Raw genomic sequence first — 144,179 nt, forward strand, 5'->3', positions numbered from 1 at the left:
CTTCTGTGGTATAAGTGTTCGCCAGTCTGTGAGTCACCCACCCAGCAGTTATGGGATTTGATTTTACTCTGATTGCACCCCTACTACCGTCTCATTGTGGCTTCTCCTTTGTCTTTGGATGTGTGGTATCTTTTTTGGTGAGTTCCAGTGTCTTCCTGTCGATGATTGTCCAGCAGCTAGTTGTGATTCTGGTGTTCTCACAAGAGGGAGTGAGAGCACATCCTTCTACTCCACCATCTTGGTTAATCCTCGAGAAACTGTTTTCCTCAGTGGCTGTACCATTTTTCATTCCCACCAGAAATATTTGAGGTTTCCAATTTCTCCACATCCTTGCCAATCTTTATTATATCTTTTTAAATATAGCCATCCTAGAGATTGGGAAGTGGTATCTTTTTTTTTTTTTTAATATTTATTTGGTTGTGCCAGGTCTTAGTTGTGGCAGGCAGGCTCCTTAGTTGTGGCACATGGGCTCCTTAGTTGTGGTAGGCAGGATCCTTAGTTGTGGCATATTAACTCTTAGTTGCAGCATGCACATGGGATCTAGTTCTCTGACCAGGGATCGAACCCAGGCCCCCTGCATTGGAAGCACGGAGTCTTAACCACTACGCCACCAGGGAAGTCCCGGGAAGTGGTATCTTATTGTGGGTTTAATTTGCATTTCCCTAAAGAGTAATGAGTTGAACATCTTTCATTTGCTTATCAGACATTTGTATATCTTCTTTGAAGAAATGTCTATGCAAATCCTTTGTCCATATTTAAACTGGGTTGTCTTTTTATTTATATATATTTATATATGAGTTCTGTATACTGAAAACTAAACCTTTACCTGATATATGATTTGCAAATATTTTCTCCCATTCTGTGGATTGTTCTTTCATTTTCTTGATAGTTTCCTTTAACACATAAGATATACTTTTTTTATATATATAAATTTATTTCATTTTTGGCTGCGTTGGGTCTTCATTGCTGCACGTGGGCTTTCTCTAGTTGCGGTGAGCAGGGGCTACTCTTCATTGTGGTGCGCAGGCTTCTCATCGCAGTGGCTTCTCTTGCTGCAGAGCACAGGCTCTAGGTGCGCGGGCTTCAATAGTTGTGGCTCACGGGCTGTAGAGCGCAGGCTCAGTAGTTGGGGTGCACGGGCTTAGCTGCTCCGCGGCATGTGGGATTTTCCCAGAACAGGGCTCAAACCCTTGTCCCCTGCGTTGGCAGGCGGATTCTTAACCACTGCACCACTAGGGAAGCCCAGATATACTTTTTGTTTTTGTTTTTGTTTTTTTTTAAACCTAACCTTTTTTTTTTTTTTTTTTTTAATTTTATTTATGTTTGGCTGTGCTGGGTCTTCGTTTCTGTGCGAGGGCTTTCTCTAGTTGCGGCAAGTGGGGGCCACTCTTCATCGCGGTGCGCGGGCCTCTCACTGTCGTGGCCTCTCTTCGCGGAGCACAGGCTCCAGACGTGCAGGCTCAGTAGTTGTGGCTCACGGGCCCAGTTGCTCCGCGGCATGTGGGATCTTCCCAGACCAGGGCTCGAACCCGTGTCCCCTGCATTGGCAGGCAGATTCTCAACCACTGCGCCACCAGGGAAGCCCCCCAGATATACTTTTTAAAGATGACAAAACTCAGGCACAGGATTGGAAATTGACTTTGTCAAGATCTGCATAGTTTTTCTTAAAATGAGCAAACTCTCAATTGAATCACGTAACGTATTTTCTTTATTTTCTTTCTTTTTTTTCCTCCCCCTTTTTTGGCCACACTGTGTGGCATGCAGGATCTTAGTTCCTGGATCAGGTATCGAACCTGCGCCCCCTGCAGTGGAAGCACGGAGTCTTAACCACTGGACCGCCAGGGCAGTCCCTACATAATTTATTTTAAACTAATTATAAGATGATCAAAAGAAAGTTCAAAAAAGCATAAATGAGTGATGGTTTTATTGGCAAAATTACAATATATAGGCAGTGTATGAAGTTACTGCAGATGACATTTAGTTGTTTTCCTTACAACTAAAAGCTGCAATTACCACATTAAAACTTCAGTGCAGAATATCTACATGTGGAGCTTTAGCCTCAGGCCTGGAGCAGCTGTGAAATGAAAGTTACCACACCATTCTAGTCCTTGGATATCAGTATATTGTCCTTCACCTTCCACCCTGCAATAGTAAAAAATAAGTGTGTTCATTAACCAAGACCAAAAATTTACGGTCCAGATATGATTGTCTAGTATATTAGATACTATGTCTGAAGAATTATATCTTTCCACTATCAAATTTTGGCTTAAAACCTGACATCCTGCTTTCATATCCTACAAAAAAAAAAAATTACTATTCCAAACAAATATTGTCATTATACAAATTTTGGTGTCTAAGATTTTAGGATTACATATGCTTAGTTTAGACCAAAACAGTCAAAAAGTGAAAAGTTTATATTGGTTATCTGGCTTAATTAGTTCATTCATTTATTCAACAAATGTTTATTGACCTTCAACTATGTTTGAGGTGCTATGCTCTATGCTGGTGTTTTCTGGACTCTTCAGAGTGGTGAAAATGCACTTCACATAACCAAACAGACCTTTATCCCATGGGTTAGAGTTTTCTCCCTTTATTAATATCAGTGGGAAAAGTTTACATGCTGTCTGTCATCACAGACTTGGCATCAGAATAGGTGAACACTTTCTACCCTCCTCAATATGTATCAACCACTGCATAACAATTAGGTTGCATTTTCAATTCTGGAAATAATAAAGGGGTAGTTATTAATGAACCATGAACCTCTGGATGACACGGCATGGTATTTGGTGTGAGGATTAAGCTTGTAAAGATACATGGTGGAGGGTAGGGGTAGGGATTTGGATGAAGGTGGTCAAAAGGTACAAACTTCCAGTTACAAGATAAATAAGGTACTAGGGATGTGATGTACAACATGATAAATATAATTAACACTGCTGTATGTTATATGTAAAAGTTGTTAAGAGAGAAAATCCTTAGTTCTCATCACAAGGAAAAATATTTTTTTCTTTTTCTTTTGTGTCAATGTGAGGTGATGAATGTTCACTACACTTACTGTGGTCATCACTTCATCATGTACCTAAGTCGAATCATTATGCTGTACACCTTGAATTTATACAGCACTGTATGTCTATTATATCTCAAACTGGAAGAAAAAATAAAATCTAAAACTAAAAAAAAAGTTTATCAAGATATTTCAAGTGAAAATAATTTTTGGCCTAAATTTTCTCAATAATTGCAACAAGCTTTCCATTTCCAATATGACTGCAAAAAGTTCTATAGGAACAGAAGTCAAGAGGAAATAAATGAAAAGTCTAATAGATTATCACCAAGAATGATATTTTCTTTTGGAGGCTCATGATGGCCTTAGCCTCTCTTATAACATTTTTTTCCCCAACATATAACCCAAATTTTCCAAAATATATTATAAATATATTTTAACTAAATACATTACAAAAGAAATTTAGCATTAACTAAATTTTTAAGCAAATGTGCCTGAAAAGGCTCTTTTAGAACTACAATGACATTTTATTTTAAACTTACCTATTTTCATTGAAATTTCCAGTGTACTTTGCCCCAGTTGGGAATGTATAAGTCCCCAGTCCATGAAACATATTGTCCTTAAAGTGTCCTTCATATACTGCTCCTGAAAAATGCTCAAGTCTTCCAAAACCATTCATCTGTTTGTAACAAAGGAAATTACCTCAGTAACTAATCTTCAGTTCCCTAGAACATTTAAAAAATGTACACATATGTCTATCATCTACTTTGTTATTATTTAATCTATCATTGTATCATCCTTTATTTTCACAAAAATAAGATAACATTTTATCATTGTCCTTTGTATGTATCTCTCTGTGAAGCTCACCAAGTCAATGTTTCTGATCTGGGGCACTTGAACATCTTGGGGGTCCATGATGATAATAACAGGGGTCCTCAAGATACCTTGACTATATCAAAAAGCTTAAAGGACAACCAGTTTAGTTAGCCCAGAAATGGCACAAAGAAGTTGTTAAGAACAAAAATTTGTATTCAGGCAGACCCGAGAACACATTTTTGTTTCATCACTTACTAGCTGGGCAAGAAATCTGAGCCTGATTTCCCTCAATTGTAAAACAGGAGCATTAATGGTATCTGGCTCGTGAGGCTGCTATGAGGATTCAATGAGAAAATTATGTAATGAGTTCACTTTGCTCAATGAATAGGAAATAGAAAGATGATAATGATGATAATTAGCTCTCTGCATGAGTTTAATACTATTCTTATGTTCATATATGTTAAATATAATCATTTGTTATTTTTATTGCATGGTCTACTCATATGTGTTTTTTGATTAATGGTGAAATGCCTGGAATCATTTAACCAATAGAGTTACTTATCCACTGTCAATGTTCAAAACAACAATAATACCTTGTCATCTTTCCAGCTTCCTGTGTAGACAATCCCATTAGGAGTGGTATGAATACCTATTCCATTTCTCTCAAAGATTCCAGAAGATGTTCTTGTACAATCCCCATCTAAACAAGAGAGAAATACTGAAGATTATAAAAGGGAACCCTGTTTGACTAAGTAATAAAATATTTATTTTCAGGCTTAATCAGAACTGCATCCCTTATGGGTCTCTTTGGCTTCCTAGCACTGAAATTGATGAGACCAGAGATGAGGTGCTCCATGGACCTAGGTCTTGTAATCATTGACATATGGCCCGGAAGATTGACATATGGCTATGGCCCTCCCATAGCTTTCCAAGGCACACTGTCTATACTTAACATTAGAGTTTAGATTTAAAATCTGTTTCTCAATTGGTATTTCTATGTTATTTTATTTAATGGAGTAAATATCTCAGTAGTAGTTTTATAAAGTGTAACAGTCTCAGTTTTGTACCCTTAAGCTATTTAATTTTAGTCTATATAGAAAAAAGTAATTGAAATGTATGCTTACCATACTTGTCTCCATTTGGAAATATAAAGTTTATCTTAAATACTTCTGGAGCTGTTTTAAAAGATTTCAGAAAAGTCACATAAGCTTAAATATTTTTACATCGTAAGACCTATAACATATTTGCTTTAAGAGCTAACCAGATAGACTCACTTCATATGATCACAAGCATATCATGATTACTTGGCATTTCCATAGTCTAGTGTAGGGTCCTGGGGAAATAAATGATTTTGTCTAGATGATCAATTTTTACTTGTTTATTATAACAGCTTTATTAATATATCATTCACATACCACCAAAGTTACCCTTTAAAAGTATACAAAATTCATTTTTTTTAGCATACTCAGAGTTGTGTAACTGTCACCACTATCTAATTTTTCAATATTTTAATCACCCCCAAAAGAAATCCTGTACATATTAGCAGTTACTCTCCATTACCCTAAAACTCACCCAACCCCTGGCAACCACTAATCTACTCTGTCTCTATGTACTGGTGTATTCTAGATAGTTCATAGAAATGGAATCATACAATATGTGGTCCTTTGTGATTAGCTTCTTTTACTTAGCTTCAAGGTTCATCCATGTTGTAGCATGTATCAGTATTTCACCACTTTTTATTGCCGAATAGTCCATGCTACAAAAATAACGCATTGTGTTTATCTATTCATCAGCTGATGGCCAGTTGGGTTGTTTCCAGTTTTGGCTGTTATGAATAATGCTATGAACATTCATGTATAATTTTTTGTGTGGACATATGTTTTTATTTCTCTTGGGTATATGATCTATTGATTGTCTCACAGAGGTAAGGTAGCGTGAACAATCTCTGATTTGGCAGTGGAAGGAAATAGAAAATAAAGAAAGATAGTAAGTGAGAAGGGGTGGGGGAGGGAGTGGGGTCCAAACAGAATGAGATTGGAATGGAGACCAGGTGAAAAAGGGACAAAGACAACCACAGGCCTGGGGGATGGCGGGTGGGGTGGAATCTATGCCTCAGAGCCCTGGGACATTTAGTGGACTAAAACATTAGAAACTAATTTTTGCCAATACTGAAGAAAACGTATGTGAAGATAAGTAAACTATAACTTCTAGGACAATAGTCTACTAGAATGTTACTCAAAGTGTGGCCATCCATTAGAATCATCTGGGATGCTTTACAAGATCCTACGCCCTTCCACACTGCTGAATCAGAATCTCTGTGGGTGGGACAAGAGAACTGATCTTTTTAATTGAAAAATTAATGAGTGACAGTTGAGAAAGGCTGAAAGCGCATCCCCTCTGAGGAAACAGAGCTAATAACACAATAGGCAGAAGACTTAAACATCATCAGAGAGAAAGGGAGGGTATAGCAGCCTTGAGACAGGAGCGGATGCTTATGAAAAAATAATTAGCAATCTAGGAAATGAATAATATAATTGTTGAAATAAACCTCTTTAGGCTGAATAGCAGAATGAATACCGTTGAAAAGTAAATTAGTGAACTGGAACACAAGGTTGAAAATTTTTCCCAGAAAGAGGCATAAAGGAAAACAGAGATATCACCTGACAAGGCCTTTCATATCTCCCCTCACCCCCAGACTCCTCCAGGAGCCCCCAGGAGGTCTATCCCTAGTGTAGTACTTAGGGCCCTATTAAAATAACGCTTTTGTGCCGGAGTCCCTTCTCACACTCCACTCCTCTGGGTCAGGATCACGGATTAGTTAAATCTCTTTTCCCACCCTAGTGTCCAGCTCAGTGCTTAGTACTTACTGGTAGGAACTGAATGAGTGGCACTTGGGAAGCAATCGTTAAAGGCTTACGAAGCAGAGCACTAAACGTGATCATACAAGAAACCGAACTGTTTCAATTGCCCTTAAATGGTTCCACATCCGAAACTTTGGACAGTTAGAGCTAGAGGGAGGGAACCTAAGGGATCGAGACTGGCAACAGAGAGGAAACTGAAACCAGAGACGGTGGCACTTCCCTAAGGTGTCGCAGCAGCGAATCGACGGCCGAATGAGAGCTAGAATCCAGGTCTCCAGATTCCCACAGCACGGGTTCTCCGCGCCCACATCCCACCAGCTGTGTAGACGCTCAGGAAATATGTCACACCCGTACCGGAGTTGCCAGGGGCCGAGCTCCGGCTCAGTGCGAGTTCTACTTAAAGGGGCGTTGGGAGGATGGGACACTCACTCGACACAGGGGTGCTGGAGAGATTTTCTGGACTCTGCGATTCCCCCTGGGCCGCCAGCTCTGTGGCCTGGAGGGAAGGAAGCAGTAGCTCAGCGCAGACTGCGACTTGGTTGCTAGGGCGACCAGGCACCTCTCACCCGGAAGCGAATAGACAAGGGCCCGAGGTTGAGCCAATCAGAAGGCGCCAGGGCTGGGCCGCTGCAGCTGGGCCGCTGCGGAGCCGCTCCAGGTGAGGTCCCGGTGGGTGGTGGCGCCCGGCTGGGGCCTTGGCCGCTGGGCGCCGCGTCCTAACAGATGCCCCGGGAAGCAGCGCTGCGAGCCCGGGGAGGCCTCCCCTGCCGCGTGTGAGAGATGTATTTCCGTGTGTGTGGTCTGCGCGTCGCCCTAGTAGTCAGTGTGCGGACCCTTCTACCGACTCCCTGTCCCGGAGTGGTCAGGGTCTGAGGAGCCTCCCGGCCCGGTGGGATACAGCCTGTCTGGCTGGGGCCGGTGAGCCTGGAGCATTAGGATCCCAGGCCCTGGGACCGGGCCCGGCGGGAGTCGGCAGCTGAGGCTGTCCACGCTCAGGCTGGAGGCGGGGGAGCTGAATTCAGGCTCGGAGCGGGATAAAGGGTGGAATTGGAGGGGCTCAGGTTTCGTTTCCTGTCTCTGTCTCCATCACCAATGGGTGGCTATTTGGGGAGAGGATTTGCTGCGATGTATGCTGGAAGAAAGGTACCAGGTCTGGGTATCTGCAAGGAGCTGGATATATGGGGTGAGTCAGAGATTTGCCTAGGAGGGCAATGGCTTGTGGTCAGTTTTCAGCGCCCAGCTTGGTGATTCTGTTCCTGGGAGCCAAACTTGGATGTGAAACAAAGGATACTCTTCCAGCCAAACTTAGGTTCCTGTGTACACGGTGAACAAAGATAGTTGGAATCTTCTCAGACTAAATGGATTTATGATGTTTTGGCATCTTGTGGGCCTACCTGGCCGGGAAGAAACTGCCCTTCCCAGGGCTAGCTAATTAACAATTAACCTGTGAACACGCCTTTCATATGCAAAACAACCAATCCTGCATCCTTACTTCCAACCACCTCCTTTGTATAACCACCACGCTAGTAGTTCCCCTGCCCTAAATCAGACTGGGGCCAGGTACCCTATGCCTCAGAGTCTGTGGGAATTACTCAAACTAGCCAATCCTAAACTGATTACCCTGCCCGGCCTCGCCTTTCCCGTGAAAAACCCAAGAAAGGCTACAGCCTATGCCTTACTCTTGTTCCTTTCTGCCTCCTCCTGGCACTGGTGCTTCCCCCTGTGGCCCACCGTGGCATGGCATGCCTCTCCTTTCTAGGGGAGTTGTAAATAACATTAAACTTTTCTTTCAGTGGTATTGATCTCTCTGTGTCAGCACTCAGTCACCTTTACAAATTAAGACCCAGGCACAAATCACAGGGGGGGATGGCTTAACAGTAAGTTTTGTTGTTTTGTTTTCTTGTTTTATTTATTTATTTAGCTGCATCAGGTCTTAGTTGTGGCACATGGGATCTTTCGTTGCGGCGTGTGGGGTCAGTAGTTGTGGCACATGGGCTTAGTTGCCCCGTGGCATGTGGGATCTTAGTTCCCTGACCAGGGATCGAACCCGTGTGCCCTGCATTGGAAGGTGGATTCTTTTTTTTTTTTTTTTAATAAATTTATTTTTGGCTGTGTTGGGTCTTCGTTGCTGCGCGTGGCTTTCTCTAGTTGCGGCGAACGGGGGCTACTCTTCGTTGCGGTGTGCGGGCTTCTCACTGCGGTGGCTCCTCTTGTTGTGGAGCACGGGCTCTAGGTGCGGTGGGCTTCAGTAGTTGTGGCACGTGGGCTCTAGAGCACAGGCTCAGTAGTTGTGGTGCACGGGCTTAGTTGCTCCACGGCATGTGGGATCTTCCCGGACCAGGGCTCGAACCCGTGTCCGCTGCATTGGCAGGTGGACTCTCAACCACTGCGCCACCAGGGAAGCCCTGGAAGGTGGATTCTTAATCACTGGACCACCAGGGAAGTCCCAACACTAAGTTTTGAATTGAAGATACAAAGTACATGTTTGGGGGGTAAGAGGGAAATATGGGGGAAAGAATTTCAGCTTTGGAGTCGAATGGATTGTTTCAAACCCTGGCTCCAGACTTTGCTTCTATAGTTGGTGACATTAGACAAATCATGTAATTTATCTGTTACTCTAGTTTCCTCTGCTATAAAATATAGAAAATAATATTTAACTTACAGGAGTTTTAGAGAAGTAAAAGAAAAATCTTACCTTTCCCCTCAATGCAGACTTGTATTTCCAACTATTAATACCTTCTACATATCTCCATTTGAATATCTAGAAGACATCTCAAATGTAACATTCATTCTGAACTTGTGACACTCCCCGTATCTTTTCCTCCCCACTATTCCCATTTTGATCACATGGCTGAGCACAGGACCCCTATTCACCTAGTTAATCTAGGCCCTAAAATCTTACAGTAATTCTAGACACTTCTCTCTCATACCTTGCATCTAATTCATCTACTGTTAAAATACATTGAGAATCTATGGCCACTTTTCAGCTCCACTTGCTCCCACCCTAGTCTATCTCACTGTGTTTTTTTTGTTTGTTTGTTTTGTTTTGTTTTTTATCTCCAGACTGAACAACTGCAGTAGTTTCTAACTGGCCTCCTGGTTCTCCTCACCTCCCTAAAGACTTTTTATTCTTCACAAAACAGCTAGAGTAATTTTTTTTTTTTTACTTTTTTCTAGATAATTTTAATGTAAATCTGAAGTTTAAAAAATTTTTTATTTTCTATTGGAGTATATTTGATTAACAATGTTGTGTTAGTTTCAGGTGTACAGCAAAGTGATTCAGTTATATATATATATACACACGTATCTATTCTTTTTCAAATTCTTTTCCCATTTAGGTTATTACAGAATATTGAGCAGAGTTCCCTGTGCTATACAGTAAGTCCTTGTTGGTTACCTATTTTATCTTATTTTATTTTTTACAGATTTTATTGATGCAGACCATTTTTAAAGTCTTTATTGAATTTGTTACAATATTGCTTCCGTTTTATGTTTTGGTTTTTTGTCTGCGAGGCATGTGAGATCTTAGCTCCCCAACCAGGGATCAAACCCACACCCCCTGCATTGGAAGGTGAAGTCTCAACCACTGGACCACCGGGAAGTCCCTGGTTATCTATTTTAAATACAGCAGTGTGTATATGTCAATCCCAAGCTCCCAGTCTATCCCTCCCCCCAACCCTTCCCTCCTGGTAACCATAAGTTTGTTCTCTAAGGCTGTGATGTTCTCTAAGTCTGTGAGTCTGTTTCTGTTTTGTAAATAAGTTCATTTGTATCTTTTTTTTTTTAAGATTCCGCATATAAGCCATATCATTTATTTGTCTTTCTCTATCTGACTTACTTCACTTACTATGGTAATCTCCAGGTCCATCCATGTTGCTGCAAATGGCATTATTTCATTCTTTTTTTTTTTTTAACATTTATTTATTTGTTTATCTGGCTGTGCTGGGTCTTAGTTGTAGCACATGGGATCTTCGTTGCAGCATGTGGGATCTTTAGTTGCGGCATGTGAGATCTTTAGCTGTGACATGTGGGCTCTTTTAGTTGCAGCATGCGGGCTCTTAGTTGCAGCATGCAGGATCTAGTTCCCTGACCAGAGATCGAACTCGGGCCCCCTGCATTGGGAGCACGGAGTCTTAATGACTAGACCACCAGGGGAGTCCCCTACGTTATTTCATTCTTTTTAATGGCTGAGTAATATTTCATTATATATGTGTACCACATCTTCTTTATCCATTCATCTGTCGATAGACATTTAAGTTGCTTTCATGTCTTGGCTATTGTAAACAGTGCTGCAGTGAACATTGGGGTGCCTGTATCCTTTCTAACCATGTTTTTCTATGGATATATGCCCAGTGGTGGGATTGCAGGATCATATGGTAGCTCTATTTTTAGTTTTTTAAGGAACCTCCATGCTGTTCTCCATAGTGGCTCTACCAATTTACATTCCCACCAACAGTGTAGGAGGGTTCCCTTTTTAGAGTAATTGTTTTAAAACCTAAGTCAGTCATACCAAGCTTTTGCCTCTGCTCTCTAGTGACTTTCTGTTATATTTAGAATAAAATTCAAAGTTCTTCCCAGGACCTACATGGCCGTCTACTTTCTGACCTCATCTCCTTTGCTCACTATATTGCAGACCCACCAGACTCCTTACTGTTCATCCAGCCCAGTGCATTGAAGATGTTCTGGACTTGGCCCCTTTTCACCTACTATTGCTTCTGCTTACAATGTACTTTTCACAAATATTTCATGACTCATTTTCTAAATGTTCAGGTGTCTGCTCAATATGATCTCAGAAAGATGGCCACTCTAACTCGACCGCTCTATCTAAAATAACACTCTCAGAGTTTTTCATTTTCTTCATAGCACTTAACTGATATTATGTATTTATTTATTGTCTGTCTTGCTCTCTAGAGGATAAGCTTCATGAGGCAGGAACTTTTGTCGTCTTTGCTGTTATATCCCTAGGACTTGGCACATAATAAGTGCTTAATAAATATTTGTGGAATGAATAAATAAATGAATGAATCTCCATTCTCATATCAGTCATTTATTCAACCTTCAGCCATTCTTCAAATACATATTGAATTTCTTCTATATGCCAGACACTGTGTTAGAGGTACATTGGTAATCAAAATAGACATAATCCTTGCCTTCAGAGAGCTTCTGGGGAGGCGGGAAGATAAACATAAAAGAAACAATAAATATGAATAATTATGAAGGATTTTGAAGAAAGGAATATCAAGAGACCTAGTTTAATTTCTACATGTTTGTGAGTTTCCCAGATATTTCCCTGCTTTTGATTTCAAATTTCATTCTGCTGTGGTTGCAAAACATACTTTGTATCATTTCTGTCTTTTAAAATTTATTGAGGTTTTTTTTATAGCCTAGCATATGGTCTATCCTGGAAAATTTTCCTTATACACATAAGGAAAATGTATATTTTTATTGGGTAGAGTGTTCTGTAGATGTCTCTTAGGTCTAGTTGGTTTATACTGTGTTTCAAGTCTTCTATTTCTTTATTGATCTTCTGTCTACAGTAAGTCCCCTACATACGAACCTTCAAGTTGTGAAGTTTCAAAGATGTGAACATGTGTTTGCATGTCCAATCACGTAAGTTAGCTCATGTGTCTGGCGAACATCGTCACATGTGTGCATCCTCTACAAGTGGTTGTGCTTTTGTGTACTTTACTGTACAGTACTGTATAGAGTACAATAGTACAGTATCTTTATTTCAAGCCCAGGATGTCCGGAAGCAAGTGTAAAAGCAGCAGTATATAGCCGATTGTGTTAGTTGGGTACCTAGGCTAATCTTGTTGGACTTACGAACAAATTGGACTTATGAATGAGCTCTCAGAACAGAACTTGTTCGTATGTAGGGGACTTACAGTAGTTGTTCTCTACCATTGTTGAAAGTGGGTATTGAAGTTTCCTACTGTTATGCATTGTCTATTTCTCTGTTCATTTCTTCTTCTTCTTTTTTTTTTTTGGCTGCACTGGGTCTTCGTTGCTGTGCGCAGGCTTTCTCTAGTTGCAGCGAGCAGGGGTTACTCTTCGTTGTGGTGCGCGGGCTTCTCATTGCGGTGGCTTCTCTTGTTGCGGAGCACGGGCTCTAGGTGCACGGGCTTCAGTAGTTGCAGCACGCAGGCCCTAGAGCTTGTGGGCTTCAGTAGTTGCAGTGCGTGGGCTCAGTAGTTGCGCCGTGTGGGCTCTAGGGCACACAGGCTTCAGTAGTTGTGGCATGCAGGCTCAGTAGTTGCGGTGCACAGGCTTAGTTGCTCCATGGCATGTGGGATCTTCCTGGACCAGGGCTCGAACCTGTGTCCCCTGCATTGGCAGGTGGATTCTTAACCCACTGCACCACCACAGAAGTCCTCTCTGTTCATTTCTGTCAGTTGTTGCTTTATGTATTCTGGTGCTCTGTTATTAGGTGCAATATATTTGTAATTGTTAATATCTTCCTCATGGATTGACTCTTATCATTATGAAATGTCCTTCTTTATCTCTAACAACATTTTTTGCTTTAAAGTCTATTTCGTCTGATATTAGCATAGTCACTCCAGCTTTCTTGTGGTTGCTGTTTGCATGATTTTTCTTTTTCCATCCTTTTACTTTTCATTTATTTGTATCTTTGAATTTAAAGTGATAGCATATAGTTGGTTCTTGTTTTTTTTGTTTTTTTTTTAAAGATTTTTTTGATGTGGACCATTTTTAAATTTTATTTATTTATTATGTTGGGTCTTCGTTTCTGTGCGAGGGCTTTCTCTAGTTGTGGCAAGCGGAGGCCACTCCTCATCGCGGTGCCCGGGCCTCCCACTGTCGCGGCCTCTCCCGTTGCGGAGCACAGGCTCCAGACGCGCAGGCTCAGCAATTGTGGCTCACGGGCTCAGTTGCTCCGCGGCATGTGGGATCCTCCCAGACCAGGGCTCGAACCCGCGTCCCCTGCATTGACAGGCAGATTCTCAACCACTGCGCCACCAGGGAAGCCCGGTTCTTGTTTTTATACAGTCTGATAATTTGTCTTTTGATTGAATTGTTCAGTCCATTCACATTTAATGTTGTTATTGGTATAGTGGAATTTACATTTACCCTTCTACTTTTTGTTGTCTGTATGTCTCGTCTATTTTGTTTCTCTGTTCCTACTTTACTGCTTTCTTTTGCATTATCATTAAATGAACATTTTCTAATTCAGTATTTTAATTTCTTTAATGATTTTTTTCACGATATTTTTTTGAGTTTTTGTTTTGTTTTTTAGTGACTGCCCAAGGGTTTATCTTGTACATCTTGACATATCAGAATCAGCTTCACATTTATACTAGCTCAATTTTAGTAGTGTATTGAAATGTTACTCTCATACAGCTGTATTCCTTTCCCCTCCTTTTTGCAGTATTATTGTTACACATATTATATCTATTAATATTACAAACCCAAGTGTACATTCTTTTCTATTTTTTATAGTGAAATGTAGTTGATTTAAAATGTGTTAGTTTCAGGTGTACAGCAAAGTGATTTAGTTATACGTGTGTGTGTGTGTGTGTGTGTGTGTATTTATATTCTTTTTTAGATTCTTTTCCATTATAGGTTATTATAAGATACTGAGTATAGTTCCCTGTGCTATACAATAGGTCCTTATTGCTTATCTATTTTATATATAGTAGTGTGTATATTTTAATCCAAAACTCCTATTTTACCTCTCCCCCCCATCCCCCTTTGGTAACCATAAGTTTATTTTTTATGTCTGTGAGTCCATTTCTGTTTTGTAAATAAGTTCATTTGTATCATTTTTTTTTTAGATTCCTTATAAAGCAATATCGTGTGATATTTGTCTTTCTCTGTCTGACTTACTTCACTTAGTATGATAATCTCTAGGTCCATCCATGTTGTTGCTAATGGCATTATTTCATTCTTTTTTATGGCTGAGTAATATTCCATTGTGTATCTATACCACATCTTCTTTATCCATTCATCTGTCAATGGGTACTTAGGTTGCTTCCCCAACTGTACATTGTTATAGTTATTGCTTTACCATCTGTAGTCATTTTCTTAACCCAGTACAACTATGCTCCCACTGATCTGCTTTGTTCTGTTATTAGCAAATATATTACATTTCTATACATCACAGGTCCAATATTACATTATGTACATATTATTTTATACAGTTGCTTTTTAAATCGGTTATGTGAAGAAAGGAGAAAAATATACATTTACACTGTTTCGTTGGCTTTGAGGGGAGGGGGTTGTTTTTGTTTTTTGGGTTTTTTTGTAATTACACAATTACCTTTATTGGTGCTTCTTGTTTTTTGTGTGGATTCCAATTATCATCTAGGGTCACTTGCTTCAGCTTGAAGAGCTTCCTTTAGTATTTTTTTGTAAAGCAGGTCTGCTGTCAACAAATTCTCTGCTTTTATCTGAGAAACTTTTAATTTCACCTCCATTCTTGAAAGATAGCTTTTCTGGATATAGGATTATTGGTTGACAGTTCTTTTCTTTAAGTCCTTTGAATGTATTATGTCACTGCCTTCTGACCTCCATCGTTTCTGCCAGAAGGTCAACTGTTAATCTTACTGGGTTTATATCTGTAAGTGTCAAGTTGTTTTTCTCTAAATGCTTTCAAGATTTCTCCTTGTCTTTAACTTTCAGCATTTTTACAAACTGTGTCTGTTTAGGGATCTATGGGTGTATCCTACTTGGACTCCTTAGAGCTTCCTGGCTGTGTAGGTTATTGTCTTTCAATAAATTTGAGAAGTCTTCTGCTCTTATTTCTTTTAATATTTTTTCTGCTCTTTTCTCTCTCCTCCCCACCCCCATCCTTCTGGTGCTCCTATTATGCATACTACTAACTTTGGACTTAGTTTGGGTGTAGTTAGTTTGGCTTAGTTTGGGCTTAGTTTGTTCTTCTTTTTCTGGTTCTCTGAGGTGTAAATTTAGATGGATTATTTGAGATCTTTTCTTTTTCATAATGTAGGCATTTATTGCTTTAAACTGTCCTCTTAGAACTCCTTTTGCTGCACCCCGTAAGTTTTCGTATGTTGTGTTTCCACTTTCAATTGTTTGAAGATATTTTAAAATTTCCCTCTTGATTTTGTCTTTGACCCATTGGTTGTTCAGGAGCATGTTTTTTAATGTCCACATATTTATGAGTTTTCCAGTTTTCCTTCTGTTATTGATTTCTAGTTTCATACCATTGTGGTTAGAAAAGATGCTTGATCTGATTTCAGTCTTCTTAAGTTTGTCAAGACTTGTTTTATAGCCTAAGAAATGATCTATCCTGGAGAATATTTCATGTGCATTTGAGAAGAAAATGTAGTCTCCTGCTTTGAATGGAATGTTCTGTGTATGTCTGCTGGTCCATTTGGCTTAAATTATAGTTCAAGTCCAATATTTCTTTACTGATTTTTCTTTCTGGATGATATGACCATTGTTGAAAGTGTGGTATTAAAGTCCCTTATTATTATTGTGTTGATGTCTATTTCTCTCTTCAATTATGTTAATATTTGCTGTATATATTTAGGTGCTCTGATGTTGGGAGCATAAATACTTACAATTGTTAGATTCCCTTGATGAATTGACCCCTTTATCGTTATATGATGATCTTCTTTGTCTCTTGTTACAGCATTTGACTTAAAGGCTATTTTGTCTAAGTATAGCTACCCCTGCTGTCTTTTGGTTTCCATGTGCATTTACTGTCTTTTACATACTTCAGTTTCAGTCTATGTGTGTCTTTAAAGCTGAAGTGACTCTGTTGCAGGCAGCATGTAGTTGAGTCTTGTTTTTTTTTTTTAACTTTTTAAAATTTATTTTTATTTATTTATTTTTGACTGCATTGGGTCTTTGTTGCTGCATGCAGGCTTTCTCTAGTTGCGGCGAGTGGGGTCTACTCTTTGTTGTGGTGCGTGGGCTTCTCATAGCGGTGGCTTTTCTTGTTGCGGAGCACAGGCTCTAGGCAAGAGGGCTTCAGTAGTTGTAGCATACAGGCTCAGTAGTTGTGGCTTGCGGGCTCTAGAACACAGGCTCAGTAGTTGTGGCGCATGGGCTTAGTTGTTCCGCATCCATTTATTTATGGCTGTGTTGGGTCTTCGTTTCTGTGCGAGGGCTTTCTCTAGTTGCGGCAAGCGGGGGCCACTCTTCATTGCAGCGCGTGGGCCTCACACTATCGCGGCCTCTCTTATTGCGGAGCACAGGCTCCAGATGCGCAGGCTCAGTAATTGTGGCCCACGGGCCCAGTTGCTCCGCGGCATGCGGGATCCTCCCAGACCAGGGCTCAAACCCGTGTCCCCTGCATCGGCAGGCAGATTCTCAACCACTGCGCCACCACGGAAGCCCTCTCCATGTGTTTCTGATGCACATCCTGGTTAAGAAATCTGTGTCAGAGAAGCTCATTAAATATTAATCCTGAGGGGGATATGCTTGTAAATCTTTTGTGAAGCAGTTTATCCATGCTTCTCCTAAACTGGCCCTTTTAAAGTATGCATTTTCCTTTTTTCTTTAAAATAAGCTATATCCATAACTTTGATAAACAAAGGAGTATTATACTTGTCTGATTTTTATAATGTCTGCATTACTTTTTTCTCTTGCAGGTGAAAATGAGTTCTTCAGTAAGAAGAAAAGGCAAGCCAGGGAAAGGAGGTGGAAAGGGGTCTTCCAGAGGAGGAAGAGGAGGCAGAAGTCATGCTAGTAAATCTCATGGGGGTGGCAGCGGTGGCGGTGGCATTGGTGGCAATAGAAAGGCCTCAAGTAGAATTTGGGATGATGGCGATGACTTTTCTATCTTCAATGAATCAAGGCGTTCATCCAGGTCATTATACTCTTTAAATGTTCAAATATGAAAACAGTATCAATTCCTGATCTATGGACAACAGATGACTAAGACAAAGGGGGAAAATGCCAAGTAATTCTGGCCAACTTATCTTCCTCTTGTTTTAAAGCCCCCTCTTTGTAACCTTTTCTAAAGGCATGATGGCAAATAACACCTTTTGTTGGGCCGGGGATGGGGGTGGTGCTTTGAAATCTGAAGTTAACTTTAACTTCCACATGACACTGTGAATTGAGTATAATATTGTTATTGTAATCAGTATTACTAGGCAAGTAAATATTGGAAATGGTGAAGGTGATGAAAATTATTTTAAGTATTTCTTAGGCATTGTAGTTTGAAGGTCCCCAAATGAGATCTGGCTATACTCCATCTGTCTAGTTGATGAGTTATCTATTTTCCAACCAGATCAACCAAATATTTACTGGAACTTCATGTGATGACCAGTGGTAGATACCATACCCAGGCTTTTCTCATGTTCAGCTTTTAATTAGTGAATAAATTCTGATAATTCTAATGCATGTTTAATGAAAGTAAAGATTTTACTACTGCACGTTATGCAGTGTAAATATAAAATTCTCGTTGTTTCTCAAATTGCACTTCAAGCTGTTTACTTGAATTTTTAGAGATGGAGAGACTTCTTTAGAGCTGTGTATATACACACATACATACACACACTCTTTTGTGGGAATAATTCCCAACTAAATATTACTTAGAAAGGAATATAGGTGAGTGCTGAAGTTCAGCTGCATCATAAATGCTTTTAACTTAAATGAATTCAACTGTATGTATTCAGGAAAAAAAGAAAAAGAAGAACCAATAGTATATAAGTAGTTAAACTTGCCGCAAAAGGAATCTGGGCTCCGCAGTGAACAGGATACGGGAGAGGAATGTGCTCATCCCTCAGTCAGTCTCAGTTTCCAAGTGCTTTTTGTAGTTTAAGCCTCTTGATGTACTGAGTATGTGATATTAATGTTTAAGTATATATTTCTTATACATGGTCTCTACCATAATCAAATATTTCACCTGGTATGCAACCAGAGAATCTACATTTTTTTTCCATTCTAAATGAAAAATGGTCATTTTGGACATACTGAGAGATAATGTATCCGTCTCAAACTTGACACTTTTTTAAGAATCTTCCAGAATAATCTAAAACTATACTTTCACCTTAGCTGCTGACTTAAGAACCTAAATGCTGAGTTAGATGCAGCTCCATTCTTTCTGAAAACACTGACTTTTTAGGTTCTTAGAGTCTCAGACATTCATTCATGCAGGAAATATTTACTCAGTGCCTACCATGCACCAGGCACTGTTTTAGGAACGAGGATTACAGCGATGAATAGAATATTGTCCTTGTCTTCATAGAAGGAGGTTTGAGGTATAAAGACCATAAACAAAGGTATAATACTAGGTCAGATGGTAAGTGCTGTGGAGAAAAATAAAGGATAAAGGGATAGAAAATACTGAAATAGATTGCTGGTTGCTGTTTTCTATGGAGTGATCATTAGAGAAGACTTCTCTAATGATGTGTCATTTGAGCCAGGACAAGAAAGAAGTGAAGGAGAAGCTGTGAAGCTATCTAAGGGAAGAACGTTCAAGGCAGAGGGAACGGCAGGGGCACAGTTCCTAAGGCAGGAGTGTGCTTGGAAGATTTAGGAGATGTCAAGGAAGCCATGTGGCTAGCATGGATGGGTAAGAAGTGATAGGCAGTTAGATTCGAGAGACTCTACTGTATAGGATGTTTTAGGCCATTCTAAGGATTTTGTTGTTTTTTTTTTTTAAGTTTTAAAAGTCATGTTCATGGAAGTGTAATTTACGTTCAGTAAAACTCAACCTAAAATTTGACAAATGCAACCATCGCCATAAACAGTTCTTCAGAACTCCCCCATGCCCTTTGCAGCACACTCTTCCCTGACCCTTAGGAATCCATTGATCTGTTTTCTGTCAAAGGGGTCAGATATAATCATTAAAATGATTTATTATAGAAAAAATCATAAGCATATAAAACCAAGTTTTTAAAAGGATACTTTGGAATATATAATCTTTAGAATAGTCGAAAGAATGGGATTTTAAAATAACCTTTGAAAATTAAAGCACAGTTGAGAAAGTTATCTTAGGATAGTTGTAGAATAGCTTGTCTAGTTATTGTGTCAAGCTTCAGGCTGGGGCTGGTCAGTAGAAAAACTATTTTAAATAATGGAATTGAATTCTACAGACATTCTCAATGGGGCAGACATACATTATCACAGGTATTTGGCACCTTCTCAAAAGTTCACCCCTGCTACCACCAGGAAACGTCAAGGAAAGCAAAAACATCTGTTCTGTATATATCAGTCATCACATGTTCAAATACACCTTATCTACCTGAAATGCTTCTTCAAGCGCCACAATTCTGTCTTTCAAGCACCAGCCGTGAGGTTTGTCAGCATCTTGAACTGGACTGAGCCAAGTCACGTGCCATGGCCAAAAAGGCCATTATAAGGACTTTGGCTTTGCTTTGAGTAAAATGGGAAGCCATTGAAGGGTTTGAGGCAAGAGTGTGTGACATCAATCACTCTAGCCAGAGTTACTGCTATTCAGTATATCCCTTCATGTGAATTAGAAAATGGTGCCCCTTTCTTTGGGCAGTTATAGCTCCAGGGTGGATGTCTTGGCAAGCAGAGCATAGACTGGATTTTAGCTCTTGCTGTCCCCTCCTTCCCTACTTTAGGACCCTTTGCATAGTGTATAGTCTGTGCACCCATATTCAGTGGCCCTGTCTCAGTGTGCTCTGTGGAGAATAGACTACAGGGGGACATGGGTTGGAAGCAGGAAGACCAGTTAGAAGGTACACTCCAAGTGGCAATTTCATAGGCAATTTAGTATATAAGTCTGGAGTTCAAGAACAAGATCTAGGCTAGAGAAGTAAATGTATGAGTCCTCTAGGAATAAATGTGCTTTAAGGCTATGGGACTGGATGAGATAGGATATAGAGAAGAGGTCTGAACTTTGAGCCCTGGGGCACTCTAGGCTTTAGAACTGAGAGAGATTAGGAAAATGAGACAAAGTAGATTGAGGAGTTGCCAGTGAAGTAAGAGGAAAACTAAGCTTATTTCTGGAAGTCAAGGAATGAAGGTGTTTTCAAGGGAAGTATCCAGTGAGATTGGATTGGATACTTAAAGGGAATCCGCAAGTTGTATAAAAAATGCTTCTAATAGGTCAAGAAAAATGTGTTCCGGGAGTTCCCTGGTGGCCCAGTGGTTAGGACTTTCACTGCTGTGGCCCTAGGTTCAATCCCTGGTCGGGATCTAAGATCCCACAAGCTGCGTGGCACAGCCAATATAAAGAAAAAAGAAAAATGTGTTCTGACAATTGTCCACTGGATTTGGCAATGTGGATAGCATGGGTAACCTTGACGAGAGCTGTTTGGTTTAGTATACTTAGTGTGGAGAAAACCCTATTGGAGTGTGTTTCAGAGAGAAGACGATAGAAAGTGGTGACAAAGACAATGATTTAGATAACCCTTTGAGGGAGTTTTGCTCTAAAGGGCAGGGGAGGGAGGAGAGATAGGACAGTAGCTTGAGAGGGATATGCAGTCAAAGGGAAGATTTTTTTTTTAAGATGGTAGACGTTATATAGCATGTCTGTACGCTGATGGAACTGATCCAAAGGAGAATGAAGAACTGATGATCTGATGATGTAGAGGGGGGGATAAGTGCTGGAATGATTTCCTTGAGGAGGTTAAAGAGATTGTATATACAGTATACAGAGGGACTGACTTTAGGATCAAGGATGGTTCATCCTTAGGAACTGGAAGGAAGGCAAAGTATAGGGGTTTACAAATAAGAGGTAGATGAGATGGGAGCATATGGAAGTTCTCCCCCTACCCACCCACCCACCCCCCCCCCTTTTTTTTTTTTTTTTTTTTTTAATAATCATGAGGAAACAATCAGACAAGTCCAAATAGTGAGAATTCTACAAGACAGCTAGCCTAAGTGCTTCAAAAAAGTCAATGCCAGGAAATAGGTGGGGGAACTATTCTAAATTAAAGGAGTTTGAAAAACAGATAACTAAATGTCATTTTAAGCTAGATACTCAATCAGAAAATCTGTAGAAGACATGATTGAGGCAGTTAGGAACTTTGAATATGGATTATATATTAGATGATATCAATATAAAATATCTCGTGGGTGATAAGAGTATTGTGGTTATATAAAAGTATGTCTCTGTTCTTAGGAAATAACACGCTGAAGTATTTAAGAGTGAATGTGATGCCTGCAACTTACATTCAGATGGCTCAGCAGAACATGCACGTACATATATGGGGGAGCAGATATATATGCATATATGTGTGTGTAGAGAGAGAAATAAGAAGAGAAGGGCATAAATGTGTGTGTGCATTTAAGTATGGCAACTGTTAACAATTGGTGAATCTTGGTAAATGGTGTTAATTTCTGTAGATTTAAAATGTTTTGAAACCAAAAGGGGAAATAATGAATTTGGGCTAATGTTTCTTTTCAGAGGTTGCAACTAAGTGGTTAAAAACCACAGTCTATTCTATTTTCTCCTTTGCTACCCAGTTTTGCGAGTGTAAGTGTGTGGTTCTTTTCAAAGTCTCAATAATATGTTGGATTTTCAATGCAGAGAAAGTTTCTGCCATTTCCCTAGATTTGTGAAAATGTATAATGAAACATGCCAAGTGAAAAAAAGAAATTTAGTGAGTAAAGTTAAACTTTAGAGCTGATTATTGTTTTAAATATTAATAAGTATCCCTAAAAAAAAAAATCTAAATTCCAAAAATGAAAGATTGGTGAAATAAATTCTAGTACCTCTATATGTATGTGTAACCATTTAAAAGTTAAGTTGTAGGAAAATATTTAATTTGGTGGAAATGACAGTTTTATTTTGATAAGGAAATAAAGCAAATTATAAAAGATTATATGTGCTGTACAATTTTATAAAAAATGTATGTGAAAAAGACTGATGTGATTTAAGATGACTTCTGTTTTCTTCTTGGTTCTCTACTTTTCTACAGTGAACATGTATTATTATGATTTTTGTAATCAGGAAATAATAATTTAGGTAAATATTTCAAAAATAGGGCCTAATATTCACAAGATAGGACTCTCAGTTGTTTTCAGATCAAGTACCTCAAATAGAATGAAATATGTACTCTTTGTATGTAGCACATTTCTTTTGAACATCCACTAGTGCAGAAGGTGTCATCATAGCATTACTTTCTCCAGAGGACTTTTGAGTTAGTGAAGCCAGATTTAATGATGAAGCATCGAATCAGGTTTTTCTCCAGCAGTTTCAATATAATGAAGTCTGGTAAATACTGTAGAAAATAGAGAATCTCTTCACATTCATTGTCATCTTTTGTAGGGTATTTGACAGTCCAGTCATGTTGTATATATTTGGGGACCCTGAGGAGAGTGTAAAAGTTCTGCTCACGGATAAATGTGTAATTTTGTTCTTGTGTCCTTTGCAGACCTAGTAACAGTAGCGTGAGCAAAGGGGACGCACACCCCAAATGGAAGCCTGAAGCCAAAGTGACCCTTCAGACTCTACATATGACTTCTGAGAATCAAGAAAAAGTGAAAGCTCTTCTCCGAGACCTGCAAGAACAAGATGCGGATGTTGGATCTGAGTAAATTATTTTATTTCAGTAAATTACTATATTGAGGAAGATGCGTTGGCAGTGTGAGGGTCCTGTGTGTCTTTGGAATACTGTATCAGTACTGATCCTGTAGTGGCTGTATAACTAGTTGAAAGTGAGTCAAGAGAAATACAAGAATAATTATTCAGCAACAGTTTTAGAGTGAGTTGTTTTGCAGTATCTGTGAGCAATGGTACAGATCGCCTTTTCATCTTTACTTTTTCTAGGACAGTGCTAATATGGATTCAGTAGTTGCTTTCTTGATAACCTTTCAAATAAAACCTTGTAGTGAGCAAGTAGAAGCATTGTTCTAGGAGCAAATATTGAGTTGATCAGATGAAGTCTTATGATTGCACTTCTCATGACCATTTGCCTAAGAGAAAGATTGTTTTAGACTTTTGGCTATTTTGCTTTGTGATTTCAGTTGGAGAGGTTAATCCTTTCCATTTGCCAGAATTAATGAACGGTCAGCCATGAACAGCTCAGTTTCCATCCTATCTACAAATCGCTTGTCTGTCTTAAATTTAGGAAAGGTGGTTATGCAGCAAAGCAAAAAAAAATAGCGATGGTTTTACGAATGAGAAGAGAGAGAGGATAGCCAAGGCTTCTGTAGTTAAGAACACAGACTCTGGGTCGGACTACCTTGGTTAAAATCTCTAGTTGCTCTTTACTTTATAACCTTTGGCAGTTACTAATCTTCTCTTAAATTTTAGTTGATCATCTGAAAAAAAAAAAAATAGAGATTCCAGTCTGGCTGGGTTATTGGGAAGATTTTCAAAGAGATAGTACATATAAAACATTTAACATAGTACCGGGCAGGTAATAAGTTCTGTTACTTGCTGAGATATAAATTAATAGGTCAATAAAAAATTAAATCAGTGACTGAATAGTGGTCAGGATTCTCTGTCCTTTGGTTCCTTGAATTAAATTCTTAGACTCTTACTAAATTTTTCTTTGAGGTAAGTAGAAATTAATAAATGAGAATGTTACTTTTGCCAGAAGAGGTGTTTCTGGGGAGGACGAAGATGATGAGCCTGATGATGATGACGAGCAGTACTGGTCAGCTGGACGAGAAGCTTCCCTCGTTCCCGACTCAGATCCTTTGGAATGTGCTGGCTCAGGCCTGGTGGAGCCGCATTATCCAGAATTTACAGTCTCAACACTTGCAGTGCAAAAACTTTCCAGGTTTGCTTTCATCATTTATGGGAAAATTAAAGGAAACTGGAAGTGTATTATAAACGCACCTACCTCTCCTTGAATACTTTCGTGTTGTGTGTGTTCCAGCGGTACCTGATACGCCCAGTATCCTCTCTTTTAGGATAGGGAGATGAAGGAGGAGTTAGTACACTTTTTTTTAATATATATATAAATTTATTTATTTATTTATTTTTGGCTGTGTTGGGTCTTCGTTTCTGTGCGAGGGCTTTCTCCAGTTGCGGCGAGGGGGGGCCACTCTTCATCGCAGTGCGCGGGCCTCTCACTGTCGCGGCCTCTCTTGTTGCGGAGCACAGGCTCCAGACGCGCAGGCTCAGTAGTTGTGACTCACGGGCCCAGCTGCTCTGCGGCATGTGGGATCTTCCCAGACCAGGGCTTGAACCCGTGTCCCCTGCATTGGCAGGCAGACTCCCAACCACTGCGCCACCAGGGAAGCCCCTATCAGGTGCACTTTTTCAAGACACAAACCCTGCCTATGTATAGTTATGCCTTCCCATATATGTATTTAAATGAATTTCTCTTTTGAGGTTTGATATTACTCAGTCTTTTTTGTCATCTTCTCACTTGGCAGGTATGGTTTCAACACCGAGCGCTGTCAGGCAGCCCTGAGAATTTGCGATGGAGACCTGGGGGCATCACTGGAACATCTGCTCACCCAGTGTTTTTCAGAGACATTTGGAGAGAGGATGAAGATCTCTGAGGCCGTTGCGCGTATAAGCTTGGATGAGTGTGTGGAACAGCGACAGGAAGAGGCCTTTGCTCTCAAGTCAATCTGTGGAGAAAAATTTATAGAAAGAATTCAGAACAGAGTCTGGACCATTGGATTAGAACTGGGGTATTTGGCGAGTAAATTCTGCAAATCCAAGCAAAAGGAACGTACCAAAAATATACAGGAGACGTCACTTGAAATCTGTAAATTTTACCTCAGAGGAAATTGCAAATTTGGATCAAAGTGCAAATTCAAACATGAAGTGCCCCCAAATCAAATTATTGGAAAAGCAGAAAGAAGTGTAGATGATTCCCATCTAAATGCTGACGAAGATGCATCTTTTTTATACGAACTTGAAATTCGATTTTCTAAGGACCACAAATACCCCTACCAAGCTCCCCTTGTGGCATTTTATTCCACCAATGAGAATCTACCTCTGGCTTGTCGTTTACATATTTCTGAGTTCCTTTATGGCAAGGCCTTGACATTTGCAGAAACTTCAGAACCTGTTGTATATTCTTTGATAACCCTTTTAGAGGAAGAATCAGAAATAGCCAAGTTACTAACAAATACCCATCACAAGTACAGTATCCCTCCTGTGAACTTTCTGCCAGTATCCTCTGGGACCAGAATAAATAATCCTGTCTGTCATAAGCCAGTGATTCCAAGTAATTCGTTTCTTTCAAATCAAATTCCAGAAGGTATGTCAGGCACTGATGCGGTGTTGTGGAGGCGGGGTTTGGAATGATGGATTACAGCAATCAGAGGCTCTGAGGGCCGGTATAGGGTCTCCCCTGAGCTGTGACCTGACTTTACTTGTAAGGCCTCATTCTGTCACTGTGTCTGGCTCCCTGAATTGAAAATTTGTAGTGATGTATAAGTTTATTCTAGCAGTCGAGGGCTGGAAGAACCTTAAAGCATCCTTCCAGAAAAGTCTGTTTCGTGTAATCCATTTGGTTTCATGTGATTACTTCTGTTATTGTATATAGGATTACTTTAAAATGAGTTTTTAGAGATACTTCTCTTTCTATACCACCATCCGTACCCCCCTGCTTTTAGTACGCTAGACCCCCAAAAGTCATTAGGGGATGTCTCTCTTTATGGGTCCCTAAATCCTCAAATAGAGAAATGTTTGTACAAGCCTCTGGCTTCCTCCAGATCCAAGAGTGCCGTACAGATTCTTACATCACAAGTAACCCCCCTTTCAAAGTTCACCGTAGGATCTCTCTTATTTTTTGCCACCTTTCTTTTAGAGCAGCAAGTTTTATTATTTCCCAGGAGTTCCTAGGTAAATGTCAACAGGTAGAGAACAGTGAACCTGCACCGAGATGCGGATGCTGGACAGCCGGCTAGGTTCCCTCACTGGCCCCTTGACTCGCTCCCAACCTGCAGCGAGTTCTAGCACTCAGATGTGTTCCTCAAGAAATGACAAACTGTGTGTCGTGAACTTTTTTTTTAAGATAACAGCTTTATTAAGATATAATTTGCACACCATAAAATTTACCCTTTTGAAGTGTACTATTCAATGGTTTTTAGTATATTAACAAAGTTGTGCAACCATGACCACTGTCTAACTCTGGAACGCTTTCATCACCCCAGAAAGAAACTCTGTACCTGTTAGCAAGTCACTCCTCATTTCTCCCTTCCCCCAACCCCTAACAACCATGAGTCTATATTCTGTCTCTATGGATTTGCCTATTCTGGACATTTCATGGAAATGGAATCATATAGTAAATATGTAGCTTTTTGTGATTGGCTTCTTTCACTTAGCATAATGTTTTCAAGGTTCATCCATGTTGTAGCGTGTATCAGTACTTTATTCCTTTTTATTACTGAATACTATTCCATTATATGGACATACCACATTTCATTTATTGATTCATCATATGATAGACATTTGGGTTATTTTGTGTCATGGAATTGTAGGTACACTTGCAAATATTTGAAACTTTCAGTTAATTCCTGAATGTACAGAGTCCACTGGATTAACAAGGCAGGGCATGATTTTCTTTTCTTTGTTTTTAATTTGGTTTAACCAAAGCCACTTACACTTGATTAAAGTTTATTTGGAGATGCATTTTAAGTTCTTTAGCAGTAGAAGTAGTAGTGTGGAAATGAATGAACTTGTTTTATTCAAGCTTTAACTTTTTCTCCATTTATGATTTTTTTGTTGTTGTTACCTTGTTAGATAGTGACTTTTCCTTGCTAAAGAAAGGGCTCTATATTGAAAACGTTTCCTTTTATCCCCTTCAAGTTGAAAAAGAATCAGAGCCTGAGGAGGAGACAGATGAGGATGAAGGTCCTGCAACAGTTATGGTGGAGAATGAAAGCTATGTCAACCTTAAGAAAAAGATTTCCAAAAGATATGACTGGCAGGCAAAATCAGTACGTGCTGAAAATGTCAAAATCTGCAAGCAGTTCCGAATAAAACAGGTAGGGTATTCTGAGAGAACAGCTAGCATTGTCTCCCTAATGTATGGATGAAGGGATTAGGAATTAGGAAGCTTTGGCTACTCTCTATGGTATACTTTCAGTTCTCTTTTACTCTGATTTGTCAAAGTTTCTGCATGCCACAGCAAACTTGGATGCATGTTCTAGATAGTTTTGGAAAATCCAATGGCTGATGAAAATGAAACACATATATACCAAATATTCTGAGAATCATGTGGCTTTGTTACTATGATAGAAATCTGATAAGTGAAAGGAAAAGTAGTACTGTGATTTACATTAGAAATAACAGTATAGTAAAGGAGAAGGATAAGGAGGGACTCTTACCCCATTTCAAAGGCTTACAGGATAAATAATTTGCCCACGGTCACATAGCTGGTAAGTGGCAACACAGGGTTTCAAGCTAATTCTCTCTGTTTTCAAAGTCCATGTTGTTTTTACCCCATTCAGGGGTAAAAATAAGATTATTTTAAAAGAACTCATAAGTGAAGTATTAGGGCAGAGTTGGATGTAGGATAAAGACGAGTTGCTTAACCAGTTCGGGGATTAGATTAGATGCTATCTAAGGCCCTTCTGATTCTAAACTTCTGTGATTCTGATTTTTGACAGAGTATATATATAACACTAGTACATATATACTGCAACACCCATAGAATGTCAAATTGACTAGAAAATCGCGCCATAAATAATAAGATGGTGGAAATAAAAAATTACACATTCAGTTTGAACAGTGTGTTTAGAGGTGATAAAATTACATGCAGAAAATGTGTATGTTAATATAAATGTTAGTATAAATTTCTTACATTAGTCAAAAATACATCCACAGTTTTAACCTACAGTACAATGTTTATAGCATTGGCCATTAGATGTCAAACTGAGTTACATAGATGTGGTGATTGGCCAAAAAGAAACCTTTAAATGAGGGAGTACTCAAAAACAAAACAAAACAAAAAAAAGATGAGGGCGTGTCAGAAGGACTTAGGAATCAACCTGGAAAAGCTCCCAATGGCCAAAATGAAATAATGAGAGCAACAAAATAAATTGGATTATATCTTAGGTATTGGATGTACAGTATTGGATTATAACCCAGAAATTTAAAAAAAAGAAATCTATAAATCCATACCAGTTTATTTTTATTTATTCTCGACAGATAAAAATTGTATATATTTAAGATGTTAAAAAAAAAAAAGAAGAACCATTTAGTGAGTGCTGTGACTGTTAGTGATTTTGGTAAAAATCTGATACTGTGTAGAACTACGCTGTCTTGTATGGTAGCCCTTAGCCACGTGTAGCTATTTAAAGTTAAATTTATTAAAATTAAATAAAATAAAAAATTCAGGTCCTCGATAGCACTGATCACAGCTCAAGTGCTCAACAGCCACATGTAGCCAGAGGTTGCTATGTTGGAGAGCGCAGACAGAACATTTCCATTGGCACGGAAAGTTCTGTTGAACAGTGCTAGTATAGAGACTTACAAAAAGAGCTGGATAGGTGCTAAGCAAGAGGGGTTATTTCTCTTATAAGATCCTTCAGTTCATTCAGATGTAGGAAAGCCACACAGATCCCACAGCTTATTCTGGCTGATTCTCTGAACAGCCTTCTGACTAAAGTCACCAGCATCCAACCCCCAACAAATCTGCACTTTCTGTCTCTAAACAAATTGGTGAAGAAAGAGCAGAAAGGGTAGGTCTAACTATGGGATTCCACATTCAGAGCTTTGTGAAAGGTGATTGAAAGTAACCAAACTGATGTCTTATCTTTTATTTTATTAGGCCTCCAGACAGTTCCAGTCAATTCTGCAAGAAAGACAATTACTCCCTGCTTGGGAAGAAAGAGAAAACATTCTTAAATTGTTGAGCAAGCACCAAGTGCTTGTTATAAGTGGTATGACTGGGTAAGAATGTGATTTATTTGTAATGCAGCTTTCATCTATAAATACGGTGTGTGCCCTGGTTACCACCACCAGTTCTACTTTTAAAAAAAAACAGTTGCTGGTGTTATTTGTGCTTTTTCCTGTCAAATATTAAATAATATTTCACAGAGGCAAATAATGTGGCAACTGTAGCCAATAGAGCCAAATTACAAAAAACAAACAAAACTCAGAAATTTAGGATTTTATAGATATTGTATACCTCTGCCTTAACATGATTTTAAGGCAAAAGGTCTAGCTGAAGGCTTTTAACAAGGCCCATTTTAAAATGTAAAGGACAGTTCCAGAACATTTAGCTTGAAACTTCAGAAATAAATTTTCTAAATTTATTCTGATTTCTTTAAAGCTTTTGTTTAAGAACAACTTAGGGTACATTATTTTTCCTGTTCCACACTCTCCATATGTTATCCAAACCTATTTAGCAGGGACAAGTTGCAGGCTTAATCTACTTCTGTATTCAAGGGTCTTCAATTTAATAATTACATTTGTGCCCAGATTCACAGATATAGTAGTAACTTTGTATCTTCCAGTTTCTTATCTTTTTAACCTCAGTCAGTACTTTGGTATAGCCAAAGCAATACCACACCAATGGGAAAAATATAAAGTATTTTAATAATCATAATACTCCTGTTTCTTTAGGATTCATATGTAGAGTTCACATTCCTGGAGGCATTTATAGACCTTAACCTAATGTTTATTCAGTAGTCCCAGTTTTACAAATAATAGTAAACTATTATTTGATTGCCCTGTTAACCTAAGTGCAAATTCCTAGGAGTTATCAGCTGTAGGTTGTAAGTCAGTAGGTAGGTTTAGAAGATAGATGAAGCTGAACAACTTTTATTCTAGTTAGCTTCTTACTTTCCTCATTGGATATGATTGCTTCTTTAGTTAACTAGAGCACTTGAAAACTCTTATTTTAGGACTTATTTGTTTTGACATACAGATGTGGGAAAACCACACAGATTCCACAGTTTATTCTGGATGATTCTCTGAACGGACCACCTGAGAAGGTGGCTAACATCATCTGTACCCAACCCCGACGAATCTCTGCGATCTCTGTCGCCGAACGCGTTGCTAAAGAAAGAGCAGAGAGAGTGGGTCTGACTGTGGGATACCAGATCCGGTTAGAAAGTGTCAAGGTTTGTATGCTTTTCTTATTTCCTGATGACAGAAATTTACAATTTTCAAGTATAAAGCGCCCTTGGGGTCTGGAGATTCTGGGCAAGTTGGAATATATACTTCAATAGGGCTGAAGTCCTTTTAGAAATATTTTGGTTTAAACTCTTATTGAGGTGTACTTAATTTCCTCTGTAAAGACCTTCTATTCTTTATTGGCAGAAGTGATCTAGTAGGTGCTGCTTTGTTCCTAAACTGGGATTTAATCCATTTAACCAAATATGGAATGAACAAAGGCAGAATTGATTTCATCACTCACTGTTATTTTTATGTTTTATAATAATTTTTGAATGCTTTCTATGAGTCTTAAAATTTTGATGTAAAGTAGAAAAGCTTTGTTGTTGCCAGCAAGAAACTATGCATTTAGTTTCTTGGTTTATATTAAATAGAACTGCTGGTGTTTTCAGTATTCTTTATCCCTATCCATTAAAAATGGCTTTGCCAGGAAAGTGTTTCCTTTTTTCAGAAAGTTCATTAAAGCTCTCTATGCCCTTTTACGTGTAAGTCCTCAGCCACCAGACTGTTATACTGCACCACAGGAGTGCTGCTAAGAAGGCTAGAGGGGGACACAGCCCTACAAGGAATCACCCATATCATTGTTGATGAAGTCCATGAGAGGACAGAAGAAAGGTAAGGCAAAGGTTTTCCAAGTGAATACCCACACACATCAAATGAAGACATGGCTGAGAGAATTTTATTCTGCTTCCAGTTAAGTTCCTAAGAGCTAGTAACGGTAATTGCCATAGAGAAGGCTTAAGTTAGAGAAGAGGAGCTGCCTTCCTGGTCTCCAGGGTCTGTGACACGAAAAATGCTAGGAGAGCACATGTTCATCACTGGAAGAGTCATCCTATTAGATGGACATCGTCTAATAAGAGGCAGCATGCTGAGCTGGGTGCTGTACTTAGCAGGAATATCAGATGTAATGCATGCTATAGCTGATGGATTGGTCAATATGTGCTTCCTTCTTTGTGCATTTGGTCAGTCATTCAGTCCTGACATTCATTCATATATTTACTGAGCCTGCATTAAGTGCCAAGTGGCCTATTAATTGCTGGGGATACTGTAGTGAACTAACATATATGTTTCCCCTTTATCTCTTATGGTCTGGTAGGAAAAACAAATAATGGACAGGTAAATAAATAAGTAAATAACTACAAATTGGAATAAGTACCATAAAGGAATAAACAGGATGCTGTGTTTGGGGGGAGAGAGCCATGAGATAGTCAGAGATTATATCTCTGAAGAGATTACATTTAAATTAAAAACAGAAGTGTGAAAAGGAGTCTCGTGAGACATATGAGGGCAAAGTCATCATTTGCAAGGACTCTGCAGTGGTAAAGGGCTTCATGAGTCCAAAAACTGGAGGAAGGCCAGTGCAGCTGGTATGTAGTGAATGAGGGGAAAAGTGACAGCTAAAAAAAGCAGGAGACTATGCACCATTAATAATAAAGCATTTGGATTTTACTTTAATGGAATTGGAAGTCATTAAAGGGTCAAGGTATAAAATCAAAATTCTCAATATTTTAAAATGAAGGGCCAGGTAAATATATGGCATTGATCATAGTTTGTCGTGTAGATCATGCTCTAAAGTAGTAAAAAAGTAGTGGGAGAAAGAGAGATGATCCTGTGCAAATCATGAGGCTTTCCCAAAAAGGACTATATTATTATAAATATCTTGAGAAGAAGAAAGTCTGAGTAAAGTTGATGGGCTGACAGAGAAGGAGAAAATAGATCATAGCAAAACTAAAAAAAAAGAAACAAACGTGAAAAGAGGTCCCAGCTATTGCTGATAAAAAGTTTTTAAAAAATGAACAGGGAAGACATGTAAACAGAAGACTATTTGTTAGAAGAAATAAATACACTAATATAGTAGTAATTAAGAAATATAAAGAAATTTGAAACTAAAGAAAAATATTTTTATATAAAAAGAATATATCAGGGAATTCCCTGGTGGTACAGTGGTTAGGGCTCTGTGCTTTCACTGCCGGGGCCCCGGACTTGATCCCTGGTGGGGGAACTTAGATCCTGCAAGCAGCACGGCGTGGCCAAAAAATTTTAAAAAGAATAGATCAAAATAAAAAATATTTCCTAGAACAAGACAATAATAAATTTTAAATAGCTATATAGAAAACACTGAAAATCTTTGAGGGGCAAATAATCTTTACATAGAGACTCCAGAAAACAGTAGGGAAAAAAATAAATGGTAAATAATGTCATTTTGCACCTAAATGTTAAAATGAACATTTGAAAGAATTTATTTTAACAGAATCACTGAACAACCTGGAAGAGGGAATCAAATAAAACATTCAACCAAACTAATAATATTTAAATGATTGTATTGTAAAAATAAATTTTTAATTTTAGGGGAAATAAAATCCAATGTAATTTTGAACATAAAGAATAGCTTTGGGTTTCATAACATCTATACTTCCACAAACTCAGTGAAACTGGAAGATAGCACTGGATCTGGTTCCTGGCTGCAATGATGTTCTCAAAAAGAGATTTTTATAAAACCTAATGACCTATAGAATATCAACAGTTATAAACAAAGTATTTTCACATCCAAATAAAGATAAATTACACACTGGAGAAGGGAGATTTGAGCATTTACAAATACCAGTCTTTGGAAATGGAGTATACAAATTATAAGAAAAAGTAGGGGAATATTTGCTAGCTCTGACTGAAAAAGGCAGAAAATAGGGGGTGGTGGTGTGATGAATTGGGAGATTAGGATTGACATATATACACTAATATGTATTAAATGGATAACTAATAAGAACCTGCTGTATAAAAACATAAATAAAATTTAAAAATTAAAAAAAAAAAGTAAAATCTAGGAACCAAGATCAGTTAAAAAATAGATAAGATAAAAGGTTGAATATAGAAAAATTATAATTATATTTGTTTAAAATTTTTAATACATTTTCTGATCATAGAGATAATGACATTATTCTGACACATTTAGGCAATATTAAATGTCAAGAAGAAGAATTTCTGTCCCTTATAGGATTGCTAATTACATGTTAACAATTTGTTCTGTTTTCTTCTGGGAGTATATTGGGAGTTAGCAGAGAGATGTATATCCACAAACACTATTGGGATTATATAGTGCTGTGTGCTGCATTTGATCTAATATTTAATATGACAGCATGAACTGTCTTTGAAATTATTGCTAATAATTGCATGAGGAAATTCTAACGTGTGGATGTACCATAAATTACTTAACCATTTACCTATTGTTATATTATTTTCCTTTTCCCTAAAAAAGAAACAGAATAGTCATAAATGTAATTAAATTAGCTCATTAAAGAAACCTAAGTAGTTCAAGAATATACTCATTAAAAATTCAAACAATACAGATAAAGTGAAAGTCCCCTGTAACACTCCCAAACCATTCCCAGTCCCTGCCCCAGAGATAACTACAGTGATCAGATTGGTGATATGTCCTACTATACATTGACATATATGCTTGCTTTGTCAGAAATAGGTACTTTTATTTCCAGACCTTTTTTTTCTTATACAAATTATATATTCATTTAGTAAATTAACAAACATTTATTGAGCACCTACTATATCCCAGGCAGTGTTCTAGATACTGAATAGTATCTTGTAGAACAAAATAACCAAAATCCCCATCCTCATGGAGCTTATATTCTAGTGAGAGAGCCCAACAATAAGCAAGATAAAGAAGTAAAATATAAAGTATGTTTGTTAAGTGCTAAAAAGAGAAAGGGTAATATGAAATGCAAGGGAGGGGAACATTTGAAATTTTAAACATGGTGGCCAGGGAAGGCCTAGCTGAAAAGGTACATTTTGAGTAAAGACTCCAAGAAAGTGAGTGAGTGAGCTACCTCTTGAATGTCTGGGAGAAGCCCTTTCTAGGCACATTAATAACATGTGCAAGGGACCTGGGGTCCATGTCTGAAAGACAGCAAGGAGGACAGTGTGGCTGGAGCCAAGTGATAAAGGGGGAGAGCGACAGGAAATGAGTAGTGAGGGTACAGATCACGTCACATAGGGCCTCGTTAGTGAGGACTTTGATAAGAAGTCGTTGAAGGATTTTGAGCAGAAGAGTGGCACAATCAGATTTACATTTGTGCAGAATTATTGGTCTACCATACTGAGAATAGATTTTAGGGGGGCAAGGGCTGAAACAGGGAGACCAGTTAGGACATTGCTGTTCTGCGGTACATATTGTTCTACAACTTGGGTTTTTTTCACTAACAATATCTCTTAGAGATGTTTTCATGTCTGTATCTAGAGCTCTACTTTATTCCTTTTATCTGCCTCATGTTATTCCTTAGAATGGATGATAACTGTAATTAACCATTTCTTGGTTGATAGACATTTCGGTCGTTTCCACTGATTTACAAACAATGCTATAATGAAAATCGTTGTATATACCTCTTTATGTACATGTAGATATTAAGAAGTGGAATTATCAAATGCAATGATGAATGCTGTTGGTATTTTGATTGGCACTACACTGAATTTAGTTTATTTGGTGGGAAATTGGTATCTTTATAACATTAAGTCTTCACATCTAGGAACATGACACATCTTTCTATGAGTGTTATAAATTTTTTTCACATAAGTCTTACACTTACTTGAAATATGTCAAAGGTTATTAATTTTCATGTATTAAATTTGTTTGATCCTCAGGTGTTTCTTTTATTTCCTCTAGTGACTTCTTACTGCTAGTTTTGAAAGACATTGTGTTGCAGAGACCAACTCTTCAAGTTATTCTGATGAGTGCAACTTTAAACGCTGAGCTCTTTTCAGAATATTTTAATTCCTGCCCAGTTATCACTATACCAGGTGATTAAAATCCATCAGTAAATACGTATTGTCCTAATAAGCAAATATAATTATTTTAAAGTTCACTTGAGATATAAATGAATATTTATACCTCTTCCTAGAGAAGAATTGATTAGTTTATAACAAATAAAATCATAACCATATAATGAAATTAATAAAGAGGTAATGTTATATTCATTTGCTGGGAGATTTTAATTTATATGTGCTTTAAAAAAAAAAGTCTAGGCTATTAGGATTTCTAGCATTCTGTTGTGTTTAACATCAAAATGTGTGTTTATAATGGTAATCTATCATAAAGGGAAAAGTTTTATCTGTGTATAGCATATTTGTTCATTGCTGGTTCTGCTAAACTTCTGGATATTGTTCCACTCTGGGAGTAAGTGAAATTGGATAGTCTGTGTCTTCTTTTGGTGCTTTCACAGTCTCATTGTGGGATTAATTTATCACCTTGGGCTTTGGTTTATCATTCTGCATTTGATTGCTAAAGAACAATTTGGAAACACTGAGTGGTGAATAATTCGTTCTAGTTATAGAGGATATCGACAGTAGATTTAAAGATGAAATTATATGCTTGATCTAGAATACAGTTGTTGACTGTTTAAAGGTCCCCTGCAGGGAAGAAGAGGGGGATAAAAAGGTTTAATAGATTTTTTTTTTTAAAGGTTAAAAAAAGTCTTATTAGCAAATGATCATCTCTCCAACTATGCACTTCTGTTTTATTTACTAACTGGAATCTACTCCTTCCATTTTTATCATGAAAAGCTTGTTTTGAATACTTGTAAGACCACAGAGTAAATATAGTACCTTATTGTGCCAAGCTTCGTTTTAAGACAATTTTGCATATACAAACAGTTTCAAGATAGTTGAACGGGTATTCTGAGACTTTCCTGTTTTATTTTCTTGTTTTCCTAGGTCGTACATTTCCTGTTGATCAATTTTTTCTGGAAGATGCAATTGCTGTGACAAGGTAAGGAAGATATTAATTGAAGTTTGGTGAAAGTCCTTGAAAACAGAATTACTGTTTTTCCTCAGTGTGCCTGGAGACTAATAAATGGGTTAATTTTTCTTCTAATTTTTCAATTTGAGCATTTTGTTTTCCCCTTTCAGCGAATATTTATTATACAAATTATTTGAATTCAAAGGCAATATTATATATTAAGAGTACTGACTCAGGAATCCCTAATGTAGACTAAGGACCTTGGGTGATAATGATGTATGGATGTCGGTTCATCAGTTTTAACAAATGTACCACTCGGGTTGGGGATATTGCTAATGGGGGAGGCTGTGCGTAGGGGAGGGAGCAGGGGGTATATGGGGAATCTCTGTACCTTCTGCTCAGTATTGCTGTGAACCTAAAACTGCTTTAAAAAGTAAAGTCTGTTTAAAAAATGATGGGGAATTCCCTGGCGGTCCAGTGGTTAGGACTCAGCGATTTTATTGCGGTATCTTGGGTTCAATCCCTGGTTGGGGAACTAAGATCCCACAAGCCATGTGGCATGGCCAAAAAAAATCAAATAAAATGAAAGTAAATAAAAAATTAAAAATGATGGACCAAATCTATGGAGAATTTAACATGGAAAAAAAGAAGTACTAATTCTGCAGACAGACTGCTAGTATTTAAATCCCTCTACTTACCAATGTAACATTGGTGAGTAGCTTAATCTCTCTGTGACTTAGTTTCATCATATGTAAAGTGAGCATATTAATAGTAGCCTCTTCAAGAGTTATGAGGATTAATTAATACTTGGAGTTAATACTTGCAAAGTGCTTAGAACTGTGCCTGGCATATATCAAATGCTTTATATATGTTAGCTATTATTATCATTATTATTCTGCCTTCAAGGATTTTGCAGTACATATGAGTGTATAAGTTCTATACCGGATAGAAGGTGGTAATGTCTATTGGATACCAACAGATTTCTCCCCTCTGAAAGCTCTGCTTCCTCTTCCTACTCTTTGACCTTGAAGATTCCCCAGGGTTTTATCCTTGCACTGTTTCTTCTCACTGTTAAATTCTTGCTTGGTTCTCTAAGACTCATGTGATTTCAGCTGTCACCCCTGTGCTGAGAACTCCCAGATTGGTATCTTCATTCCTGACCTCTGAGCTCCAGAATGGAAACACCTTTGATGTCTGACACCTTAAACTCAACCCAGAATTTTTTCTTTCTCTCTGCTCCTTCCATTCCTAACAAGCCCCCTCCTAATTCTACGTTATTTAGTGATACAGTATTCTCAAGCAAAAAACCCCAAAACAGTGGCTCTCAGACTTTAGTGTGCAGTAAGCATACTTGGGGAGCTTATTAAAATTGTTGTTTTGTGGGCCCAATCCCACTTCCATTGAATGTGAATCTCTGGGGAAATCATCTTTCAGCTAGTTTCCCTGTCTTTTTTCTCTCACTTTTCCAAATTCACTGCCTCCAGAATTATCTTAAAACAGAGCCAAAAGCATTCCAGTGTGTTCCCCACCAGCAATAGGGCATGGCGGACAGAATCCTGGACTGGTGGAAGAATAGCACATGAATTGGGCAGAAGCAGAGCAACATTCTGCTGAATGAGCACGGAAAACAGGTGAATAGTGTCATTCCTCACCAACAGACCCGCATCCACACCCACACATTTCTTTGTCTTCTTTCCTCAGGTATGTGTTACAGGATGGGAGCCCATATGCACGCTCCATGAAACAGATGTCAAAGGAGAAGCTCAAGGCGAGGCGCAGCAGAACCGCATTTGAGGAGGTGGAGGAGGACCTGCGCTTCTCCCTGCACCTCCACGATCAGGATTCCACCAAAGATGCCGTGCCAGATCAACAGTTAGATTTTAAGCAGCTCCTGGCCCGCTATAAAGGTAATGTGCTTCCTGGGGGGAATATTACAGTTATGCCAAAGATAACTAGTTTTTCTCACGCCATGATCCAGAAGAAGAAAACGGTGGCTCTTGTTTCATAGTTACCTTGTCTTTAGTTCATCAGAACAACCTTAAACTTAGAAAAATAACAGTTCTAATACATATTAGATTAAAATTGTTATTATATTTACCAGTGGGTTTTCTCCTGATTATAAACGTGTTCATTATAGAAAAATTGGGAGGTAGTAAAATATAAATTATATTCTTGAGTGTTTTGTACCTTTGCATTTTGATATGATTTCAAATTCAGAATTAAAAATTTGCAAGACTACAGTGAACTCTCATATATCCTTTACCCTGATTCACCAATTATTAACATTTTGCTTCATTTGCTTTATTATTTGCTCTGGGTGCATATATATTTTTTTTTCCTGAATGTTTTGAGGGTAAATTGCAGATATGATGCTCCTTAACCCCCAATATTTCAGTATGTATTTCCTAAGAACAAGGACATCCTCTTACATAACAATAGGATATGGGAATTCCCTGGCGGTCCAGGGGTTAGGACTCTGGCGCTTTCACTGCCGGGGCCCGGGTTCAATATCTGGTCGGGGAACGAAGACCCCACAAGCTGCACGGCATGGCCAAAAACAAAAACAAACAATAGGACATGATCAAAATGAAAACATTTAACACTAATACAGTACTACTGTTTAATCCACAGTCCATATTCTAATTTTGTCAATTATTTCAATAATGTCCTTTATTTTTTTAAGTGGTACAGGATCCAACCCAAGATTATATATTGCATTCAGTCATCATGTATCTTTAGTTTCCTTCTATCTGGAGAAATTTGCCAGCCTTTATTTTTCTTCTATGATTTACATTTTTAAGGAGTTTGGGCCAATTATTTTGTAGAATGTCCCTCTGTTTGGGTTTATCTAACGTTGCCCCATGATTAATTTTAGGTTATGCATTTTTGGTTAGAAAACCACAGAAACAATGTTGAGTCCTTCTCAGTGCATCATATCAGGAGGCACATGATGTTGGTTTGTCCCATTATTAGCAGTATTAACTTTGATCACCTGGTTAAGGTGATGCCTACGTTTCTCCTCTGTGTAGTTACTATTTATTCCCTGTTTAGTTAATAAGTCAGTTGTGGAGAGAGATTTGAAACTATTTATCCTATAATATCCTCAAAATTTCACCCACTAGTTTTAGCATTATTCAATAGGCCTCAAAAATGACATCTTTGGGCTTCCCTGGTGGCGCAGTGGTTGAGAATCTGCCTGCTAATGCAGGGGACACGGGTTCGAGCCCTGGTCTGGGAAGATCCCACATGCCGCGGAGCAGCTGGGCCCGTGAGCCACAACTACTGAGCCTGCGCGTCTGGAGCCTGTGCCCCGCAACGGGAGGGGCTGCGATAGTGAAAGGCCCGCGCACCGCGATGAAGAGCGGTCCCCGCACCGCGATGAAGAGTGGCCCCCACTTGCCGCAACTAGAGAAAGCCCTCGCATGAACCAAAGACCCAGCACAGCCAAAAATAAATAAATAAATAAAAATTTTTTAAAAAGTAGCTATAAAAATTTAAAAAAAAAAAAAAATGACATCTTTTTTTAGGGCCCACCCTGTGCTGAGCATTTTTTTTTTTTTTTACATGTAATGGGCTTACTATATTTCTTTTTATTTATTTCTTTCTTTTTATTTTTGGCTGTGTTTGGTCTTCGTTTCTGTGCGAGGGCTTTCTCTAGTTGCAGCGAGTGGGGGCCACTCTTCATTGCGGTGCGCTGGCCTCTATCACGGCCCCTCTTGTTGCGGAGCACAGGCTCCAGACGCGCAGGCTCAGTAGTTATGGCTCACGGGCCCAGTTGCTCCGCGGCATGTGGGATCTTCCCAGACCAGGGCTCGAACCTGTGTCCCCTGCATTGGCAGGCAGACTCTCAACCACTGTGCCACCAGGGAAGCCCTGAGCATTTTTATATATGTTGTTAGGTGCTCCCTCCTCCCATGCCAGACTCCACCCAGCTTTGTTCCTAGATAGTCTTCCATACGTTCAGCTGGGCTGAACCCATAGAAACCCTAAGGTTACTACTTTTGCTTTCTTCCTAAAGCCTAGTCAGGTCTCAGTTGCCTTTCCTGCTCTCTTTTCCGTGGACTGCCACCCCAACTCCTCTTGGTCCTTCCAAAAAAAAAAAAAAAGGTGTTTACCTTTCAAGGAGTAAGAGCCCTCAACCCCTGTTACTGCTTCTATAGCAGGAAAGGCAAGTGAGTTTTCCTTTTTCTCCTTCCACCAAAGACGCAGTCCTGCTTGGGAAATGGTAATCATAAAGGAATTAGGGCAATAGCCGTTTGTTCTGCTGTTTAGGAAGATATACGTGGCTCCCAAACATTTCACTTAATCTTCCCAACATCCTGAGAAGTAAGGTTAAGAGCATAGACTTGTATCTTACAGACCTGGATTCGACTCCCCAGGCTCTGATAAAACCAGTTATATGCAAGTTCCTCATCCTCTCTATTCCTCAGTTTCCTTATCTATAAAATGCCTGTTATTTAGGAGATTAAATAAAATAATACAAATCCACAGCATAGTGCCCAGAGCTAGTAAGTGCAGATTTGTGATTCTAATGAAAATGTCTGACTCAGATGTTTGTGTTCTTTCTGTACATCATACCAGCTGACAATTCCCATTTCCTTATTCTATTAAATTAGTTAACAGGAAAATCTCTTTGGTTTCTCTTTTTGAAATTCTAGAGTTTTCTTTAAGAATTAAGACTGGATCTAAGCCACGGTCTTTCTAATGTCAAGCACAGAGATATCAAAGTTCAGAAAGCACCTCTGAGAACTCTTTTCTAAGGATTTGAGGTTGGGAAACCTGGCTGTACCACTAGCTTCTGTATGATGCTGGGCTGATTGATCACTTAGCTTCTCCGAGTCTCCTCTTCCCTGTGAAGCAAAGACTTTATCGAGTTGATCTCAGTGCTCTCTTTCAGAAAATAAAAGTGTTCCCTAGCTCGATTTTTAAAACTTTTTCTAGTTAAAAAATAATAATAATCAGTCTTTTAAAATATATAAATGATTAGTAAAACCTGCCAAACTATTAAAGAAATTTTTTTTAATGATTTTCATTTCCCTTTTTTTCAGTTAGCTGATTCGTTCTCCTTTTTGAAAAGTCTGGCTATTTGGAATCTTGGCAAATAAAAATGATTCCTGCTCTGCCTTCCACACCCAACCACACTTTTGCTTGTGTAGCTTATTTCTTCCTTTCTTTCATTTTTTACCAACATAGGGTTCACTCTTCAGAACAACATTGTTTAGCAACTGCTTTTGCCTCTCTTCAAGCTTTTCAGCAAAGCGTAGAAAGCTTCCCTTCCTTCATACCAACTACAGTTATTTTGCTCCACTTAGACTATTTCAGGTGATGGGTCATCAGAAAGAACTAAAAAGAAAGGGCAGCCGTCTTCAGAGAATTAGTCTGCCCAGGCATATGCTGTTTGTTTTTAAAAGAGCTGAGGCTTATAGTACAACACAAGGAAGTATATCTTTTACTAGGCTTCCGATGAATTAGAAGGAGATTGTAGACCCTTAACCTGAGGGTCAATGGGTAGACTTCAGGGGTACTGGTGAAGCCATTAAAATCACATGTATTTTTCAGGGAAGATTCATAACTTTTATGATTTTCTCAAGGAACCTAAAAGCTAAAAGTCACTGTTGTAAAGTTGCTGCTGTAAAGTCACTGTTGTAAAGTAAAGCTGTGGCCTCTGTGCACTGATTTTCACAGTTACTGTTGCCTGGACTTTTGGCTGATCTGACTCACAAGTTGATTGAATCTGGAAGGGTTTTCTGAAATATATTTGATATATTTATATATCAAATGTACTTGAGATGTATATATATATAAAATATATTTATATAATATATAAATATATATAATACATATATAAAATATATTTTATATGATAGATAAAAGGGGAAGGAAAGAGAAAAGTTAAACGTTGCCTCTCTCGGTCTTTCCAGCAGGGGCAGGAGCTTGCTCTTTGGGTCGCTGTTCAAGCAGAAAGTGCTTCTAATGAGCCTGTATTTTCTGAGAGACTGAAGGAAAAAAGTTCACTTCAGTACATTAAATGTGAACATTTATGTTATTAAATGAAATCAAGACACCCACCTAGTTCCCAGGCATATTTTCTTCAATAAGGTGTAACTATCCTGATTTTTACCTTTCTTTCAGGGGTCAGCAAATCAGTCATCAGAACAATGTCCATTATGGATTTTGAAAAGGTTAATCTTGAATTAATTGAGGCCTTGTTAGAGTGGATTGTGGATGGAAAGCACTCCTACCCTCCAGGTAACTGCTGCCTGTCTTAAGTGTGAGATGGCAAAGGGCAGGGAGTCTACCTCCTGAGATGGTGGGGACTGTGGGGACAGCCTCTCTTCCTGGAGCCCTCGCCCCGGTTCCTCACCTTTTCACCCCCAGTTGTGTGTAAAGTTGCTTATTAGGTTTTTCAGGAGGAAATTTTACCATTTACCTTTTGAGGAAGTTTTACCTTTTACCCACTGAGCAAAAAGATGTTAACAATACAAAGTCCAAAATGAAGAAGGCTGAAAAGAAGGCCTGGGTGTCCACATGTCAACACTCAGTCCCTGGCTAAATGGGAGTCTAATAATGAGTGTTTGAATCATGTGAAGACTCTACATCTGGAGGCCACAGGGCAATGGGGTTAAGAGAACAGGCTTTGGAAAGTCTGATAAAATTCCCTGCTACTCCGAGCTCTGTAACCTTGGATAATAAAGTCCTTATCTTTTCTATGCCCCAGGCTCCTTGTTTGTAAAATGAAGACAATAATAAATCCTCTATGTTGAGGATTAAAAGAAACCATATACAAAGCACTTAGCACAGTGCGTGACATATATTTAATGCCCTGTAGCTAGTATCCCTAACAATATTATAGTTATGCTAGTATATTTATCGTTGCTATTATTATCACTGTTACTACTACTACTCCTACTATTATAACACAGAGCAATCCCTACTTTCCCCTTGCTCACTGTCTTCCCAGTGGCCTTTTTACCTCATTTGTAGTCCCTTATCTCCAGAATGAATGTCCCAGATCTTCTCATAACTGAATCCTTCACATCATTCAGGTTTCCAACAAATGTCTTCTCTTCAGAGGAGTCTTCTCTGACCACCCTATCTGTTGTCTCTCCCCTCACTCTATCACAATATCCAAAAATGGTTTTCATTTTCATTATAGCACTTAACACTATCCAAAATTATAGTTCCGCTTACTGATGGTCTCCTTCAGTAGAATGTAAGCTCTTTAAGAATAAGAATTTCTTGTGCACCACTGTATTCCTCAGACCCTAGAACAGAACCTGGAATCTTTAGGTATGGAGTAAATATTTGTTGCATGAATAGATGTAGCCATTGTTGAGTGATAATTAAGTGGAGTCATAGGTCAGAAAACTACATTATATGCTCATTACACAGTGCTTAATGACTGCCCTCTTCTGATTAGATCTTAATCATTATGTGGTATTTTCTAAGGAAACATGTGAGCCACATAAAGTTATTGAAGTGCCTTGTTTCTCATTCCTTGGCAAGTAGCCATTGTTTGCTAATGCATTATCACTGGATTGAATATCTTATTTCATCCCAAAGGAAAAGACTATTATTGAAAAACATCAAGTATAGCAGCCAAAAAGAAATGTTAGAAAATTATCTGAATTCAAAGCAAAGTTGATGTAGTGATTAGGCAGTTAGTGATATATTTGTGAATATTAAAGATATCCTTGATACAGATGGCCAAGCCATGAGGGCAGAGCAGATCAGAAGGCACATAAAAATACAGACAAATTTTCTTTTCCATCCATATAGATTATTTTACCACTCTTAAATTTTGTGCTACTTTAGTAGAGAGAAGCATGGGGTATGTAATGGAAAAAGCATGGATCTGGTACCAGAAACCCTATATTTGTTTTCGTACTCCCCTCTTATTAAGTTCTGTGACCTGACCATGTTACTGAGTCACCTTAAGAGTACTATTAATCTTCTTAACGGGTGGTTATGAGGATCAAATGAGATAATATATGTGAACATTCTTTGTAAACTATGAAGTACAGTATTAAAACCAACCCTGAAAGATAATCTTTTGTCCTTCTTACTTCAGAGTTCAATTTTTGTAATAATTTAGTTTCCTTATTTATTTAATGGGGAGAATAACCGTGAAATTATTGGTCATGTGTTCCTTGTGGGCAGATCTTTGTTTTATATTCCATTGTACCTAGCACAGAGCTGACAAAGACACCCAATAAATATTTGTGGGATTAAAGGCGGGGTTAGTGAAGACAGTGTCAATTTCCTCTGTGAATAAAGCACAAAAGGAGGTGACTGTTGCTGAGTGACTGCTCTTGGCACAGAAGTACACTGTAATCAGTTATCATTGCTTATTTTCTTTAATGTAAAATTTTAAAGCCCATAAACCATTATTATGGCATGGTAAGTTAATATACTGCCTCTTCAACACATATCTGAATTTAGATTACCAGATTGGCTGGCCAATTATAGTTTCTTTTTCTCATTTCCAATAAAATGTTTATGGATTTTATTTACTAATGGGGAGAAGAGTCTTCCTGTCATATAAGATTAGAAGGATAACTCTTTCTATAGAAACAGAATGTCAGTGGCCAGTGCACTGAAGAAGTATGTTTAAAGAGCTTTGCTAATGATTCTTGTATAACGTAAGGCATATATTTTTCTACACATCATTTCTTTTTGTTTTCAAAAGATATAGTACCTCATTCATTCTGTAGTTATTAAGTCAGAAAATATATTTTAAAAGTTTTCCATTTAGTTCCCTGGGGACTTTACAAAGAAAAGAAAATTGTGAAAAATCTCAGATTATTACATTTTTCATTTAAAATTATAATCTGTATTAGTTTTTTCTTTTTCACATCATCTATCAGATTGATTCTTTTTATATACCCAGGTGCTATACTTGTATTTTTACCGGGACTAGCAGAAATCAAAATGCTTTATGAACAGCTACAGTCTAATTCTCTATTCAACAACAGACGTAGTAATCGGTAAGTTAATTGCTTTCTATATTCTTAATCATCTATTGCAGTTATGTGTGAAAATGAATAACCAGAAAGATCTCTTTGACTGTCATCACCCTCTTTCGACCCTGGTGTCACTGCTCAAGAATATGTTATGCCAGCTGGGAATAGACAAAGCAGTTTGTTCCAGGGAGTCAGTCATTTCCATTCCATTATATAAAAAGTTTCTCTTCACTTAGCGTAGTGACTCAGCAAAATTGCATGTGCAGTTAACCCTAGAACAACACGGGTTTGAACTGCATGGGTCCACTTATACATGGATTTTTTTCAATGGTAAATACTGTAGTACTACATGATACGTGGTTAGTTAAATCCATGGATGCAGAACCACAGATACAGAGGAACCACATATACAAAGGGCCAACTATAAATTATACATGGATTTTTGACTGCACAGAGGATTGGCCTTCCCTAATCCACGTATTTTTCGAGGGTCAACTGTAATTTCAGTTGCCAGATACTGAGGATTGGAGAAGCCAGTATTAATAACAACAAAGAAATGCTACCATTTTGAGAAAAAATAATTTTCAGTGGTTCCTATTCCAGTAGTAAGACAGACTGGGTGTGTCTTCATATCTAAGGGGACACTACTTGACAGATGAACACCCCCTAGAAATATAAGACTGAAGTTTCTTAGCATACGTGACTGTCTCTGTCTCTCTTTCTCTGAATTTAAAGGTAGGGAAAAAAATGATTCTTTGTTGATTAGTGTGCTCCAGGCTTGTTACTTGTAGAATGTCAACTCTTTAGTCCTCTTGTCAACTATTTAGTCCTCTTGATTATTTACTAGTGAATTACACTCCAGTTTTTCCCAAGTTGATGCAAGGTTTTTAGTTCATAGAACTGAGTAAATATTTTTTAAGGGTCAGAAAGAACTTTCCCATTTAGAAGACCTGGGCCTTGAGGACAGGTTGTGGAGAAGCTGCTGATTTTTGGAGTCACATTGTTAGTTTTAATAGAAATTCACCCATTATAACCCAATTTCAGTGTTTTGTACTAGAACACTAAATCCTTTTTTTTTTTTTTTAGATGTGTTGTTCACCCACTTCATTCATCTTTATCCAGTGAAGAGCAGCAGGCTGTGTTTGTAAAACCGCCTGTGGGTGTAACTAAGATTATAATTTCCACCAACATTGCTGAGACATCCATAACCATCGATGATGTGGTCTATGTCATCGATTCTGGGAAAATGAAAGAAAAGAGGTATCTTTTGGTGATGTAAGAGAGGGGCTAACGATGCCTCATTTGGAGCAACACAGCTGTTAAAGGCTAATGCTATTAAGCTACATGGATTACTGTTTGAAAAAATACTTTATGAAAACTCTCTGTAGATATATGAGTGATTCTGTAGCTAGGATCATGAATCTTATATTCAAACAGAGGTAGAAATTTTAAGTTTTTACCTTAGAAATAATTATTTTTCCTCTTTTTCTTATATGCTTTACATGTGCTTGAATGAAAAAGAATTGGTATGGGAGGTGATGGATATGTTAATTACCAAAAGGTTGGTAATCATTTCACAATGTATACATATATCAAAACATCACATTGTACACCTTAAATATATATAATTTTTATTTGTCGAAAATAAATTAAATGAAAAAAAAATTTTTTTTTAATTGAATAAAGAAACTGTATGTAGTATATAGTACAGAAACCATTTAAATTAGCACAAAGTGCTCCCACCAGGGACTCAACTACCCCAGAACATGCGGGACACTGTCCTACAGAAGTAGGATGGTTCATCTATTCTGTCCATGCTAAGTAAAATTTTGGCCACATTTTTATGAAGTAACTGCTTTCTACCTTTTCTTTTACTTCATAGATATGATGCTAGCAAAGGGATGGAAAGTTTAGAGGATACTTTTGTCTCTCAAGCCAATGCCCTGCAAAGAAAAGGTCGAGCAGGTCGTGTTGCATCTGGGGTCTGCTTCCATTTATTCACCAGCCATCACTTCAGTCACCAGCTTCTAAAGCAGCAGCTACCAGAAATACAAAGAGTGCCATTGGAACAACTCTGTCTAAGGTACATCTTGATCCTTGTGTTCTGCTTCCAAAAGGTCCCAACGTTTCTCACCCTAAGTTTCATGTTTTCTTTTTCTTAGTAGAAGATGTTTTGCTAAGCGTGGACTTGGATGTCCATGCTTCAGTGTTGCCTTTACCATTCCTTTTAACTTTCTACACATAAAGATCTCTTGCATTGCAGAGGATGGCCCTAAAATAGAGCTTAAGAATACATTCATAAGTCAGGAAAGTAATCTAACGTATCAAGAAATTTCTGCTAGGGCAACACCAATATTAAATCATCGCAGGGGGAAATCTGCACCCTCATTATCAGAACAAAGTGAACAAAAGCAATTTGAAAACACCATTATTTACCTGATGAACAAACAAGAACAAATAGCATAAAATAGGATTTAATGAATGATTAAACTCAGTGTTATTGAAGCTGGAGAACCTTTGGTTCAACCTTTCTGAAACTTTGCATAGCATATATAAGAGCTCTAAAACTATCCATGCTCTTTGACCGAGTCATTATTTTGAGGGAGTATGCCCATAAAATGTTTACCCAAAGGGAAAAAAGTTACTTGTACAAAGATGTTACAGCTCTTCTTTTATCCAGTAGGTGTATTTTGAGAGCCTTCCATTACATTAGTAAAAATGTAAAGGAATTCTAAGTGAAATAAATAAACTTTATATATGTTAGATTTTTCTCTTTTTAAAATTGCCTAAATTCATAATTTTTTTTTTTTTTTTTTTTTTTTTTTTTTTTTTTTTTTTTTTTTTTAAAGATTTATTTATTGATTGATTGATTGCTATGTTGGGTCTTCGTTTCTGTGCGAGGGCTTTCTCTAGTTGCGGCAAGTGGGGGCCACTCTTCATCGCGGTGCGCGGGCCTCTCACTATCGCGGCCTCTCTTGTTGCGGAGCACAGGCTCCAGACGCGCAGGCTCAGTAATTGTGGCTCACGGGCCCAGCCGCTCCGCGGCATGTGGGATCTTCCCAGACCAGGGCTCGAACCTGTGTCCCCTGCATTGGCAGGCAGATTCTCAACCACTGCACCACCAGGGAAGCCCTAAATTCATAATTTAAAACAGCTTTTCAAGAGCTGTCACAAGGCAGGACACAATGCAGATTAATTTTATAAACAATTATTATGCAGTTTCAGATGTGGGAAAGATAGTAGGTGGATCACTTGAATTTTATTTCATGATTTGAACCCACTGTTATAGAAAAAAGCATTTTGGAAGTTTATAGAGAGAAATTTATTCTGAATCTCCGTAAATTTCAGAATCTGAAAGTGTTTCTGTAATTTATTGCTAGGAGAAGTAAAAGACAGAGATTTTTAAAAAATTTATTTAAACTGGCATTGTTTGGTTTATGAAAGCATATATTTGGGAAATTATAAATTATTTTCATTCACAGAAGCAGCTTACTTCTTTGTGTCATCCCACCAGAAATAAAAATGACAAATTGTTTTGTTTTCTTTTTTCAGAATTAAAATTTTAGAGATGTTTAGCACTCATAATCTCCAATCTGTGTTCTCTCGGCTCATTGAACCCCCGCACACCGATTCTCTCCGTGCCTCAAAAATACGATTACAAGATTTGGGAGCATTAACTCCAGATGAAAAACTGACCCCTCTAGGGTATCACTTGGCCTCTCTGCCCGTAGATGTGAGAATCGGAAAACTAATGCTGTTTGGGTCTATCTTCCGCTGTTTGGATCCTGCTCTCACCATTGCTGCGAGTTTAGCTTTTAAGTCTCCTTTTGTAAGTAAACAGCATTCATCTGAACTGGAGTCCGTAAGTCTCTAAGGGGACCATGGGGGCTTCAGGGTTATGTGAGCCCCCTAATACTTTTCTTGTGAGTATATTATATGTGAATCTTTCAGGGCACAATGTCTCTTAACTTTTATTGGATCCTCAAAGAAATCCATGCCCCAAATAAAGATTAAGAACTAGAGAGCCAGCTTATTTAAATCATCTAAACGTGCTTTTTATGTATCTGCTTTACTTGCTCATTATAGGAAAACCAGAAAAGCAAGTAAGCAAAAAGTGCCCGCCTGATTTTAAAAAACAATAAATATATTGGACTACTTTTTTCAACAGCTTTATTGAAATATAATCCACCCATGTAAAGTGTACATTAGTTTTTAGTATTGTGCAGTCATCACTCTAGTCAGTTTTAGAACGTTTTTATTACTTCATTAAAAAAAACCTCTTAGGGGCAGGACAGGAATAAAGATGCAGATGTAGAGAATGGACTTGAGGACACGGGGAGGGGGAAGGGTAAACTGGGACGAAGTGAGAGAGTGGCATGGACATATATACACTACCAAATATAAAATAGATAGCTAGTGGGAAGCAGCCACATAGCACAGGGAAATCAGCTCGGTGGTTTATGACCATCTAGAGGAGTGGGATAGGGAGGGTGGGAGGGAGACGCAAGAGGGAGGAGATATGGGGATATATGTATAGCTGATTCACCTTGTTATAAAGCAGAAACTAATGCACCATTGTAAAGCAATTATACTCCAATAAAGATGTTAAAAAACAAAAAACAAAAAACAACCTCTTAGCTGTCACTCTCCTATTTCCCTCCAACCCCCCATCCACTCCATTCATAGATAACCACCAATCTCCTTTCTGTGTTCATAGATTTGCCTCTTCTGGACATTTCATATTAATGAAACAATATAATATATAGTGTTTTGTGATCGGCTTCTTCACTTAGCATAATGCTTTTAAGACTCATCTATGTTATAGCATGTATCAGTGCTTCATTCCTTTTATGGCCAAATAATATTCCTTTGTATGGGTATACCACATTTCGTTTATCCATTCAGCACTTGAAGGACATTTGGGATTGTTTCCACCTTTGGCTATAAACATTCATGTACAAGTTTTTATGTGAACATATGTTTTCATTTGTCTTGGGTGTATACCTAGGAGTGAAATTATTAGGTCAAATACTATTTAACTTTTTTTTTTTTAATTAATTTATTTATTTTTGGCTGTGTTGGGTTTTCGTTTCTGTGAGGGCTTTCTCTAGTTGTGGCAAGCGGGGGCCACTCTTCATCGCGGTGCGCGGGCCTCTCACTGTCGTGGTCTCTCTTGTTGCAGAGCACAGGCTTCAGACGCGCAGGCTCAGTAGTTGTGGCTCACGGGCCTAGTTGCTCCGCGGCATGTAGGATCTTCCCAGACCAGGGCTCGAACCCCTGTCCCCTGCATTAGCAGGCAGATTCTCAACCACTGCGCCACCAGGGAAGCCCCTATTTAACTTTTTGAGGAACTTCCAGACTCTTCCAGAGTAGCGGCATTTTACATTCCACCAGCATTTTATCAGGATTATAATTTTTCCACATCCTTACTAACACTTGTTATTATCTGACTTTTTTATTATAACTGTCCTAGGTGGTGTGAATTTGTGGTTTTTGAGCTGTATTTCTCTAATGGCTAATGATATTAAACATCTTTTCATTTTCTTATTGTCCATTTGTATATTTGTCAAGAAATGTCTATTCAGATAGTTTGCCCATTTTTTAATTGGGTTATTTGTCCTTTTATTATTGAGTTATAAGAGTTCTTTATATATTCTGGATATAAGTTCCTTAACAGATACCTGATTTGCAAATATTTTCTCCTATACTATGGGTTGCCTTTTTCACTTTCTTGATCTGTTCTTTGAAATACAAAAGTTTTTATTTTTATGAATTCCAATTTATCTAGTTTTTTGTTGCTTGAGCTTTTGTTGTTGTCATGGTTAAGAATCCATTGTCAAATCCAAAGTCATGAAAATTTATTCCTATGTTTTTTCCTAAAAGTTTTATAGTTTTAGCTCTTACATTATGGTCTTTGGTCCATTTTGAGTTAGTTTTTGAATATAATGTGAAGTAAGAATCCAACTTCATTCTTTTGCATGTGACTATCCTGTTGTCCCATCACCATTTGTTGAAAAGACTATTCTTTCCCCACTGAATGGTGTTAGCATTCTTGTCAGTAATCAACTGACCATACATAAATACATGGGTTTATTCCTGGATTCTCAATTCTATTCCATTGAGTTATATGTCTATCCTTACGCCAGTTCCATGCTGTCTTGATTCAAAATACAAAACTCCAGTTTTGTAGTAAGTTTTGAAATCGGGAAGTGTGAGTCCTCCAACTTTGTTCTTTTTATTAGTGTCTTGAGGATTTTTACATTCATAAGAGTTATTGGTCTGTAGTATTCTTTTCTTGTGATGTCTTTATCTGGCTTTGGTATCAGAGTAATACTGGCCACATAATGATTTGGGAAGTGTTCCCTCCTCCTTTAATTTTGAAGATTTTGTGAGAATTAATGTTAAGTCTTATTTAAATGCTTGGTAGAAATCAGCAGTGAAGCCACTTGGTCTTTTCTTTGTGGGTCGTTTTTTTTTTAATAGTTAATTCAACCTCTTCACTTCTTATAGGTCTATTCAGATTATCTGTTTCTTTTTGAGTCACTTTTGACCATTTGCTTTTTCTAGGAATTTGTCCATTTCATCTAAATTACCTAATTTATTAATATATAAACATAGTATTTTATAGTCCTTTTTATTTCTGAGAGCTTGTTAGTAATATCCCCTTTCATTTCTGATTCTAATAATTTGGGCCTTCTCTCTTTTTTTCTTGATCAGTTTAGCTAAAGGTTTGTCAGTTTTGTTGATCTTTTCAGAGAACCAGCTTTTGGTTTCATTGGTTTTCCCTGTTTTTCTGTCCTCTATTTTATTAATTTCTGCTCTTTGTTTCTTTCCTTCTGTTTGTTTCAGTTTTAGTTTGTTCTTCATTTTCCAGTGTCTTAAGGTGGAAGTTTATTGATTTGAGATCTTTCTTCTTTTTTAGTATAGACATATACAGCTATAAATTTTCTTCTATGGACTGCTTTAGCTGCATCCTGTAAGTTTTGGTATGTTGTATCTTCATTTTCATTCATTTCAAGTTTTTTTTTTTTTTTGGCGCATTGGGTTTTCATTACTACGCGTGGGCTTTTTCTAGCTGTGGCGAGCGGGGGCTACTCTTCATTGCGGTGCGCGGGCTTCTCTCTGCAGTGGCCTCTCTTGCTGTGGAGCATGGGCTCTAGGCATGCGGGCTTCAGTAGTTGTGGCGCGTTTCAAGTATTTTCTGATTTCCCTCTCTAGTTCTTCTATGACTCATTGGTTATTTAGGCATGTGTTGTTTAATGTCCACATATCTATGAGTTTCCCAGTTTTTTCCTTTTATTGACTTCTAATTGCATTCTGTTGTGGTCAAAGAACATACTTTGTATTATTTTAGTCCTTTAAAACTTACTAAGCTTTGTTTTATGGCTAAGTATATGCTCTGTCCTGGAAAGTATTCCATGTAGACTTGAAAATGAATATTCAGCTGTTGTTGGGTAGAGTGTCACTCTGCGTTTATTTTCACCATGGCTTATCTCAGATAGATAGGGGAATAGATGTAATAATTTTCTTCAGTTTTAATGTTATACTTCATGGAATTGTAAACTCACAGATCTGCAAAAAGATCTTAGTTCAGCCCCCTCATTTAACAACAGATGACAAAACCAAGGGCCAGGCTAGGTGATGTAGCTTGCTCAGAGACATACAGTCAGTGTTATTGTGAACAAGACCTCCATTGCCTATTTCTCAGATCATCTAAATAACCTCTCACTGGCTGTTTTCTTTTATTGGAATGCAGAAATTGTTCATTAGAAATATTGATGTCATCCTTAGGCAAAACTGAACACCTGTCCTTTGCTGGGTTCTGTAAACATAGTTAATTCCCAAATATAATCCTTTTCCCACTAGTCTTCCTAAAAAGGAAGAAAATTTATTTTCAAATAGAAAATAAAATTTTATTATCGTTGTGTTAGCTATAAAGGTGTCCAAATGTATGAAAATTAGAGAGAAGCACCATAGTTGGTTTAGAATGATTTTCAGTGTGATACAGCTTGGGCCTCAGTGTAACTTGCTCTTGCTGGTGTCTTTAGTACATGTGTATGTTGCAGCAAGAGAAAGCAGTGAAAATTAAGTTCTCAGCTGATTTTACTAATTTGTAGGGAAAAGGAGGACCTGTAAACATTATTTTTAAAAGGAAAAAAACATGAATTATGGGTATAGAAATAGGGGAGACTTAAGTATAGACGATGAATAAGAATCTGTAAAATAAAGATACCACAGAGTTAACAGAATCTTAGATTTTAGAGGTAGCTTTTAGAATGAGTGGCTCTTTGATGACATCTTGCCACTAGGAAGTAGAAGACCCAGTAGAGGTTATTTTGGGTGGGCAGATGGACTCACAAGGACAAGCAGGACTGTTAGCTTGGCACTTAACCACCATAATTACTTCTAACCAGCCACCCACCGTGTACTCTGTTCCACGCAAAATACTTCCCGAGGCACCTGGCTTCAGCAGTAGGAAAGTGCCATTTGAAACCTTGGGTAAAATGTGTCCTTCAAACCTGGTTTTCCTCATTTAGGTATCTCCCTGGGATAAAAAAGAGGAAGCTAACCAGAAAAAGCTAGAATTTGCATCTGCAAACAGTGATTATCTGGCCCTTCTACGAGCATATAAGGTAAGTATAGAACCTAATAGCTGAGATTTATTACCAGAGTTGGCACTAAAGACAGAGTAACATTTTGATTTTCTCCAAAATTTAGGGCTGGCAGCTAAGTACGAAAGAAGGTATGCGTGCAAGTTATAATTACTGCAGACAAAACTTCTTGTCAGGAAGAGTTCTTCAGGTGAGTTGTTTCTGTGGAAATTTGTTTTCATTCATTTTCTATTGTAGTAGCGCACCAGAGGGTGTTGCAACTTTATCTTGCTTGTCCTGCCTTGACATTGAAAATGTTATTTTTGGAATATGCTTGGCTTTACCACCTGTGTAAAACAGACTCCTGAACTATGACAGCAGGCCTTTTGTGCTGAACCTTTCAACTGACCTGTTCTTCCTCTTTTCAGTGAATCTGTGTTTAACTTATGTGGAGGCTAGGGGAATATAGGCACTCTGAAGATTACTGCTTGCTGGAAGTCAGTTTTTTCCATAATTATACCAAACATTCTTAACCCGGATCCATAAGCCCCTGAAATTGTATGCAAAGTCATACCCTTATACATACGTGCATTATTCTGGAGAAAGGGATCATAGCTTCATCAGATTCTCAAAGCGGTCTATGACCATTGCCAAACCCCTTACCCTCTCCCTAAAACCAAAGACTGAATACTGAACCAGGTTTTCTTTGTTAATTCTTCTTCTGTCCATCAGAGGCTACTATGTCAATAACAAGTACACAAGAAAGAAAGGTTTATTATCTTCTGTGTAATAATAGGCAGGGCTCTGTCTTCTGTTGTAACAGTATTTTAGGCCCCCTTCCAAAGTGGCATGAAAAGCCAGAATAATAACGGTGCATATCTTTACAAAGCATCTATTTCATTCAAAGATTTTGAGGCTGGGGAGGCGGAAGGACTTTATTTCTATATTAGAAGATGTCTTGGAATAGAACACAAAATTAATGTTCATAGTACTTACCACTACCTGACAGCTAGTTATCTCTCTACCCCATAAGCTCCATCAGAGCCGAGATTTTGTGTTTTGTTCAATACTGTATCCCCAGTGCCTAGAATAGTACTTAGCACATAGTTGATGCTCAGTAAAATTCATTGAATGCATGAATGAATGGTTATTTAAAATGAAGTAAGAGACCTGAAAACCATCCCAGTATTTGCCTTTATTCTTCTCTGCCTTTAGGTGTACTCCAGTGAGACGTTTTGAGAAGACATAAAGCCTCTAGCTTTATTCTAAGTACAACAAAAGCAATGATTTTCAATCCTGGCTACACATTAGATTCACCTGAGGGAGCTTAAAAAAAAAAAAAGTAAAAATACCCAAATTCTACCCCAGGCCAATTACATCTGGATTTCCAGGGGTGGAGCCTGAGCGTCTGTTTATTTTCCTTGTTGTTGAGTTCACCAAGTGATTCTAATATGCTGCCAGGGTTGAGAACCACTGGTCTAAAGGGTATTTTATATGTAAGGTGCAGTAATAAATATTTTCTTGAGTCATTAAGAGTTTTAAGTGTAAAATAATATTTCTTTTAAATTACATTTTTTACTAAATTTATTCTTTTTCTTTAGGATATATGTAGATTTTGCTGTGATCTATGAGGGCCATCAAACAGCTACCTCTTTTCACTAAAGTCCAGCTTAGATTGTATTGTAGAATTTTTTTTGTTTTTTTTTTTAATCGACTTTTTTTTTTTTTAATTGATTTTTGGCTGCATTGGGTCTTCGTTGCTGCATGCGGGCTTTTCTCTAGTTGTGGTGAGCGGGGGCTACTCTTCACTGCGGTGTGCAGGCTTCTCATTGCGGTGGCTTCTCTTGTTGCGGAGCACGGGCTCTATGCACGCGGCCTTCAGTAGTTGTGGCACGCAGGCTCAGTAGTTGTGGTGCACGGGCTTAATTGCTCCACAGCATGTGGATCTTCCCAGACCAGGGCTCGAACCCATGTCCCCTGCATTGGCAGGCGTATTCTTAACCACTGTGCCACCAGGGAAGTACTAGAATTAGTTTTACTAAGATATTAAAACCTTGTCATGAAATGTAACTCTGGTATATTTAACTCCTAGTTATATTTTGCCATGTTATCCATCTGTACTTGAGACAGTCCAAGAAAATACTTAAATTGTCATCAGATACAGGGTAGCATTGCTTAGCTTTCCATTCCTTTGTCATTACCTGCTTCTCTATTGTCTGATATACAGCTAATATTTGAACAGATGCCAGACAGAGGTTTGTGCTTTTCGTTCTCACACTTGTGCTCAGCTGCAGAAAGGGGTTTCTAAATCTAAACCACTTAATAGTATTCCTATTCGTAGGGAGAACGTGAGCCAGCCAAGTCCACAAGGTAAGAGAAAGAGGGAAGGTTCTGAGGTGGGTGTTGTGCATCTTTTAAGAGAGAACACTACCACTCTAGGCTCGGGTAAGGCACTAAGAGGCCCTGAGCAGAAAGGAAGTAGGAAAAATTAGACAGTGTCACAACACCTTGAGCTGGAGTTCCAAACAAAGTAAACTATGTTTTTGGCCGTCCTAAGAATTGCGAGGAAAATCAGACCTACCCAAAATCCAATTAATGGTTTTTTTTTTTTAACGTAATCTAGAATTAAATGATCTCTGAGTTTTCTGAAATTTGTGAATTTCTGTGTAACGGTTTTACACTGCTGGTTTGTGTAAGTGAAAACTGCCCTTTTGGGAATGAGCAGACAAGATAATCTTCATACCTGTTTGTTTGGTAAACCCATATGAGTCTCATTACTATACACTGAACTGATTCGTTTTTGTAGTCATTCTTACCTTTGATATGTTGATGCCCCTGCTTAAGATTTTTTCCATTTCTTTCAGGAAATGGCCAGCCTCAAACGACAGTTCACTGAACTGTTATCAGATATAGGCTTCGTAAAAGAGGGACTCAGAGCAAGGGAAATTGAGAAAAGGACCCAAGGAGGAGGAGATGGTATCTTGGATGCCACAGGAGAAGAGGTAAAGAATGTGTAGTTAGTTCTTACTTCTCTTTGATGATCACACTCATAGTCTATTACCTCAGGAGCACTTGTAGGCCTTGTTCACTTAAGCCCTATGAGCAGTGGGTTAGTGGCATTCTTGATTTTCTTTCCACAAATGTCAGCTAACACTCATAAAAACAAGTTTTTCTGTTGATTGTTGCTTCTGTTTGTTTTTTTTTTTTTAATTTCACATTGGTTCTTGGTAGGTCCATCAGAGGTAGAATGGACTTTCCAATGATGTCTTCTTAATCAGACCAGCCTTTTTCAAACCCAGGATAGTTTTGTATATAATAAGTATCAGAAGAACAATTCAAGATGAAACCTGATGCCACTCTGTTCTAAGTACAGTTAGTACTTTCTGGAAATTGTGAACATCTCATGAACCAGAATCTTTCTCTCGACTGATCCTTAGGAACACTGGCTTTGTAACTGATTTGCAGAGATCTAGAAAGTAATTGTGGGCTTCTTGGAATGGGTACTGTGTGAATGTGGTCCAGTAGATTTATTTTTTACTTAGAAATAATTTTTCTAGCAAAGTGATAGAAATTAGATGCTTTTAAGATAGAAATCAAGAGAAATATAATAATAACTTCCAGGGAATAGACAGAAATAGCCACATTACTTATAAGATTAATGCTGTATTTCTCTCATAGGCTAACTCAAATGCTGAGAACCCCAAGTTGATATCAGCAATGCTGTGTGCTGCTCTGTATCCAAATGTAGTGCAGGTAAGGAAACATTTTTCCTGGGTACTCCCACTTCCTGTTTGCTTTTAGCCAAGGGATGTAAGTTAAGACATGCACATTAATCATCTTAAAGACACACACACACACAGCCTTTTAAACGTAGTATATATTTCCAGTTCTTCAATTCCCCAAATGTGTTTAGATACATCATTCAAGAACACATTTATTGTATAAAATAAGGTGCCTTTTTAATCCTTCTGACATTATGACATTCCAGAAATTAAAATGGACATAAATGTCACTGTCAGCCAGTCTGTGCATAACTAACCTATGTTAGGTAGAAATTTGATTCGACTACAATTTCCCTTATGCCCTCTAGTCTGGACTAAAATTAGATAAGAACAAACAAGTCAGTGCCTTGTCATGGGACCACCTATGATCACCCTCTTCTGGAAACCCTACCTGAATGTACTGTCAGACTTTTACCTGAGATTTGATTATCCAGTCCTTGTCCAACTTTTAGAATGTGAATTTGTCAGAGTACTGAAGCATTTCTCATTTAACAACTTTTTGATAAATGTTCAGTTCATGTCTGCTGATTCATTTATGGCTTATTTTTGCTTAGTGCTTGCATGCTTTTCAAATCATTTGAAATTTACTTTAAAAAAATCATTTGGAGAAAAGCTATGGAGACAGTTAAAAAATCAGGGGTGAGGGGGATGAATAAGCAGAGCACAGAAGATTTTGAGGGCAGTAAAAATACTCTGCATGATACCATAATGATAGATAACACGTCATACTTGCCCAAACCCATGGAATGTACAACAAAAGTAAACACTAATGTAAACTATGGACTTTGGGTGATGATGATGTGACAATGAGGTGCTATATAGCCACTGAGAATTATGTTTTAGGAAAATATTTATAGAAAATGATCCTATATTAGTTGTAATACATATATATTTTATTTATGTTTATCTCCATTTCTATATATAAATATAAATCTAACAGAAAACTAAAATGATATTTGTCAAACATTAATGTTAGTTATTTCTTAATCATGGGATTACAGGAGTTTTTATTATAGGTTATTACAAGATATTGAATATTGTTCCCTGTGTTATATAGTAGTGATGTTATTTTCTACAGTAAATATGGAGGTGTGTGTGTGCACATAAGCTTTTCATTTTTTTGAGTGAAACAATCTGTTTTTCACTATTTTGAAAAATTCATTTGGAAATATTGGATTGGTATTGGAATTGCCAGCAGATTCCTGGTCCAGTGTTGCCAGCTGAATCTCTTGCCCTGATAATCAGGGCAGACCTGAAACATCAATGTGGTTTCTCCCCACTGTGGCTGGTGTGTGGTATAGTCACCCAGAACTGCTGCATTTACATCCACACCTCCTCATGGTTAAAAGAAAGAAAAAGAAAGCATGCTTATACTGCTTCCAAAAGGAAACTAAGAGAGAGGGAAGCAGCAACAAAGGCATTCAAACAAGACTGGTTTTGTGTCAAGGGATACATCCTACAATGGAAATACATATATATATATATATATATATATTTTTTTTTTTTTTTTTTTTTTTTTTAATACCTGTTGTTTAGGTGAAAAGCCCAGAAGGGAAATTTCAGAAGACCAGTACCGGAGCTGTCAGAATGCAACCGAAATCAGAGGAATTGAAGTTTGTCACCAAGAACGATGGATATGTACACATTCACCCTTCATCAGTGAACTATCAGGTCAGGATGGCTGGGTATACTTACGGTCAGGTTCCACATCCACAGATTCAACCAATGCGAATTGTGTAGTACTGTAGTATTTAGTACTGAAAAAATCTGAGTGTAAGTGGACCCTGCAGTTCAAAGCCTTGTTGTTCAAGGGTCAAATGTATTTACACGTGGCAGGTCCTGGGGTGAGAAACAGTCCCTTCACTTCAGCCAAACCTTGTTCTATCCACTCACTGTCTTTAGCAGCACCACTGACTTGGGAAGTGGAATAAGCACAAACGTACTGGAAATTGAACTATTAAGCCTGCTTTCAGATATAAAATTGTTTCTTTGTGGCGGTGATTTAAGAGGCCATGATGTAAGTCTCTCACTCCATCTGTGCCTTAAGAGGCCATGACCTATGTTTGCTGCTCCAACTTCCTCAGCTCTCCCTCCTCCTTCAGCCAGTTGCTGGGAGGCTTCTGCTCCCACCACGCCACTGAATTCCTCAGAAGTCATGAATAACCTCCTAGTTGTCTAATATAGGGAACAGATTCCCTGGCTCTCATCATTCTTGACTCGTGAAGTATTTGACATTGCTGACTTCCCTACCTCTTGACACTATCTTTGATGTTTTCTGCTTCTGAAATATCACTTTCTTCTCTCTCTCTGATCATCCCCCTCTAGCTCCTTTACTAGATTCTCTTCCTTTCCTCTGAAATCGTGGTTCTGTCCTTGTTCTCTTATTATAGTGCACATGATCTTCCTGCACCGCCAGAGCACAACATCGTGTTCTAACTGCCACCTACATGCTGACACAGACCCCAAATCTCTCTCTCTCATCCTGGGCCTTCTTTTCTGAGCTGTCTTGCTAGAAATCACCACCTGGATGCCTTCTAGTCACCTCAAACTCAAAAGCTGAAAAATCAAACTCATTATCTCTGAATTCACTCCTCTGTGTTCCCTGTCTTGGTGAAATGGGACCATCCAAATCAGAACCCTGGAGTCACATGGACCCTGCTTCTTTTCTCCTGATGCCAATCTAATTGGTCACCAGGTCCCAACAATTCCACCTTTTTGACATGTCTCAGATTTGCCTACTTCTCTTGTCCCTGCTGCCATTTCCTCAGTTCAAACCCCAAACATCTGTCTCTTGCCTGAAGTACTAATCTTACTTCTGGTGCTTTCTCTCTCCAACCTTTTATACTACTGCTGCCAGAATCATCTTTACAAAACACACATTTGATCATGTCATACCCTTGCTTAAAACTCTTCATAGATGGAGTCTACTGTAAACTCTCCTACGACCCTTCACATCTAGCCCCTTCTTAGCCCATGTCCCCTGCCTCAAATCCCTCCTGTCATTCTTTATGCTCCAGCGATACCAGACTACCAACAGTGTCCCCCAGTGCCATGACACAGGACACACTGTCCTCTATGCCTGGAATGGCATTCTAATTCCCCAGCAGACGACTCCTACTCATCCTCCAAGCTTCCATGATATATCCCTGTCCCAGTGTCCCTCTCCAAGTTGCTCCTTACTTCTGCTCCGTCACTGTATAGTGTGCATTTTTCCACTGTTGTACTTATCACATTATTTTATAGTTTATGGTATGTCTCATTCATGGACTTGCAAAATTCCTGAAGACAGGAATTGAATTTTATTCATCTCTGCGTTCTTGATGTCTAGCACGGTGCCTAGCCAGCATAGCTGAAAGCAGATGCTCAATAAAGCTTCATCTCGATAAAGAGATGAAGGAGGAAAAGAGAAAAGGAGAATGGAGGAAGAGAGTTTGAAGTGTTAGGGCTGGTCAACCCGTGAAACTACTGAGTAAAGTGTCAGCAAAGCATGAAAAAAAGTGTTAAGCTCAGAAGAGTCTGAGAACCAGGAAGTCATCTGCCCTCTTGGCTGCATGTGTACTTGGGAACCAGGGGCCCAAGTAAGTTACCTCCACTCGTCCTCTCCTGCGTTTACCGTGACATTTCTGCAGTGAATCCAAGTCATTCATGCATCCACTCAGTATCCGCTAGCACCTCCTCTGCGCCAGGCATTGTTGCAGGCCATGAAGGACAGCGGATGAGCTAGGGAGACAAGGTCTCTGCCCTCAGGGAACTTACATTCTAATGGGGAAGTCAGGCAAGAAATAAGTAAACAAATAATCTCAGGTTAATGACAAATGTTATGAAGGAAAATAAAACCATAAGAGATCGAGAGTGACAGGAGAGGGGCTTTTTTTTTTTTTTTTTTTAAACTATAGTTGATTTACAATATTGTGTTAGTTTCAGGTATATAGCTTCAGATTCGTTTCCACTATAGGTTATTACGAGATACTGCATATAGTTCCCTGTGCTATACAGTAATCCTTGTTATTTATCTTTTATATACAGTGGTGAATATCAATATTAATCCCGTACTCCTAATTTATCCCTCCACCTCCCAAGAGGGGCTACTTTACATAGAGTGGCCAGGGAAGAACTCTGAGGAGAAAACAATTGAGCAGATCCTAAATGAAGTAAAGGGCAAGTCATGCAGATATCTAAAGAGAGGACATTCCAAGCTGAGGAAATAAGTGCAAAGACCATGAGATGGGAGCATATTTGGTGTGTTCCAGGAAATGCAAGAAGGCAGCCAGTGCAAATGGAGGGGATGGTTAGGGGTGGAAGTGATAGATGAGTTGGGACAAGCGGGCAGGGATCAGGTCATGTAGGACCCTGTAATCCACAGAAGGATCTGAGATTTTATCCTTGGGAAATCTCCGGAGGGCTCTGAGCCCTAACTGGTTTTTAAAAGATCACTGTGGCCTCTGTATGGAAAAGAAACTGTGAAGATGCAAAAGGGCAGGTACACAGGAAGCCATTGCAGTGGTCTGTATGACAGTTTGCATGAGGTGGTAGCTGTAGAAGTGGTGAGAATATTTCAGTTCATCATGTATTTTGAAAACAGAGCTGACAGGACTTAGTGATGATATAGATGGAGTGAGGGAGAGAGAGCAATCAAGGATGGCTCCTAAATTGGGAGCTTGAGCAACTGGGTGAATGGGAGTATCATTTAATGAGACAGTGAACACCACAAGGAGGGGAAAATTGAGAATTCCTTTTGAACACAAGACGTCTGAGATGCTTGTTCGATGTCCGAGTACAGACATCAAGTAGGCAGTTGCACATACAAGGCTGGAGCTCAGGGGAACCTACAGGCTGAAGATAATTTTGGGAGTCATTGGACAGGTGATGATTAAATCCCTGGGACTGGTGGAGTTCCCCTTATGTTGCCAGTGACATAACTGTCTTATGTTTCAGGTCAGACACTTTGACAGCCCCTACCTGGTGTACCATGAGAAGATCAAAACTAGTCGGGTGTTCATCCGAGACTGCAGCATGGTGTCTGTGTACCCACTGGTCTTGTTCGGAGGAGGCCAAGTGAATGTGCAGCTCCAAAGGGGAGAGTTCATTGTCTCCTTGGATGATGGTTGGATCCGTTTTGCAGCAGCTTCACATCAGGTAAGGGATAACAAGTCTGTCCCATGAGAGTCAGGCCATGAGGGGCTCTGATAATAGGAAGTACAGGGCATTTCTTCAGGGAACAAGGACCACAGAGCTGAGTAAGAGTGAATGATGGGTCTGCAGGGGACACTAAGCAAGACTGAGGCTGAAGTGAGGCCGGGGTGGGGAGCCTTCGTAAGAGTTTAGGAAGCACACTAGGAGGGGAAGCCCAGGACAGTTGGTGTGAAAGGCTTCGGACAGAAGCTATGAGTGAGGTACTGGAGCTTCCTAATTGTTATACAAATACAAGTTCAAAGAAAATCAAAATATAGATGAGCAGAACTAAGTAAAAATCACCCTGACTCCACAACCACCACTAAAAAAATAATGTCTCAATTATTCACTATATGGAGTCTCTAGAAAACGTTTAAGGGGGAGTATATTTAAGAAATAAAAATTGTTAATATTTGCATCTCTTAGAAATCTTCTCTTGCAGGAGGCAGACACACCAACTCAAACATTACAGTTAAATTCCCTTCACAGTCTGAAGCAGCACAGTCCAGGAGAAATATATGTGCCACATACCTAATAATTTTCCTAGTAGCCACATTAAAAAAAAGTAAATAGGTGAAATTAATTTTAATATATTTTATATAGCAGAAAACATCTAAAAAGTTTTAATTTCAACATGTAATCAATATAAAAAATTGAGATTTTTATACTCTTTTTTCATACTAAGTCTTCAAAATCTGGTGTGTATTTTATACTCACAGTGCATCTCGATTTGGATCAGGCACATTTCATGTGGTCAGGAGATTAGCCACGTGGGACAGTACAGGTCAAGAGGGCCAGGCAGGCAGGGTTGGTTTGATTCAGCTGCTTAACAACAAAAGCCCGTCTGGCCCTGTGGTAGCAGGATGGCTGTAGTAGCCCCTGGGTCACGTCCATGCAGCATATACTGTCCAAAAGGGAAGACAGAACGCTTCTTTCCTAAAAGTTCCAGCAAACCTCCTCTCCTAAACCAACTCCTGTGGCTGAACTGGACCACCTGAGCCATTCACTCTGGCAGGGCACATGGCGTGAGCCTGAGTGATGCAGACAGAGTCCTCACTGCAGGGCTGCCAGACTGTGGAGGAGGAGCCAGACACGTCGGCAAGACATCCACAGTGGCACTGCATCAGCACAAGCAAAACGCCAGAAAAAATGTGGGCTATCTCCCAACCCCATCCCCACCAACAAAAGCGTAAAAATTCCAAAGTTAAAGAGCTTTTTTTGGTTTAATATCTGCCATTTTTAATTCTCCATTTTCCTGCTTCTCCTCTCGGAGCAAATTGTAAAAGTTGACCAAGCTTTAATATGGAGAACACTATATGAAAGCCATATTTCCGGATTTAATCTTTTCTTTACATGAGATGTGATAGAGGAGGCTTTTTAAAATGGACCCCACTTAGTATATTACAGAGCTGACGTTGAGTGTATGTTCCTATAATTGCATCAAGAAATTTTAGAAGCACTTTTAGAAAAAAAATATGTTTAGTTCCCCCACCATGGAATTAAAATTAATAGCAGAAATCTAGAATAATGATAATCATAACTGGAGAACTTCCTTTAATAACCTTTCCTCCCCTGTTGGTCCAAGCGCTGCTTACATTGCAACTTTCATTTTAGGTGGCTGAATTAGTAAAGGAACTTCGCTGCGAACTTGACCAGCTTCTCCAGGATAAGATAAAAAACCCAAGCATAGATCTGTGTACCTGTCCTCGAGGGTCACGGATCATCAGCGTGATTGTGAAACTTGTCACCACACAATAAAGACCAGGCTTGGGAGAGTGCTTGCTACTCACCTGCTTGCTCAGCTGGGAAATGACGGCAGCACCTCTACCTCGAGCTGCAGCTCCGCGATGGGGCTGCCCTGGTGAAGGAGCCCAGGGCAGGCACTGCCAAGTCAGCTGAGGCGACGCACACCTTTAGGGAAATTTTCCACACTAAGTATTTCTAACCAAGCCGTGGGCACTCCCAGCACAATTTGGAGTGTCGATGTGAGTTCAAAAACCAACTTGCCTGTATTTTTCTCTCTCTCTGACTGCCCTGGAATGAATGAAATTCATCTGATTAACAGGAAAGTAAATGTTTAATACAATTCTGTTTTAATCTATGTATTATTTTTCTCCTGCTTTTTACTGGGGTGAGATAAAGGGCATGAGGAGAAATATCAATTGTTCTTTTCTGTCATAAAGGCTCAACTGAAAGAAGTCAGAACAGAGAAGGAAAAAAATCATGTGAGCAAGAAAAATTAAAATTTCATTTCGGCTATAGGCCATTACATAAACTTCATTTGTGAGGGATTTTTACTCATTAAAGTTCAGCTTAAAAAAACCAGACTTAATGAGCACTTATTTGTTATCAAAATGTGAGCTGGTTTTATCCATAATACACTTATTCTTTCTTTTTTTTTTTTTTAATAAATTTAATTTATTTATTTATTTTTGGCTGAGTTGGGTCTTCGTTGCTGTGCACAGGCTTTCTCTAGTTGCAGTGAGCAGGAGCTACTCTTCGTTGTGGTGCACGGGCTTCTCATTGCGGTGGCTTCTCTTATTGCAGAGCACGGGCTCTAGGCGCATGGGCTTCAGTAGCTGTGGCACACGGGCTCAGTAGTTGTGGCTCGCAGGCTCTAGAGCACAGGCTCAGTCGTTGTGGCACACGGGCTGAGTTGCTCCACAGCATGTGGGATCCTCCCGGACCAGGGCTCGAACCCGTGTCCCCTACATTGGCAGGCGGATTCTTATCCACTGTGCCAGCAGGGAAGCCCCACACTTATTCTTAAGAGCTGAACAATCGGGGTGTTTTCATTCTCTTATAGGTTTTCTATTTAGGAATCTTATGAACCCTGTCTTATGAACTCACCTGGATCTAATGGCCACATTTCACATTGCCCGAAGGAGAATTTTAATGGTATTCTCAGAACAGAGTTGGCATGGTTAAGGTAGAAAAGGTTGCCATACTAGTGTCAGATTTACAGCCATAAAAATACCTTCCATGGGACTGTTATTTTCAACCACCACTTACGGTAATGGGGCACTAGCATTCTGAAAAAAAAAAAAAAAAAAATATATATATATATATATATATATATATATTTACACTTTCCCTGGACATTTTTCAGGTGTGACCAAGAAGAATCCCAAAAAGCTGGGTGGAAAAAGTATTCCTGTATTTGGGTAGTCCTCAGGTAGAGAGTCACTACAGGTTTCCCACTATACATGGAATTCACACTAACTCGACAAAACCACCACAGTGAAGGATGTTCACTTTTCAAGGTATTACTTTAAGTTTTCAGGAAACCACTGAAACTGTCCAAAACAGTCATCATGAAGTGTGTTTAAGCTTCGGTGCACTTAAAGATCTTAGGCTCTAAGCAGTGTTTTTAAAAGGCATTAATTCATATCATCACTTTAAATAAATACATACATATGCATAGCACTCACAGTATCCAAGCTCTGACTTGCTATTGAAACAAGGCTCACATTACAGAACCGATCAGGCTGGGACATTTAGGAGAAATGAAGGAGAAAACTGCACTAACCCTCTAAACAAGTTTTTTTCAAACCGGTTTTGACTGTTGGTGCTATAGCAGAGCTCATTCTGCCCTATCTAGAGCCATCTGCCCAAGTGAACTTGCAGCTTTGCATGCAAGTTTGCAGCAGAGCACGCAGCTGCAAGGTAGTTAATAACAAAACTTTCCATTCAGAGTGCTGAGAAGTTGCTCTCTCAGGGAAGCCGTGCTGGGCTGGTTACTTTCAGCCACATACAAATGCACAAATCCATAGCAGCACCATTTACAATAGCCAAGGCACAGAAACAACCTAAATATCCATCAACAGACTGAATGGATAAAGGAGATGTGATGTATATAGACACAGTGGAATATTGCTCAGCCACGAAAAAGAATGAAATAATGCCATTTGGAACAACATGGATGGACCTAGAGATTATCATACCAAGTGAAGTAAGCCAGACAGAGAAAGACAAATATCATAGGATATTATATGTGTAATCTAAAAGAGTGATTCAAATGAACTTATTTACAAAACAAATAGACTCAAAGACATAGAAAACAAACTTACAGTTATCAAGAGGATAGCCAGGTTGGGTGGGGTGGGCGTGGGGAGGAGAGATAAATTAGGAGTTTGGGATTAACATATACACACTACTATATATAAAATAGGTTAACAAGGACCTACTGTACAGCACAGGGAACTATATTCAATATCCTGTAATAACCTATAATGGAAAAGAATCTAAAAAAGTATATGTATAACTGAATCACTTTGCTGTACACTTGAAACTAACACAACATTGTAAACTAACTATAATTCAACCAAAAAAACAAAAACAAATGCACAAACCCTATCATTCTGTAGATGTGCCAGAATGTGAAAAAGGTTGGAAAGCCTTGACTGAAGTCATTCATAAGAAAATCCTCACCCCCAAACTAAATTTCTTTAAGCTCATCATTAAAATTATGAAATAAGAAATGAAATAGGATTATCTCTTTTTGATTAAAGTCAGAATACAGTAGTATTTCAAGGTGAAACTGGATTTCTAAGCCCCAACAAGATAGTCAGAATTTAATGTTAATTTTATGGAGAACTCTGTAAATGTGTTCTTAAATATTTGTTTTACTGGAATCTAGTTAGGGAACAATATTAATGAAATACTCGCTACAAAATTAGTCTGCACTGCTGTTTTGTAGTACATGTAATTGGGAAGTTCTCAGGAAATGAGACTATCTCAACACTTACAGAGGGGGTCAGATTGATAAAACATTAGCTTTGTCTTCTTCCTCAAGTTCCATATCTGAATGTTACCATTCAAACTCCCTGACAAGTAATGAACTTTGGCCTTTAAACTGCTCAGATAATAGAATGGGGAGGATAAAAGTATATCAAAGCATGCAGCCTGTGGATCTATAGGCATGGTCATTGTTTTTTCTTTCTAGGCAATGGTTTGAATATGTCCCTTAGAGGTTATCATAAAATAAGATCTTGTGAAAGTGAGATAGGCTGGGACCTGGGACCCTTTGCTGCAGTGCTTGCACCTGGACAAACATCTCCTCAAGCAACAAAATACAAAAAACAACAACAACAACAACTATGAGGGACTAAAAATAACTGTGTGCATGAGCAGTTGGGGCAAATTATGATCAACAAGATACAAGAAGACAAAAAACCCAACAAAAGCAGGGTGTCAGGAGCAAAAGCAGGGTAGTGCACATGCCCTCTGCACACAGCACCACCAAGGGGGTGGGCAGACCACCTCAGCCACCCCTCTGGCCCAATCCCTGGACCCGCCCCTACCTTCACTCCCATATAAGGAACCAGCTCGCCCCCCTCAGGGAGCAAGCAAGGGGAGCCCCAATAAAGCCTTGCTTGAATTTCTTGTCTCGCCTCTTGTCAATTTCTACTGATTAAGGAGGCCAAGAACCCTGGTCGGTAACAGGGACAGAAAAGACTGAAAAAGAGAAAAAGAGAGATTGCCATTTCAACCCACTCCCTGCGGGTATCTATTCAGGCACCAACCTGCAAACTTCCAGAAAGGGCCAGTGAAGGCGGTAGCACCCTGTCCACTGCCCACCGGGGTGATCAAGCCTGGAAACCAGCCAGTTGTATGTTGTCTGTGGGTCTCTGACCCACAGGTGGGACTCTCACCCACGCATACACCAGTATATAGAAATCTGCCTTTTCAGCCTGTTCCCAATGGGACTTCTCTTGGTGGCAGGAAAATAAAGGAGAGAATATTGGGACAATCATACTTCCAGGCCCTACACGATATGAGGTTTGAAATCTATTACTCTCAGAAATCTTCCATCAGGGAGAGACTGCTGGACCAAGATCTGCAAAGTGTGAAAGGAGCCTCTCCCTGCTCTGCTTGTCACCTGCCAATGTGAGCTGTTACCTGCCAGAGGGAGCAGGTCTCACAAGCTGAGAGGAGTGATGCTGTAGCTGCCTGATGTCCACTCTCTCAGGATAGGAGAGAAGAGAGGACAGAGAGAGGAGAAGTAGAGAGATTTCAGGAGAGGGAAAGGGACAAAAGGGAGGGGAAAGTGGTGAGGGAAAAAGGACTAAGGGGAGGGGAAAGCATTTCCTGAATGAGGGCACTGAGGCCCTCAGGGGCCAGGAAGGCAGACCTACCAAATGTGGTGACACTGAAACAAGAGGTTCAGGCAGCTTTGTAAATTCAGCACCTGCGGAACATCCAAATGGACAATGGGTGCTCTTGCAGCTGGGACAGGTCTGGCCTTAGCAGCTATGGGCTTTGTGGGCATGTTCATGCAGGGGCTGGGCTGGGTCAGGGTCTGAGCTGCCTCCATAGCTCCCATAGCGGGCCCAGGTGCATGACTACTGCAGTCCTAGGACCGGCTTCAGTGGACTTGTGCTGGTAGCCTTGTGAAAACAAAGCCTGAGAGGCACCAGGGCCAACTGCCAGCATACAGTGGATGTGGGGCCAAGGGCAATGCCAACAACAGTGTACTTTGTGAGCCCACACAACGGGTTGTGAAAGGTGACACAACAGAGCACAGCCACAGGTGAACAGCTCCAGCGGAGGAATACTCAGTGGCTCCTCTCCCAAAGGGAGCGCTCTAATCCCACCTACCTTGCACCACAGATTAGAAACTCAACTCAGAATGGATCTGGCGGCTTCTACTCCATCAACTAGGGAGCAGACCCTGCTCCTGACAGGGCAGTGACAACCACAGAGCAAGGAGGAAGGCCTGCTCAATATCCAGTGCAGGCTCTGGCCACCACGACATCATTCACACCTCCTATCAAGGGGAGAACGGCCAGTATACAATGAAGAAAGAAGTGACAGCCGTCCATACTAAAAGCAGCCCTCACACCAATAAATATTAAACCCACACAGGCTACACAGGAATGTTCCCACATAAAAATAGCCCTCCAAGACCACAGTAGATAATTGTTTCCCCTAAACTCACAGAGCAAGAGAAATATAAGTAAAATGAAGAAGGAAGAGGAACCACTCCCAATTAAAAGATCGAGAGATTTCCCCTGAAAGAACAATAAAACAGACCTCTTCAGTCTAATAGACGCCGAGTTCAAAAAGGAGATAATGAAAATACTGACGGAATTAAGAAAGGCTATCAACAGAAATGCAGATTACTGTAAAAGGGAACTAAAAACTATAAGGAGGAGCCAAGAAAAATCAGAAAATTCATTTAAAGAGAAGAAAGCTGAACTAAAGGCTATAAATAGCAGAATGAATAATGCAGAAGAATGAATATGTGATCTAGAAGATGAATAATGGAAATCATCCAATTAGAACAGCAGACAGAAACCAAAATTTTAAAAAATGAAAGCAATATAAGAGACCTATGGGATAATATAAAGCATGTCAATCTACACATAATAGGGATCCCAGAAAGACAAGAAAGAGAAAAAAGGGTTTAAAATGTATTTGAAGAAATTATGGCTGAAAACTTCCCAAACCTAAAGAAGGAAATAGATACCCAGATACAGGAAGCACAGAGGGTCCCAAACAAGATAAACCCAAACAGACCTACACCAAGATATATTATAATAAAAATGGCAAAAGTTAAAGATGAATAGAGGATTCTAAACGCAGCACGAGAAAAACAAAGAATTAATTACAAGGGAACCCCCTTAAGGCTATCAGCTGATTTCTCTACAGAAATGTTGCAGGCTGGAAAGGAGTGGCAAGACATATTCAAAGTCCTGAAAGGGAAAAATCTGCAACCTAGGATACTCTACCCAGCAAGGTTATCATTTAGAATAGAAGTAGAGATAAAGAATTTCTCAGACAAGCAAAAACTAAAAGAATACAGCAATACTGAACCTATCCTAAAGGAAATATTGAAAGGTCTTCTCTAAATAGAAAAGTAAGAGTCTATAGGAAAGAGAAAATCACAATTAGAAAGTAAATCACTTAAATAAGCCAGTACACAGATTTTTTTAAAAATCAAAAAATTTCTGTGAAAGCAATGATAACCACAATGAACAGCAAAAGGATGAACATGAAGATGCAAAAGAGGACGTCAAAATCATAAAATGTGGGGGAGGAGAGTAAGAAAATGTAGATTTTTTTTTTCTAGAATGTGTTTAAGTCTATATGACTACCAGTGTAAAGCAAGTAGATACAGGAAAGGGTTAACATACTTGAAAAACAGGGCAACCACAAATCAAAAACACACAATAGATTCACAAAAACCAAAAAGAACAGAACATAAGCATAATACAAAATAAAATCATCAAACCACAAAAGGAAAAACAAAAAGAAAAAAAAAGGACAAAGAAGAAATATAAAATCAATGGGAAAACAAGGTTTAAAATGGCAATAAATACATATCTATCAATAATTATCTGTCAGAGGACTAAATGCTCCAATCAAAAGACACAGAGTGACAGATTGGATAAAAAGGCAAGAGCCTACAATATGCTGCCTACAAGAGATCCACTTTAGGGCAAAGGACACACATAGATTAAAAGTGAGGGTATGGAAAAAGATATTTCATGCAAACAAAAATGACAAGAAAGCAGGGGTCACAATACTCATATTAGACAAAATAGACTTTAAAACAAAGGCTATAAACAAAGATTAAAAAGGATACTATATATTGATAAAGGATCAATACAAGGAGGGGATATTACACTTGTCAACATATATGCACCCAATATAGGAGCACCCAAATACATAAAACAAATACTAACATACATAAAGGGAGAAACTGACAAGAATACAATAATAGTAGGAGACTTTAACATCCCACTCACATCAATGGACAGATCTTTGAGACAGAAAATCAATAAGGCAACATAGATTCTACATGATACAATAGAACAGTTAGACTTAATTGATATCTTCAGGACATTACAGCCAAAAAAAAGCAGAATACACATTCTCTTCAAGTCCACATGGAACATTAGCTAGGACTGGCCACATACTAGGACACAAAACAAACCTCAACAAATTTAAGAGTATAGAAGTTATTTCAAGCATCTTTTCTGATCACAACAGCATAAAACTAGAAATCAACAACAGAAAAAGAAAGGAGAAAAAAAAGTTTCATGGAGACTAAACAACATGCTACAAAAAACCAATGGGTCAACGATGAAATCAAAGAAGAAATTAAAAAATAACTTGAGGCAAATGACAAGGAAATACAACCATACAACATCTATGGGATGCAGCAAAAGCAGTTCTTACAGGGAAGTTCATAGCAATACAGGCCTTCTTTAAGAAACAAATCTCAAACAACATAACCCACCACCTAAAAGAATTAGAAAAAGAACAAACAAAACCTGAAGTCAGCAGAAGGAAGGAGATAATAAAAATCAGAGAGGAAATAGAGTTTTTAAAAAAAATAGAAAAAAAAATCTATAAAACCAAGAGCTGGTTCTTTGAAAGGGTAAACAAAATTGACAAACCTCTGGCCAGGCTCACCAAGAAGAAAAGAGAGAAGACTCAAATAAACAAAATAAGAAATGAAAGAGAAGAAATCACAACAGATACCACAAAAATATAAAAACCATAAAGAGAGAACTATGAACAATTATATGCCAACAAATTTGACAACCTCGAAGAAATGGACAACTTTCTAGAAACACACAACCAACCAAAACTGAATCAAGAAGAAATAGATAACCTGAACAGATCAATCACTAGAAATGAAATAGACTCTGTAATAAAATAAACTTATAAACAAAAGTCCAGGGCCAGATGGCTTCACTGGGGAATTCTACCAAACATACAAAGAAGAACTTCTACCGATCCTTCTCAAACTCTTCCAAAAGACTGAAGAGGAAGGAACACTCCCAAAGACATTCTATGAAGCCACCATCACCCTGATACCAAAACCAGACAAAGACACTACCAAAAAAGAATATTATAGGCCAATATCTTTGATGAATATAGACACAAAAATTCTCAACAAAATATCATTAAATCAAATCCAATAGCACATAAAAAAGGTTATACACCACAACCAAGTTGGATTCATCCCAGGGTCACAAGGACAGTTCAACATATGCAGATCAATCAATGTGACACACCACATCAACAAAAGGACAAAAACCACATGATCACCTCAATAGATGCAGAAAAAGCATTGGATAAAATTGACCAAAACTCTTAAGAAAGTGGGTAGAGAGGGAACATATCTCAACATAATAAAAGATATTTATGACAAACTTACAGCCAATATAATACTCAACAGTGAAAAGCTGAAAGCCTTCCCACTAAAATCTGGAACAAGACAAGGATACCCACTCTCACCACTTCTCTTCAACATAGTATTGGAAGTCCTAGCCACAGCAATCAGACAAGAAAAAGAAAAGGTATTCAGACTGTTAGGGAAGAGGTAAAATTGTCATTATACGCAGATGACATGATAATATATAGAAAACCCTAAAGACTCCACACAAAAACTATTAGAACTGATAAACGAGTTTAGCAAGGTAGCGGGATACAAGATTAACATACAGAAATTGGTTGCATTTAGTGCACTTTACATTAACAATGAAATATCAGAAATAGAATGTAAACAAACAATGCCTTTTAAAATCACAACCAAAAAAAAAAAAATACTTAGGAATAAACCTCACCAAGGAGGTGAAAGACTTACATGCTGAGAACTACAAAACATTAATAAAGGAAATTAAAGATGATTCAAAGAAATAGAAAGATATCCCATGCTCTTGGATTGGAAGAATTAATATTGTTAAAATGGTCATACTACCCAAAGCAATCTACAGATTTAATGTGATCCCTATTAAATTACCCATGACATTTTTCACAGAAATAGAACAAATAATACTAAAATTTATATGTAACTATAAAAGACCCAGAATTGCCAAAGCAATCCTGAGGAAAAAGAACAGAGCAGGAGGCATAACCCTCCCAGACTTCAGATAATACAACAAGGCTATAGTAATCAAAACAGCATGGTGAGCTCTACCCACCACCAGAGGCTCCCATCAAGCCTCTTACATAGCCTCAACCACCAGAGGGCACACAGCAGAAGCAAGAAAAACTACAATCCTGCAGCCTGTGGAACAAAAACCGCATTCACAGAAAGACAGACAAGATGAAAAGGCAGAGGGCTACATACCAGATGAAGGAACAAGATAAAACCCCAGAAAAACAACTAAATGAAGTGGAGATAGGCAACCTTCCAGAAAAAGAATTCAGAATAATAATGATAGTGAAGATGATCCAGGACCTCAGAATAAGAATGGAGGCAAAGATCAAGAAGATGCAAGAAATGTTTAACAAAGACCTAGAAGAATTAAAGAACAAACAAACAGAGATGAACAATACAATAACTGAGATGAAAACTACACTAGAAGGAATCAATAGCAGAATAACTGAGGCAGAAGAACGGATAAGTGACCTGGAAGACAGAATGGTGGAATTCACTGCCACGGAACAGAATAAAGAAAAAAGAATGAAAAGAAATGAAGACAGCCTAAGAGACCTCTGGGACAACATTAAACGCAACAACATTCGCATTATAGGGGTCCCAGAAGGAGAAGAGAGAGAGAAAGGACCAGAGAAAATATTTGAAGAGATTATAGTCGAAAACTTCCCTAACATGGGAAAGGAAATAGCTACCCAAGTCCAGGAAGCGCAGAGAGTCCCATACAGGAGAAACCCAAGGAGAAACACGCCGAGACACATAGTAATCAAATTGGCAAAAATTAAAGACAAAGAACAATTATTGAAAGCAGCAAGGGAATAACGACAAATAACATACAAGGGAACTCCCATAAGGTTAACAGCTGATTTCTCAGCAGAAACTCTACAAGCCAGAAGGGAGTGGCATGATATACTTAAAGTGATGAAAGGGAAGAACCTACAACCAAGATTACTCTACCCAGCAAGGATCTCATTTAGACTTGATGGAGAAATCAAAAGCTTTACAGACAAGCAAAAGCTAAGAGAATTCAGCACCACCAAACCAGCTCTACAACAAATGCTAAAGGAACTTCCCTAAGTGGGAAACACAAGAGAAGAAAAGAACCTACAAAAACAACCCAAAACAATTAAGAAAATGGTCATAGGAACATACATATCGATAATTACCTTAAACGTGAATGGATTAAATGCTCCAACCAAAAGACACAGGCTTGCTGAATGGATATAAAAACAAGACCCATATATATGCTGTCTACAAGAGACCCACTTCAGACCTAGGGACACATACAGACTGAAAGTGACGGGATGGAAAAAGATATTCCATGCAAATGGAAATCAAAAGAAAGCTGGAGTAGCTATACTCATATCAGATAAAATAGACTTTAAAATAAAGAATGTTACAAGAGACAAGGAAGGACACTACGTAATGATCAAGGGATCAATCCAAGACGAAGATATAACAATAATAAATATATACGCACCCAACATAGGAGCACCTCAATACATAAGGCAACTGCTAACAGCTATAAAAGAGGAAGTCGACAGTAACACAATCATAGTGGGGGACTTTAACACCTCACTTACACCAATGGACAGATCATCCAAAATGAAAATAAATAAGGAAACAGAACCTTTAAATGACACAATAGACCAGATAGATTTAATTGATATTTCTAGGACATTCCATCCAAAAACAGCAGATTACACTTTCTTCTCAAGTGCGCACGGAACATTCTCCAGGATAGATCACATCTTGGGTCACAAATCAAGCCTCAGTAAATTTAAGAAGGTTGAAATCATATCAAGCATCTTTTCTGACCACAACCCTATGACATTAGAAATGAATTACAGGGAAAAAAACGTAAAAAGCAGAAACACATGGAGGCTAAACAATACGTTACTAAATAACCAAGAGATCGGGCTTCCCTGGTGGCGCAGTGGTTGAGAATCTGCCTGCCAATGCAGGGGACACGGGTTCGAGCCCTGGTCTGGGAAGATCCCACATGCCTCGGAGCAACTGGGCCCGTGAGCCACAACTACTGAGCGTGCGCGTCTGGAGCCTGTGCTCCGCAACGGGAGAAGCCACGATAGTGAGAGGCCCGCGCACCGCGATGAAGAGTGGTCCCCACTTGCCACAACTAGAGAAAGCCCTCACACAGAAACGAAGACCCAACACAGCCAAAAAAATAAAATTAATTAATTAATTAAAAAAAAAATAACCAAGAGATCACTGAAGAAATCAAAGAGGAAATCAAAAAATACCTAGAGACAAATGACAATGAAAACACGACGATCCAAAACCTATGGGATGCAGCAAAAGCAGTTCTAAGAGGGAATTTTATAGCTATACAAGCCTACCTAAAGAAACAAGAAAAATCTCTAGCAAACAATCTAACCTTACACCTAAAGGAACTAGAGAAAGAAGAACAAACAAAACCCAAAGTTAGCAGAAGGAAAGAAATCAAAAGATCAGAGAGGAAATAAATGAAATAGAAACAAAGAAAACAATAGCAAAGATCAATAAAACTAAAAGCTGGTTCTTTGAGAAGATAAACAAAATTGATAAGCCATTAGTCAGACTCATCAAGAAAAAGAGGGAGAGGACTCAAATCAATAAAATTAGAAATGAAAAAGGAGAAGTTACAACAGACACCGCAGAAATACAAAGCATCCTAAAAGACTACTACAAGCAACTCTATGCCAATAAAATGGACAACCTGGAAGAAATGAACAAATTCTTAGAAAGGTATAACCTTCCAAGACTGAACCAGGAAGAAGCAGAAAATATGAACAGACCAATCACAAGTAATGAAATTGAAACCGTGATTAAAAATCCTCCAACAAACAAAAGTCCAGGACCAGATGGCTTCACAGGTGAATTCTATCAAACATTTAGAGAAGAGCTAACACCCATCCTTCTCAAACTCTTCCAAAAAATTGCAGAGGAAGGAAAACTCCCAAACTCATTCTATGAGGCCACCATCACCCTGATACCAAAACCAGACAAAGATACTACAAAAAAAGAAAATTACAGACCAATATCACTGATGAAAATAGATGCAAAAATCCTCAACAAAATACTAGCAAACAGAATCCAGCAACACATTAAAAGGATCATACACCACAATCAAGTGGGATTTATCCCAGGGATGCAAGGATTCTTCAATATACGCAAATCAATTAATGTGATACACCATATTAACAAATTGAAGAATAAAAACCATATGATAATCTCAAAAGATGCAGAAAAAGCTTTTGACAAAATTCGACACCCATTTATGATAAAAACTCTCCAGAAAATGGGCATAGAGGGAACCTACCTCAACATAATAAAGGCCATATATGACAAACCCACAGCAAACATCATTCTCCATGGTGAAAAACTGAAAGCATTTCCTCTAAGATCAGGAACGAGACAAGGATGTCCACTCTCACCACTATTATTCACTATAGTTTTGGAAGTCCTAGCCACGGCAATCAGAGAAGAAAAAGAGATAAAAGGAATACAAATTGGAAAAGAAGAAGTAAAACTGTCACTGTTTGCAGATGACATGATACTATACATAGAGAATCCTAAGATGCCACCAGAAAACTACTAGAGCTAACCAATGAATTTGGTAAAGTTGCAGGATACAAAATTAATGCACAGAAATCTCTTAAATTCCTATACACTAATGATGAAAAATCTGAAAGAGAAATTAAGGAAACACTCCCATTTACCATTGCAACAAAAAGAATAAAATACCTAGGAATAAACCTACCTAGGGAGACAAAAGACCTGTATGCAGAAAACTATAAGACACTGATGAAAGAAATTAAAGATGATACCAACAGATGGAGAGATATACCATGTTCTTGGATTGGAAGAATCAATATTGTGAAAATGACTCTACTACCCAAAGCAATCTACAGATTCAATGCAATCCCTATCAAATTACCAATGGCATTTTTTACGGAACTAGAACAAATCATCTTAAAATTTGTATGGAAACACAAAAGACCCCGAATAGCCAAAGCAGTCTTGAGGGAAAAGAACAGAGCTGGAGGAATCAGACTGCCTGACTTCAGACTATACTACAAAGCTACAGTAATCAACACAATATGGTATGGGCACAAAAACAGAAACATAGATCAATGGAACAAGATAGAAAGCCCAGATATAAACCCATGCACCTATGGTCACTAATCTATGACAAAGGAGGCAAGGATACACAATGGAGAAAAGACAGTCTCTTCAATAAGTGGTGCTGGGAAAACTGGACAGCTACATGTAAAAGAATGAAATTAGAATACTCCCTAACACCATACACAAAAATAAACTCAAAATGGATTCGAGACCTAAATGTAAGACCGGACACTATAAAACTCTTACAGGAAAACATAGGAAGAATACTCTTTGACATAAATCACAGCAAGATCTTTTTTGATCCACCTCCTAGAGTAATGGAAATAAAAACAAAAATAAACAAATGGGACCTAATGAAACTTCAAAGCTTTTGCACAGCAAAGGAAACCATAAACAAGACCAAAAGACAACCCTCAGAATGGGAGAGAAGATTTGCAAATGAATCAACGGACAAAGGATTAATCTCCAAAATATATAAACAGCTCATGCAGCTCAATATTAAAGAAACAAACAACCCAATCCAAAAATGGGCAGAAGACCTAAATAGACATTTCTCCAAAGAAGACAGACAGATGGCCAAGAAGCACATGAAAAGATGCTCAACATCACTAATTATTAGAGAAATGCAAATCAAAACTACAATGAGGTATCACCTCACACCAGTTAGAATGGGCGTCATCAGAAAATCTACAAACAACAAATGCTGGAGAGGGTGTGGAGAAAAGGGAACCCTCTTGCACTGTTGCTGGGAATGTAAATTGATACAGCCACTATGGAGAACAATATGGAGGGTCCTTAAAAAACTAAAAATAGAATTATCATATGATCCAGCGATCCCACTACTGGGCATATACCCAGAGAAAACCGTAATTCAAAAAGACACATGCACCCCAATGTTCACTGCAGCACTATTTACAATAGCCAGGTCATGGAAGCAACCTAAATGCCCATCGACAGATGAATGGATAAAGAAGATGTGGTACATATATACAATGGAATATTACTCAGCCATAAAAAGGAACGAAATTGGGTCATTTGTTGAGACGTGGATGGATCTAGAGACTGTCATACAGAGTGAAGTAAGTCAGAAAGAGTAAAACAAATATCGTATATTAACGCATGTATGTGGAACCTAGAAAAATGGTACAGATGAACCGGTTTGCAGGGCAGAAGTTGAGACACAGATGTAGAGAACAAACGTATGGACACCAAGGGGGGAAAACCACGGTGGGGTGGGGATGGTGGTGTGCTGAATTGGGCGATTGGGATTGACGTGTATACACTGATATGTATAAAATTGATGACTGATTAAAAAAAACAAAAAACAAAAAAACAGCATGGTATTGGTACAAAAACAGACATACAGATCAATGGAACAGAATAGACAGCCCAGAAATAAACCCACACACCTATGGACAATTAATCTTCAACAAAGGAGGCAGGAATATACAATGGGGAAAAGACAGTCTCTTCAGGAAGTGGTGTTGGGAAAGATGGACAGTTGCACATAAATCAATGAAGTTAGAACACACCCTCATACCATTCACAAAAATAAACTCAAAATGGCTTAAAGACCTAAATATAAGACAAGACACCATAAAACTCCTAGAAGAGAACATAGTCAAAAGTTTCTCTGACATAAATCGTAGCAATGTTTTTTTAGGTCAGTCTCCCAAGGCAACAGAAATAAAAGCAAAAATAAACAAATTGGACAATCAAACTTAGCTTTTTCATAGCAAATGAAACCATAAACAAAAAGACAACCTACAGACTGAGAGAAAATATCTGCAAATGATGCAACCGACAAGGGATTAATTTCTAAAATATACAAACAGCTCTCACAACTCAGTAACAAAAAAACAAACAACCCAATCAAAACATGGGCAGAAGACCTAAATAGACTTCTCCAAAAAAGACATACAGATGGCCAAGAGGCACATGAAAAGATGCTCAACATCACTAGTTATTAGAGAAATGCAAATCGAAACTACAATGAGGTACCACCTCACACCGGTCAGAATGGCCATCATTAAAAAGTCTACAAATAAATGCTGGAGAGGGTGCGGAGAAAAGCGAACCCTGTTACACTGTTGGTAAGAATGTATTGGGCTGGCCAAAAAGTTCATTCGGGTTTTTCCATAACATCTTACAGAAAAACCGGAATGAACTTTTTGGCCAACCCAATAAATTGGTGCAGCTGAGACAGGCTGGGACCTGGGTCCCTTTGCTGCAGTGCTTGCACCTGGACAAACATCTCCTCAAGCAATAAAATACAAAGAAATTATAAGGGACTAAAAATAACTGAGTGTATGTGCAATTGGGGCAAATTATGAACAACAAGATACAGAAAGACCAAAAGAACCCAAATGCCATTTCTGAAGAGCCTGGAACAAAAGCAGAGTACTATGCCTGCCCCCTGCACACCCACCACCAAAGGGGTGGGCAGACCACCTCGGACACCCCTCCGGCCCGACTCCTGGACCCGCCCCTACCCTCACCCCATTTAAGGAACCAGCTCGCACCACCTCAGGGAGCGAGCAACGGAATGTGTTACTTGTTTTCACTCTCTCCTGCTGCAGCAGGAGCCCCAGTACAGCCGTGCCTGAATTTCTTTTCTGGCCTCTTGTCAATTTCCATTGATTAAGGAGGCCAAGAACCCTGGTCGGTAACATACTTTGTGATAACAGCTTGCAGGGACAATTGTTCCCTTCCCAGGAGAGGATCTGGGCACCTCCCGGAAGACCAAATGCAGCTTCCCCGTGGGTGACAAGTGGCTGCCTGAACCTCTTGTTTCAGCATCACCACATTTGGTAGGTCTGCCTTCCTGGCCCCTGAGGGCCTCAGTGCCCTCATTCAGGCAACGCTTTCTCCCTCCCCTTTGTCCTTTTTCCCTCACCACTTTCCCCCTCCCCTTTGTCTCCTTTTCTCTCTCCTGAAATCTACTTCTCCTCTCTCTGTCCTCTCTTACTTCTATCCTTGCAAGAGAGTGGATGGACATCAGGCAGCTACAGCATCACTCCTCTCAGCTTGTGAGACCTGCTCCCTCTGGCAGGTAACAGCTCATGCTGGCAGGTGACAAGCAAAGCTGGGAGAGGCTCGCCTCGCACTTTGCAGATCTTGGTCCAGCAGTCTCTCCCTGATGGGAGATTTCTGAGAGTAATAGATTTTCAAACCTCATACTGTGTAGTGGCTGGAAGTCCGATTGTCCCAATATTCTCATCTTTATTTTCCTGCCACCAAGAGAAGTCCCACTGGGAATGGGCTGAAAAGGCAGATTTCTATATACTGGTGTATGCGTGGATGAGTCCCACAGACTATGTACAACTGGCTGGTTTGGTACCTGAATAGACATCCACAGGGGGCGGGTTGAAAGGGCAATCTTTCTCTTGTTCAGTCTTTTCTGTCCCTCTTCCCTTTACCTCTCCCTTGGTCCTCACCCCTAAAATCCCACCTCCTTTATCCTAAAGACTTCTTGTCTCTGTCTTTAAGTTTCTGCCACTGGTATCTTTGTTTTATGTAGTATTGTCTTTCCAAATGCTCCTGCAAGTCTCTGCCGAAATTGTGGGCACAGTGGATCATTTAATCCTTGAAATAAAAACACAGCCCACATTGCCCAAACTCTAGCCTTGGGTTACTTGGCGGGATTTTAAAGAGGAAAAACTAAATAAGTAAATAAATAAGAGGAGCTTGCATCTCTCTCCTCTGCATTTGCAGTGTAACTATTCTGCCTGGGCTCTCAGGAGCTACCTGATCCATCTGTAGCCTCCCAGACTGAGGGGGAAAAAAAGAAGGCTTTTTAAATTCAAGCAGGAAAACTAGGAGATCTCTGGTTCTGTCTTTATGTAAAAAGTAACTTGTAAATGAGCTGTATTTAATTGGCTTAAAGGAAATTGAGTGCTTATATACATTCTCAGAAATATAACAGAAACTCACCAGAAAACATTTCAGGTTCATGTGATCTGGGAAATATTCAATATTAAATTAATATCTGGTATTAAAGCTAGCTTGAGCTTATGGGTTTAATTAATACAGACCTGTCTTTAGAGCCATCAACATTAAGTATAATACTTTTAATGTACCTAGGGTTACTGGAAGTCAGTAAGTGCATATTGTTTATGTTATCAAATCCGTCAACAAGGAGACTAACCTGACATGGTTAAACTTTTAAGTAAGTATAACTGGGATAAGAATTTTTTGGTAAATTCTATAGGAGTAATTATATTTTGGAAATGTCCATCTAAAATAGTCTCTCCAGATTTTGGTAACTTGCAACTAAATTAAATTAAATGATAGAAATTCATTGAATAAATATCCAGGCCATTTCAAATAAGATGAAATATTGGAACATTAACTGTTGAACAGGTCTAAACTTACCTACTTTTGTCTTCTTGTGAGAGGGAAACTAAAGATGTTTGTGGGACTTCCCTGGTGGTCCAGTGGTTAAGACTCCACACTTCCATGGCAGGGGGTGCGGGTTCAATCCCTGGTTGGGGAGCTAAGATCCCGAATGCCATACGGCCAATCAATAAATAAAGATGTTTGGGTTTATTAGACACGTGTCTTGTATCACATACTACATTGAGGAAGTTGTGCTTTGGGATGATGCACGTTTCTAGAGGTCATGGAATATTGCAGTCAGGGAATGCTAGTGTAAAAGACAGTTCATGGTTGCTTAAGGTAAGTAGGATGTATGTTTTCAAGAAAAGATGGTATGAGGAATATTTTGTTAAAAGAAAAAGGGGGATTTTGCCCTAGAGCTTGTTATTTCTGAATGGGAAAAGAATAAGGGAGAAAATATGGCTAAGAGAAAGTTGCAGAAGGTTTGTGGAAAAGGAACATTGGGAAAATAACTTTTATGTGGTCAGGACTTTCTAAGTTTGGATTAAATTTAATTAGGTAAATGGATTTTATTAAGAGTAGGCTGATGCAAGACTGGATTTGGTTTCTCTCTCTCGTAAGAGAACAAAGTTTTTCCTGGAATGCTGCTTTTGATAACAGAAGGCGTGAGTTCCTGTGACAAGTTTAGGGACGACTTTATCAGGCTGGGGTTGACATTCTCTCTTACCTGGCAGGACATCATGGTTATTCTGGCCCACTGTTGCACCTCGGATGAAAAGGAGCATATATTGAGAAAGGCCAGGGAACACACAGATGGCCTACTGGCCACCAATCAACACCACCAAATTTATCAGGTGGATGGGAATGCAATCCCAGAACATGACCCACACTGGGACTATGAAGATCGTGCAGGCCAGGCTAGTACTTGTCTATCAGAGGGAATGAAAAGGTGTATGGTGAAGCCTGTAAATTATGATAAGGTCCAAGAGGTTACACAAGAAAAAAACAAAACAAAAACCAGGCAGTCTTCCTGAGCCAGGTGACAGAGGCATTCAGGAAGTACGTGAATACATAACCTCAGTCCACAGAAGGGAGGACACTACTGGCCATGCATTTTATCATCCAGGTTACTCCTGATATCAGGAGAAAATTACAAAAGCTTGAGGCTGGGTCCCAAACACAGCTGTCAACCATGGTAGAGGAGGCCTTCAAGGTCTATAACAACTGAGACTTCATGGAGGAGGCCAATAAGAATAAGAGGCTAATAAAGAAAACACAGCTTTTGGCTGCTCTGATTTACCCACCACCCCGAGGGGACCCTGGAGGGCCGAGAAGACTGGACAGACTACCAAGAAGCCGCCTGGACCCAAACCAGTGTGCCTTTGGTTGGAAGGAGGGCAGTGGAAGGGGGAACGTCCTGAGCGCCCTCCTGTGGGATTGGGCAACCCCAACTGGCCCCAGTTCCTTGTGAATCTCTCAAATGAGAGATTCCTGCACACCGACTGACGGGACCTGAGTGCCTGCCCGGCTCCAGATCCCACTCGATCCATCCTCATCACTCCAGCGGGGCCTCAGGTCACCCTCAGTGTGGCAGGTAGGAGAACTGAATTTCTTGTAGACACTGGAGCCACCTGCTCTGTTCTGACTTGGCCGGCTGGCCCCCTCTCCAACCGTGACTGTACTGTGACGGGAGGTGAAGGACAGACAAAGGTAGGACGATTTACATCTCCCCATGCCTGTGGAATCCAGTCCATTATTATTCTCACTCCTTTTTGTATACGCCAGAATGCCCTGCCCCTCTCCTCAGGAAAAATTTGCTAAATAAGTTAGGAGGTAGAATATTCTTAGGACATGGGGAAGTCCAAGGAGGTAGAGAATTCAAACAGAGAATGCATCTATTAGTAGCCCCAGATGACCCACCTGCTGGCCATCAAAATATTCCAAGATATCCCTCAAGAAATTAGAAAACAAGTAGATCCTGCAGTTTGGGATACCTCAGGGCCAGGAAGGGCAAAACGTGTTCCCCCAGTAGAAATAAGGTTAAGGCCTGGGGAAAAATACCCCTGAAAGAGACAATATCCTTTAAAGCCTGAGGCCCTGAGGGGAATCCAACCGCTGCTCAGCAAATTCCTAAAACACGGACTCATTAGGCCCTGCCAATCCCCTTACCACACCCCGACCCTCCCCATTCAGAAGCTTCACAAGGAATATCAGTTTGTGCAAGACTTAAGAGCAGTGAATGAGGCCGTTATCCCTATACACCCACGGGTGCCAAACCCATACACCCTTCTTGTCCAAGTCCCGGGAAGCACTCAGTATTTCTGTTTTGGACCTCACAGGTGCATTTTTCTGTATTCCCCTACATCCAGACTCTCAATACCATTTTGCCTTTGAATGGAGGAACCCTGACACCCTGGAGGCTACCCGATATACCTGGACAGTGCTTCCACAGGGATTTCCAGACAGCCCCCATCTTTTTGGGAATGTGTTAGTAAGGGAACTGAGGGAACTGGCCCTTGAGAAGGGAACTCTGCTTTAATATGTTGATGATTTATTGATAAGTAGTGAGACCAAACAAGATTCAGATCAAAATACTGTTAGGGGGCTTCCCTGGTGGCGCAGTGGTTGAGAGTCTGCCTGCTAATGCAGGGGACACGGGTTCGAGCCCTGGTCTGGGAAGATCCCACATGCCACGGAGCAGCTGGGCCCGTGAGCCACAACTGCTGAGCCTGCGCGTCTGGAGCCTGTGCCCCGCGACGGGAGGGGCCGCGATAGTGAAAGGCCCGCGCACCGCGATGAAGAGTGGCCCCCACTTGCCTCAACTAGAGAAAGCCCTCGCATGAACCGAAGACCCAACACAGCCAAAAATAAAATAAAATAAATAAATAAAGTAGCTATAAAAAAGAAAAGTGCTTTTAAAAAAAAAAAAAAAATACTGTTAGGGTCCTAAATTTTCTGGCAAAATGGGGATATAAATTCTCCCCAAGCAAGGCTCAGATCTCACAGCAACAGGTTCAATATTTAGGTTTTGTTTTGACCCCAGGGTCACGAACCCCGGCCATAGATGGAAAAACAGCAATTAGTGCATTACCATCTCCAACCACGAAGATGCAATTCTGAGGCTTTCTTGGGATGGCTGGGTTCTGTCGTAGTATCTGGATTCCAAATTATGGCCCTATAGCCAAACCCCTATGTGAGGCTCTAAAGGGAAAAGAAAGGGAACCCTTTCAATTGAATAAGGCCATCAGCGGGACTTTGAAACTCTAAAGACTGAGTTGAGTAGAGCACCAGCACTGGGGCTTCCAAATTTGGACAAGCCCTTTACCCTATACGTTCATGAGAGGTCAGGGACAGCACTAGGAGTCCTGACCCAAAAGCTGGGACCAGATCAGAGACCAGTGGCTTGCTTTTCAAAACACTGGACTCAGTAGCCCTGGGATGGCCAAGCTGTCTGCAGGCGGTAGCAGCCACAACCCTGTTGGTTAATGAGGCTTCCAAGCTCACTCTGGGACAACACTCAGATGTATTAAGCCCTCATCAGGTACCATCTGTGCTGGAAGTCAAAGGACAATATTGGTTGACTGGAGGATGGTTAACAAGATATCGGGCCCTCATAATGGACACCCCCGACATTACCTTAAAGGTGTGCCAAACCCTGAACCCGGCAACTCTGCTTCCATCAGTCAACAGTGAAGCCCTACTGCATCAGTGTATAGAGATCAGAGAACAAACTTACTCCAGCAGGTCTGATCTTCTAGATGAACCTCTTAACAGCCCTGAGGTTGAGTGGTTTACTGGTGGGAGCAGTTTTATAGAGAGAGGAACCCAAAAGGTGGGGTGTGCCATAGTTAGTTTAGATGAAGTCATAGAAGCCAAGACCCTGCCACCCCAGACATTGGCCCAGAAGGCTGAACTTATTGCTTTAATGAGAGCTTCGCAATTAGGGAAGGATAAGCAATTAAATATTTTTACTGACTCTAAATATGGGTTCCACGTGCTACATGCTCATGATGCCATTTAGAAAGAAAGAGGAATGTTAACCGCCTGAAATTCCCCCATAAAACAAAGAGTCGTTTTTGGCTCTTTTAGAAGCAGTGCAGGGGCTTCCCTGGTGGCGCAGTGGTTAAGAATCTGCCTGCCAATGCAGGGGACACGGGTTCGAGACCTGCTCTGGGAAGATCCCACATGCCGCGGAGCAACTAAGCCCGTGTGCCACAACTACTGAGCCTGTGCTCTAGAGCCCGCGAGCCACAACTACTGAGCCCACGTGCCACAACTACTGAAGCCCACACGCCTAGAGCCCGTGCTCCGCAACAAGAGAAACCACCGCAACGAGAAGCCCGTGCACCGCAACGAAGAGTAGCCCCTGCTCACTGCAACTAGAGAAAGCCCGCGCACAGCAACAAAGACCCAACTCAGCCAAAAAATAAAAAATAAATATAGATAAATAAAATTTAAAAGTTTAAAAAAAAAAAAAAAAGAAGCAGTGCAGCTCCAGACCCAGATAGCAGTAATCCACTGTAGGGGCCATCAGAGGGATGGAGCCTTTGTGAGCCGAGGGAACAGCAAAGCTGATCAAACTGCAAAACAGGAAGCTCGATTGCAGGAGCCTGAGCAAGTTATGGCCCTAGTGATTGGCCCCCCCTGAAGTCCCTAGTCGCCCCCAGTACTCCCGCTGAGTACTCAGCCCCATGCTGAGAAATGGGGCTATGAGAAAGGAAGCACAGGCTGGTATAAAAAGGAGGATAAGGTTCTAATCCCTGAGGCCCAACAATGGAAACTTACTAAGAGCTTACATGACGCCAACCACTATGGGAGGGATAAGGCTTGATACAAAAGGCTTTTTCAGGGAAGGGGCTTAAAAGAACAGTAAAACAAGTAATGCTTGCCTGTGATTTATGTGCCCATAATAACACAGGCCCATCCAACACCTCCTTCATTACTCAGGCCAGAGGGACATATCCGGGGGAAGACTGGCAGCTAGATTTCACCCAAATGCCCCCACGATCAGGACATAAATATCTTCTGGTGTTTGTTGATACTTTCACCTAATGGGTTGAAGCTTTCCCCACCTGATCTGAAAAGGCTATGGAAGTCTGTAAGTCCTTTTTTCTTTATTTAAAGAAACAATTCTTTGGTTTGGACTTCCAAAGTTCCTCCAGAGCAATAACGGGCCCTCTTTTATAGCTGAAATTACACAGGGGCTCACAACGGCTCTAGGGATAGTCCACACTTCTTGGCATGCCCAGTCTTCAGGGAAGGTAGAGAAAATGAACCATACTTTAAAGAAAACCATAGCAAAGCTCTGCCAAGAAACTCATGACTCCTGGACCAACTTGCTTCCTACTGCACTCCTCAGGTCCGTGTAGCCCCCAGGAGTGGTCTGAGACTCCGCCCATTTGAAATGACCTATGCAAGGCCTTTTCTTACTACTGACATTCTACTGGGTGAGGAAGTGAACCAGGTGCTGAGATATATTAGTAATTTAGGACAAGTTCAGTAGGCAATCCAGAACTAGGCCCACAAGGCACGGCCAGCTCCCAATAAAAATACAGATGAAGGAGCATTTCCTTCACAAATAAACCCCGAGGATCAAGTTCTTCTTAAAACCTGGAAAGACAAATCCCCCAAAGACCAAATACTGCCAAAATGGAAGGGCCCCTATAAAGTAATTTTAGGCACCCTCACTGCTATCAAACTGCAAGGGATATCTAGTTGGGTACATTTGTCCAGACTAAAGCTTTTACCTCCAGAAACCCTGCAGGTCACAACAGAAGAACAATACACCTATAAGCCGGTGGAAAATCTCAGATACCTATTCAAAACACAGGCACCGGGACTTCCCTGGTGGTCCAGTGGTTGGGACTTTGCTTTCCAATGCAGGGGGTACGGGTTCGATCCCTGGTCAGGGAGCTAAGATCCCACATGCCTCGTGGCCAAAAAACCAAAACATAAAACAGAAGCAATATTACAACAAATTCAAAAAAGACTCTAAAAACAAACAAACAAACAAAAGACAGGCACCATCGACAGATAAGTAAAATGATGTAGTGGGTTGGACTCCTATTGCCATTCTTGCTATAGTACTCAGGGGGATCATACACGAGCATCTTGTTAAAATTACTGTAGAGCTTTATACGCTTAATGATCAACATACTGGTCTGCTGTCCCCTAATTGTTTAAGTACTAACAACATCTATGTCCTTCAAGGACTGTCCACGCTTAACAACTGTGAGACAGACATTCAGGTCTGCACCCCTGAAGGGTTTGCGTTCCTCTGCAGACACCCAAACCATCATAGGTTATGGAATTATGGCCAGGCCCTGTCCTTTTCCAACTAAGCTACACTGATAATGTCCACTTCATAGGAGCGTGCACTCTAGGGACTATAGGAGGGATTTTCATCTCTAACAGGACCACTCCGGGTCACCACCAAACCCAGGGAGCACCACGAATGATCTAGGCAGGGGCGGGGCTGGCCACAGGACTGGCAGCTCCATGGCGAGGCTTATCTATCATGAAACAACGCTGAGAAATCTCGCCAGACAGCTTGGTTATGTGATGGAACAGACGGGACAAGCCTTAATGAGACTTTAAGTCCTCTCGTTTCTTTGGCTAACGTAGTTCTTGACAATCATCTAGCTCTTGATTACCTTCTGGCAGAACAAGGTGGAGCTTCTTGATAATACTTCCTTCTGCACCTGGATCAATGTGACAGGACAAGTAGAAATTAATATTAAGGAAATACACACCCAGGCAGAGTGGCTTCACAATTTTGGCGGGGGAGATATTACCTCCACTGTCTGGTCAGCAGTTAGGGAAGCCCTCCCAAAGTTAAGCTGGTTCCTTCCCTTTCTAGGCCCTTTAGTGGCTATTGTTGTGCTTCTCCTTTTTGGCTCTTGTCTGTTTAACCTTTTGGTTAAGTTTGTGTTTTCTAGGCTCCAACAGTTTCAAGTAAGATTCATGATGGCTCAAGGATTTCAACCCATTCCAGCAGAGGGTGGCCCAGGTCCCTACAGGTCCTTGGAACAGTCAGTGAGGGACTTCTATACTTCTAGGGTAGTCTAGGGTCTGCGGCCCCTGTCCAGCAGGGGCCTTAACCTTCGTCCCATTAACCCTTAAGAATAAGGGGTGTAGAATCCCTCAGGGGGAAATGAGACAGGCTGGGACCTTGGACTCTTTGCTGCAGGGCTTGCACCTGGACAAACGTCTCTTTGAGCAACAGAATACAAAAAAAAAAAAAAAAAACCAAACCTATAAGGGACGTAAGATAACTGTGCATGGGCAGTTGGGGCAAATTATGAACAACAAGATACAAAAAGACCAAAACCCCACACAGCACCACCGAGGGTGTGGGCAGACCACCTAAACCCCCACTCTGGCCCGACCCCTGGACCCACCCCTACCCTCCCTCCATGAAAGGAACCAGCTCACCCCCCGCAGGGAGGGAGCAAGGGAACCTGTTACTTGTTTTCCTTCTGCCTGTGGCAGCAGGATCCCCAATAAAGCCTTGCCTGAATTTGTCTGGCCTCTTGTCAATTTCTATTGATTAAGGAAGCCAAGAACCCTGGTCGGTAACAAAAGTACTTTTTACAAAAGTAAAATTAAAATATAGCTAATGTAAGCAAATCAGGACTGAGGGTGTGGTTTTCAAATGCAGCCCAGGCTGTGTCTGTGGGGAGGCACTCTGTTGTGTTTTCAATTGCTGGGCTGAGAGCTGGTGAGCTTGGGCTTCACTCTCTGAGGGTGTCTTGTGGGTGTCACCCAGTTGCCACATAAATAATGGATTCCTGGGGACAGCAGAGTATGCTCACGGTGCCATTATTTTGCTTGAACAAGCCTAGGCAGAGGCTGGCTCTTTCTTCCTAAATCATGCTAGAATTAAGCATAATTCCTAGGGTTTATTTTCCCCAAAATGCAGGGAGAAAGTTTGCTTGAAATAATACATACAAGGTGAGCTGTTGTTTCAGAAATTAGAGCTTGATCGTGAATCTGTGTCAGTCAGTATTTGAGTGCCACAGTAGAGTGCCGCGGGTAGAAACAACGAGTACAATTTATTATCACAGCAGTAGTTTCAGACCATTCTAGAGAGATGGGCTTCTTCCATGTCTAAAACTGCAATGACTGTGTGAACAGTAAACCACAATGAGTCATTAACAGGGAGAGACTTTTCTTGCCATTTCCAAGTTACCACCCCCAAATGGTATATCAAAGAGACTGGTCTTAAATAGGATTTGCAGTCAATTACTAATCCTTAAGGTGGTTTAAAATCTTTTTCATAATTTCTTTTATCAAAGAGCAGAAAAAGAGTTCTTTTGAAGAATAACTCGAGCCCTGTATATGAACCATCAGGAAAGCACAGCATCAATGTTTCATAAATATACAGGACAGCAGCCTAAACATGAACTTTTTCCCACAGACGGTTTGGCCTCTGTGCTCCATCTGTGCCCGAACTGGGCCAGCTCCAGGTCTGCTCCGGAGTCAGTTCTAACCCAGCTGCTTGGGTAAACAAGCCAGAACACAGTGCCCCAGCGAGATAGCTAGGAGGAGGATGGCTTAGAATCAATAAACTAGGTTTTTTCACCTCTATTTTAACCTTTTCAGAAAGAAACAAATGGCAACAAAAGCCAGCATGAGAGGGGTTTGTTTGGAAAAGCAACTACCCAGGGATGGCCTTGGAAATTCAGCCCAATCCCATAACTACCAACAGTGAGAATCAGTGTTTAGGATGATGACCCTGACATGTTACAAATACAATATTGCTAAAAATGGTATAATAAAGTAAAAAGTAAAGTGATTTAACATTTCAACAGCAGCATTTCAAACAGCGAAGTTTTAAAAAATTATGCCTTATGTAGAAAATGCAGTTACTGCTACCTCTTCCAACCTAGCTTTTACTGAAAATGGCCTGAAGGAGTTAATTTTCCTCTTATGTTGAATGATTTTACTTTCATCAAGAGACTAGGGCTTCCCTGGTGGCGCAGTGGTTGAGAATCTGCCTGCCAATGCAGGGGACACGGGTTCAAGCCCTGGTCTGGGAAGATTCCACATGCCGCGGAGCAACTAGGCCCGTGAGCCACAACTACTGAGCCTGCGCGTCTGGAGCCTGTGCTCCGCAACAAGAGAGGCCACGACAGTGAGAGGCCCGCGCACCGCGATGAAGAGTGGCCCCCGCTCGCCGCAACTAGAGAAAGCCCTCGCACAGAAACGAAGACCCAACACAGCCAAAAAATAAAAATAAATTAAAAAAATAAATAAATAAAATAGAATACTTCAGAATTTGAGGTACATGTATGTATGAATGGCAAAAGTCATGCACAGATGGGTAGGGATGTATTTCCTTTAAAAACATGTTCTACCATCAAATTTTGTTTCTGGGTTTGGTTTTTTTTTGGCCGCGCCTTGCAGCATGCGGGATCTTAGTACCCTGACCAGGGATCAAACCCATGCCCCCTGTATTGGGAGCGCGGAGTCTTAATCACTGGACCGCCAGGGAAGTCCCGAAATTTTGTTTAAGTCACTTTTTTTGAAAATGTGAAAATAAGTCAAAACATGCTTTTTTGAAAATGTGACTTGTATGTGACACTAACACTGCTAGCACTTTCCACTGCAAAAGTTCTCATACTTAGGCCCACATTAAGATGTTTAAATCACACACACACCCTTACCTTATCTTTGTGTTATTTGAACAGAGTCCAACCTAGTAGACTTTGGCCAATAAGCTAAAACACAAATAGTGTTAATAAAAGGGGGGATGGCAGTATACAGCACTACAGGTGTATGACTGTAAAGTGTTTAAATCTAACATGAAGACTAATTAGGAACTATAATTTCTGTGCTCAGTAACCCATCTCCCATAAATTGAGCTGGAAAAAAAATCAGCTTCTCTTACGATTTATTAGTAAGATTACCAGACTGAACGTCGAAAATGTGTTATGTGCTTTAGAAGACAGATGTCTTTACAAATCAGAGGCCACGCTATACCATGGGCACCAAGGGACTATCCCATGTGAGGAAACTAATCCACTACTTACAGACCCAGCACAAAACAATCTGTAATTAAAGACATTTCTGTTAATGCCACCCTTCTGTCTCTGAAATTCACCTGCGCACTTTCCCATTTCAACTCAAGCTGTCCCCATTATTTCTAGCCCATAAATCTTTACACCATCCTTTTCCTTTTCTTAAGCATGGCTAAGCCTGGATTAATTGAAGCATGCAATCTGATTAGTTAACAAGAAGGCCGATTGTCCACTTTATAACTAATGTGTGCTACATGGCTAGTTTGAGACCCATACTGGGGTTGCAGAAATTCCTCCCACATTTATTTACTCATAATTTCAATATAACCAATTTATTTTAATCAGGTACTATGTGCCAGTCACCTTAGGAACTCTGGATACAAAGATAAACAGGCACACAGAAGAAACAGGACAAGAGAGAAATAAAGTTTACTTGAATAAATTCAATCAGGAACTAATTTACCCCCCTGCAAGAACCTCTGAAGGTTGTAAGGAGATGGAATGCCTGAATGTTGAAATTAAAAGAAATGGTACTGAATGCTTCAACCAAGCCCCTTAATTCTGTTTTTCGAGACTCTCATCTCATTCAGCAATTAGGTGTGCTTCTTTAAACTTTGTGAACGACTTCTGAATATCAAGGAATCTGCAGGGAATAAATTTATGGCCTACTCGCTCTTCAAAATGTATTTGGATAAGGTTAAGCAAATAAAGAGGAATGCAAAAGTGTGTGTGTGATAAATGAGCAAGGCCATGGGATACAAGATCAATATACAAAAATTATTTCTATATACAAGCAATCAATAATTCAAAAATGAAATTAAGAAAACAATTCCATTCACAATGGCATTAAAGCAATACCAGGAATAAATTTAGCAAAAGTAGCATGAGACTTGTTCACTGAAAACTATAAAACACTGTTGTAGGAAAATTAAAGATCTAAATAATAGAGACATTCCAAGTTCATGGAATGGAAAACTCAGTATTATTATATAAGATGACAATTCTCCTTAAGCTGATCTATAGATTCAACACAATCCCTATCAAAACCCCATAGGCGGGACTTCTCTGGTGGCATAGTGGTTAAGAATCCGCCTGCCAATGCAGGGGACACGGGTTTGAGCCCTGGTCTGGGAAGATCCCGCGTGCCGTGGAGCAACTAAGTCCACACGCCACAACTACTGAGTCTGTCCTCTAGAGCCTGCGAGCCACACCTACTGAGCCCACATGACACAACTGCTGAGCCCGTGCACCTAGAGCCCGTGCTCCTCAACAAAAGAGGCCACCGCAATGAGAAGCCTGTGCACCGCAACGAAGAGTAGCCCTCGCTCGCCGCAACTAGAGAAAGCCCGTGAGCAGCAATGAAGCAGCCAAATAAATAAAATAAATAAATAAGTTTATTTTTAAAAAACCCCATAGGCATTTTTTTCAGAAATTGACAGCTTCATCCAAAGTTTATACGGCAATGCAAAGGAGCCAGAATAGTCAAACAACCTTTAAAAAGAACAAAGTTGGAGGACTTATATCAAATCTTATTGTAAAGCTATAGTAATTAATACAATGCATTACTAACGTAAGGACACACAAATGGATCAATGAACACAATTGTAAGCCCAGAAATAAACTTTTATAGTTTATGATCAACTGATTTTCAACAAAAGTGCAAAGGCATTTCAATAGAGAAAGCAATCTTTTCAACAAATCGTACTGGAATAATTGAATCTCCCCATGTAAAAAAAAATTTAGACCTTTACATCAGACCATACACAAAAATTAACTCGAAATGGAGCATAGGACTTCGCTGGTGGTGCAGTGGTTAAGAATCCACCTGCCAATGCAGGGCACACAGGTTCAAGCCCTGGTCCAGGAAGATCCCACATGCCGCGGAGCAACTAAGCCTGTGTGCCACAACTACTGAGCCTGCACTCTAGAGCCCGCGAGTCACAACTACTGAGCCCGTGTGCCACAACTACTGAAGCCCGCGCACCACAACTACTGAAGCCTGCGTGCCTACAGCCCATGCTCTGCAACAAGAGAAGCCACCGCAATGAGAAGCCCGTGCACCGCAACAAAGAGTAGCCCCGCTCGCCGCAGCTAGAGAAAGCCCACATGCAGCAACGAAGACCCAATGCAGCCAAAAATAAAATAAATTTTAAAAAAGAAAAAAAGAAATGGAACATAAACCTAAGTTTAAGAGTGAATTAAAACATTTAAAAGAAGAGATAGAAAATCTTTGTGACATTGGGTTAGACATAAAATTCTTAGCTATGAGACCAAAAACATGATCCATAAATGAAAAAAATTGATAAGCTGCACTTAATGCTATTTCTGAAGTGCAAAAATTTTTTGAATTCAGAAAACTCAACCTACTGTATAGCACAGGGAACTCTACTCAATATTCTTTAATAACCTATATGGGAAAAGAATCTGAAAAAGAATGGATATATGTATAACAATCTCTTTGCTGTGCACTTGAAACTAACACAACACTGTAAATCAACTATACTCCAACATAAAATAAAAATTTTTAAATAATAAAAAGAATTCAAGACAAGCCACAGACTGGGAGAAAAAAGTTCTTTATCAGATATTTAATTTGCAAACATTATCTAGAATATATATAAGAATTCTTACAACTCAAACTCAATTTTTTAAATGGGCAAAAATTTGAGTAAACTTTTCAGAGAAGATACACAAATGGCTTAATAAGCACATGAACACCACTGAACATCATTAGTCATTAGAGAAATGCAAATTAAAACCACAATGAGATACCACTTCATAACCACTATAATCACGCTAACAAGTGCTGGTAAGGATGCGGAGAAATTGGAGCCCTTGTGTATTGCTGATGGAGCGTAAAATGGCGCGGCCACGTTGGAAAATAATGCGACACTTCCCTGAACCGTTAAACATAAAGTTACCATATAACCCAGCAACTCCACTCCTAGGTTTTTCACCCAAGAAATATGAAAATATATGCCCACACAAAGACTTGTCATGAATGTTCACAGCAGCATTATTCATAATAGCCAAAAACTGGAAACAATCCAAATAATCCATCAACTGGAGAATGAATAAACAAAATGTAGTATATTCATAATGGAATAGTATTCAGTAATAAAAAGAAGCCACTGATACATGCTACCACATGGACATCAAATTAAAGATTTAGGGGAATATTTTAGTAAGTTGTGGTTCATCAACACAATAGGATATTGTCCTAAATATTCTATAAGTGAATAAATTTAAGTAGAAAGAGCCAGACACAGACTATATGTTGTATGATTCCATTTATAGAAATGTACAAAAAAATCAAATCCACAGGTACAGAAAGTAGATTAGTGATTGCCTAGGGCTGAGGGTGGGAATGGGAATTGAGTGCAAATGGGACAGGGGGATCTTGTGGGGATGGTGGAAATGTTTAAAAAATTAGATTGTGATGATGGCTGCACAACTCTGTAAACTCTGTAAATTTACTTTAAAAAAGTCACTGAATTAAAGTGGATGAATTTTATATGTTAATACCTCAATAAATCTTTTAGAAATATGAAGATGCCTTTGATTAGGAAGAGAAAAATAATTAACTTTACAGTGGAGAAATCTGACGAACACCACCTAAACCAAGTAATCATAGTTAACATCACCAAATATGGGGCAACTCAACATCATATGCCTCCTGATAATGAGGCACTGAGAAGAACACACTATCATTTCCAGGGTATTCCTACCCAAAAAAAAGCATACCGTATTGGATCATTAGGAAACAGACAAACCCGAATTATGGGATATTCCACAAAATAACCAGCCTGTATTCAAAAATGTCAATGTCATGAAAGTCAAAGTACGATTGAGGAGCTACTCCAGAGTAAAGGAAACTAAAGGGACATGATAATTGAATGTAATACATGATCCAAATAAGTCTTTTTTTGATACAGTGGACATTGAACAATAGGCAAAATCTGGATGTCTGTATTACATCATCCTACTGCATCAATGTTAGTTTCCTGATTCTGATAACTGTACCGTGGTTATTTAAGAAAATGTCCTCATATTTCCATTGCGTCCACAATTTATTCTCAAACAGTTCAGGCAGAAAAATGAACACACTCATACACATGCACAAAAAATGCAAATGGGTAAGATGTTACCATTTGCTGGCTAGGGACATATGACAATTCTTTGTCCTGTTCTCGCAAATTTTCTATAAATCTGAAATTAGGTCAAAATAAGTTAGAAGCAGTGCATGTATAATTACAGTTGCTTGTTAACATACGTAGCCATGTAGTAAAAATTAGAAACACAAACAGATATGACAAGATGAGTATGGGGGAAATAACTTTTTGAAAATGAAGATTAAAAAAAAAAAAAAAGATGTGAATCAAACAGTTCCCATACTGGAAACACATGGAAAAATGCTAATAAATACAAATTAAAGCAACTTTAAAACACCATTTTATGTTCAGTTGTAAAAATTAAACAAAATATTAATACTCTAAGGGTGTAATGAAATTTGTATACACATTATTGCTCTTGTTTACGTAAAGCAGCACAAAATATTTAAAGAAGAAAAACCTACGTGTGTTCATACTCTTTCACACAGTACTTTCATTTCTAAGCACTAGATTTTGATAATAGCAATAAAGACATATTCATGAAGATATTCTTTAGCACCATAATCTACGATAGCAAAAAGAACAAATGTTGGGACTTCGCTGGTGGCACAGTGGTTAAAACTCCGCACTCCCGGGACTTCCCTGATGGTGCAGTGGTTGAGAATCTGCCTGCCAATGCAGGGGACACGGGTTCGAGCCCTGGTCCGGGAGGATCCCACATGCCACGGAGCAACTAAGCCCGTGTGCCACAACTACTGAGCCCACGTGCCACAACTACTGAAGCCCGCACGCCTAGAGCCTGTGCACCACAACAAGAGAAGCCACTGCAATGAGAAGCCAGCACACCACAACAAAGAGTAGCCCCTGCTGAATGCAACTAGAGAAAGCCCGCGCACAGCAAGACCCAATGCAGCCAAAAAATAAATAAATAAATTTATTTAAAAAAAAAAAAAAAACTCCACGCTCCCAATACGGGGAGCCCAGGTTCAATCCCTGGTCAGGGAACTAGATCCCACATGCATGCTGCAACTAAGAGTTTGCATGCCACAGCTAAGGAGCCCACCTGCTGCAACTAAGACCTGGTACAACCAAATAAATATATTTTTTAAAAAAAGAACAAATGTCAAAAATTTAAGGAAATGTTTTAGTAAGTGTAGTTCATCAACACAATATTGTCTTAAATATTAAAATTATGAAAACTACAGAAACAGAAAACTAAACTGTATACATTGATTACAGTTATGTAGACTTTTAAAGGATTCTACAGTAACACACAAAAGTAAAAAGCATGTTTGGGTAATGGTATAATTTTTTTAATAGAAATCCTTTAATGTCTGAAAAATCAAAACCAGTTGTATAATAATAAAGGCAGGAAAGGCTGTTGGAGATAATGGATATGTTTAGGGCATAGATTGTGGGGATGGTTTCATGGGTGTATGCTTATCTCCAATTCATCAAGTTATATACACTAAATAGGTAGCTTTTGTATGTTATTCTTACGTCAGTGGTTTAAAACAAAAAAAAAGATTGTATTTGGTAGTGGAAGCAATTAAGTATGTTTAACTATAGTCATTCACTGCTCCAATTTCTCCCAAAATTTATAGTAATCCATAGCCTTGACCCTAGTATTCTAGAGTCTACTTCAAGAGGCATCATGAAAACTCCACCAGTTCTCAAGTAAAACTGCAAATGCTTTAAATTTCATTAATTTTATTGAAAACAATTCATGGAAGAAATCAATTTCAGCCATAACATTTGGAAGAAGGTGGAGAGTTTTAGGAAACCAGGTGAACACTGGGATAGCAAGATACACCACAGAGGCTGGAAAGTTTGCTCCAAGATCAAAAGATACGCAGCGAAAGTCCTAACCACCTTTTGTTCTGAGAAGTATCCTTCACACCAGCTGTGTTCAAGGACTGCCCTGGCTACCGCTTCCAGCTGGCAGAGCCAGCTTTGGGGAAGGATCTCCCTCCAGGAATCTGGAACCAGAGGAGGGATCAGAAACAGGTGAGTTAATTCCTGGGGAGAATCTGAGCTGAGGGACGGGCTGGCCCAGCTCCCTAAGCAGGCAGGTTTCCACAGCAGAGCCAGATCACGTACCCTCTTTAGCACTCAGGTTTTGTTCACAAGGCAAATTTTTAAACAAATCAGATGACTCAGTTGCCAAGAAAGTCTCTGTCCCCAGCTCCCTAGTCTGACAGCAAATAAATCTACCAACACCAGTGCACCTGTCCCTAGGTCAAGGTTCACTCCTGACCAAACACAGGATAATTTCCTACAGGTCTTCTTTCAAGGCCTCCCTCATTCTGTCGGAATCCTTTCCATTTAATTTAAATTTGTTTTTATTCCCCTTCCCCTATCCACTGTCCAAGGGCATTTGGGGGTTTGAGGGGAAAGGCTATGCGCTAAATTTCACTTTTAAGATTACGGAACTTTACAAAGTTGTGAGGGAAGGCCTTTCTGTTCCCCAAAGCTTCTAAACTGCTTTTGCAAGTGTGATCTGGGACCAGTAGCACTACCATTATCTGGGAGTTTGTTATAAATGCAAGTTCCTGGCCCCTTACTGAATCAGAATCAATTGCTGAGCCCTACTCCCAATATGTTTTAAACAAGCCCTCCAGCTGATTCTGATGCTTGCAAAAGTGCAAGAATCACTGGGTTACATCCTGTTATTAGACAACTATGCAGGAAAGTAACAGCTATGTTATCAAACTGCTTTCAAAGACCCCCTAAAACCTGAATATTTTAAAGTATTTCTTCCAAAAATACCACAAGATTCTTTTTGTATGGATGACAGGGTACATAAGTCCACCTTGACCCCTGGCAGACCAGGCTAGTTCAAGGATCTCCTAGGGAAAACCTTTCTGTAAAGAGCCATATCTTTCTGTAAATACAAGCCATATCGTTTCTGCCAATATTCAACTCTGCCGCTATGGCTCAAAAGCAGCCACAGACAATACACAAACCAGTGGGTATGACTGTGTTCCAATAAAATTTTAATAAACGGAGGCAGTAGCCTGGATTTGTCCCCATGGCCTGAAGTTTGCTACCCCTGTCCTAGGGAGTAAGCCGCTTGGGGTTCTAATCTGATGAACCCTGGGGTCACTGTAGACGTTCCCCTGAAAAGACCCCACAGGCACGCAAGCCTTGTAGTTGCCCAGCTTTGAGTCCAAAGAGAGAGCCCGGAAACAGCGACAGAGGCATCAATGGTTTAATAAATGGGGATCTTACACATCTGAAGCAAAGTCCTGGAGCGACACCCTCACTGTGCATGGCAGACGGCGAGCAGGACATAACGGGCAGTCTTCGCTACCCAGCGAAGGAGGCTACCATTTATAGGGGGAACTGACGTCAGGTTGGCTCATCAGTTACCAGGGAAACCAGCAGCTGAGACCCATCCCTTACAGCCCCTCAGGTTAACTACCATCATGGGGGCAGGTGTTTCCCTTTAATAAACTAGCAGGTGGAGCCATTCTGGCCTAAGGCTTAGAACAATCACTGGCGGGGGCGGAGGCAAGCACATCCAGGTGAGCAGGGTGTAGGCGCAGCAGGGATTGGTCATGCAGGGGATGCCCAGAGAGCAAGAGAAGAGCCATCTTGAGCCATCTGACCACACACTCCACCCCTACACACCCTGCACGGCCCTTACCATCTGGGTCCGCCCCTTTTATGTGATATTCCTGGGGTCAGGTATGTAGAGGGGCACTGCAAGCCAAATACCACACATGCAGTACACACAATAGCAGCCGAAGAGTATCAAGAGTGCAAGCCGTGGGCAAACTTTGAGGCCAGGAACTTTATCCGGTCAATTTTTCATGGAAATCCCGAGGAGGACATCCTGCTGTAGATCCAGCAACCAAACTCATTTCACAGTGAGGCCACTGTTATCACCCAGTCCGCGAACAGATTACCTCTGCTCGGACTAGGGACAAAATGTAGTAAGATGTTTAACAGGCACAAGAGATCATGACCATTAACCAAAATACAAGCAGTAACGGCATCCTCAGGTAATACCACCCCTGCCTGTGGCTTTTGTCCTGGCCTGCAGTACCATCCCACCCGTGCACCCTCAGTATCCAGAGCCAGTGCCAAGTACAGGCAAGGTGGTAGAACAACAGACCTCAAGCTTAATATAATGGGGCCTTCCTCCAGTAGGGGCCTGGATTAACTACCTTAGTAGTGGTAGGTGGGGCAGGTAGAAGACAGGTGAAGTCTGTAAGTCCCTTTCTAATCCTATTCCCCACAGGGCAGCAAACCCAAACCATGAGGGACTTACCTGCCAGTCCCAGGGCCATTTATTTTATAATGTGTTCTCCTGGAGGTAGATCCTGTGGCGAGGGCAAACGTGAATTATCACCCTGACCAGTAGTTGGCAATGGTCCCTGCAGTGGTTAACAGTTGAACTCGGATGGTGCCGACTAGCTGCTTCTGGGTGAACATGGAGTAAGCACTGCGATGACTGCTCCTGGGATCTTCAGTTATAGTTCGTAGGGCCTGAGTTAGCCTCCTGGTCCACACGTAGAGAGTGGGTTTCCCGTCTCAGCTGCAGTCCACTCATCCTTTCAACTAGCCTGGTAGCAGTGGGGGCGTAGGGTAGGTAGAAATGACAGTGTGTCATTTTCATTGGCCCATTTCTGAATTTCATGGCCAGTAAAGTGGATTCCTTGGTTGCTATCCATGTCCACAGGGGTCCTATATGTCACACACAGCTGTTCTAGACCCTGAATAGTGGTTTTGGCATTGCTCCACGACTCGAGTAGGCCTTTTATAATGTCTTCCACCTGTTGTAACTCTTTGTAGACTGCTTATAGCTGCTGTTCCATCACACCGCATCACTGCTTTGCCCCCTTCCATAGCTGGGAACAGAAGCCCAAGGGTACATTTTGCCGTTGCCATAGGCCTGAACCAAACCCTTCCAGGTAACTGGCCATGTCCAATTCACAAACCTGTCCCTAAGTTAATACCCCTAAAGCCTGTCTGTAGTTGTTTAAGGGTGGTGGGCTGGGGGTGTACTTGCCCTTTGTGGATAATTCAGGTCCTTACGTTTTGTCTGTATTCACCAGCCATCCCCGTGCAGATGAGCCACGAGCACAGAGCTGCTTTTAAACTCAAAAGAGACTGAGTTTAACAGGATATCATCAATACAGTGGAAGAGAAAAAACACCTTTCATGGTCGTCAGCTGCCACAGGGCTCCACGTTAGTGGGCGGCCACCTTGGGATCTCCCCCCGACTCCCCACTGCCTCCCGCAACTTTCCGTCCCGGTCCTTCCTTCCCTACATCTTGGCACTCACGGGAGTTCCCTAGGCCTCCTGGCTGGCTTGTGAATTGTTGGGCTGCGCCTCGCAGGTCTGCAAGCCTTGTGGATGACCAGCCTCGAGACCGAAGAAAGAGCCCAGTGACAGCGCCAGCTTATTGGACAGGGCATCTTACACGTCGGAAGCAAGGTCCTGGAGAAACACCTCCACCGTGCGGGGCAGAAGGCAAGCGAGACGCAGCAGCAGCCTTCGCTACCGGGGGGAGCAGGAAGCTACCATTTACAGGGGGAACTGACGTCAGGTTGGCTCATCAGTTACCAGGGAAACCAGCAGCTGAGACCCAACCCTTACAGCCCCTCAGGTTAACTACCGTCATGGGGGCAGATGTTTCCCTTTAATAAACTAGCAGGTGGAGCTGTTCTGGCCTAAGGATTAGAACAATCACTGGCGGGGGCAGGGGGCGAGCACATTCACGTGAGTAGGGGGTAGGCGCAGCAGGGACTGGTCACGCCAAGAGCAAGAGAACAGCCATCTTGAGTGGCCTGACCATACAACCCCCAAACTAACAATCTGAGGTGCTTCTGTAGGCCAGAAACCTCCCTGACTGGCTTCCAAGGGGTAGAATCAGATGTAGTGAAGTGTCCTTCCTGCATTCTCTCCCCTCAGTGAAGCCTGACAAGGGGAGTAGAGACTGTAGGAAGAAAGCACTGTGACCCAGAAGCCTGGGCTGAACCCATCAGGCAAAAGAACTGGGTTGAGCTCAGCAGCAGAATACCTGTCACACTTACCTTTTTCCTCAGAGATATCAGCCAGTGCTCACTTTTTAAGGCTTTGAGAGTTTATAAGGTTTATGTGTTAAGATTTTACCAAAACGTTCAAGTTTCAACCAAAAAAAGCATATATTCTGATTCAAAAGCTATTACATCATTACAACAAAAAATTTTTTAAAATAAACAGTTTAAAACAGACACATCTAGTTAGTGCAAGGGATGTAACAAGACTGTGATTTTACCTTAGCATTTTATATTGAATCTAACATGTTGCATCTTTTTCACATACATTTCTTGCCTGACAGAAGTGGAGGTGTATCCTCATCAAAAGGAAAGGCTCTTATAATTCTGATGTCCCTATGTTAATTTTATTTGTTTGTGATGTCATCCTTGCCCAGTTCACTTATTAACACTGATAATCCCCATCTTTGATTTTACCAAAAACAACAAAGAATTTTCAAAAACTGAAGTCTTATTTCAATCAGTGCATCCATAGTTCTTGGCCTCTCATTGGGAAGCTGCAAGGTGTCCTTGAATAAGATCCTGAACACGGGACAAAATAATTTCATTAGAACTGTTGCAATTTTCTGGACCATATGGTGGGTCTATAGTCAAGACCCCAGCCACACAGAGAGTCCTTCGTGAATCTCCCTCTTCAGTGATTGGGATGTGGTTCTTCTCCAGCCATTTCTTCAGGCTGTTCTTCCTCTTTTCCAGATCCTCAGGGCTGTACGCCTTACAGTCTCCAGACATGAACAAATGCATCAGCTTCTCTCTCACGCTATGGTCCCCTTCATTCACAATTTCAATAGTCTGCACAGCATGTCCCATAATTCCGGTCACAGACATGCTGCCATCTTCAAGGAAGTTCACAAGGACAATACTTTGGAGGAAAAGTAAGTTCAGAGCACAGTTGCAAAAGAAAAACCAAAAGGCCCATAAAACTATGGAAGAAGCAGTGAAATGAGAGTCAGCATCAACCCCCAACAGGTCACTAGAACAATAGGGAATGCTCTTCCCCGTTTTAAATTAATCCTCTCACCACCAAATGTATTCACTTGTTCAATATGAATTCTCTGACGGTCCTAAACATCTAAGCCTTTTGTCCAGCCTAAAGCTAATCATTGTGGGATGTCATTAAAGCACTACTTAAACAGTTATGAATGCTTTAAATGTGTATTAGGAAAGAAGATAGGGTACAGATTTAAATTTTAGAGTTAAAAAGCAACTGAATAACTCTCCTTCAGAGCAGACCAAAGAAAATAACACAGCACAAAATTAATGAGAGAGAAAACAAAAGAGTATGCAACTAGAGATTGTCATACTAAGTAAAGTAAGTCAGAAAGAGAAAGACAAACACCATATGATATCACTTTTATGTGGAATCTAAAATATGGCACAAATGATCCTATCTACAACACAGAAACAGGGAATTCCCTGGTGGTCCAGTGGTTAGGACTCTGTGCTTTCACTGCCGAGTGCACGGGTTCAATCCCTGGTTGGGGAACTAAGATCCATAAGCCACCTGGCATGGCCAAAAACAAACAAAAAAAAAAAAAACAGGAAAACAAACAAACACAGAAACAGACTCATAGCCATAGAGAACAGACTTGTGGTTGCCAAGGCGGAGGGGGAGAGGGACAGGGATGGACTGGGAGTTTGGGGTTGGTAGATGCAAACTATTACATTTAGAATGGACGAACAGGGCTTCCTTGGTGGCGCAGTGGTTGAGAATCTGCCTGCCGATGCAGGGGACACAGGTTCGAGCCCTGGTCTGGGAAGATCCCACATGCCGCAGAGCAACTGGGCCCATGAGGCACAACTACTGAGCCTGTGCGTCTGGAGCCTGTGCTCCGCAACAAGAGAGGCCACGATAGTGAGAGTCCCGCGCACTGCGATGAAGAGTGGCCCCCGCTTGCCGCAACTGGAGAAAGCCCTCGCACAGAAACGAAGACCCAACACAGCCAAAAATAAAAAAAAAAAAAAAAAAAAAAAAAAAGAATGGACAAACAACAAGGTCCTAAGGTATAGCACAGGGAACTACATTCAATATCCTGTGATAAACCATAATGGAAAAGAATATAAAAAAGAATGTATATATGTGTATAACTGAGTCACCTTGTTGTACAGCAGAGATTGACACAATATTGTAAATAAACTATACTTCAATTAAAAAAAAGAGTCAATAAGAGGATCATCAAAGCCAAAAGCTGGTTCTTTGAAAAGGATACATAAATTTCACAAAACTCAGGCAAGATTAATAAAAAGAGAAAGAAGGCACATATAAATAATATTAGGAATAAGGTAGCAAAAATTAATAGTATAAAATATTAAGAACAAATTTAGGCCAATAATTTTGAAACTGAAAACAGAAAACTTCCTAGAAAATATAAATTTCTACTACTGACTCAAAAAAAAAAAGAGAGAGAGAGAGAATGTAGATAGTACTATAATCTTTTTTAAAAAACCTGAAATAACCAGTTTAAAATCTTCCCATGGAGGGGGAAAAAAAGGCCTGGACAATTTTACCAGGAAGTTCTATAAAATTTTCAAGGACCAAACATTTCTAATCCAACCAAATTCTCCTATGGACTATAAAAGGGAGACTATGCCTTAACTCATTTAATGAGGCTAATATAACCTTGATACCAAAAGCAGAGAAGAACAGGATTAAAAAATAAAACTATAAACTAATCTCACTCATGAATACAAATGGAAAAATCCTAATTAAAATATGATATGATATGGTATATGACATGATGTGATGCAATGTGACGTGATGTGAATTTCATTTCTGTGGTACTTTTCCCAAAAACCTACAACCCCAGTCTATGAGAAAACATCACAGGGAATTTCCTGGCAGGCCAGTGGTTAGGACTCTGCACTTTCACTGCTGAGGGCCCGCATTCATTCCCTCATTAGGGAACTAAGATCCCGCAAGCCATACGACGCAGCCAAAAAAAAAAAAGAAATCATCACACAAACCCAGATTGAGAGACATTCTATAAAATACCTCACGAGAACACTTCAAAAGTGTCAGGGTCATGAAAAACAAGTAAAGACTGAAAAACTGTCACATATCAGAGAAGACTAAGGAGACAGGATGACTAAATGTAATGTAGGACCTTGGACTGGTTTCCAGAACAGAAAAAGGCCATTATTGGAAAAACTGATAAAATCCAAATGATTGTAGTTTAGTGAGTGTAAATTTTTAATGCCGACAAATGTTTGAGAGTTTTGTAAACTGTTAACATTAGGGGAAGCTGGGTATATAGGTACTCTGTACTTTCTTTGCAATTTTTCTGTAAATCTAAAATCATTCCAGAATAAAGTGTGTGGATCACCACCTTTAAAGTTGTCTTGCAAAAAATAAATCTGATCCTAATCAAACCTCTAGTTATGAATACCAGTTTATAGGAAATACTAAGGATAAAAGAATATATTAAACTACGCCATGATAAATGCAATGAGCTAAATCCAGAGTGTGTTCAATTCTATAGACAAATGACTCCATTTCTTCAACAAATAAATGACATGGAAAACCAAAGAGAGAGAAAGTACAGTTATAGATTAAGATTCTTCAGAGATATATCAACAAATTGATATGCTTAAAAAAGATACTTTGGATGTATGGAAATATGTTAATATAAATGTTTCAGACATTACATGAAATTTCTAAAAATCTTATATGTTCTGGTATAATGTTATAAGTAATAATCCTAGTTATTACTTTAAAATGTATATCTCAGAAATAACTAATATTCTTGTCAACTGCATTATTATGAACTTTCATCAAATCTTTAACCGTGGTCATTTTTAAGTCTTTTGTCATTTACAGACAGTTCTGGGTGTACTCTGATGATTTTGCAAATATGTTCCTATAAAAGGGTTTCATCTTCAAGAAATTCATGGAAAAGACTCTGACAAGTACAGGTTTCTGGTAACTGACTGTACTGCTGAACTGAATGAATAAGCATTTTCAGAACTCTAATGAAAAACTGATGAACTCATAAAAGTGCTAACAAAAGATCAAGATGAAAAAAAAAATTAATTACATGGGACTGAGTGAACTGATGAGGATGAGTATAATTTTTGTGACTTTCTGTCTGAATTTAAAAAAAAAAAAAAAAAAATCCCACAAGGACTCAGAGGCAAAGAATATACAAATCAATTTTCACTGCAAAGTAAAGGAGCTGTTACAGTGGAGGATTACTGGACTGAAGGTCAATATTATGACATAGTATGAGTGTGTTTCATGTTTGGTAATTGCAATCATTGTTGCTTTTGTTGTGGTCATCCATGTACAATGCTTGGTGTCAGTCTATTTATGTCTTGTAAAAATAAAATACAGTGTGTGTGTGTGTGAAAAAAAAAAAAAAAAAATAGATCTCTATGAGCAAACACTTGGACTTGATTTGCCAAAAAATCTCAGCAATATTATTTTGAGGCACTTGATAAAAATTTTGATGTCTCTATTTTTACCAATATTTTAGGAGCAATCTAACTGATATCTCAAAATGAAGCCTAAAAAATCAATAAAATATGTATTTCTGTAAAAAAAAAAAAGATACTTTGGAGACAACTCAGGAAAATCTGAACTCAAACTAGGAATTAGCTAATATTAAAGTTATTATTACTTTTGCTAGGTGTTATAATGGTATTGTGGTTACATTTATTAGAGAGTCTGAATCTGCTAAGAGATATATTGAAGGATTTATGAACAAAATTATGTCTGTAATTGGCTTTAAAATATTTGAAAGGGGGAATAAGATTAGTGTTCATTATACTACTCTCTTCACATTTGTGTATATTTGAAATTTTCCAATAAAATGTAATAAAAAAGGAGTGTCCCATTTCTACAAACTTGGTTGGTCTGACAGAAGTCTATAAAAAAGACTTAGATAGAACAGTACTTAGATTCAAAGGAAATTAAATTCTTATGTGGGAATAATTAGCCTTTCATTTATCTGCTTTCTTAGTACGGATGTAGCAGTGCAAAGGGGTGATTTCTGGGAAGCAGGACCCATACTCACTTGGTAGAGACTGGGTCTATGGTTAAAACCCATCCTTTATACTCCTTCTCACTGGCTGTCACTCTGACTTCTTTGTAAGTGTAATCTTGCCATTCTAAGGGGCCTTTCTTCATCCATTCATTCATGGTTGCCAGCTGGCTAGATCTAAAACAACCACCAGTTCGGATTAATATATATGTTCCACCCAGGCAAACGTCTTACCCCAATCTCAAGTTCCATATCAGGAAGACAATTAAATTTTACTATTCAGTCTGAAAGCCACGGGGACATCGAGTTGCCGCGGGGCCCAGTCTGGGGTAACTTATCTGGCACACTTCTATTTCACCTCCCAATCCCGTTCCAGATCGCCTTCACGCTGGCTTTGATCTCCAGTCTGCAGATGCTCAAATCCTTGAACTCTGCTCTCCTTCGATCAAAGGAGCTCACGCCACACGACTCTCAGCCAAAAATGAAAAAGAAAACTCCTCTGATATCCACCCATTCCCTCTCTGGCTCTGTGTCTCCGCTGGATCCCGCCAGGGAGAGGCCCCCGGATCTGTGACACGTTCACCTTAAAATTTGTTTGGAGGATGCGTAAACGAAGGGACAGCAGCTGAGGCTCTAGAGCTGATGCCCTGGCGTAACCCGAAGCCGCATGATACTTAGAGCTGTACTCAAGCCAGGTGATATTTAACGTGTAATCCTGACAAATGAGAAAAATACCAGTTAAAACTCCCAGCACCGCCAGGTCCTCAGCAACCGCGCTGGAAGGAAGGAGTCTCTTGAGCCGAGCCTGCCGGAGTCCAGCGTGCTTTGCGCCGTGTCGTCACTTCCTTTCCCCAGAATTCTCTGTTTTGTAGTCCGTGGCCTTGGTCACACCTCGAGCTCTGAGAGTCTCGAGGCCTGGGGTGATGAAAGCGGGGTGCAGGGTGCGGAGAGGGGCTAAGTTTTTTTGTAATAATAATAAGAAGGTGATTTCTTGTTCGCTAGGGTCCGCCTTTCACTGCCACGATGGACATTTCAAGATAAAAATTTTAAGAGGAAAGGCTCGTGCCACCTCTTCCTTGGGAGTGGAAGTGGAATTCCACTTTTGCCATGAACCCTCCAGGTAAATCCTAAAGCTCTAGAAGTGTGAGGTGACAGTGCCTTGGAGAAGAGCCACAGAACCAATGTATTTCTTCTTTGGCCTGTGTAAGGCAATTAAGATGCCTACTCTTTTGGGATGTGCCTTTGGTACAGTCCTGAGGGTGTGCAGGAGCTGGAAAGAAAAGCGTAGGATTGGGTTGAATAAACGCGGGAGTGGAAAAGTGCAAGAGACTCGCTTCCACCACAGATTTCTGGTCACCGGAGTACTTCGTTGGCTTCTGGCATGGTCCAGAATTTTTTCCGGACTATGATCCTGAAAAATGGTACAAGGTGGTAAATGTTGATTGAATTCCTGCAAATGTGAACACCAAGGGAGATTTACAAAAACTGAGTTAGAGGACTGTCAAACCACTGTACAGAAAACACCGACAGTTAATCCTCTTTCCCCTCCCTACTTGGGATTTGAGTTGCATATAATCCTTGAAGTTATTGTTTCTTAATGTAATCATTTCAAATAATCCTTCCCCAAACCTTCACTCATTGAATGATTGGCTTATGATATTAATGTGGCTTTCATAGATTAGATTTTGCCATCTAATCTACAAAATCTAACTTATCAGTTAAAGTCCTCTATAAATCTACAAAGAGCTAATATAAATAGCAGTTGTTATTATTGTTATGGTACTGTGAAGTAAAATATTTGAACTCATAAAAATTCAGTCTAAAAGAGATACAACTTATTTGTGACAATTGGTCATTTGCATTTTAAGCCTACTATCTATACTGCAGAATGAAAGACTTTGGCCTTTGTTTTCTACAGGTAAAAGCTAGCCTCAAGCTTAAAGTTACCCCCTGTAAAGCAATGAGTGAGACAGGGCCATTTCCCTCCCTTCTCTCCCCTCTCCCTTTAGGCTCCTAAGTAAACTTAAGTCTCATTCCCAGTATCCACTGATACAAATCACTGACTCCTAACAGAATGAGTCCAGCGCATTACCTTACACAAGTTCTCAGGAAGACCCTCTCCTGCAGCCTGTCCTCACTGAGTTCAGAGAGTGTGGCACTTCCTTTTCCTGGTCAACTCCTGCTCTCGGTCCCCCTGGAGACTCCCTCATCTCCAGTTGATGTCCCTTCTTCTCTCACATTCTCTACTCTTCTCCCTCTCTTTCCCCACCCACTCCATCCATCTCCTTCGTAAGATCTACCTCTCTCTCAAACCTTCACATTTAACCCTGTCCTCTGCCAAGACCAAAACTGCTTATTTTAGATTTTGGAGCACATTTAGTTTAGTAAGAAAGACATTCTAAAGAAACTTTTCTTAAATTCCCTGAGGAAAATCAGAAGTTAAAAACATTGTCAATAGTCTTATGCTGTTTACTTTATCATAGTGCAAAGATAAACCCGCCCTGCCCTGGCTAAACTATCACAAATTTCAGTTCACAGTGTTGAGTCTTAAAAGTAGGTAAAAAATGAAGTGGGGGTGAGAGTGGTAATTTATTGAGTATATTTCATGAAAGGTAAGGTCAGAAGAAAATAACCCTGGTCATTTTGGCCCAAGATTTTTTGTGTTCTTGCTTTTTCATTCATTCAATAAATAGAACCCATTAGAAATATCCATTCTTTATCTCTGTTTATTCATCAAGCATATATTGTGTACATATACATGCTACGCTTTCTGTTGAGAACTAGGAATTAATAAACTAATTGTAAGAATGTTTTGCCTTTGGGGAGTTGATAATGTCTTCTTGTACTTGTAACCAAGTAAGCTAGCATACTACCTGGAGGTGGTAGTAAATGTGAAGAGGCGGGGAAGGCATTCTTAGAAAAGCTTTTTAAACACGTACCCCTTGAACTTGATTTATAGGCAATGAGAAACACCCACAAAAAATTCTGCGTCTATGGGATACAGAACCTGATCAAGGGAGGTGTGGGTTGGATTGAAGAACAGTGGACAGGGGGTTTTAGCAACACTGGTTTCAATTTGGTTAAATCCTGTAGTGTCCTGGCTCCTGCACACCTGACTGTGCTCCTACCAGCTGTATGATTTTGGAAGTCATTTGCCTTCTTAAATTTCAGTTTCCTCATCCATAAATGAAAACATGGGATTAGATGACCTAAGATCCTGTCAGCGCTAAATTTTCATGACTGAGACATACACAGTCACTTAGGAAAGCCCTGTAAACTCTCAGAGCAGGGGCCACGTCTGTTTTATTTACTACCATATACACCACCTCTAGCAGATTGCTTGGTATATAGTAAGATACTCAATTTGAATTGAATTTTTATTTCTTAATAAAAATTATATTTTATTAAGTTATATAGCACCTAATATGTGCCATGCACTATTCTAAGAACTTTCAAATATTAACTCATTTTTATGAGTGAATAAACAGACCAAAGACAATGGAAGATATGTGAGTAATGGAATGATATGGTTAACTTGGTGTATTAAAAAGGATGCAGAGAAATTGGATGTGGGGAAAATAGGGAGGTATAGAGCATATACAGCATACAACTTTATGTAAAATGTAGCCTTTCTACTAAAACAAAGCAGTGGTATTAGGCGGAAAAAATTCCAGAACCACTTTCCAAATGGAAAGTCAGTTTTTGGGAGGCAGCGTCTCCAAATTGATTTATTATTGGACCAGCCCAGCCCAGCCTAGCCCTACCCAGCCCTGTCTACCACAAAGAGGGCAGATCTGTTTTCCTAGCAGTAGAGTGAAGATGGAATTTTTTCCTAGGATAAAAATGATTTGAACAGACTCTGGGGACTCTAAAGAACTAAACAAATGTAAGGCATACAAGTTTAGAAAACTGCTTCCGTACCGTTGTTTCTCAAATACGCCCAGATAATTTTATGGCTAAAAATCAGTGCCTTTTTTTTCCCATTGAGTTCCTCTTATTTAACCAAGTAATCAATCTAAGTGGTAAGATGTACGTGTTTTACACAGATTTTTTTTTAAATTTTTATTATTTTTTGGCTGCACTGCACAGCATGTGGGATCTTCATTCCCCCACCAGGGATCCAGCCCGCACCCCCTGCAGTGGAAGTGCAAAGTCTTAACCACTGGACCACCAGGGAAGTCCCGAGATTTTATTTTTATTTGAAAAAAGAAGTGGGTTAACCATTTTAATTTTTCCCCGGAATTGCCTTGGAACAAAAAAGGATGTTCAGTACTGAGTTCCTAAGAACTACTGCAGTAGTCCAGACAGGAAATAATAAAGTCCTAGCATAAGTTGATAGCAGTGGAAATGAAAAAGAGAGAAAAAAAAGAATAGCTTCAACAAATATTTCAAAGGAGAAATCAAAGGATTTAGTGACTGTTTGGGGGCAAGGACATGTTGAGAACTTTGACACTAGGCCTTTAACAGAAATTCTCTTTGTTCTTTTATTCATTCATAACTTCCTCTTCCTTTTCATTTTTCAAGTATCTCAGGCCTCCAAATAGTTATCTACTAAATTAGATAAGAAAATTTCATCATTAAATAAAAAATGCTTTAATAGGCCTATATCTGTGTTTATGACACAGGAAGGCAATAGTGAGGTACCTCCTCCAAGCTCTTATAAACTAACTCTCAACATTAAATAAAATGGGTGTGATTAGATCTGATACATTTGCACAAGGAGACCATCTATATCATCTGGGTAACCAAGAATGTGGAAATGACCAAATTCCAAACTAAGTGAGTTTGTTGTACTCTCTGGAAGCAGGACTGGAATGGGACTATATTTTAGTAAATGGGAACAGTTATATTGTATCCTACTTGGACTGAGTAACCCAGGGTTGGCAGAAGGCATAGAAGAAGGAACGTCAGCAAGCAAAAGGCTGGGAGGTATTTCTTAGAGACCCTGAATCTGGAAGGCAGGGGCTTTCCAGAGATGTATGCATCTTGTGGGGAATGGATGATTCATGAAGTCTCACCCTGGCCTGGAATAGATGTTTCTAAAACTATCTGCCTCCTTATACTCAGATTCCATGCCCACCAGACTGCCTTGTGACTCCTCTACTGGTTTTCTAGGTACACAGTTTATCAGGAGAGATGGTTCTCGAGACAGAAACATGAACACTTTCTAGTCAATAGAAAGGAATAGACCAGAAGTCACAAACTAGGGCCAAAAAGTCTTATCAGGAAGTGCAGATAGGTTTAATATCTGCACAGTATTTAATTTTGTCTTTCAGTTTGAAAGCCTTTAGATAGGTTTTCTCTCTCTTCTTCACAACTAGTTTCCACCACTTTTATTGTTTTACACTTGGCTGATTCATATGTTTACATTACCTGCCTGATTCCTACAGGAAATTGAGTTTTCAACTCTGGAATAGTCCCTACTACAAATGAATAAATTAGCAGAGTAAATTATACCTTAATCTCTGGTGAGTTTGGTGAGAATCAGCCTCAATATGTCTAGTCAACTCTTGGGCCAGTTAAAGGCCAGAACCTGGGCTGTGGGTAGCAACTTCAAGGAAATGCCAGTTGCAGGATTTCCCGTTAGATCTCCATACAGACTTCTCCAGGTGATTTCTTGATCTCATTGTCGCCTTGCCCCCTTTTCAACTGTGCCCCTCTGATACCATTTTGTAGCTTATTGTTATTCACATGTGTGCTGTGGCAGTTACTGTAGGTTGGTTCATTTCACAGTCCTTTCCCACAACCTCCTAATGAGGCTTGAAAGCTAAAACTTAATCTCCAGCTTCCCTTGCTGGTAGAAGTGACCATATGAATGCTTCTGGCCAGTGGGATATACATGGAGGTCCCTAAGAAAGCTGTTCCTTCTGAAATAAAAAGGCAAAGTCTCCTAAGAAGGAGAAAGCCTTTTTGGTCCTTTAACCATTTCTCCTCCAGCCTGCCTGGAGGTGAGGTAGCCTCTTTCCACCACAAGGAGAGATGCATGAGAAGGCCTATATGCCACACGGAAAAATAAAAGAAAGAAAAAGAGCCACAGCAGACCTGAACTGCCTACCTTTGTATTTATTTTGTTTGCGACAAATAAACTCCTCTCTGTTTAAGCAACTGTTTCCACCCCAACAAAATCCTTTTCTAATTTATCTCCCTAATAAAGTCCTCAGGAGAGAGACCATGCTTTATCTTTATATCCTCAGTACCCTGTTTAATACCCGCATATAGTAGGCAGTCAACATAGATTTGTTTAGCCAATTAATAAATTTGCCATTTTTGGGGACAAGCTGGGACAAAGAGAAAACCATAATTTAAGCAGAGAGTTACTTATTTCATAAGTGACCAAGATAAACTAAGAACAGGATAAGCAAATTGACAGGCCAAATTTTAGATTGGCAAAGCAGGTAACAAAGGGACCTTTGCTTTTTTCAAGAAAGTAATTTAAATCCTCTGCACTGAAGATTACAATGTATTACTATCCTTACTAGTAGTAGTAGTAATAATAAATGCATATTGACTCAACCTTAATGAACACAGAAAAGCCATGAGATCAGAACTATTATTACCCTTATTTTACAGCTAAGGAAACTGAGGCACAGAAGTCCGACACCACGTAGCTAGTTAGTGACAGAGCTAGGATACAAACCCAGGCAATCAGGCCAAAGCCTGCCCTCTTAACCACTATATCGTACTAATTAAATAATGCGGAATAACTCAAGTATAGTTGTTCACCTAAAAGTCTATTTTTAATTAGTGAGGAGCACGTTTTTCCAAAGTAAGAGTTTCTAAATCCGAAATACCAGCTCTTCATTATGCTCCAGTTGGTTGTTTGGACACCCAAAGCATTAAGTTAATGTGTTTCACCCATGTGTTCTGGCAAAGCAAACTCTCCCAGCAACTTCTACCTCCAAGGGTGACTGCAAGGAGGATACACACAGCCAGAATTAATGGTCTGGAAATTAGGGACTGATTTTATCCCTAAAGCAGGTAAAGCCATGCAAAGCCCCATTCCTACAGCTGCTGTTTACTCTCAGTTTGGCCCATGAACAATGGCAACAGGGTAGATGCAAGCAGTTTAATGATGTGGAAGAGCTGATCTTAAGAGGAATTACACCTTACAGAGGGCAACTAAAGAGAGCGCTATGCGGTAACTAAACTCTCCTGCCTACAACCTAATCTTTTCTTTTTTTCTACCCAGTGAATCTGTTCTCTTGTCCTCCTCCAATTATCTTCAAAAGGTTTAAGTGTGTGTGGAAGGGAGGCCTCTTTCTTCTCTATTCTGTGGCAAATTATAGGCCCATATTTGAGCTTCCTAATGAAACAGGGTAAAATATACCACTGGTCACACAGGGGAAGATATCTTCTCTGGTATAAAAAGCCAATAAAAAGCATTGTGTACAAGGGAAAACCATTCAGAGTCTATGCTATTCAGTACATCGTTTTGAAATGTAAGACCTTAAAGTCTTTCTTCTTTCTTTAACGATTAAATAAAAACATTCATAGGGCACTGGGATTCCTAGTATAGCTACTTTCCCTATTTTATTTGTGAGCTGTATACATTACCTAGTGAGACGTTAAAAAATATTTTTTGTTTTTAAAAATGTTGCCTAACTTAATCGATAAATTCATAACATATAAGAGAGCAGTACATTTTATAATGTACATCATTTGCCTTCCCTTTTTAAAAAATGCGCATCACTCCATTTGCCAGTCTAAGACATTCCATTTTATAGGTATGCAGAAGGAAAGAGGGAAAAGTAATGGCCAATTCATTTCTTCCTGGTTACTGGTCAGATTCTTAGCAGCTGCCTCTTCTTGGATTTCTTCCACAAAGAAATTATTTTTCTACCTGTTAATTACCTTGCTGATTGTAGATACTTCACCCATTAAAAAACAAAACCACACTTTGTGTCTAAATCACTTTTCTTTAGCTATTTGTTCAAGGGCTATGTGAGCCCTAAACTGTAATCAGGCTTCCATGGAATAGTCTTTGTAGTTTTTTATGTTTTCTAGGTTTTTTATTGCACTGGCATAATCTCCTTTTAGATAGTATAGAATTCCCAGTTCATAGTATGAATACGGCACCAAATAGTGGTCATGTTTTAACAATTTCTCCTTTCGAATGACATGATTAAAGTAGTGCTTGGCCATCGAACATGTGCCTAAGTATTTCAGGCACAGACCTTTCAGTAAATTTAACGAACTTATGTCATCTGTGCCATGCTCTTTACTTGGATTTTCTCGTAAAAGTTCTCCTCCTTTGTCAATTATTGATAGCCAGGTTGAAATAAGCTCTAGCTTTTTGCTCATGACTCGGAAACCACTCCAGGCATACATGAGTTCCAAAATGGGCCGTGCTGTAAACCAGCCTGCGGTGGTCGCATAGCGCTGACCCTTCTCAGCAACAAACTTTTCTATTGGCACAGAAGTTCCTAAAATTCTGATTCTCAGGTTATCCACGTTTAAGAAGAGCGAGCTCATGTCCTCACTTACCGATTTCACAAAATCAGAAGGAAGCACGGCCAGTAGGGAAGCTTTAGCGAACGAATATATTGCCTTGGACCACCTGCTGTGTTGAAACAGTAGCTCGGCATAGTGGTAAGCCTGCTTCCAATCCAGCAGAAAAATGTGGCACCACATGAGTTCCCAGTAACAAAGGTGATGAACCTGCTTCCATTCGTTCTGAATAAAAATGCATTCCTGTAATGTTAATTGGGCATGTTTAAAATATCCTTTCAACATAGTAAAACGTGCATGAAAAAATTTAAGTATGACACAGTTTGGAAATTTCTGGAGGTAGATTAGGGAGAGATTCTCTACAGCAGAATTGTGGCTCTTTTCAACACCAAAAGCTACAGAGATATAATTGTAATAAAAGAATAGAGTCAAAACACTTAAGATATTATTTATATGGGATTCAGATGCACTCTCATGAAGCAAAGTCAAGCCTACCTCTCTATCGCCAGAATATCCAACAACATCGAGTAGTTTAAGTGTCTTTGGTGGCACAAGTGATAATATCAAATTGAATACTCCAAGTCCAAATTTTATGCCTCCAACCAGGTGTCTGTAAGTTTTACTTTGGTAATTAGGTATCTGTGTTAATACTCGCTGAGAGTCTTTGTATATTTGGTAACTTAACCCAACGTTGATCCCGCTTTTAAGAAAACGAAGCACACTGTCATCCTGTATAAACGTTACAGTGGATTTCAAGATCAAACACGCAGCATAGCAGACTTCTGCATGCAATTCCTCTTCTTTGATAGCATTTATTCCCTGCTTATTCACTAGACGAGAAAAACTCATCATCCTAGATTTTCTTCGGAAACTATTACAGGTTCTCAAAGCTTCCTTTGTGGCAGTCATCCCAATTTCTATCTCCTGTGTATCAAAAGTCAAGAAGGCCTTGACGACCATAAGGATACCATAAATTAGGGAATGGTACATGCTGTTTTTCGACCATGGATAAATGAGATGTATGGCATCTGAGAATCTGTTATTTAGAAATAAATACAATCCAGTTGTGCATTCCTCCAGGGAAGATATTAGATCCACTGTTGTTGCTGCGGGGATACTTTCATAGGCATCTTCGAACTTGTCCTCCTTATCATTTTCTCCCTTACTAAATGATGTAAGGCCATCCTCATTATTTTCTCTTTTATTCAGAGGAGGTGACATATTTGTTTCCACCCTTTAGAAATGAGAAATATCTGAAGTGGAGTGATGTGGCTGCAATGAGGGTATAGCTTCTGCTCTCCTGACTGGGGTCACTTCTTCCACAGCCTGAAGTGTTGCTGTTATAACAGAGGCAAACTAATAGTTGTGAGGTGCAGATTAGGATATTCTCATCTCTGTTGGACAAAGGGGGAAAAAAGATAATTTTATTTACCTAGAAGATGAATTTCTGAAAAGTTCAAATCATCTGGAATGTACTAAAGAAAACATGCTCTTTTAGAACACTGGGAAGCAAATCCTTTGTGAACCGAAGATCTCTTTTGTTAACCATCCCTCCAGACTATCATTTTCATAAGATCATTCTTTTGTGTATTTGTGTTGTAGAACTGTACTATGACAGCTGTACAAAGAAAGGGAATTCTCTACAGGAAGACCTTGGGGGCAAGAATCTGGCGGGAAAGAAGAATGTATTTGCATAGGTCTCTAGTTAAGACTGGAGGAAAGGGTAAGTTGTCCAGACCAAAGACTAAAGATGATGGGAATTAAAAATCCACCCCATGCTATTCTTAGTACCACTGCTGTGCTTGTATATATTTTCATAGAAAACTAGGTCTTGATAAAATATTACGGTTAGTTGTATAGGACTCTTGACATGGACAGTGCTGTGTAAACTAGAAAGATTTCCTCGCATTGCTGCAATTAGGAAAAGAAATCAAATGTAATAGTTTTGATCACAGCGTTACTATAGCATCTTGGTAGGAAGGTGGGGTGAGGGTGGGCACGATGGAAAACCAATTCCAACTAGCAAGCTACTTAATATATTCATAATAATACAATACGTTCAATTAATCTATTTGTAAAAATAGAAACTGCAAAAAAAAACAGAAACCACAGACAAAATACTTCAATAGTAAATTTCACAATGTTTAGCAATAATTACAAATACAGCTTAAAATGTACTTTAATTCTGTATTTTTATATGTTAAAAGACAGGAGGGGAAAGTAAAACAGAGGAGAACATTCAAAGGAAGAGAGAAAAGCAGAAGAGATGCAGGTTTTTACACAGAGGGAAGAGAGAAAACAGAGGGAAAATAAGTTATATATGAGAAAAAATTAATGGGGGAGGACAGCCTCGAAGATATTATTTTAATAAAATTGCTTGTTTTTACACCTTAAGGTTTAGTTATGTTTCAGTATTAGCAACTGTAATCACTATTCGTTGAAAAGCTAAGTTAATTACACATTTAACTAGAAGGCTCAGCTCTGAGTGGAAAAGCTCTGAAGCCCATTAAGAGGAAAATTATTCTTGGGACTGCAGTAGTGACTAGATTAAGGTTGGCTGGAGAAACCTAGATGAGGGCCATATTTAACTCAAGGACAAAGTTTCCTTTCCTCTGGCCTAATGGTTTCAAATTATATTCCCTAGAATCCCTATTCCCCAGCGAAGACAGCTCAAATTTTACTTTTTCTGAAACCTTACCTAAGTCTGTCAGCATAATCACCCTGATGGCATGCTGTATATATTTTTATTAGTATTTATCTCACTGTATTGTAATTACTTATACACCTGCTTTCACCACTGGCCTGGAGCTTCAAGGCATGATTTGTATTTTATTCAGCATTATATCCCAGTTCTAGTACAATCCCTTGAACAAAGTAGGCATTAATAAATGGTTGCTAAATGGATTCGGGTGCCCATACATCTTTCTAGGAATTTCTTGAAAGCAAGCTGTGAACTTATCTTTCTGCTACGTAATTGCTAGGTTTGCTACGCCCAGAGTCACCACGTTACGCATTAGAGCCTCGGACCTTATTCATCTTATAACTGAAAGTTTGTACTCTTTTACCAACCTCTCCCTATTTCCCTCACCCCCCCCCCCCCGCATTCCCTATTCTTAATGTTCCCATAAGGAGACTTTTCTGCTAGAGAAATACTCCTGGCTGGTGGGCCTACTTCTGGCTGGGAGTTGATAGAAGGAACTAGGGAAGTGTCCCTTTATGCCTTCTGAATTTCTTCTTTTGGAAACAGCCTGTGCAAAGTCTGAAACCAAAAAACAGGAAGAGTTTGTTTTCTGCTCTCCAGCTACATGTGGGACCAGGTGGGTAAATTTGTTTCATTAAGGGGTGGCCACATAAGTTAGCCCGCGTGGCAGCACATCTGAAGTCACAGTAACTATCAATTCAGTCAAAAAGGTCATGTTTTGATTTCCTTCTGCCTCACTCTTGCATCTATATCTCATTGGTTCTGAACTCAGGGAAGGAAAAGGGATGTTATTTGCTGACTCCCGAAACCATCTCCTCCTCCTCCTTCTCTTGTATTTCCTATCTAGAGGGTTGACACCATCATTCACCGTAGACTCTTTTTTTTCTCCTCCCATATCCATCAGTGACCAAACTCTGGCAATTTTACTTTGCTGAATGAGGTGCCTCTCTCTTGTCCTCCAAATCACCCTGGGCATACTTCTTTATTTTATTTATTTATTTATTTATTTTATAATTCCTTTTTTTAAGGAAATTTTATTTATTTATTTTTGGCTGTGTTGGGTCTTCGTTGCTGTACGCGGGCTTTCTCTAGTTGCGGCGAGCGGGGGCCACTATTCGTTGAGGTGCGCGGGCTTCTCATTGCAGTGGCTTCTCTCATTGTGGAGCATGGGCTCTAGGCGCACGGGCTTCAGTAGTTGTGGCACATGGGCTCCGTAGTTGTGGCTCACGGGCTCTAGCGCACAGGCTCAGTAGTTGCGGCACATGAGCTTAGTTGCTCCGCGGCATGTGGGATCTTCCCGGACCAGGGATCGAACCCGTGTCCCCTGCATTGGCAGGCGGATTCTCAACCACTGCGCCACTGGGGAAGCCCCAGCATACTTCTTTAACAAGGCTTATCCCTAAGGTTATAAGATGGTAAAATGCAAAGACTGTGAAGTTAGGCTGCTAAGGTGTGAATCCTGATTCTCCCACTTGCTTGGCCTCTGTTTTCTCATCTGCAAATAGGGAATAATAGTACTTCTACCAAAAAGTGGTTGGGAGAATTAGGTGAATTAATACTTGCAAAGCAGTCAGGATAATATCTGGCATATATAGTAAATACTCAATATATTATTCTATACCCATCCCCCCATAGCCTGGAATATAGTAGGTGCTTACTGAAATTTTTAAATGGGATTTATGGTGCAGACTGCTATGTTTGGGAGTCCCAAAGCTTTTGGTGATAGAGTCAGAGTCATACTCCTATCATTCTTTTGCTTAAAATGCTCTATCTGAAATGCCTTCTTTACTTCTATCTGCTTGTCTGTGTTTGGAAGGATTACTCTAGTGATTAGGAAAGGCTAATGCTGAGCCAAGAAGATCAGACAGTTAGGGAACTCGAGTAAGGTAGAGAAGGAAAGGCTGAAGATACAGAAAGGAACAATTCAATAAAAAGGAGGTAGTGGGGGATGCACAGAGCACAGGTGAAGGGAGGATAAGATAAGAAAAATCTCTTCCACTAACACAGAAGAGTCTTCCTTCCAGTCATTCATTCAGTACATACTTAACTGAGCTCTTTCCACATGATAAGCACTATTCTTGGTGCTGGGGGTACAGCAGTGGACAAAACAAAGACCCTGCTGTTGGGCTTCCCTGGTGGCGATGTGGTTAAGAATCCGCCTGCCAATGCAGGTTCAAGCCCTGGTTCAGGAAGATCCCACATGCTGCGGAGCAACTAAGCCTGTGCACCACAACTACGGAGCCTGCGCTCTAGAGCCCATGAGCCACAACTACTGAGCCCACGTGCCACACTTACTGAAGCCCACGCGCCTAGAGCCCGTGCTCCGCAACAAGAGCAATGAGAAGCCTGTGCACCGCAATGAAGAGTAGCCCCCGCTTGCACAACTAGAGAAAGCCCACGTGCAGCAATGAAGATGTGACGCAGCCAAAAATAAATAAAATAAATAAATTTATTTAAAAAAAAACAAACACCCTGCTGTCATGGACATAATTTTCTTAGGGAAGAGACATGAGGGAGGGACATCGTGATGGGGGAGAAAAGCAATAAATAAATGAATAAATAGCATGTCAGCTGTTGATATATGCCAGAAGAAGAATAAAACAGGTTAAGACAGAATAAAGAATTTAGAGACGGATGAGGTGTGAAGTACTTGCTAGTATATGGTGGGAAGCCAGGAAAGGCCTCCCTGATAAGGTGAAATTTGAGCAGAGATGTAGAAGATGTGAGGGTCTCTTGATTTCTTCTTTTGGTCTAAGATAACTGAACATCCTGTGTGCTCCTATGATGCCCTATGCTTATCTCTATCACAGCACTTGATATATATATTTTTTCAAGTGTCTGTCTTCTGACTGCATCTTTTATATTTGTCTTCATCACAGAGTACAATGACTGGCACTTAGTCATTAACCTAAATGAATATTTATCACATGGCTATAACAGTTTTCAATTCACATATACTAAGATAAATTCAGGATGAAGTAATCAATCAACTGTTAAAACTGTAAGAGTCTGCACAGACATAAACAGACTTGTGGATGCCAAGGGGGAGGTGGGGTGGGGGAGGAATGGATTGGGAGTTTGGGATTAGCAGATACAAACTACTACATACAGAATGGATAAACAACAAGGTCCTACTGTTTAGCACAGGGAACTATATTGAATATCCTGAGATAAACCATAATGGAAAATAATATAAAAAAGAATGTATATATTTATATATATGTATAACTGAATCACTCTGCTGTACAGCAGAAATTAACACAATATTGTAAATCAACTATACTTCAATTTAAAAAAATTTGAAAAAAAGAAAGAGAAAGCTAAACTTGTAGCAACAGAGGGTAGAATGGTGGTTACCAGAGGATGGGAGGTAGAGGAATTGGAGAAATGTTGTTTAAGAGTATAAACTTGCAACTGGTAGATAAATAAATCCTGGAGATCTAATGCACAGCATAATGATTAGAGTCAACAATATTGTATTATAAACTTCAAGGTGTCTGAGAGACTAGATCTTAATTGTTCTCACCACAAAATAGGAATAATTATGTGACATGATAGACATGTTAGCTAACACTACAGTGGTAATCACACTGCAATATGTAAATATATCTAATCAACTTATAAATCTTAAACTTATACAATGTTATATGTCAATTACATATCAATTAAAAATGTAAGCTTCTGAAAAAAACTATAAGAGTCTGGAAAATTTAACAGTGAACACAAATAACTGAAGTCCTTAGTATGGTAAGAGTGCCTATGAATCAGTAAGATAGAAGAAACACTACAACAGAAAAATCAGCAAGTGACATAAACAAAATGCCAGTGAGCATAATGTTCAATCTCACTGTAAATCAACAAAATACAAATGAAAAAAATATCCATTAAAAAATCAAACTTGGCAGATAAAAAATTTATAACATACAATATTAATGAAGGTGCAGAGAACCAAATATCCTTGTGTGTTACTTGGTGGGTGTATAAATGGCTATAATCCTTTTGGAGAGCTACTTGGCAACATGTTTTAAAGCTCTTATATTTTTTTATACTTTTTGATCCAGTAATTTCACTTATGGAATTATTCTAAAGAAATAATCAGGGATATGCATTTATACAAGTTGTATACACTTCAGCATTATTTATAGTATAAAAAAACGAAAACAATCTAAATTTCTTACAACAAAGGATACCCATACAATGGAATACTATGCAAATATTATAAGGTTGTAGAATATTTAATGACTTGGAAAATTGTTTATGGTATAATATACCGTATTAGTCAGGGTTCTCCAGAGAAACAAAACCAATACCAAATATCTGGCAGCATAGTAAGCATATAAAGGCCATATATGACAAACCCACAGCAAGCATCATACTCAATGGTGAAAAGCTGAAAGCATTTCCTCTAAGATCAGGAAGAAGACAAGGATGCCCACTCTTGCAACTTTTATTCAACATAGTTTTGGAAGTCCTAGCCACAGCAATCAGAGAAGAAAAAGAAATAAAAGGAAACCAAATTGGAAAGGAAGAAGTCAAACTGTCACTGTTTGCAGATGACATAATACTATACATAGACAATCCTAAAGATGCCACCAGAAAACTACCAAATCTCATCAATGAATTCAGAAAAGTTGCAGGATGCAAAATTAATATACAGAAATCTGCTGTATTTCTAAACAGTAACAATGAACTATCAGAAAGAGAAATTAAGAAAACAATCCCATTTACTATTGCATCAAGAAGAATAAAATATCTAGGAATAAACCTACCTAAGGAGGTAAAAGACCTGTACTCAGAAAACTAGAAGACACTGATGAAATAAATTGAAGACGACACAAACTGATGGTAAGATATACCATGTTCTTGGATTGGAAGAATTAATATTGTTAAAAATGACCATACTACCCAAGGCAATCTACAGATTCAATACTATCCTTATCAAAATACCAGTGGCATTTTTCACAGAACTGGAACAAATAATTTTAAAATTTGTATGGAAACATAAAAGACCCAAACAGCCAAAACAATCTTGAGAAAAAAGAACAGAGCTGGAAGAATCACACTCCCTGACTTCAGATTATACTACAAAGATACAGTCATCAAAACAGTATGGTACTGGGACTTCCCTGGTGGCGCAGTGGTTAAGAATCCACCTGCCAATGCAGGGGACACAGGTTCGAGCCCTGGTCTGGGAAGATTCCACATGCCGTGGAGCAACTAAGCCCGTGTGCCACAACTACTGAGCTCGCGCTCTGGAGCCCGTGAGCCACAACTACTGAAGTCCACGCACCTAGAGCCCATGCTCCGCAACAAGAGAAGCCACCAAAATGAGAAGCCCACGCACCACAACAAAGAGTAGCCCCTGCTCACCGCAACTAGAGAAAGCCCACATGCAGCAATGAAGACCCAACACAGCCAAATAACAAACTAACTTAATTAATTAATTAATTAATTAAAAAAAACCCCAGGGACGTCCCTGGTGGTGCAGTGGTTGAGAATCTGTCTGCCAATGCAGAGGACACGGGTTCAAGCCCTGGTCTGGGAAGATCCCACATGCCGCGGAGCAACTAAGCCCGTGTGCCACAACTACTGAGCCTGTGCTCTAGAGCCCAGGAGCCACGACTACTGAGCCCACGTGCCACAACTACTGAAGCCCACGCACCTAGAGCCCGTGTTCTGCAACAAGAGAAGCCACCACAATGAGAAGCCAATGCACCACAACGAAGAGTAGCCCCCGCTCGCTGCAACTAGAGAAAGCCCGCATGCAGCAACAAAGACACAATGCAGCCAAAAATAAATAAACAAACAAAAAAAACCCTAAAAAAACCCAGTATGGTACTGGCACAAAAACAAACATACAGATCAGTGGAACAGAATAGAGAACCCAGAAATAATCCCATGCATTTATTGTCAATTAATCCATGACAAAGGAGGAAGACTATACAATGGAGAAAAAGCAGTCTCTTCAATAAGTGGTGCTGGGAAAACAGGACAGCTACATGTAAAAGTATGAAATTAGAACATTCTCTAACATCATATACAAAAAATAAACTCAAAATGGATTAAAGACCTAAATGTAAGACCAGATACCATAAAACTGCTAGAGGAAAACATAGGCAAATCTAGAAAAATGGTACAGATGAACCTGTTTGCAAGGCAGAAATAGAGACACAGACATAGAGAACAAACGTATGGATACCAAGGGGAGGAAGGGGGCTGGGATGAACTGGGAGACTGGGATTGACATATATACACTAATATGTATAAAATAGATAACTAATGAGAACCTGCTGTATAGCACAGGGAACGCTACTTAGTGCTCTGTGGTGACCTAAATGGGAAGGAAATCCAAAAAAGAGGGGATATATGTATACATATGGCTGATTCACTTCACTGTACAGTAGAAACTAACACAATATTGTAAAACAACTATACTCAAGTTAAAAAAAAAAGAAAAAAGAAGTGATGACACACACACACACACCAAAAAAAGAAAAAAATAGGCAGAACACTCTTTGACATAAATCGCAGCAGTATTTTTTTGGAGCCACCTCCTGGAGTAAAGGAAATAAAAGCAAAAATAAACAAATGGGACCTAATTAAACTTAAAAGCTTTTGCACAGCAAAGGAAACCACTGATAAAACTAAAAGACAACCTACTGAATGGGAGAAAATATCTGCAAGTGATATGACTGATAAGGGGTTAATATCCAACATATATTAACAGCTCATACAACTCAACATCAAAAAAACCAAACAACCCAATTTAAAAAATGGGCAGAAGACCTGAATAGACATTTTTCCAAAGAGGAAATGCAGATGGCCAACAGTCACATGAAAAGATGCTCAACATTGCTAGTCATTGGGGAAATGCAAATCAAAGTCACAATGAGATATCACCTCATATCTGTCAGAATGGCCATCATCAAAAAGAACACAAATAAGAAATGTTGGCAAGGATGAGGAGAAAAGGGAACCCTGGTACATCATTGGTGCGAATGTAAATTGGTGCAGCCACTATGGAAAACAGTATGGCGGTTTCTCAAAAAACTAAAAACAGAACTACCATATGACCCAGCAATTCCACTCCTGGCTATATATTTGAAAAAAACAAAAACACTAATTCAAAAGATACATGCACCCCAATATTCATAGCAGCAGGATTTACAATTGCCAAGATATGGAAGCAACCTAAGTGTCCATCAACAAATGAATGGATAAAGAAGATGTGATGTGATACACACACACACACACACACATGCACACACAATGGAATACTACTCAGCCAAAAAAGAATGAAATTTTGCCATTTGCAGCAACATGGATGGAGTTGGAGGGCATTATGCTAAGTGAAATAAGTCAGACAGAGAAAGACAAATACTGTATGCTATCACTTTTATGTGGAATCTAAAAAATAACAACAAACTAGTGAATATAACAAAAAAGAGGCAGATTCACAGACACAGAGAACAAACTAGTGGTTACCAGTGGGGAGAGAAAAGGGGGGAGGTATACAATAAACTACAAGGATATACTGTACAACATGGGGAATATACAATACAGTTTTACATTAACTATAAGTGAAGTTTAACCTTTAAAAATTGTGAATCACTATATTGTACATCTGTATCTTATATAATATTGTACATCAACTATACTTCAATTAAAAAATAATTTTAAAAATTCTAGGATAAAGTAGAGTTTTTGTTGTTGTTGCTTTAAATACCAACGGTGTCCTACAGAAAAATGGTAGTACATCTGTAGGTTTCACAGGCACATTTTTATAACATAAAACAAATGTTTCACTGCAACTCTCAGAGTTGATAAAAAGCCAAAACAAGTTACTTTCAGGGAGGCAGTGTGGCTCAAAAGAAAGCTCTATGGACTGAGAGAATCAGAGGTTCAGATTTGGACCTAAATAGCTGTATAACCTTGGGAAAATCATTTGTAAATATTAATTGATCACCAACCATGTGAAATAGTTTCTTAGTAGAATTCATTAATGCTACAAATATTACTGAGAAACTAGTACTCTATAGGCCACGCACAGTGCCAGACAGTAGGAATGTATCAGTGAGTAAAACAAAGTCCCTGCCCTTGTGGATCTCACACTGTGAGAGACTCTCACAGAATAAATGAAGAGGTCAGAGGTGAGAAGAGCTATGAAGGAAAATAAAGGTGAGTAAACAGTATAGAGAGTGTGGGAGAAGGGCATATTATAATGTTGAAGCACTATTACAAAAGTACTATATTTGCTTAAAAAAACACAAAATCTTCAAACAATACAGAAGACTACACTGTACAGTTAAACGATGAAGGCTCCTTTCTGTCTTCAACCAAATTCCACTTCCCAGAGGCAACCACAGTTAACAGTTTGGGAGTATACATATTAATGCTAGATTCTTCCCATATTAACTATCCTGTTTAATTTCCCCGTTACTACTTCCACTTAAGATATTTATATTTAAGATTACATTTAATTTTTTATTATAAGCAATACAGGTCATAACAGAAAAAAATTAAAAAATAACCAAAACTCATGTAAACTACATTCATAATACCACCCACCCACAGATAGCATCATTAAAACCTCCATTTTCTTCTGTGAAATCTTGAGCCTAGAATGACAAGTATAGTCACATGTTCCAATTAACACTACTAAAGAGTGATTCTCAGTTGAAACTTGGAATTCTGTCTCCAAGCCTCTCACTTTAAAAAGAAAAATTATAGAAAACTGTAAAATACAGAAAAATAAAACAAGAAAACTTAAATTACTTTTATTAATGATTTATTTTTACAAAACCAGAATTATTTTGTGCATGCACATTGTTTTGAAATCTGCTTTCCTACTTAACTATATACCATTAACATTTTTCTGACATTAAAGTCTTATACAATGTGGTTTTTAATGGCCATAATATATGTAACCAATTTATGTGCCATAACATTTAACCAATCCCTTTATGTTTGATTTTCAAACTATTTCCAATTTTTGACATTATAAATAAGATCCTACCAACATTTTTGCATATAAATCTTTATGCAGGGACTTCCCCGGTGGCGCAGTGGTTAAGAATCCGCCTGCCAATGCAGGGGACACGGGTTCAATCCCTGGTCGGGGAAGATCCCACATGCCACGGAGCAACTAAGCCCGTGCGCCACAACTACTGAGCCCACGTGCCGCAACTACTGAAGCCTGCGCGCCTAGAGCCCGTGCTCTGCAAAAAGAGAAGCCATTGCAATGACAAGCCCGAGCAACGCAATGAAGAGTAGTCCCCGCTCGCCGTGGCTAGAGAAAGCCCACACGCAGCAACGAAGACCCAAGGCAACCAAGAATAAATAAATAAATAAAATTGATTCTAAAAAAAAGAAAAAAAAATCTTTATGTATATCTATGATTAATTCTAGAATGAATTCTAGGAAATAAGATTGCTGGGCCAAAATATACGTACAATTTAATAATTTTAAAACATTGCCAAATTGACCCCCTCAAATGTATTATTTCACATTCCCATCAGTGTAAGTGCCAATTTCACTGCACTCCTGACAAAAATAGCATGTTGTGTTAATTTGCATTTTTGGTAAGGTTAGACATTTTTTCTTTTTAAAATTTTCTTACTGTCTGATTTTTTGGGGGGTAAAGTCATGCTTTGTTCTTTACTAGAGATTCTAGATTCTTGAATTTGGGGAACTAGATAGATCTGAAAAAATTGGGGGGATGGAGGGGACAAACTTTTTCTATCAAGAAAACACATGAGGACTTCCCTGGTGGCGCAGTGGTTAGGAGTCTGCCTGCCAGTGCAGGGGACGCGGGTTCGAGCCCTGGTCCGGGAGGATCCCACATGCCACAGATCAACTGAGCCCGCGCGCCACAACTACTGAGCCCGCGTGCCTAGCTCGTGCTCTGCAGCAAGAGAAGCCGCCGCAATGAGAGGCCCGCGCACCGCAACGGGGAGTGGCCCCCACTCACAGCAGCTAGAGAGAGCCCGCGCGCAGCAACGAAGACCCAACGCCGCCAAAAATAAATAAATAAATAAATAAAATTAAAAAACAAAAACAAAAACACATGAGATTAAAAAAAAATTATCCTCAGCATCCTTTCATTTAAAAAAAATTGGGGGGAGGAGCATTTTACCAGAAAAAAAAAAAAAAAGAAAGACATAGTCACAGAATAAAGGATGGTTTTTCCCAAGAAAGAGTGGTTACCAATAGTTTATATTTTTCTGAGATGGGAGAAATTTTCATCGAAGTTCGGACAGACTGACAGTCTTTGTAGCAGGATTTGGGAACATTGCACTCATCATGCTGCAATTCTAGGTCTTAGTCTCATTTGAAAAATGAGGTGGTTAGACTAGTGATCTAACAAAAGTCCTCCTATCTCTGAATTTCAAGCCATTTCTTTCATATGCAGTTTTAACTTAATTATCTATTTGAGAGTTACAGTGTATGTATCCATTTGTCATAAGGTTTGAAGTAGATTTTATTTGCTTAAAAATTTTTTTTTAAATTTGTTTTATTTTTTTGGGCACGCTGCTTTCGGGATCTTAGCTCCCCGACCAGGGATCGAACCCAGGCCCCCAGCAATGGAAGGACTGAGTCCTAACCACTGGACCGCCAGAGAATTCCCTATTTGTTTTTTTGGGTTTTTTTAAGTATACCTAATCTCATAGATATTAGCTTCCAAGACTAAATTTTGTAATAAAAGTGACAATTTCCACATTGCTCCTGAACACATATCTCCCTATTCCACAGGAAAATACCGTTGCACAGAACCCTGAAGAACGTTTCAGCATGTGATTTTGGGATTCCTGGGGATTTACTTTTCATGAAGAAACTTTCTTTTTCTGAGTTTTTGCGTTATATGTGTCAGATTATTTTTCTCTATGTGGACTGGGTCAAAGAAGAAAAGTGACAATTTCCCTTACTGAAGTCATTGAGTGAACAGACAAAGACATCTTAGGAGTGGCCACTTAAGGCTGGTCACCACCACGTTCCAGAGTTTCTTCCCCAGCTTTGATGAAACTTCTATTTCGTCCATGCGCTGGATCCTATCAAATTTTTAGCAACTGACAAAGATTAGTCAAACTACTGCTACTCCTCCTCCTCCTCCTCCTAACATTTATTGAACACTCAGTGTGTGCTAGACACCGTGCAATGTTATATACTTGGTTTACCTCATCCTATCCTAACAACGACTCTCTGAAATAGGTACTATTATTAAACCCCATTTTGCAGATGAGGAAGCTGAAGTATCAGGAGATAAAAAACTTGGTCAAGGGTAGGCAGCTATTTAACCGTCCAACCCAACTCTGCCACACTCCATAAGCGTATGCTCTTCATCATTACACTATACCATTTCTCCTAAGAGAAGGATTTATGAACTAAAATTATTTTTATTGATTTACAATAGAAGATATTCATTTCCAGGGATTAGTAGCTCACTATCAAAACATCAAACAAAGTCAAGTCAATGGTCTTGCACGGTATTTCTCTAAGTACAGCTGAGAGGTGGTCAATAACAGAGGTTCGCTCCTTCCAAGATAGTGCTAAGTGCTAAACTCAAAGTCTAAGCTAGTCTAGCTCTCTCTAATTAAGACACCAAGCTGACCAAGTCCCTTTCATTAATACTCTTCCTTTAGAGAAGGAACAACACAAGTGATTGTTTTAGGGCTTGATAATGTTACAGTTTCTCACTTTTTAATACAATCAGGCATTCCTCTGAAAGCCTCCCTCTTCCTGGATTGCTTTACATGCCTAAACCATCCATTTAGGTAATATTTGTATCAGTGGGTCACTCTTGCATCACAATTTTCCCTAGTTTACTCCTTGCAGTTGGTCAAAGCACTGGTGCTCTGTAACTGTTGCTCCCCTCTTCCTCCCATATACTTCAGTACTGATTGCAGTCCAGTACTTGGCTAATGAGAAGTTAATTTCTTTATACAATATGAAAGACTTATAAACATGCCTCTAATAATTTTTCCTTCCCAGAATTTAAAAGTATTCTAGAGGGAATAGAAGAGTATGAAATGTTGAAACAAGAAAAGAAAGTTGTGGTTGAACAGTTGTTTGGATGACCTACAGTACAAACATACACAGAACATACATAAATACATATTAAAAGACTAGTGTTGGGGGAATTCCCGGGTAGTCCAGTGGTTAGGACGCCGCACTTTCACTGCTGAGGGCCCAGGTTCAATCCCTGGTTGGGGAACTAAGATCCCCGAAGGCCTGAGGCAAAAAAACAAAACAAAAAAAAACTACTGTTGGTAATACTATTCTAATATAAAGACTATTTTTTATACTAAAAAGTAATACATGTGCAAAAGGTCTAAACTTGTTTTTCTTGTTTTAAAGTTTTCACATCCAAGCTAAAATGGAGACAATGACTTAAAAGTGAAACTAAAAATAAAGTAAGATAAAATGTGAATATTTCTTTAATGCTTCTCTGGAAATAGTGAATCTAGGAAATGCAGATAAAATTTGAAAGCTGCAGCTTTCAAAAGAATTACCCCTCCCTTCATAAACTAATAATATTATCAATATTTAACAACAGAAACTTAAGAATTATTCAATGGATATTAGGAAATATTAGGATATTTGTTGAATTGAATTAAGTAACTTTCACATTCAAACTGAATCTGGAAATGTGACAATAATTTAACCCAGAATTCTAGAGGCAGAAATTTATGTATGTGAAACTGATTTCAAAAGAATCAGCAGGAATACAGGAACTCTGTACAAAAAAATCTCCCTGATTGGATTGACATTTAGTGAAAAGAACTGGTTACATGTTCTTAGAGAAAGGGTTTTCAGTGTTAACAGTGTACGAAAGTAGTATACAGTACTATTATTTTTTCATGGCAACAAGGTTAGTAAAGCCCAGCCTAGAACTGGCCCTCCTTTAATGAGAGAGAAATAATACTTAGGTACAGAGACAGGCAAACCAGTCGAGGTTTACCCTTTTCCCCTTAATGTGATGAAATCAGTTTGTAGTAAGTTGGACAATTGCTTTTCTTATTGTTTACACTATTATTTGCTTAAAAATTCTCTTTTGTACAATAGACTTTGTATTCAGAGCCAAAAAATATTTATTGAGGTCTATGAGGAGGTATGTGGTATAATAAGCACTACCTTTTAATAAGTTACCTACACTTTGTACCTATGCTCTTTCTATATAAAGAATATATAAAGGAGTATATAAAAGATCTTTATTCTTTAATCCTTTTAAGAAAAACCCTGTTAAGCAGATAACAACAAAAAATAAATAAGGGAGAACAAATATAACAGACTATAAACTTCTATTTTCTTACTAGAGGTCTTCTTGAAATAGACCAATTTCTTCCATAATTTGAAAAATTATGGAAAAAAAAATAAATTCGCAGCATTACTCTGAGAGAATTCATACTTTACCTGAATACATGCTTATTTAACTAAGCCCCCTTTCTCCTATACTCTGTATCCCACACCTATACATACCAAGTGAAGTTACAGCAGATGAAAAAAATAAAAATACAAATACCTAAGAATTTCCTCTTGTTTTGTGGAATATTTCCAACTCGTGTATTCCAAGTATTTATAGTGTAATGTCTTTTTTTTTTAATGGATGGTAAAAAAAGAAGTTAAATCTGTATTTATAGAGTTGGTACCTGGCAAATACATTGTATAAAGTTGAAACTGGATTTTTAAGCGATTCTAACAAAGAAAAGATTTTCATTTATTGAATATATACAGTGGCTGAGCAGCAAGGCTGCTACTCAGAGACGACTTAAGAAAGTCCTCGTCCGCAGGATCTGAGTATTAGTGGACGAGATGTGGTACTACAATACAAAGCAGAAAGCACTAGAAAGGAACCACAAATACTCTGCTTCAAATGCAAATAATTTCAGAATTGCTACTACCAAAATGATTTAAGGATTTAGGGCAATATAACAGGGGGAAAAAACACCCTCTATTCCTTTGTCCTCCTGACTCCAAGAACTCGGACCGTGTTGCTGAACACTTATGGCTGGTTCTGAAGTGGCTGGATGGTCGATGCAGGGCGGGCGGTCCCTTGAGGGCGTCACCCCTTTTGAGGCCTGTGGTGCAGAGACCACTACTCACAACGGCGGGGTTCATGGAGTTCTCACCCTGGCCAAACTCCCGATTACCTCTGACGAGCCCCGAAGATCAATGAGTAGCAGTCTAGGCCAGGTCCCCCAGCAGAAAGGCGGCGACGGCTGCAACATCAGCGGTTAAATTTTACAGCCTTTCATAAGCCCGGTCTCGTGCACCTGTAGTAAGAATACCAGGGCTGAGGGTTCCTAGATTGGTGAAAACGAAAGCGTGGACGGAGAAGGGAGGAAAATAAGGAGGGCACAGGGAAAGGGAAGGGGGCGGGTTTACAGGCGAGCCCTTGGCGTTGCCATGGGAACGTATCCCTCCGCCAGTGATTCGCATCTTAGCCTTTTCAGTTCCCTCCGCGCCGCTTCTAGGCTGTTTCCGCCCAGCTCCTTTGTGCCGCGCAGAACGTCGAGACGACGCATGCGCAAAGAAACCCAGCCGCCGCATATATAAACGCGAACCCAGGCTTTTCCTCGTAGTGCTGCCGGGACCGTTGGCGAGTGTGGCTGCGGAGTAGGCTTTGTAGTAATCGATCTCTGGGCGCTGCGAGCTGAAAGAGCCGAGCTCGCAGGCCAGTCATCATGTCGCGTTACGGGCGGTACGGAGGAGGTAAGAGGGTAGGGGCCAGTGAGGGACGTTGCTGTGGGTGTAGTGAGTCTTTAGAGCCGTGAGGTTGGCGCGCCGGCTGGGAGACGGTTATTCCGCGTGCGTAATGGCGGCTTCGGCGTACACCATACGAAGCCAGAGACGGCAGGGGCGGGGTATCGAAGGAGGACAGGAGGTGGCTGGGGTAGGTCTGTGCCGGGGTTGATATCAATTCTTGGGCATTTTCGTCTCCCGCCCAGCCCTCGGTCCCTGTTTCGTTGTTGCCCTTCTTCGAGCCGCCCGCCCGTTCCCCACGCCCCCCCGCCCTCGGCTGCCATTTTGCGCACATTGACGACCATGGTGGCGCATTTCCTTGGCGCTTTCCCGCCACTTTGGCGGACAGATGTGGTCGCAGCCGTAAAAGGAGTGAATTTAAGACTGAACAAAACTGTGGCAGTTTCGTGCTGCGCGGTCTCGTCGGTCAGTCGGACTCCTGAGTGGGAGTGGAGACATAACAGGATCTTTAGGTCTGGCGGCTGGTGTCTTTTTCTCTTGTAGCTCTTTCGAGCGCGATTTATGCTCTGGGGCGGGGGACCTGGAGTCGTGGGCGAGCCTGCGCCTGGGGCGGTTGCCGCGAGAGCCGGCGCAGACCCGCTTTCCCGGTCCGGCTTCCGCCGGGGCAGCTCGCCGCCGACGCCGCTGCCGCTGCCGCTGCCGACCCGCGCGCGCTCCTAGCGCGCCTGGGCCTGCCGGGCCTCGGGGGCGGGGCCGGGGCGGATCCCGCCCCACGCCTCGGACTGTCCTACCACGCGGCTGTGCTTGTGTTTTGGAGGTTCCCCTCCACCACCCCCCCCCCCTTTTTAACGTTAAGAACTTTGTCGTACGCTTAGCTTTTCAGAAATGTAAGGACTTTGTTGGTTTTAAGGCTAAAGTCAATCCTTGAGAGAGCGTTAAACATGCTTTGCAGTCTTAAGGATGGACTCTTTTAAGGCGAAGAATTCAAACTTAAGCCAGTTTTTTCATAACATGCATTCTTCTATTTGCGTTTTTAAACAGAAACCAAGGTGTATGTTGGTAACCTGGGAACTGGTGCTGGCAAAGGAGAGTTAGAAAGGGCTTTCAGTTATTATGGTCCCTTAAGAACTGTGTGGATTGCCAGAAATCCTCCGGGATTTGCCTTTGTGGAATTTGAAGACCCTAGAGATGCAGAAGATGCAGTGCGAGGCCTGGATGGGAAGTAAGTAACATGTCGGTTATGAAAGTTAAGTGTTCGTGAGAATATTCCTGTGCGAAGCTTGGATTCTGTTGTCTGGAGGAGATTTTAAATAAATAGGTAGTCAGTTTATGAAGACAGGAGCTGGGGAACAAAGGTGGAGTTTGAAAGGCTTCTAAAGGTATAGCTGAAGCTTGTGAGGGCAAAGAAAGAGTGCTTGGAAAGTTCTAAATATAGGAGTCACGTGTTTGTTTGTTTGTTTGTTTTTTAAAGCATTAGAATTTCATTGTTTTTCTTTTATAGAGTGATTTGTGGTTCCCGAGTGAGAGTTGAACTATCAACAGGCATGCCTCGGAGATCTCGTTTTGATAGACCACCTGCCCGACGTCCCTTTGATCCCAATGATAGATGCTATGAGTGTGGCGAAAAGGGACATTATGCTTATGATTGTCATCGCTATAGCCGCCGAAGAAGAAGCAGGTATTTATTTTAATAAAGGAGTGGTTGGTGTACTGGTTAATCAAGTTAATTTTCTTATTAGCAAGGCAGAAAAACTAGTATTTTTCTATAAACTTGAATGTTAATTGTACAGGTGTATTTTACAGTTTTTGTTTAATTAAATGTTAATGTATTAATAATCAACCTGGTCAAAACCTTTCAGGTTTCTTCGTTTGAGTCAGTCGCCTTGATTCAGAATGTCACGAGCCTTATGATATCATGCTGAGGCGCCTTGCAAATCCGACAATTAAGATCCTCCTAGACCTTGAGGTGATCAGCATAAGAGGCCAGATCCCCTCGAGTCATCTACACCTAGCTTCACCTTATTCTTTAAAGGGCAGAAAATTTGAGACGGTGATCGCCGTAACAGTAAATTTGGCTTACAATTGGGGCCCCCTCCGGTTTAGAAAGAGGAACACCAGATTGACCACATTCCCAACTAGAAAAATCTTCTTGCGTCAATCAAGCCTCACCTGGCTCATTTGGCTGTCAGTTTGATCGTCGTTAGATTGAAGAAAACATCTAGATGCAGCGATCGGCTATAGATACTTCTAGATCGTCTAGATCTACTAGACCATGGGCCAAAGAGGGTCGACCTGCAAACTTGCAAGGTTTATTTTAAATACACCTTACAGTGTTTTATATTATGTAATTCTAAGATGTAATTGAGCTTTTAACAAATCTTTTTTTAGGTAGTTTAAAAAAAAAAAAAAAAAAGACAACTAATAGGCCCAGAGTTTATTTCCAAATGAGACACTAAGTTTAAATAGTCTTGAGATTTGATTTCAGCAGAGACACACGAACTCTAAAAAGGAGTTGCCATCTAACATTTTGCTTTTTTCTGACTTGAAAAATAGGTCACGGTCTAGATCACATTCAAGATCCAGAGGTAGGCGATACTCTCGCTCTCGCAGCAGGAGCAGGGGAAGGAGGTGAGAGATGTTGCTTAATTCAAGTTTTAACAAGAAATAAAAAAAACTTTAATTGGAAGTGGACTTAAACAACTTTGATTTAATTTTTAGGTCAAGATCAGCATCTCCTCGGCGATCAAGATCTGTGTCTCTTCGTAGGTCAAGATCAGCTTCACTCAGACGATCTAGGTCTGGTTCTATAAAAGGATCGAGGTATTTCCAGTATGTAGCACCTTTTTTTCCCCTTATTTGTATTTGGATTGTCACGTCTTAATGACAGCAGTGGAGTATCTTAAGGACCTAATTGACACGGAATGCTTCAGGAAAACGTTGAATGTGTACACGTCAAGATGAAGAAAAGCCCAACTAAAGATTTTAAGGGCTGTTACAGAGGTGATAGAGGAGGGTCCAAAGCACAAATCCTCAAATCATTCCAGTGAACACTCTGGGTAAACATGTTGGAAACTTCTGGAGTCAGCTTATATCTGTTGTATAGGTAAATGATAATAGCACTAAAAGATGATAGTTGCCTGATCCCTGGTAAGAAACCCATTAGAACCAGGAGGAGATTTATTTAGAGTTAGAAGCAAGTTAAAACAAGTTTCTCTTTGGAATGATGGTGGTGAGTTTGAGACCATGGAAAGTTTGTTTAGGGTAACATACACATGGATGAGCATGGCCTGTTTAACCAGATACTTGGGTTAGACACTGAAATTTAAAAAGTTAAAAATCAAATTAGGCACCTCCGCATTTTTTACTTCCTTTGTAGAAGACCTTAAAAGGTGATGGAAATGGATAAAATTCTAGATAATGAGTTGATAGTGCTACTCATGTGTCAGTGGTAGGGAATGCTACTGGGAATTACTACTGTTCAGTAATAGCACAGTCTTTATAAACGCAGGGATTCAAAAACCTGTGGTCCAATTGAAAAATATCTGGACTCTATAGATAAATGCATTTAGCTTGGTTGCAGGACCTCAAATGGATGGTCCCTGAACCATGACAGTTTGTTGATGATCCAAGAACAAAACGTTACCAGTCATGGCTTTTCACTGAGCTTACCACCTGAAGAAATGGTTTCAGTTCAGGGGGTTGCTTTGATTCTTCTAAGATAAAATACCAGTTTTCTCAAACGAACACCATATATTTCTTTTGGATACTGTACACTGTTTAAGAATATACCTCTGTACAGGAACTGTGACAACCCAACTCATGATAGATAATTGAAAAGGTGGTTCTTTATTTGATAACAGAACTTATCGAAAGCAATTACTTGTCCAGTCTTGGACTGATACATGGCATCTTGCTCTGTTTTAGCCACTTTATTCCTAGCCTACCTAATAAGGTACTCAGTAGGTGTTGAAGGAAATCACTCCTATGGACTAATTGGTATAATTGTATTTCTGTTTTTTGTTAAGATCCCGGTCCAGGTCGAGATCAAGATCCAGGTCTCTTTCACGACCAAGAAGCAGGTAGGGTAAAAATCTCATTGATGCTCTTCTAGTTACATGGCACCAATATCCAAAGTGTTTTTGAATTGCTGAAATTTCAAGTGTTAGCTGTAAGCTTAGGTATTGAGTAGGAACACAATACCTTATTAATAAACCAAACTTTAGAATTTCATTTATACATGGCCTGTTCTGGCTGACTTCCTGGACAAGGGTGTGTCAAGCTACAGTGAAAAAGAAGTTGGTGAATTTGGGGTTATAGTAAGACCTGTGTTAGAATTGATAGATGCATGGAGAAGCATTCTGAGTTCATTGTGCTTAAAGTAGAGTGTAAAAGGTTATTTGTGATAAAATAAAGCAGTTCACTTATTTTATGAAGAACAGGTGTTATAAGATTAGCTTTTGTTAGTGAAAAATTGGTAGGTTCGTTTTCAGTTTAAATGCAGGACAGTTCAAGGTCAAGACAGTTTGGGGGTTCATTTCATGGTATTGTGACTTAAGGGGTTGGATAGTACGTTTTTTTAATAGAATTTCTCATGTTTTGACAGCCGATCGAAGTCCAGATCTCCATCTCCAAAAAGAAGGTAAGCTAAATAATTTGTTGCCAGATCTTAACTGTCAGGTGTGGCCTCTGCAGAATTTGTTTGCTTACTGCCTACTTTCCGGGCTTTGAGCTCTTTGGAGAATTGGTGCTATATATTAGAATACTAGATGCAGAGTTTATTAGGTGATCCAAAAAAAAAAAAAAAAATCCCCAAAATTCAAGCAGTTCTCTTTAAATTTTGTAATATTAGTGAAGAGGCTATTAAGCCTTACATAATTTTTTAGACTTCTGCTGTAGGAATTTACTACCTTTGGCCACCTTTGAATTTATTGAAACTTGAGTTTTGCCCTGACATATATGCAAGAAGAGTTTCAGTAGACACTAATTGGTTCCAAACCTAATGTTTTTCTTTTTAGTCGTTCCCCATCAGGAAGTCCGCGAAGAAGTGCAAGTCCTGAAAGAGTGGACTGAAGTTCTCAAGTTCACCTTTTAGGGAAAAGTTATTTTGTTTACATTATTATAAGGGATTTGTGATGTCTGTAAAGTGTAACTTAGGGAAGGGTAATTCAACCATCTAATCAAAATGGATCTGGACTATTACTCTGTAAATTCACAGCAGTAAGGTAATATAAATTTTTGTTGAATGTATTAACATCCTATGGTCTGAAAATGTGGGTTTTTATTTGGCACATTTAAAATAAAAAATGTTTCTAATTAGATTTTTGATTTGTGTTCAGTATTAATGCTCCTCAGTTTGGTAGGCTTCAGGAGTCAACCTTGATATTAACCATATTCATACAGACCTGCATTCAAAGTTTAATGGTGTTATTTAAGTCTTGAACATCATTGAATAGTATATATACACTTGGAAGATTCCTTTCTACACTTAGAGTTTTGGGTAAGGTGGTAAGAACTCGAGTGAGTCCCCCTTAGTAGCATGAATGCATCATGACAAGTCCCTAAATTAATCTATTGGAGTTGGTGTTATTAGATGTTATCAGGCTAATGATCTCTTCTGTCAGGCTGTAGGGACCACTGACTTGCTATAAAGTGAGCGCAACAGGAACTGAGCAAGAGTAGCTGGACTTAATGCTGGAGAAACTGAATTTTCTGAAGCCTATTTAAGTATAATAACTAATTGAGGTTTTCAGCCTATTAGATAGGATGGTGTCAAATTAAAGTTCTCCATTCTAGGAAGTTATACTCAATGTTCTTTTGTTTCTTTGTTTTCAAACATTAACCAATTTTATGCCAAAATTTTTGCATGTTTGAAGAATTGTCTGAATTTGGGACAAAACATCTTCATGTAAACCAGCTTTGCAAAATTTTCCAGCCCAGATATTCTCCTCTGTCTCTTCAAATGGATTGCCTTATTCTGAGCAGAGATCTGTTAATTCCCAAGTTAGGTTTTTCAGTTCCCGAACACCAACATACTTTATCTTATTTTGCCAGGCTGGTGCAAAGTAATTAAAGATGTCAATCAGAAATGTTAAAAAGACTAAAGTAGTTTTGTAAATCCAACCTATATTTAGCAACACCTCATGTAGTTATTTTTTGGTAGCATCTGGTAAACTTTAGAATGTTAGAGCCAGTAGATTCTTTATTTGGACTTCAAATATCTTAAGTATCGTAGGGCAGTAACAATTTTGAGTTTTCTGGTCAAGCTTTTGGTGCAAAAAAATTTAGTGCTGGTGGCACAGCTGTCTGCCCTTGTTTCTTATGCTTTTAAACAAAGTTATTGGATAACTTTACAATTTGGGAACACTGATCTGCCTCAAATTTATTTACTGGTCTGAATGATCATTAGTATGTTGGAAGTTTGGATGTTCTGTTTTTGGAATTTTGACAACTGGCTGCGTTTTATGGTTGGTATAAAGCTATGTGTGTAATCAGCAGGCTTATTTGTTGCACTTGGTCAGCTTTAATTGTTCTGTATTATATAAAGATAAGATTACTCAACAATAAATCTGCAGAGAATAAACAGTCCTGATATTCAATTTTTGGAAGTGGGAGTTCTGAGCCAAGTGTAGGAAACATCCTGTAGCTTTGGGATGGATTACTAGCAGCATCCTAGAGATTAGTGTGAAAGGGTAAAAATGATATGGAGGAGGGGTTAGGGGCAAAGATGATTTTAAGAAACAAGCACAGAAAATTCTATTTACCCTTATGGGAAAGGAAATACTGGGTGTATAGACCAACACCTTTTGTACCCTTGACTGCAACTCTGTAGCCCTGTGTTTAGTATACATCTTAAAATGATACATTGGTGTAGTGCACCTTTTTTTTGTTTAGAGGTTGGGACTGCTAAATTGATTGTGATTGACTTGAAAAGTGCTGGTCTAAACTCATTGCTTCTAAATTATTTACCTGGCATTGATCGGTAGCTAATTGAACACATCAGACATTGAGTGCTTTGGGCAATGAACCTTACCTTGGTTCTCTCTCCTAGGTATAGAGGTAGGTAAAGCATAACTCATGACTTCACTTTGGTAGTTCTCCTTTGGGCTTTGAACTAAGTATCAAGTTAAAGTGTGGTCCTACCATTTTACCATGTCCCCTCTCCTGAGGACAAAGAATAAAATTTGAGGAGGTCTTGAAATACCATCAATTTGTGACTTTGGGTTAAATGAATGGTAGTGTGGGACTGTGGTTTTTGTCTTTGTGTAGCCTATCTCAAAGTCTAAAGGAACGCAGTGATTTCCAGGATATATTAAGCTTAAGTAGGAATTGAAAGCTCTGAAACTGACATGTTGGCAATGAGTTATCAGTGAAGGACAGGAGCAAAGAATTCATTAGATCTGGCTCTGAGTGAGCAACAATTGCTTGGAGACTTTTGCAGGGGAGGGCTGTATAGTATAGCCTAAAAGATGTATGCATAATTTTTTAGCTGGAAAGACATGAAGGCAAAGAAGGTCAAAGTAGCAAGAAATACTCGGGGCCTGGCTGGTGTTGGAGTGTTCGGAGGGTGGTGAGAACTGGTGACAAGCCGAAGAAATGAGACAAAGATGCCTAGGTTTAAGGTATGGTAGTATTAAAGCTGTTATATCCAGATCTAAAAGGTGGGGAAGAAAAGCACCTTTAGGATACCATTCTAGTAAAAAATGTCAAAGGACATTGTCACTTAATCCTCACAACAAATTAATACTGTTAAAAACCCCATCTCATACAAGAGGAAATGGGCTTAGGGAGATTGGTAACAATATCGTACTATTAACCAGCTAAAAGGTAGGGAAAGTTTGATTCCTACTTAATGGTTTCAAAGCCCTAACTTTTTTAATCAATAAAGCACCTTTCTGCTCCCTTAAAACAAGACCACATTATGGAAGAGTCAGGAAGTAAAAGAACAAAATAACCCTTGGTCCTAGTTAATAAGCTATTTTCTTTCCAGACTTAATGGGGAAAAGATGCTAGATAGAAGGGTAGTTCTAGAGCACAGCCCTCAAGGCCACTTCTCAAACCTAATGCTTTTTACTTTTCCCACAGGCTGCTGGCCCAACCTATTTTCCATTTTTTGATTTGGTAATACACTCGATGTGTATACAGTGAGAGGACTCCCTACCCCTGACTCTCAGCTGCCCAGTTACCTCCCCAAAGGCAACTATTGTTGTCAGTTACATAGCCGGAGTACACATATTTTTTTTTTTTTTTTTTAGCCACACCGTGTGGTTTGTGGGATATTAGTTCCCTGACCAGGGATTGAACCTGGACCCCAGCAGTGAAAGCTCCGAGTCCTAACCACTGGACCGCCAGGGAGTTCCCACTTTCCTTTTTTCTTTTAACACAAAATACATACACCTTGTTTTTCTCATTTAATATCTTGGAGATCTTTCGTATAAGTAAAAATGGCACTTTTTTTTTAAGTTGCATACTATTTAGTTGCTTGGATGGTGCATAATTTATGCATTAAACTTTTGTGCCCCTTCAATGTGCCAGGTACTACTAGCTTTGGAATATAGAAGTGAACAAAGTCTTTATCTTCATGGAGCTGGAGTTCTGGAGAGACAAAATGAACAAATATCAGGTGGGTAATAATTGGTAGGGAGAATGATGAAACAGAAAGGACAGGGGATTGGTTGCTGTCGCGTAAAGGGTGGTCTCAGGAGGCCTCTGACAGCAACAACATTGGAGCCAGAGAGACAGTTACACCAACTTCGGAGGGCACCGTTGATGCAAAGGCCCTAAAGTAGTCTGAGCTGTTGGAGGGTAAGGAAGCCAGTAGGAAGTGAACAGAGGGGAGCGTGGGAAGAGATGGCATAGGAAGGGAAGGGATGTAAGATATAGATCATGTAGGACTTTGTGTCCTTTGGGAGGGACTCGCTGTTTTCCTTGGGAGAGTTTTTGAGCAAAGAGTGACAGGAATTGAATCAGTTCCCTTCTAATGGATATGAGGGTTGTTTCTAATTACTATTATAATGCTGCAGTAAAAAACCTTGTATAGTACATTGCACATGTGACCCTGTATCTAGGATAATTCCTAGAAGTTGAATTGCTGGGTCAAAGGCTCTGTGCATTTATATTTTTGCTAGGTACTATTTGCCCTGGTGGAAATGGATGGGAGTGCCTGTTTCTCTCTGACATTGCCCATTTGGTACACATGGTGTAACCACATGGTGGACTGTCAACCTTGTTGATTTTTACCAATCTTGTGTTGAAAAATGGTGTCTCAGCATAGCTTGTTTTAATTGTGGTAAAATACACGTTTTCCCCCCACTATAAATTGCAGTGTGTTCAAGTCTGGTTTAGGTTCCCTTGCTCTCAGCACACTGTCTATAGTAGGAGACTGTAATTGCCTGTTTACTTCTCCGTCGGTATGCTACAACAAGACAAATTGTGACAGCAGGTACCAGGCCTTGTTCAGTTTCTTCATTGCCTATTGCTTATTAACACTTAAATATCTGATGAATGAAAAGTGAATTCATGGATGAATGAATGAATTCTAGCCTATTAAACCAAACAGAAAATTGGAACCTCCTCTCTCCTGTGAGACCTTTATAATTAATCACCATTTCAATTAAAAGTCCATTTTTTCAGTTTAGCTACCTGTAAGACTGACTCCTGTCTGAATCTGCCTGCAGGGGATTTAGATCCTTAGGCTGCTATTTACAATGCCCAGCTCTACTCTGCAACTCCAGTGCAAGGTTTTTATCCCCTCATCTGGGTTAATGCTGAGAGTTCTGCCCAGAAAGGGTGTGGGAAATTTCTGTGCAGAAAGTTCTCTGCAGAAAGGGTACAAACTTACTAACACCCCAAGAACTGGTGAGCCTAGGTGAGTCAGCTTAACCTACATAAGGAAGGTCAAGTCATCCATTTCTTATGACTGTCAGATGCCTAAGGTTATGTCCTCTCCACCTCTGTAGATTCCCTGGGTTCTTAGTGACTGAAGCTTGAAGATGGCTGGATGTGATTCTATACAAAGACCCTGTTTTTATCTCGGTTTATAATATATCTTTAAGAAATCTGGATTCTAGAAAATCAATCATTTCGCTGCTAAGAATAAAAAGTCTGGCTGTAAAGAAATAATCTCTGTGGCAGAGGTAAAGGTAGATGGGTCTGTTTATCTTGGTCATTGACATTGTTGGACCATCACCAGAGTTCCTGGGCCCCTATAACAAGAATTCCTTTGCCTAAGAACGGGTACCCTGTGACTTTTTGTGTTACAGTGGCTGAGTTGAGTAATTGCAGACTGTAAGTGTCACAAAACCTAAAATATTTACTCTTTTGACCTTTAGAGAAAATGTTTGCCAACACCTGGTTTAGACATTTCTCTTTTCTCTCTTTTTTTTTTGACCACGCTGCACGGCTCTCAGGATCTTAGTTCCCCGACCAGGGGTTGAACCCACACCCTCATCAGTCAAAGCCTGGAGTCCTAACCGCTGGACCACCAGGGAATTCCCACGTTTCTCTTTAACTGTTTACAATCTTCAAAATAATTATCTCTGAAGATCTTGAGTACCAGGATTATTAGTAGGGTTGCCAGGGCCTTACCAAGACATACTTTTGATCTGGGAAGATTGTTTCTCTGTAACTCATTCTTGAGGAAGTACTTCCTGAAGCTAGAGAGCAAATTCTAGCTAAACACACTAATGCACTCAAAATACTGGTGAATGTTAAGAGGCAGTAATGAGGAAAGCTTTTACACTAGGGCAGTTGTTCTCAGGCCTGGTTACAAATTAGGATCACCCAGGGAGCTTTAAAAACGTTCTAATGAAATCAGTTGCTGAGGGTGAAGCTTGGGCATTAATATTCTAAAAATCTCCCTTGGTGATTCTAATATACAACCAAAATTGAAAACTGCTGCTTAAAGACAAGTGCTAACCAGCTCCTACTTCACTAGTTATTAGACAGA

At 39.6% G+C, this 144,179-nt stretch overlaps 5 protein-coding genes and 1 non-coding gene across 17 annotated transcripts; 3 read left to right on the plus strand and 3 right to left on the minus strand.

The window, feature by feature from the left end:
* Positions 1–1,909: 1,909 nt before the first annotated feature.
* On the minus strand, positions 1,910–7,213 carry MORN2 (MORN repeat containing 2). 3 transcript variants are annotated; one of them, XM_036873374.1, is made up of 7 exons: positions 7,105–7,194; positions 5,089–5,147; positions 4,939–4,989; positions 4,408–4,514; positions 3,866–3,960; positions 3,541–3,677; positions 1,910–2,142 (listed from the first exon to the last, which is right to left on the minus strand). In XM_036873374.1, exons 5-7 carry the CDS (start codon positions 3,911–3,913, stop codon positions 2,040–2,042), a joined length of 288 nt encoding a protein of 95 aa, XP_036729269.1. In that variant the 5' UTR covers positions 3,914–3,960; positions 4,408–4,514; positions 4,939–4,989; positions 5,089–5,147; positions 7,105–7,194; the 3' UTR covers positions 1,910–2,039. The 3 variants fall into 3 exon arrangements, with proteins under 3 accessions (XP_036729269.1, XP_036729268.1, XP_036729270.1); XM_036873373.1 differs by lacking the exon at positions 5,089–5,147 and having other exon boundaries at positions 7,105–7,197; XM_036873375.1 differs by lacking the exons at positions 3,866–3,960; positions 5,089–5,147 and having other exon boundaries at positions 7,105–7,213.
* Positions 7,214–7,285: 72 nt separating this feature from the next.
* Positions 7,286–65,187, plus strand: DHX57 (DExH-box helicase 57). Of its 8 annotated transcripts, none has more exons than XM_036873279.1 (24): positions 7,286–7,333; positions 17,250–17,467; positions 22,956–23,114; positions 24,123–24,308; positions 24,910–25,748; positions 27,302–27,480; positions 29,268–29,389; positions 30,369–30,564; positions 31,107–31,231; positions 35,286–35,419; positions 36,332–36,386; positions 38,058–38,263; positions 42,489–42,605; positions 45,247–45,343; positions 46,406–46,579; positions 47,202–47,402; positions 48,872–49,148; positions 53,857–53,952; positions 54,038–54,121; positions 56,775–56,912; positions 57,589–57,663; positions 59,229–59,363; positions 62,628–62,828; positions 64,479–65,187. In XM_036873279.1, the coding sequence occupies exons 2-24, from the start codon at positions 17,256–17,258 to the stop codon at positions 64,620–64,622; spliced, it is 4,152 nt and encodes a 1,383-aa protein (XP_036729174.1). In that variant the 5' UTR covers positions 7,286–7,333; positions 17,250–17,255; the 3' UTR covers positions 64,623–65,187. The 8 variants fall into 8 exon arrangements, with proteins under 8 accessions (XP_036729174.1, XP_036729176.1, XP_036729179.1 ...); XM_036873281.1 differs by having other exon boundaries at positions 24,126–24,308; XM_036873284.1 differs by having other exon boundaries at positions 7,287–7,333; positions 17,250–17,280; positions 24,126–24,308.
* A 37,433-nt stretch (positions 65,188–102,620) lies between these two features.
* On the minus strand, positions 102,621–108,204 carry GEMIN6 (gem nuclear organelle associated protein 6). Its single transcript, XM_036872340.1, has 3 exons — positions 108,121–108,204; positions 107,419–107,562; positions 102,621–103,268 (listed from the first exon to the last, which is right to left on the minus strand). Exons 2-3 carry the CDS (start codon positions 107,541–107,543, stop codon positions 102,893–102,895), a joined length of 501 nt encoding a protein of 166 aa, XP_036728235.1. The 5' UTR covers positions 107,544–107,562; positions 108,121–108,204; the 3' UTR covers positions 102,621–102,892.
* Positions 108,205–115,293: 7,089 nt separating this feature from the next.
* Positions 115,294–132,971, minus strand: LOC118906167 (tetratricopeptide repeat protein 39B-like). The gene is given in 2 exon segments (XM_036873542.1): positions 115,294–117,227; positions 132,661–132,971. A coding segment is annotated over 1 exon segment (1,761 nt). The 5' UTR covers positions 117,055–117,227; positions 132,661–132,971.
* On the plus strand, positions 130,673–130,745 carry TRNAE-UUC. The gene has a single exon. It is a non-coding gene; the product is annotated as a tRNA-Glu (tRNA).
* A 104-nt stretch (positions 132,972–133,075) lies between the features above and the next one.
* SRSF7 (serine and arginine rich splicing factor 7) lies at positions 133,076–141,854 on the plus strand. Of its 3 annotated transcripts, XR_005022435.1 has the most exons (9): positions 133,076–133,243; positions 134,276–134,456; positions 134,736–134,912; positions 135,788–135,862; positions 135,953–136,063; positions 137,260–137,313; positions 137,838–137,873; positions 138,250–140,853; positions 141,767–141,854. XR_005022435.1 is itself a non-coding variant. In XM_036873545.1 (8 exons), exons 1-8 carry the CDS (start codon positions 133,216–133,218, stop codon positions 138,302–138,304), a joined length of 708 nt encoding a protein of 235 aa, XP_036729440.1. In that variant the 5' UTR covers positions 133,087–133,215; the 3' UTR covers positions 138,305–138,552. The 3 variants fall into 3 exon arrangements, 2 of the variants coding, with proteins under 2 accessions (XP_036729440.1, XP_036729441.1); XM_036873545.1 differs by lacking the exon at positions 141,767–141,854 and having other exon boundaries at positions 133,087–133,243; positions 135,953–136,054; positions 138,250–138,552; XM_036873546.1 differs by lacking the exon at positions 141,767–141,854 and having other exon boundaries at positions 133,087–133,243; positions 135,953–136,030; positions 138,250–138,552.
* Positions 141,855–144,179: the final 2,325 nt, after the last annotated feature.

This window comes from Balaenoptera musculus, chromosome 13 (genome assembly GCF_009873245.2).
Source record: "Balaenoptera musculus isolate JJ_BM4_2016_0621 chromosome 13, mBalMus1.pri.v3, whole genome shotgun sequence".
In the NCBI taxonomy this organism is placed as follows: Eukaryota; Metazoa; Chordata; class Mammalia; order Artiodactyla; family Balaenopteridae; genus Balaenoptera; species Balaenoptera musculus.

What these genes read in the sequence shown, in the direction of transcription:
- MORN2 (XM_036873373.1), bottom strand. Translation starts at nt 3,913, where the DNA reads ATGGACCCCCAAGATGTTCAAGTGCCCCAGATCAGAAACATTGACTTG. An exon ending in AGATCAGAAACATTGACTTG is followed by an intron (nt 3,678 to 3,865) that starts GTGAGCTTCACA and finishes TGTTACAAACAG; the next exon opens with ATGAATGGTTTTGGAAGACT. An exon ending in GGAAATTTCAATGAAAATAG is followed by an intron (nt 2,143 to 3,540) that starts GTAAGTTTAAAA and finishes TTACTATTGCAG; the next exon opens with GGTGGAAGGTGAAGGACAAT.
- DHX57 (XM_036873277.1), top strand. An exon ending in GATGCAATTGCTGTGACAAG is followed by an intron (nt 36,387 to 38,057) that starts GTAAGGAAGATA and finishes TTCTTTCCTCAG; the next exon opens with GTATGTGTTACAGGATGGGA. An exon ending in TGTATCCAAATGTAGTGCAG is followed by an intron (nt 57,664 to 59,228) that starts GTAAGGAAACAT and finishes CCTGTTGTTTAG; the next exon opens with GTGAAAAGCCCAGAAGGGAA.
- GEMIN6 (XM_036872340.1), bottom strand. Translation starts at nt 107,543, where the DNA reads ATGAATGAATGGATGAAGAAAGGCCCCTTAGAATGGCAAGATTACACT. An exon ending in ATAGACCCAGTCTCTACCAA is followed by an intron (nt 103,269 to 107,418) that starts GTGAGTATGGGT and finishes TTTCCTCCAAAG; the next exon opens with TATTGTCCTTGTGAACTTCC.
- SRSF7 (XM_036873545.1), top strand. Translation starts at nt 133,216, where the DNA reads ATGTCGCGTTACGGGCGGTACGGAGGAG. An exon ending in GTGCGAGGCCTGGATGGGAA is followed by an intron (nt 134,457 to 134,735) that starts GTAAGTAACATG and finishes TTTCTTTTATAG; the next exon opens with AGTGATTTGTGGTTCCCGAG. An exon ending in AGCCGCCGAAGAAGAAGCAG is followed by an intron (nt 134,913 to 135,787) that starts GTATTTATTTTA and finishes CTTGAAAAATAG; the next exon opens with GTCACGGTCTAGATCACATT.